Below are 140,795 nucleotides of genomic sequence, written 5' to 3'. Positions count from 1 at the left end.
TCCACCCTGCAGGTGGGAAGCCAGGGGCTCGAACCCGGATCCTTGTGTAGGTCCTGTGCTTATTACTATGTTTGTTTAACCAGGTGTGCCCCCCGGTAATGACAACCCCTCAGATGCTGCAGGCAGTGCCCCAACCCTGGGCTCTGTGACAGCAGGGGCTACTGGTCATTCAGTCATGTTGTCACTCTGCTGAGGGCTGGGGACTGTCACCTCACCCCCCCATCCCCGACACTCAGGCGGATGGACATTGGGTGAGTGAGGGTCTGGCTGGCTGAGGGCGTGGAGAGGGTGGGCTCAGCAAGAGGCCGCCAGGCCCGAGACAGGGTTACAGGACATGTGCCAGCAGTGGGCTTTCACTATCTCTTCCGGTTCCTGGAATATCCACCAGCTCTTGGCAGGTGTCGAGCATTTTTTTTTTTTTAACCAGAGCACTGTTCAGCTCTGGTTTATGGTGGTGCGAGGGGATTGAACCTGGGACTTTGGAGCCTCAGGCATGAGAGTCTGTTTGCATAACCGTTATGCTATTTACCCTCCACCCAGTGTCGAGCCTTAATCTCATCTCCAGAGAAGCCAGCAGGCTTTGAGAGGGTCCAAGATAAAACAGCAAGACCGACCAAGATAAAACAGCAAGACCGACCAAGATAAAACGGCACAAGTGGGGCTGGGCAGTGGTGCACCCGATTGAGCAAACATGTTCCATCTGCAAGGACCTGGGCTCAAGCCCCTGCTCCCCACCTGCAGGGGTGGTGGTGGTGAGTTTCATAATTAATGAAGCATGTTGCAGGTCTCTCTCTCTGGGCTACAAATCCACTGCTCCTCTGTCCACTTTTTCCATTTTTGTTGCTGCTGCTGTTGTTGTTGGACAGGACAGAAGAAATACAGAGAAGAGGGGAAGACAGAGAGGGGGAGAGAAAGACGCCTGTGGACCTGCTCCATTGCTTGTGAAGTGACTCTACACACAGGTGCAGAGCCAGGGGCTCAAACCAGGATCCTTACACCAGTCCTTGCACTTCGCACTATGTGCACTTAAGCTGGAGTGCCACCACCCAGCCCCCATAAATAAATATTTTTAAAATAATAGCACCTGGGGGCCAACGGTAGCGCAGCGGGTTGAGCGCAGGTGGCACAAAGCACAAGGGCCGGCGTAAGGATCCCAGTTCGAGCCCCCAGCTCCCCACCTGCAGGGGAGTCGCTTCACAGATGGCGAAGCAGGTCTGCAAGTGTCTGTCTTTCTCTCCCCCTCCTCTCTCCATTTCTCTCTGTCTTATCCAAGAACGCCGACATCAAAAACAACAGTAATAACTACAACAATAAAACAAGGGCAACAGAAGGGTATAAATAAATAAATATTTAATAAAAAGAAGAGATTGAAGGAACATTGGGATCCTAATGTGTTTTCTTTTTCTTTTTTTTTTTTTTTTAAGATTTTATTTATTTATGAGAAAGAGAAAGAACCAGACATCACTCTGGTACATGTGCTGCCAGGGACTGAACTCAGGACCTCATGCTTGAGAGTCTAGTGCCTTAGCCACTGCGCCACCTCCTGGACCACCCTGATGTGTTTTCTATACACCATTCAAGGTGAAATGAGAGGCTGTGCCAATGTGTTAAAGACTGTACTGTGAACCATTAATTCCCCAATAAATAATAATAAAAAAACTTGTGAAGTAAAAGAAGTTACAAAAGAGAAGAAAAAAAAAGAGAGAGAGATGAGCACACCTAGTGCTTCAGATTACAAAAACAAAAACAAAACCAACCTCTCAGGAACAAAACATCCCACTCCTGGGCTCCCCTGCGGATAAATTGTCAGCAGTATGAGTAGATTGGCCAAATCTAGCCTCCTCTTCATAGCAAAAGGGAGCATTTATGATGATCACTCTGATTCTACACAGGTGTACATGTTTCTCCTGCTCTAAGATAAAGAGTAGATTGACCCACTTTATATCTCACTGCCTTTCAGCCACCAAATTGCAGACGCTACTATGATTCCATCCTGACTTCCCTGGGCAGAGGACCTCACCAATGTGTCCTGGAACCTCCCCTCCCCAGGGCCCTCACCCACTAGGGAAAAAAGAGAGACAGACTGGGGGGATGAATCCACCTGCCAACACCTGTATCCAGTGGAGAAACAATCACAGAAGCCAGAACTCCCACCTTCTGCACCCCATTAAGAATTTTGGTCCGGGAGTCAGGCGGTAGCTCAGCGGGTTAAGCTCACGTGGCGCAAAGTGCAAGGACTGATGTAAAGATCCCAGTTCGAGCCCTTGGCTGCCCACCTGCAGGGGAGTCACTTCACAAGCGGTGAAGCAAGTCTGCAGGTGTCTATATTTTTCTCTCCTCCTCTCTGTCTTCCTCTCCTCTCTCCATTTCTCTCCGTCCTATCCAACAACGAAGACAGACAACAGTAATAACTACAACAATAAAACAAGAGCAACAAAAAGGGAATAAATAAATATTTTTAAAAAAAGAATTTTGGTCCATACTCCCATCAGAGGAGAAATGACAGGGGGAAGATAACCAGAGGGCTCTGAAGTCCAGCTCCAGGACCCAGAGACAGAAGAGGAAAAAGAGAGGGACATTTGGATGTAGTAATAGATGTAGATAGTAATAGTAATAGATTTGGAAAGGAAGAAAAGACGGGGCCATGAAAAGAAAGGGGCAAACAGATACAAACATAGACAGATAGCTATAGAAATAACAGTTCACCCATACTTACAACCTTAGGAGAACTGCTGTAGCTTCCAATGGAGGAACTGGGGATTCAGAACTCTGGTGGTGGGAACGGTAGGGAGTCGTACACCTGTGGTCTTATAATTTTGTAAATCAATATTAAATTACTAATTTTTTTTAAAAAACTTGTAAAAAATTTCTGTGGGCTAGGTAAGGGGAAAAAAAAAAAAAAAGAACCTGAACCAGAGGGAAATATTTGCAGCACAGGATTTGTAAACAAGGGCTTCGGTCTCACACGTTGAGCTTCCACCCATCAGTGAGAAAACACCATAAAAGTGGACATAAAAAGCAAACATCTAAAGTAAAAGCAAATTAAAACAGTAACGACATTTCATCAGCCATCTGCTGATTGGTTATTTATTTAACTCATGTTTTTAAAGTTGAGTTGGGCTTTAATGACACTGTAACTTCATCTGTTGCTGGAGTGGGTAGAAGCATCCAGACGGTACATCATCTCTCCTTAAAAGTAAATGAATTAAAGTGTTTGTTGGGAGCAGTGGAATCTTGCATGTGCAATACCCCCAGAGAAAAACTTGGCAGTAAGGGCTGGGGAGACAGCACAGAATTTTTTTTAAATTTTATTTATTTATTCCCTTTTGTTGCCCTTGTTGTTTTTTTATTGTTGTAGTTATTATTGTTGTTGTCGTTGTTGGATAGGACAGAGAGAAATGGAGAGAGGAGGGGAAGACAGAGAGGAGGAGAGAAAGACAGACACCTGCAGACCTGCTTCACCGCCTGTGAAGCGACTTCCCTGCAGGTGGGGAGCCGGGGTTCGAACCGGGATCCATATGCCAGTCCTTGAGCTTTGCGCCACCTGCGCTTAACCCGCTGCGCTACAGCACGACTCCCGACAGCACAGAATTTAAACACCACAAGTCCCTGGTTCAATCTCCAGTCCATCAGATTCCAGAGCTGAGGAATGACTGGTCAGAATAATGATCATTACGGGAGAGCAGTGCTGCAGGTGTCTCTCCTGTTGATCCAAAACAGTGACCACCGAGCACAGTGGAGTCATGCTGTCACCAGACCCTGGCAATCACCTTGCTGGCAAATAAAAAAATAGTCCCAATGTGAACACCCCCCAACACACACACACACACACACACACACACACACACATGCACACACGCACACACGTACACAGTCTGCTGAGCACATGAGCTGTACTCAGCACTCATCTGACATCACAATACTGGCATGCTTCTGGTCCTGGTCAACAAAGTACCTTAGCCCCATTCCCGAGGAGGAGACACACATGGGCGAGGGCAGAAGAGTCCCGGGGGTTCCCTCCCCTCCATGTCACAGTCCGTCTCGCCCGTCACCCCCTGGTGTCCTCAGTCCAGGTGGAGGTCAGGCCCTTAGTAAGGGGTGTTAGCTGTCTCTTGCTCTCCCCGTCCTGCTGTTCCCACCCATCCAAAACAGTGGCTCTGGCTTGAGGACAATCTCTGGCTTTTTGGCTCTCTCCCACCTGCTAGAAGGTGTCAGAACTTTGGGACTGGGGCACCAGGCTCCCTCCTGCACATGACCAGGGCTGGGGGCCAGTCTCCTTCCTGACAACTCATCTGTACATTTTTTTCTGGATGGTTGTCTACTTTTAAAAAAAATATTTGGTTGTTGTCTGGGAGGTGACGCAGTAGATAAAGCATTGGACTCTCAAGCATGAGGTCCTGAGTTCAATCCCCGGCAGCACATGTATCAGAGTGTGATATCTGGTTATTCATCTCTGTCCTCCTATCTTTCTCATGAATAAATAAATAAAATCTTTCAAAAAGGGGGGGGGGGAGTTTGGGTGTTAAGTGCACATGGTGCAAAGTGAAAGGACCAGCATAAGGATCTGGGTTCGAGCCCCGGCTCCCCACCTGCAGGGGAGTCACTTCACAGGCGGTAAAGCAGGTCTGCAGGTGTCTATCTTCCCTCCCCATTTCTGTCTTCCCCTCCTCTCTCCATTTCTCTCTGTTCTATCCAACAACGACAACATCATCAACAACAACAATAAAACAACAAGGGCAACAAAAGGGAAAAAAGTTTTAAAAAAGAGCTCTGACAACATAATAAGGAGATAAAATAATTAAATGTAGGGCAAAGGATATAAAAGTATTTTGTTTATCTTAACAAGAGAGATAAAGGTATACAGAGAGAAAGGGACCACTAGAACACTGCTCTGCTCTGGCTTATGGTGGTGCTGGGGATTGAACATGGAACCTTAGAGCCTTAGGCATGAAAGTCCTTTGCAGAGTCATTATGCTGTCTCCCCAGCCCCATTTACTTTACTCGCCCAGCCCCACTCTTGAAGCTGGATGAACTCACAGCCAGGAAAGAGTGTTTATTACAAGAGGATGAGAAGTCTGGGGGGGGGGGGGCTCAGCTCGTGTCTGCCTGACTGATCCCCCAGCCACTGTCTGTCAAACTCCTGGCCGCAGCCCCCACAGCCAATGCCCCCTCCAGCCCAGCCTGTGTCCTCCAGCAATGGCTCCTCCTGCCTCTCAGAGGTCACTCCTGAGTCCTGCCCCACAGATGGCTGCATCCCCAGAGTGTCCTGTCTCTGAGGGTCTCGTCCACAAAACATATCTTCAATCCACTGCCCTCCCCCCCCCCCCAGTCACCAGGGCAAAGGCCACTCTCCTGCTCCTCTCTTCCTTCCCACAGTCAGGGATCTTCAACTAACTTTAATATCATCTGCTCAAGAAATTCACTCAGGATGAAATCATGGACCTGAACATAAAAGCCAAAACTGAAAAACAAACCAACAAACAAAAAAGCCCTAAGGGGCCAGATGGTGACTAAGTGCACATAGTACAAAGTGTAAGGATCCGGGTTCCAACCCCCGGCCCCCCCCACCTGTAGGGAGGGATGCTTCATAAGCAGTGAAGCAGGTCTGCAGGTGTCTCTGCCTCTACTATCTCTCCCTCCTCTCTCAATTTCTCTCTGTCCTCTCCAATAAAATGAAAAAAAAAATTTTTTAAAGGCCTCCAGGAGCAGTGGACTCGGATTTGTGGTGCCGCAGCAAGACCCAGTGATAACCCTGGAGGCAACAACAACAACAACAACAAAGAGAGACTATGGTAACATGGGAGAACATCTAGAAGGCCCGTGGGTTTTGGCAGTGACTTTGTAGACACAATGTCAAAGGCTTCATCTGTAGAAGAAATAATTGATCAGCTGAACTTCATTAAAATTAAAAAACTTCTTTTTTTTAAAATAATTTATTTCTTTATTGGGGAATTAATGTTTTACATTCAACAGTAAATACAATAGTTTGTACATGCATAACATTCCCCAGATTCCCATTTAACAATACAACCCCCACTATGTCCATCATCTTTCATGGACCTGTATTCTCCCCACCCACCTACCCCAGAGTCTTTTACTTTGGTGTAATACTCCAATTTCATTTCAGGTTCGACTTGTGTTTTCTTTTCTAATCTTGTTTTTCAACTTCGGGCTGAGAGTGAGATCATCCCATATTCATCCTTCTGTTTCTGACTTATTTCACTCAACATGATTTTTTCAAGGTCCATCCAAGATCAGCTGAAAACGGTGAAGTCACCATTTTTTTTACAGCTGAGTAGTATTCCATTGTGTATATAGACCACAACTTGCTCAGCCACTTACCTGTTGTTGGACACCTGGGTTGCTTCCAGGTTTTGCCTATTACAAATTGTGCTGCCAAGAACATATGTGTACACAGATATTTTTGGATGGATGTGTTGGGTTCCTTAGGATATATCCCCAGGAGAGGAATTGCAGGGTCATAGGGTAGGTCCATTTCTAGCCTTAAAATTAAAAAACTTCTGCACTGCCAAAGACACTGTAAAGAAAATTAGAATAGCAAACACACGTGCCAAAGACACGTTGAAGGACTCTTTCCAAAAATCTACAAAGAGCTCTCACAACTTGACAACCAGAAAATAAAGAAGCCTGGGAGGTGGCACAGTGGATAAAGGTTGGACTGTCTAAGGGCACACATTGTAGTGGGCAAGGACCCAGGTTCAAGCCCCTGGTCCCAAATGGCAGGGGGAAAGCGTCACAAGTGGTGAAGCAGGGCTGCAGGTGTCTGTTTCTCTCCTTCTCTGTCTCCCCCTTCCCCTCTCAATTTCTCTCTGTCTCTATCCAATAATAAATAAAAAAGAGAGAGGGAGAGAGAAACACCTGCAGACATGCTTCACCACCCTTGTAGATCTCCCCCTGTAGATGGGGAGCAGAGGCTCGAACCTGGGTCCTTGCGCATGGTAATATGTATGCTTAGCTGCCTGTGTCACCATCTAGCCCTTCATTTTAATTTTTTTAAGGGAAAAAAATAGAGTAAAAGTGTCTCTAGGCGGGAGTCAGGCGGTAGCGCAGCGGGTTAAGCGCATGTGGCGCAAAGCACAAGGACCGGGGTAAGGATCCCGGTTCGAGCCCCCGGCTCCCCACCTGCAGGGGAGTCGCTTCACAGGCGGTGAAGCAGGTCTGCAGGTGTCTGTCTTTCTCTCCCCCTCTGTCTTCCCCTCCTCTCTCCATTTCTCTCTGTCCTATCCAATAATAACGACAACAATAATAACTACAACAATAAAAACAACAAGGGCAACAAAAAGGGAAAATGAATAAATAAATATTCAAAAACATTTTTTTTAAAAAGTGTCTCTAGGAGTGGTAGAATTGTGTAGATGCCAAGTCCACACACTGTCCCTACCCAATAAGTAAATATTTAAAAAAAAAAACTTTGTGTCCATCTACAGGATGTCCTATGTAGGAACCCTGGGTGTTACATATGGTAGAGCGCACATGTGACAATGCACAGAGACCTGGGTTCAAGCCCCTGATCCTCACGAACAAGAGAATGCGTCACAAATGGCGAAGCAGTGCTACAGGTCTGTCTGTCTTTCCATCTCCTAGTCCCTGTCAATTTCTGTCTCTATCTAATAATAAATAAATAATAAAGATGTCTGATATAAACTCTGCTTTTTAAAAAAATATTTATTCTCTTTTGCTGCCTTTTTTATTGCTGTAGTTATTATTGTTGTTCTTACTGATGTCGTTGTTGGATAGGACAGAGAGAAATGGAGAGGGGAGGGGAAGACAGAGGGGGAGAGAATGACAGACACCTGCAGACCTGCTTCACCACCTGTGAGGCGACTCCCCTGCAGGTGGGGAGCCGGGGGCTCGAACCGGGATCGTTACGCCGATCGTTGTGTTTTGCGCCACCCACTGCGCTACCGCTCAACTCCCTGAGCAGATTTAATAGAAATATATATTTTATTTATTTATATTGGATATAGACAGAGAGAAATTTAAAGGGAAGGGAGGGAAGGAAGGAGACACCTGCAGCCCTGCTTCACCTCTTGTGAAGCTACGCTCTACAGGTGGGGACTGGGGGCTTGGACCCGGGTCCTAGTGTGCTGTGACATGCTGCTCTACCCATGTGGCACCACCTGGCCCCCCACACTGCTCTTTTTAAACACTCAGTGACCACATTGGAGTGGGGGAGCCTGAGGGTGCCGGGAACCCCATGAGGGGAGGAAGAGATCATGGCTGGGCGTGTTTGCTGCTCCCCGTGTGCAGACTGAGTGAGTGAAGAAATGACTGACTGAAGAAATGCAGATGGGTCTGGATGTCACCCACATCCCGGAGACCCTGCAGTGGGCGGAGCAAAGACGGAGTCCAGGGAAGGTCATCTTCTCTCCCCACGTGCCCTGGCCCCGAGGGCCTCAGGGAACCCACACCGTAAAAAGCAAAGGGTGGGCGGGGGCCGGGTGGTGGTGCACCGGCTTAAGCGCACATAGTGTGAAGCGCAAGCACCGGCTCAAGGATCCCGGTTCGAGCCCCCGGCTCCCCATCTGCAGGGGGGGGTCACTTCACAAGCGGTGAAGCAGGTCTGCAGGTTTCTGTCTTTCTCCCTATCTCCCCTTCCCCTCTCAATTTCTATCTGCCTTAGCCAAAAAAACTGAAACAATGGCCACTGGAGCAGTGGATTCGTAGTGCAGGAAAGTACAGGGCACAGGGAGGGAAGGACTCTGTGTTTCACGCATCCACAGTCTCTGAACAGTGGACTGACCCTGGCCTCCACCTCACCGGCCATCTTCCTGGCGCCCCCATTGGCTCAGTTCAGCTCCGTAGCCTGCACCACGCAGCAAGTGCCACCCCTGGCTGGGGGGTGGGCAGGAGGTGTCTCTCCCATGGAAGAGATAGTTGCCCAGGTGGGCTGCACCATTTACAAAGGCAAAAAGGGGCTGCATTCTCCAGGGAGGAGCAAAGAGGGTGGGTCTGGGGGAAGGGTGGGTTTGGGGTCCAGACAGGGAGCACCTGAGAGGGTCAAGGCAGGTGTCTGGGGGCCATTGGTGCTAGGGGCAGGGGCTGTGGGGCTCCCCAACCAGAGCTCAGCCCTGGCACCCCCCGGATCTCCTCTGCCTTTTTTTCCTTCTTCTCTTCCTCCTTCTCTTTTAATGTCTGTGGGTTTTCTCTCTCTCTTTTTTTAAAAAACATTTTATTTATTTATTAATGAGAAAGATCGGAGGAGAGAGAGAGAAAGAACCAGACATCTTTCCGGTACATGTGCTGCCGAGGATTGAACTCAGGACCCCTCGTGTTTGAGAGTCCAATGCTTTATCCATTGCGCCACCTCCTGGACCACTTTTCTCTGTCTCTGTCTTCTCTCTCTCTTTTAAATTTATTCTCTTTAGTTGCCCTGGTTGTTTTATTGTTGTAGTTATTGTTTTCATTGTTGGAGAGGACAGAGAGAAATAGAGAGAAGAGGGGAAGACAGAGAGGGGCAGAAAAAGATAGACACCTGCAGACTTGACTCCCCTGCATGTGGGGAGCCAGGGGTTTGAACCAGGATCCTTCCACCAGTCCTTGCGCTTTGCACCACGTGGTGCGCTTAACCCGCTGGGCTACTGCCCAACTCCTTGTTTCTTCCTTTTTATTTTATTATTTTTACTTATATACTGGATAGAGACAGCCAGAAATTGACAGGAGACAGAGAGGGAGAGAGACAGACAACTGCAGACCTGCTTCACCACTCACAAAGCTTTCCCCCTGCAGGTGGGAATTGGGGGCTCGAACCTAGGTCCTTGTGCACGGTAACACGTGCGCTCAACCAGGTGTGCCACCCCCCCCCAACTTTTGTAACCTCGGTCTTCTCATTGATTGTGGTGTGACCGAGCTTCCCTTCCACCAGTACCTCGAGCCCTTTATCTCCCAGAAGCCTCAGCTCAGCCCTGCAGGTTGGGGCTGCAAGTCCCGGGGCCCAGCTCCTGCAGCTACAGGAAGGGGCCTGCCCGGGTCACACCTGCTAGTACGAGGCAGCCCGCGCTGAGCTGCTGTCCTGTGGGTGTATGCTGTCATCTGTCACCGTGGTGCTGCTGGGACACTGGTTGGGCTAGGTGATGGGTCTCTCCCAGAGGGCCTGGGTTTGTGGGGAACCCCTACAGCCTGGGTCGCTCAGAGGTGAGCGTCTGGCGCCCTCTAGTGGCACAGCTGAGCCTTTCCTCTACAGCAGGGCCACCCTGGGCAGTGCCCACCTCCACTGGGCAGGGCTTTTCCACGGATGCTGGGGATCGAATTCAGGACTGAGAGTGCCTGCAAGTCCTAATTTCTACCAGTATGCCACTTAAAAAAATTTATTTATTGGATAGAGACAGCTAGAAACCGAGAAGGAAGGGGGAGATAGGGAGAGACAGAGACGCCTGCAGCCCTGCTTCACCACTCGTGAAGCTTTCCCCCTGCAGGTGGGGACCAGGGGCTCGAACCCAGGTCCCTGAGCTCTGTAACATGTGTGCTCAACCAGGTGCGCTACCACCTGGCCCCTTGCTGTTAATTTATTTTTTTTCCTCTGTCTTTACTCTGCAAGAGAAGCAAAGTAACCCCCACTCTGGCCAGGGGTGGAACTTGGACTCTAGTGACATTTAAGTCCAGAATTCCGCTCCTGGGCTATTATTCTGGGACTTTGGAGCCTCAGGCATGATAGTCTCTTTGCATAACCATGTCCTTTCATTTATTTTAAACTTCTCTATTTTTAAATTTAACTATTTTTATTTATTGGATAGAAACAACCAGAAATTGAGAAGGAAGAGGGTGATAGGGAGACAGAGAGGCACCTGCAGCACTGCTTCCCCTGCAGGTAGGGACTAGGGGCTCACACCCAGGTCCTTGCATATTGTAACATGTGTGCTCAATCAGGTACACCACCACCACCCCCTTTAAATTAAGGAAAAGGAAGAATAGCATTTCCTCTCTCTATTGTTTTCTGAAATAGCCTGGAGCAGTGGAACCCTGGAGATGATTTTTTAAAAAGGGAGGGGCATACCTAGTTAAGCACACACATTTTAGTGTGCAGGGACCCAGGTTCAAGCCCCTGGCCCCACCTGCAGGAGGTAAGCTTCACAAGTGGTGAAGTAGGGCAGCAGGTGTTTCTGCCTCGTTCCCTTTCTCCCCCGCACCTCTCAATTTCTCTCTATTCAATAATAACAGATTATTAAAAATTTTTTTTTAAAAAGGTAAGGGAAAGGTCCACCAAAGCACTGGAACTATGCAGGTATGATGCCTTCATCCATAAAGGAAAAAGCAGTCTTGGGTTATTCTTAAAAATCACCTTTATGGGGAGTCAGGCGGTAGCGCAGCGGGTTAAGCGCAGGAGACGCAAAGCGCAAGGACCGGAAGAAAGATCCCGGTTCGAGCCCCCGGCTCCCCACCTGCAGAGGAGTCGCTTCACAGGCGGTAAAGCAGGTCTGCAGGTGTCTCTCTCCCCCGTCTTCCCCTCCTCTCTCCATTTATCTCTGTCCTATCTAACAACAATGACATCAATAACAATAAAAAAACAAGGGCAACCAAAGGCCAAAATATAAAAAAAATCACCTTTAAAACTGAGAATAGCTAGCTGATGCCCGAAAGAAAACTTCATCAACAGCATTTCACAGCACAGGGTCTGTGTGGTCCTGTAGCAAATAGCACCGAGCTCTGATCAAGCCGAGCAGCTTCTGGAAGGACTCGCTCACTCCCCCGTGTGCAACGCGCTGTTAGATTCACTGCTCTTCAAAACATCTAGAAAGATGTTTACCACATCCTGTTCTGAATGATCAAGCCGCACACAGCTCCCTCTTGTGGATCCGGCCAGGTTCCTGCACCTCCGGGCCATGCATCTTCAGGGCCCACACCTGGGCGGGCAACCCGGAGTGGAGGAGTGGCCAGCGGAATCAGAAGTAGCAGTCTGAAGACTCAGGGCCAGGTGGGGTGCACGCGTTACTGTGGACAAGGACCTGGGCTCAAGGCCCCTGGACCCAACTGCAGGAGGGAAGATTCATGAGTGGAACAGTGGTGGATGGGTCTCCCTGGCCCCTTTCCCTTCCCTCTCAGTACCTACGAATAAATAGATATTAAATAAAACAAGGGAAGGAGGGGATTATAGAAACGGTACCTGGAAAGTTCCCCAGGTGTGAATTCGGGCCTCTTAATTTCCGGACGGAGGTCCTTCTCCCATGCCCAGCGTGAGGGAAAAGGCAGCAGACCAAACACACACTCGCATTGTGGTCTCAGAAGCTTCCCGAGACAGGAATGCAGACCAGAGGCTGATGCTGATCTTTCGATGAGACCAGAGCACGGCTTCAGCATGTGGGCTGCTGCAGGAAGCGAGGCCTTTGCTCTGTTCACTGAGCCACCAGCTTTGCTTTTAGGTTAGAAAAAGGGAGAGATAGTGAGAACCAGAGCCTCGCTTGTGGATGTGATGGCAGGGATCACTCCTGGGACCTGACAGCAATTTAAGAGGACGGTGTGACCACACCTTCAGAAATTCCTACAGGAAATGGGCTTTGACCAAGAATTCCCTGTTCAGTCAGATCATCAGTGAAGTCGATTTACAGAAGTTTTTAGATATGAGTCCTTCAAAATATATCCTCCGGGGGTCGGACGGTGGCGCAGTGGGTTAAGCGCATGTGGCACAAAGCGCAAGGACCAGCATAGGGATCCCGGTTGGAGCCCCGGCTCCCCACCTGCGGGGGAGTCGCTTCACAAGCGGTGAAGCAGGTGTCTGTCTTTCTCTCCCCCTCTGTCTTCCCCTCCTCTCTCCATTTCTCTGTCCTGTCCAACAACAAACAACATCAACAATGGTAATAATAATGACCACAATGAGGCTACAAGGGCAACAAAAAGGGGGGGAAATGGCCTCCAGGAGCAGTGGATTCATGGTTTAGGAACCGAACGCAGCAATAACCCTGTAGGAAAAAAAAAAAATATATATATATCCTCCATGCAGCATTCCTCCGGAAACTAGTTCCTAGAGATTGAGCCACATCAAAGAGACAGAAATTAAAAGTTCCAGGGAGTCGGGCTGTAGCGCAGCGGGTTAAGCGCAGGTGGTGCAAAGCACAAGGACCGGCATAAGGATCCCGGTTCGAACCCCGGCTCTCCACCTGCAGGGGAGTCGCTTCACAGGTGGTGAAGCAGGTCTGTAGGTGTCTGTCTTTCTCTCCTCCTCTCTGTCTTCCCCTCCTCTCTCCATTTCTCTCTGTCCTATCCAACAACGACAACAACAATAATAACTACAACAATAAAACAACAAGGGCAACAAAAGGGAATAAATAAAATAAATATTTAAAAAACAAAACAAAACAAGTTCCAGCACAGGGAATCGGGCGGTAGCACAGCGTGTTATGCACATGTGGTGCAAAGTGCAAGGACCAGCATAAGGATCCTGGTTCGAGCCCCCGGCTCCCCACCTGCAGGGGAGTCACTTCACAAGCGTTGAAGCAGGTCTGCAGGTGTCTTTCTCTCCCCGTCTTCCCCTCCTCTTTCCATTTCTTTGTCCTATCCAACAAGGACATCAATAACAACAATCACTACAACAATAAAACAAGGGCAACAAAAGGAAATAGAATTTTCCTAACCTCTGGGGTCCCACAAAAACAAAAGGAAGAGTTTAGCCTTCTAACTGCCTTTCTTCCCACTTTGACTCATTCAAGTGAGTTACAAAGCAACCCTGAAAAAAACAAAGCAGCGGTCGACGTCTGTATTCCAGTCAGCCGAGGCAGTTGTATGAGATAAACCCGACCCACTCTGTTCCCTTGAAGGCCTCATCCTCCTCTTCCTCCCAGAAGTCTAGGGACGGCAGAGGAGGGATGATCTAGAAGTCAAGGCCGCTGCAGTGAGAGCAGGACAGCTGTTCCCCGATAAGCTCTGCACAAACAGCAGCCCCGGGGAACCTCAGCTCCAACCTGGCAGCCCCATGAGAATCCAGCTGTCCAGGAGGTGGCACAGTGGGCAGTGTTGGGCTCGCAGGAATGAGGCTCCAAGCTCAACCCCCAGCATGGAAGGTGCCAGAGACAGCTCACCAGGCCGTGTCTGCACTGCCATGCATGCGGCCCAGGTTCAGCCCCTGGAGCCACACGGGAGGCGGCTCTGGTCCACACCCGGAACAAGGAATGGAGCTGCGGACATCTGACGGGTCAGCTGGCGATTCTCACGCCCTGCTAAGTGCTCATCTTCTGTTCTTCTGTCTACATTTGCTTTTTAGGACACCCAGCGTTTTTCTTTTCTTTTTTGACACTCAACATTTTCATGCCAAGACCTAAGTCCATTCAATTTTTTTTTCAAAGATTTTATTTATTTATTAAGGAGAAACATAGGAGGAGAGAGAGCCAGACATCACTCTGGTACATGTGCTGCCGGGCACTGAACTCTGGACCTAGTGCTTGAGAGTCCGGTGCTTTATCCACTGAGCCACCTCCCAGACCACAAGTCCATTTGATTTTATTCAGTAAAATAAGACCACACAAAGAGAAAATGCCATTCTTTTATTTATGTTAAATAAGAACATGACAAAATCCTTTTGTAAAAAGGATCAGAATATTCCTAGGTCTCCAAGCCCAAGTCCATGGATGCAAAAATTAAAAACCCAAAAAACATTCCGTGCTCTCTCTGTCACAGGATCGCAGAGACCACGGAGGCACGTGTCCTGCAGCTGCCACTCAGACACGTCACCAGCTTGGACCAGTGGGCACATCCCGGAAAACATATCCTGCTCTGCAGGCGACCACAGCACCAGGGACTTTATAGCTTTTTGGGGTCGGTCCTGCTGTCTCGTAAGTCACACACCCCACTGCCCTTCAAGGTTGCGGTTTCTTACGATTCCAGAATAGCGTCGACTGACAGTACCATTTCTGAGGGTGAATTTTAGGAATATCAAGATTCCTTGAGACTAATACTATTAGACAATTTTATTTTTCCAGTAGATCACTGGGCTCTGTGGGTCCAAGTCACTGGCTTCTGGGCTCCACTAAAGACCGGGCTTGAGTCTCTGAAGGCTAAGGTTATGCCTAGGATCCCCGCCCACACACACCCGGCCCCCCTTCAGCCCTGGAATCGGGTTGAGTTTAACTGAAATGGTTCATCCAAACTGGTCAGAGTGGAATCATGACTCTCCAACCTGAGTTCAGGTTGCGAGTTCTTTTTTTTTTTCTTTACCCCCTATGACTGGCACCACTAAGAACTTCTCTGTTAGAGAAAGCTAATATTTTTGGCAGATGCCAAAATGACACTTTAATATGGAATTTATGAAAGCATGGGTTAACAGTTTGTAGGCATCACTGTTGAAAGGAGATTCAGATTAAAAAAAAGATCAAAGTATCACTGGGTACTTTTACTACCTTATACTTAAAAAAAAATTTTTTTTTTCTTTTCCTCAGTGCAAGAATGCTGTTTCATGGGGACACTTCAGCATGATCATGGGATTCCAGCCAAAAATACTTGCAATCAATTCAGAAGTGGTCATAAAAGAGAAACAACCAGAGAGGCACACAAATTTTTTTTTTAAAGGATTTTTATACTATATTAAAAAAACCACAAAATAAAAAAAGGAGCAGCGAACATCTGTCTGAGAAGTCCTGCCCAGAGTCTCTGAGCCCAGCAGCTGGGCTAGCGTCTTTCCCTTGCTTTTTACTGTTCACCTTTAGGGGATCATCGGAGGCGACTTTCACTCGAGCTCTTAAAATCAAACTTGTTCCGCCAAATCCAAGACCCTGAATTTATCCAAATTGTAGAAACACGCTTTTACCACACGTCCACCAAAATACCTTCCATTCAGATCAACAACAGCTAGAAGGCAAACAGAAGACAGTCAGCAGGTGTCCAGCGAGATATAGAGACAAAAGGCTTTAGTCATAACCGTCAAGACTCCAACCAGCTTCTCGGTCGCTGCCTACCTTTAATTGCCGACTCAACCCTCTCAAATTCTAAAAATATCCGCACTGCTTCATCGTCGGGGGCACCAGGAATCTGGGAGAGAAAAGGCAGGCCAGTTGTCACCTCAATAGCCGTCATCTGGTCCTCACCACCGCTCACTGAAGGGGCACCCCCACACACACACACGCCTCATGTCAGGGTAATAAGCACACAGTCAGCCCCTTTCCTCCGGCGGGTCCACAGCCAGTGGACAAGGAAGCTGTCAGCAGTCACTCAACAGACTGGCCTTACAGAGAAGAGGCGGCTACAAGAGCAAACTCCAGAGAAGCCCCTTCCCCTGCCTCTCACGCACACGGGGGCCAGGCCCCCTACGCACATGTGGCTGCCTCTGGTGGCAGATGTGCCCGGCCTCGTGGCTCCTGTGTCCCAAATGTTGGGCGCTGCAGCGGGCGCGCAGGGGACTCAATAAACACGCGCACACACACTCGCCACAAGAATGGAACTGACAGGGTGATGAAGTAGCTGAGAGAGTGTGTGCATCAGACTGTCCCTGCCACCAGGGTTATTCCCGAGGCCCAGTGCCCACATAAACCCAGGACTCCTGAAGGCCGTTCCCACCCCTTCTTTCCTTTACGACAGAGACAGAGTAAGTTAAGAGGGAGAGAGAAAAAACAACCACCTGCAGCACTGCTTCTCCTTGTATGAGCCCCCCAAACCCAGAGGTGGGGACCAGGTGCTTGAACCTGGGTCTTTGCACACGGTAACATGTACACTCTACTGGCATGCTGCCACCCGGCCCCACATCCAAGCCTTAATTCCAAGCTCGATTCAATCATAAAAAATTAAATTTTCCTTCCTTCCTTTTTTTTAACTTCTTCACCAAGTAAGATTTTGAAGTTCTTCTGTCTTTATGTTTAAAACTGTAGCAGGGCCCGGCAGACAGACAGACACCCAGCAGGGCTGCTTCTCACGTACCAGGCAGGGGAGGTGGCACACAGTGGTGGGGGTGCTGTGGCATCTCTCTCTCTCTGAGTGGTAGCACTGTGGACTCAGGAGCCACAGAATGAAGTAACACTGTTGTTGCAAGCAAGCAGGAGAAGCAAAAGTGACCAGCACCGGGCACTTCCCATGGGAGGCGGTGTCAGAGACACCTGTCTCTACTGCAGAAAACGCTCTGTGATGTCTCAGTTCTGACCGGGCTTATAAATAGCAAAAGGAAAGCCTCTTACCTCAAATATCACACATTTTCCGACTTTGCCGTATTTTTCACATTCTTCCTTAGTTTCAACTTCTAAGTCTTCATCTACCTCTCCTGCACCAACCATGTTCTAAAAACAGAAGAAAAAATAATAAATTCGGTGGTCCGGGAGGTGGCGCAGTGGTAAAGCTTTGGACTCTCAAGCATGAGGTCCCGAGTTTGATCCCCGGCAGCACATTCTTTCTCTCCTCCTATCTTTCTCATAAATAAATAAAATCTTTAAAAAATAAATGAAAACAGTGTGATGTTACATTGTTGTGTAAAGAGTTACAAGGGTGGGGGCTGGGTGGTGGCGCACCTGGTTGAGCGCATGTTACAGTGCGCGAGGACCCAGGGTCAAGTCCCCGGCCCCCACCTGCAGGGGGAAAGCTTCAGGAGTGGTGAAGCAGGGCTGCAGGTATCTCTCTGTCTCTCCCTCTTCTCTGTCACCCCCTTTCCCTCTTAATTTCTGGCTGTCTCTATCCAATAAATAAATAAATAAATATTAAACATAAAAGTTACAAGAGCACCAAGCATCAAAGTGAGTGAGTGAGTGAGGTCCCCAGTTCAGGTCTCTGGGGACCTCAGGCCAACAAGTCAGATGCTCCTCTGCTCCTCCATCCGAGCCCCTGCCCAGCAGAGTCTGCACCCAGCCTAGGGCCAGCTCCACAGGAGAAGCTGTTCCACTCTCAGAGGAGTGGAAGGCCCTCACAGGAGAACAGCCCTCGAGCCAGACCGCAAGCCGGGGGCTGTAACGTCGCCAGGCACACGCAACTGGGCGGCTGATGGCCACTGGCTCACCTCGGACTTTCTGAGTCCCCTCTATGGTCTGAAATGCTTTATTAGGAAAGACAGCTAGACCGCCAAAGCGGTCAAATAACTAAAAACAACCCTAAGGGGAAAGCAATAAACAAACAAAAAACAAGAACAAGGAGTCGGGCGGTAGTGCAGCGGTTAAGCGCACGTAGCGCAAAGCGCAAGGATCCTGGTTCGAGCCCCCGGCTCCCCACCTGCAGGGGAGTCGCTTCACAGGCGGTGAAGCAGGACTGCAGGTGTGTCTACCTTTCTCTCCCCCTCTGTCTCTCTCCATTTTTCTCTGTCCTATCTAACAAGGATGCCATCAATAACAACAACAACTACAACAACAATAAAAAGACAAGGGCAACAAAAGGGAAAATCAATTAAATTAAAAAAAAAAAAAAAGAACAGAAGGGTCACACTCCCTGGTTTCGAACTGTACTTACTACAAGACCACAGAAAGAAAAACACCCTGACCTCACCTCAAAAGGGTAGAGCTAAGGGCACAAAAACCACCTCCCACAGATATGACAATGAAGCCAGGTGAAGAAAGTTTCCGGGAGTCGGGCTGTAGCGCAGCGGGTTAAGCGCAGGTGGCACAAAGCACAAGGACCGGCATAAGGATCACGGTTCGAGCCCCCGGCTCCCCACCTGCAGGGGAGTCGCTTCACAGGCGGTGAAGCAGGTCTGCAGGTGTCTGTCTTTCTCTCCTCCTCTCTGTCTTCCCCTCCTCTCTCCATTTCTCTCTGTCCTATCCAACAACGACAACAACAATAAAACAACAAGGGCAACAAAAGGGAATAAATAAAATAATTATTTTTTTTTAAAAAAAGAAGAAAGTTTCCTCAGGGTGGGTGGAAAGCATAATAGTTATGCAAAGGGACTCCCTGCCTGAGGCTCTGAAGCCCCAGGCTCAATCCCTAACCACCCCCCCCCGCCCCCCACTCTGTAAGCCACTGATGAGCAGCGCTCTGGTATTAAAAAAGGAAGTTTTCTCAGTAAACAGTGTCATATGCAGAATGAAATGAGACTACAACCGGCCACCACACAAAAGCCTGAAGTCGATACACCAGCAAGCTGGCTATTAGACGGCAGCCTGCGCCTTACACAGGAGAAGCAAGCTCAACTAACACACTCCTCGACATGAACTCAGAGGCAGGTTTGGGGAGGCAACTATTTGCAAGGGAAGCAGAAGCAGAGATGAACAAGTGGGTCTCTGTCAAATTAAAAAATAATTAAAAAAAAAAGTTTTTTTTGCACCTGGTTGAGCGCACGTTACAACGCACAAGGACTCAGGTTCAAGCCCCTGGTCCCCACCTACAGGGCGAGAGCTTCACGAGTGGTGAAGCACAGCTGCAGGTGTCTGTCTCTCTCGCTCTCTATCTCTCCCTTCCCTCTCAAATTCTGGTTGTCTATCCAATAATATAATTAAAAAAAATTTTTTTTTCAAAGCCAAGTCACTATTGAAAGGCAACTGTGTGACAAGATAAACTATTTACCAGACAAAAGTAATAATAAAAGTTATTATCGGGAGTTCGGCGGTGGCGCAGCGGGTTAAGTGCACGTGGCACAAAGCGCAAGGACCGGCATAAGGATCTCGGTTCGAGCCCCCGGCTCCTCACCTGCAGGGGAGTCGCTTCACAAGTGGTGAAGCAGGTCTGCAGGTGTCTGTCTTTCTCTCCCCGTCTTCCCCTCCTCTATTTCTCTCTGTCCTAACAAAGCCGACATCAATAACAACAATAACTACAACAACAATAAAACAACAAGGGCAACAAAAGGGAAAAAAAAAGTTACTATCAAAAAGACAAGAAGTTTGTGCACTCGGGGTGTGTGTGTGTGTGTGCACGCGCAGGCACTTTGGAAAGGAGATTCTCTCCCTTTTTTATTAACTTTATTTATTGGATAGAGACAGCCAGAAATTGAGAGGGAAGGGGTGATAGCGAGGAAGCGAGAGACAGACACCTGTGGTCCTCCTTTACCACCTGCAAAGCTCCCCCCCCCCCCGCAGGTGGGGACGGGGGCCTAGAACCCGGGTTCTTGTGCACGGTAACATGCGCTCAACTAGGTGCACCACTACCCAGCCCCCAGGGAGGTTTTCAAACAGCTGGAAGCGCAACCATCATATGAACCAGCAACCTCCATGCATAAGTTCAAAGAACATGAAAATACAAATTCAGGTGTTCGTTGTAGCATTCTTCACAACGGTCACAATACGGAAACCGCCAACCCCAAGGGGCAAGTGGAGAGCCTGGTGGGCGGACACAGTGGGAGAAAGTGGGGTCCTGCCAAAAGGGGTGAGCACAAGGGGGGCAGGCCAAGTGACCCCTCACTCAGAGGGACAAAGACAAACTCCAGCTGGCTTCAGGGGCTGGGGGCTGTAGCTCAGTGGTTTGGCCGAAGGCTTTGCAGATAGGGGGCCCTAGGTGGCTTTTTGCCTCCAGGGTTATTGCTGGGGCTTGGTGCCGGCACTACAAATCCACCGCTCCTGGAGGCCATTTTTTCTGTTTTATTGGATAGGACAGAGAGAAACTGAGAGAGGAGGGGGAGACAGAGAGGGAGAGGGACACCTGCAGACCTGCTCCTTTGCTTGTGGTGAGCCGGAGGCCTGAACCCAGATCCTTGTGCTTACTTAACCGGGCGCACCACTGCCGGGCCCTGGAGACCCTCGGTTCTTCTTTATTGAACAGCCCCCCCCCCCCATCTCACCACTAAAAAGAATCAAACTAAAGCCCTTAGATTCTGACGACAGAATGCTGGGGGAGGGGAGGGGAGGGGATGGGAAAGGAAGGAGTCTACCGGCTGGTGGTGGATGAAAACTAGACCCAGGGGGTGGTGGTGGCAGGTGTGGTGTGGTGTGGCCTGCACATCTGAGCCAAACAGAAAACAGAATCAAGGCTGCAGACAGTGCCCTCTCCCCGCCTCTTACCCTCAGCAGGACCACTTTAGTAGGGCACTTGAGTATTTCAGTTAACGGATTCGAGTCCGATTTCTTGGATCCATCTGCAGGAAAATACTGAGTGTTAGAGCACCACCAAGGAACAGGGAGGCCAAGCAGAGTCCTCTCAACAGCAACGCCACCACCGCGGCCCGAGGGCCCACCGGCATGCAATGCACGTGTCCGCGCAAGCCCGTGCGCTGCAGCTCGGGAAAGACTAGCAGATGGATTTGCAGCCCGGACGTGCGCGCAGTCTGCTCAGCCGCAGGCACGGCTCCAGCTCACCGACACGGAACACGCACAGACCTACGGACTCGCTCTGCACCTGCTCCAGCCCGTGTGCAGGCCGGCCGCTCTGACCCGCCGCCTCAGCCGCACCTGCAGACACAGGGGCGTTTCCCCACACTCCATTTTCACATCTGCTGCCCAGTGTCAGGAATCTGTATCACTCTGCGGTGTTTTATCGTATCACGTCAGACGGTGACTGACGGGACACTGACAAGGGATCTCACACCCGATCAGTAAACGATACACTCGGAAAAACCCCGCTAGTAACGCTGTCTGGCCTCTGAAGCTCACACTGTAAAAGCAACTATATGCCAATCAGCTGTTTGTGTTACCAGCTGGGCTTCTCGTCAAAGCAGGCGTCTCAGCAGTCAGCTTTGGGGGACTCAAAGTGGATCTTACACATGGGGGGGGGTGTCTTGCACCGCCATAATTTTCTTCCTTTCTTTCTTTTTAATTTCTTTATTGGGGAATTAATGTTTTACATTTAACAGTAAATACAATAGTTTGTACATGCATAACATTCCCCAGTTTTCCATATAACAATACAACCCCCACTAGGTCCTCTGTCATCCTGTATTCTCCCCACCCACTCAACCCCGACACCACCACAATTTTCGACGGCCAACAGTGCTTATTCCCTGAGCCACCTGTCAGCACTGGTTCCCAAGCAAGAATGCGGAGTCACCGGGCAGGAAAGCACCCACACAGCTAGGCCCTATTTTACCAGGAGCTTCTAAGCAGCTTTCAGGATCGATGTACCCTGCCCCCTTCCCATCCTAAGGGTTGGCAGAGCTGTGGGTCATGGCCACTGGCAGGCCCATTTCAGTGACTCCCCCAAAGCGGCGAGAACGCTGGGGCCCGCGAGGGTGGCTGCCCCGGAAGCTGCATGTGGGCAGTGCTGCCCGGAGATGGAGTTGAGCAAACCCAGAATGAACTGGAGCCTCCTGCTCCTGGCGCTCTGACTCACTCCAGTAGCCCTCAGCGTGGCAGGGAAAGGTCTCCACAGACAAATCATCGGCCAACAGCCTGCAGGTGGCGCCCCACCACAAGGCCGTCAGTGTCGGCAAACGAGCAGTGCGCCTGCCTACCTGGGAGGCCCGGCCGTGGGGGCGAGCCTCCTTTCTCCGTGACTTCGCCCACTATGATCTTGCCCCCGCGCTTGCTGGTCTTTTCCACCGACAAGGCCGTGCTCAGCCCCTGCTCGTGCTTCCCCAGCCCCTGGCCTTCCCGGAAGCCGTACTTCTGCATGATCTTATGCGCCACCGTGCCTCTGGGGAGGAGAAAGAGAAACCGGAAGGCATCAGCCACAGTACAAAGTGGGGTTCATGCCATGGCCACCTCCTTCTGGGGCCAGAGTGTCAGTTCCAGTGGGGCTTCCATGAGGGTAGCCACGGCTGGGCCATGAAGCGAACAGGAGGTGTGGAGTTGTCTGGGACGGACTGATCATGGAAATCAAAGACAGAAACTACCAGAAACGGCTCGTCCCTAGAGGACATGGAGTCCAGCGTCTTAAGCTGACCAAGACACGCATCACATGGCCTTCCACAAAATACACCTCCACCAAACCGGGACACCCTGACTCAGCCCTGCTGCAGGATGTGAGTGGCTGGGCACTCCTGCCACCCCTGGAAGGCTGAGAATGGTCCCATCTCAAAGCAGTGGCACCCGCACCGCAGACAGAGCCTCACTGCACACACACCAAGGGAACAGGACTCACCCCATGTTGGCAAGGAAAGAGTTGCCAGGCCCGGGGGGAGAGCGGGGTCTGTCTTGATCCTCGTACACTGGAGGGGGGATGGCAGCTTTGGAAGACTGTGAACGAGGCCTTGAGTCCTCTTCGTAAGGGAAATCTCGGGGCACTGTAGAATAAAAGGAAGCAGGGTTACCAAGACTAGAAAGCACATTCCTGACAAACTGGCAACCTCAACTAATTCCGGTGATGCTTTCGGGTACTAAGGAGAAGACAGACCAAGTCAACTTTTAAAAAATATATTTATTTATTTATTCCCTTTTGTTGCCCTTGTTGTTTTATTGTTGTTCTTATTGTTGTTATTATTGATGTCATTGTTGGGATAGGACAGAGAGAAATGGAGAGAGGAGGGGAAGACAGAGAGGGGGAGAGAAAGACACCTGCAGACCTGCTTCACCACCTGTGAAGCGACTCCCCTGCAGGTGGGGAGCCGGGGGCTTGAACCGAATCCTTCTGCTGGTCCTTGCGCTTTGCACCACCTGCGCTTAACCCGCTGCACCACCGCCCAACTGCCCCGACTCAACTTTTACAGCCTCTGCATGACATGACCCTTTGAAAAACCACCACCAAGGCAGGACGCCACTCTTCTACTCTGGCTGGGTTCTGGCCGTCCCTCGCTCCTCAAACATCTTTGTTTCAACTTACTAAAAATGCTGCTCACCCTTCAAAGTGCTCTGAAGTGACTTTTAATCTAAGCCTTTAAGCTTTGCCGTATGTTCTGAATAAATCCTGTCCAGCACCTCTGATTCCCAGGTGTCTAAGCACCTGGCTGACCCAACCTTTCTCTCTCAGCTGACAAAGGTCCTGGGACTGCGGGCCGTGGTTTTTGACTCCAGTTACACATCAGGACCAGCAAGAGAACGTTATGAAAGCCTGAGGTTTGGGCTCCACACACAATGCAGAGGCTGGGCTGCTGACTTTTTAGAAGTCTGCACACAACACGTACTGAGCAGTCTCACGATTGGTTTATGATCTTTAAGAGGCCAACACAAAATGTCTGCGAGGTATTAAGACGCGTGAGGGAGAGGTAAGGATTTTCATGGAGTGGTTGATGGATGGACCTACCCAGGGGATTGGACACATCGAGTGACAGATACATGACACTAACTCGTCCCCCGACTGAACAGATTGGTGGGAGAAGAAACAGTGGGTGGCCATGTAGACAGACGCAGAACACACGTGCAGAAGACACTGAGCCCATGTGGAGGGTCATGGGAAAAAAAAAAAAGATTCATCAATGAAGGGGAACTAGGCATCCCTGGGGCCTCATGCGTGCAAGTCCAAGTCCAATGCTCTACCACTACAAAGCCTCCAGGGCCGTGTCAAGGGGTATTAAGGGGCCCGGAGACCTGTAAATAGAGCTACCAACCACTTATTTTAGCCAGCCTCCAAATACACAACATTGGAGAAAAGAAAAGTGATTTATTTTGGATAGAGACAGAGAAACTGAAAGGGGAGGGTGAGGCGGGGAGGAAGGAGACACCTGCGTGTCAGCTTCACCACTCATGAAGCTCCCCCTCCCTCTGTAATGGGGACCAGGGGCTTGAGTCTGTGCACTGTGACATGTGTCTCTATCTGGCCCCTAACAAAAATTTCTTTTTTAAAAAAGGACCCCACTGTACAAAAAAAAAAAAAGTCTGAAAAAAGCCTGGTACAAAAATCCAGGCACAAGGGGAGCAACAGCCTGAAGACGGGCATGCACACCCCCACCCAGCGGCTCCAGGGTCACAGCCAAGGTGGGCTTTCCGGCACCCCACAACCGGGTTAAAGCCTCGTGTCAGGACAGAAAAGGGGCGGGTCTACTTACGCTCCTTGTCTTTTTCTACGAGAGATGTGGGAGGCGCGATGGCAGCTCCACCCATACCTGCAAAACAAACATCGCCCACCGTTTAGAGGCCACAGCCCGACTCCTCCCGCGAGAAAGAAGACGGCCTGCCCGCTTCAGCCCAGCTCGGCTTCGACACCTGACGCCAGGATTTGAGATGAAGCCGGCAAAACCCGGCACGCGGCAGGTCGGAGGCACCCCCACACACATCCCAGAAGCGAATGTCTGCTGGGCACCCAGTGCAGTGGTCTTCAGCCAGAGCCCCTGGAGGCGGCCCGTGGCATCAGGCGTGGGCAGCTACGCAGGGCGGGGCTGGCTAGCACTGGGATGAGAGCCCTGCGGTGGGATTCTGGGGCACTGTGGGACAGGCTGCAGACTCTTAATGGCAGCCGTATTTCACAGCAGTCGCTAAGACGGCCGGCCGGGAAGCCCACAGCCCACAGAACAACTCTGACAATAGTCACAGAGAATGCAAGCAACAAGGGACAGCCAGCACTCCAGAGAAATGATTATTGGATTCAGTGCCGGCAGAACAGCGTAACAGCTGGAATGCGAAAAGCCAGGTGGCCGGCAGACACGTGGCCTTACTTCTTTTCCTCCTTTCTCGTTCGTAATCTTCGTCCTCATCAGAATCTGGGTCTGGTCGCCTTGAAAACCCGCTGGCTTCGTGTCTGTCTTTACGCCTCCTAAGGTGAGAACAGAGGAGCCAGTTCAGAGTAGCCAGGCCAAGAAAGTTGTCCTAAACACTAGAAATGTTTTGCATGTACAAACTATTGTATTTACTGTCGACTATAAAACATTAATCCCCCAATAAATAAAAATAAGGGAGGCCTCCCTGAGCTTTTGTTTTCATTATTTTTTTTTTTTGCCTCCAGGGTTATCACTGGGGTTTGGTGCCTGCACTACGCATCCACTGCTCCTGGAGGCCATTTTCCCCATACTTTTGCCCTTGTTGTTGGATAGGACAAATAGAGAGAGATGAGGGAGACAGAGGGGGAGAGAAAGATAAGACACCTGCAGAACTACTTCACTGCCTATGAAGCAACCGCCCTGCAGGTGGGGAGCCAGGGGCTTGAACCGAGATCTTCATGCGGTCCTTGCGCTTCGTGCCATGTGCACTTAACCCGCTGCGCTACGGCCCAGCCCCTCACTTTCAATTTTTATTTTTGCCTCCAGGGTTATTGCTGGGGCTCAGTGCCTGCACCATGAATCCACTGCTCCTAGAGGCCATTTTTTTACCTTTTGTTGTAGCCTCGTTGTGGTTATTATTGTTGATGTCATTCGTTGTTGGATAGGACAAAGAGAAATGAAGAGAGGAAGGGAAGACAGAGAGAGAGAGAGAGAGAAAGACAGACACCTGCTTCACCACCTGTGAAGTGAGTCCCCTGCAGGTGGGGAGCTGGGGGCTCAAACCAGGATCCTTACGCCGGTCCTTGCACTTTGCGCCACCTGCGCTTAACCCGCTGCGCCACTGCCCGACCTCCACTTCACTTTCAATTTTTAAAGCATGTCAACACACAGATTGGTTTCTCCACTTGGATTGACTCAACAACAGAAGTAGTATGCTACTGATACTTCATGAGTGTTCAATAATTCACAACAGTTACAAAAGAAAGGATTCCTTAGAGGCCAGGTGGTGGCGCACCTGGTGGGGCACACGCAGGTGGTGGCGCACCTGGTGGGGCACACGCATTACAGTGTGTAAGGACTCAGGTTCAAGCCCCCAGGCCCCAGCTGCAGAGGGAAGCTTCACAAGTGAAGTAGTGCTGTTGCAGGCCTCTCTCTCCCTCCCTGCCCGTCCCCCTCCCCTTTCCTTCTCGATTTCTTTGTCTCTATCCAAAGTGAATAAAAACTGAAAAAAGAATCAATTCCTTCGTTCTATGTGTTTTGAAAAACAAGACACAGATTCACTTTAAAAGATATCTAGCTAAGAAATAGTAAATAATGTTTCATCATTTTATTTTTTAATGAGGGGGGGAAGGGCACTGCTCAGCTCTAGCTTATGGTGGTGCTGGGGTTTGAACTTAGGGCCTTAAGAGCCCCAGGCTTGAAATTCATTATGCTGTCTCCCCAGCCCCATTTTAGGTATAATACCCATAATTCTTGTAAAGTGACAGTGTGATGGTAAAACATCATCATTCAACCACAGGTTTCTAAGTTACAATTTATCAAAAATGTATTTTGGGCTTCCTGGTCTCTACTTGCTCAGTTCACGCTGGGAAGGACTGAACACCATCTTAAAGCAACTACCTCTCTGAGAATTGCTCAGAGTAATCAGGAAAACTCACTTCAGCCTTACAGAGAGAACCCAGGCTCAGCCATTAACCTGCTAACGAGTATGCCAAATGCCAAAGATCCCCAAACCCAAGAGAAACCATACTTCTCTCTCTCTTCTATTTCTTTCTGCCTTTCCAGCTCTCGCTGCCTCTGTCGCTCCTCCCTTTGGCGCTTCACTACTTTCTCGTAGTCATTAGGGAACATGGGATCATATTCGTCGGCTAAGGGAATCAGCACTTCTCCCGCAGAAAATCCACTGGGGACAGGGTCCTGAGGAGAGGGGAGAAAAGAAAAGAAAAGCCGAGGTTAGTGCCGGCTTCCGGTGTGACGAGTTTTCTCACAGAGGAAGGAGCGAGCACGAGGGCTGCAGGACGGCTTCTGCTTTCCAGACGAAGGGGTACTAGTGACCCAGCACCTGGCAGAGAGGAGCAGGACCACGACCAAGGTCTGCACCTTGAGCACTGCGTTAGTGCCAAGCGACACACTGTATGAAGACTTTAAACAAGGGACAGAACACACGCGCACACACACGCGCGCACACACACGCGCACAGGCAGGCACGCACACACGCACGGGAGCAACCTATTGGAACTTCCCTGTGTCTCAGGTTCCTCTCCAGATCCATCGAGAACACAGGTCATGTTCATTCAGACAATCACCTTCTGCAGTTTTCCTTCTTTGTCTAGAAACGGGAGCTAGCCAGAGGCCAGCAGCAGCCTCACAGTCTCAATAAGAGACTTGAGGAAGACAGCACAGCCTAGCGGCAAATTCAGTTGGGGGGGGTGTCTCCCCTGGATGGAGGTCTCTCTACAGAGGCCAGCAAGGCCGCTCCACTGCACGGCCGGGCTCCCTGAGCCTCCCTGCCCTCTTCTGCTGATTGTCCCCCCTGACATAGATACTAGGCCTTGGACCCTGGCTCCTGAAACCCTGGGAATTCCCCAAGGGGCAAGAGCCCAGAAGCAGCTCTTGTTCTACCCAGGTGACTCCAGGATGAGAAGGGTGACACCTCAGCCCTTCCTTCTCCTCCCCACTTCTCCAGAGGGCATCAGGGTTACACAGCTTTCTGTGCAGATGCCAACGGTAAGGGCATTCAGAGAGCTTCCAGGTTGGTGAACCCATCCAAGTGCTGCCCTGAGGCTGATACAACCCTTGTGCCCCCAGACAGAAGCACCTAGGCCTGAGGGCCTCCCCCACTTCCCATGTGTCTGTCTTCTTCTAGCTGCACTCTTCTAACATGGGGGGGAGGAAGATTCCCAGCAGTGCAGCCATGTTATCCAATTGCATCTGTGGAAGGCTGATTTAAGCAGAACAGCAGCTATGAATTTAACCGCAGGTTGATGAAAACTTCTCTGTCCCTCAGTCTGTAGAGTCTAACTAGGATTCGGAGCTGCCTTCTTTGCATCCTCCTTTTCTTCGTGAATTCGGGGCTCTTAGGCCTGCGAATGTGTCTGAGCATATGTGAAAATCTGGATCGTAAAGATGCAGAGTAGGAAACTTTTTTTTTTTTTTAGGTTTTTCCATATGTTTTAACATATATGGAAACAGTAAGCACTTGCTTTCTTTTTTAAAAAAAATTTATTTATTAGATACAGACAGAAAATGAGCAGGGAGCAGGAGGTAGAGGGAAAGAGACAGAGACACCTGTGGTCCTACTTCACCACTCATAAAGCTTTCCTCCTGCAGGTGGGGACCAGGGGCTTGAACCCAGGTCCTTGTGTATGCTTAACCAGGTGCGCCACCACCTGACCCCGGCCCCGGCTTCTTTATGGCAGCCAAAGTCACAAACAGCCCCAGATCTTCCAGCAGGAAGCACACTGAGCTGCAGGACACCCACACAAGGCGACACCTGGAAGCCATGAGGACGGCTCTAGTTCTTCACTTCCTGACCGAGCAGCAGCCAGAATTGAGTAACGAGAAAAGCAGGAGGCGCTAGTGCAGGGTGGAAAGCGAGCCCCGAGTTCAGGGTTTTTAACTGCTGAACGGGAAGACTGAGGGCATCTGTTTTATTATTATTATTATCATTTTAATAATTATTAAAGAGAGAGAAAGATAAATAGACACACACACACACACACGCACACGCACACGCACACGCACACGCACGCCCCAAGGCACTGCTCAGCTCTGGCTTATTATGATCTGGGGATTGAACCTGGGACTTTGGAGCCTCAGGCTTGAGGCTTTCTGCATAGTAGCCATTGTGTTCTTGAGTTTTTCCAATGGCTTCAAAAGCACGTGGGAGCACTCAGCTCTCTAAGATCTCAGAGACCCTCCAGGCTACTGCATGGAATTCATTTTCATCTCTTTTGCCGTGGGGAGTCATTGTGTGAGAGCCGGAACTGTAGCCATTATGCTGTCTCCCCAGCCCAGGGCATCTGTTTCTCTTCTCGCACATCTCCACAGTTTCTAGATTTTTCTAGAAGGAACTGTGCTATTTAAAATAGATGAAGATAGGGCTGAGGAGGTCAGCCACAGGCCAGGTGTCAAGCCAGGGCAGGCGGGGCGGGTCAGAGACTGACCTTGAGGCCAGCGGCCACGTGTGGCGGTGTGTCCACGATCTGCCGTTCGTCCGCGGAGCCGCCGCCGCGCTTCAGATCGATCACCGGGGCGAGGACGGTGCTCTGCTTGGTCCTCTGGCTCTAAACCCGTCCGGAAAGAAGCACAGACACTGCAACCCTCTGCCTCTCCATAGGATTCCCCCTCCCTAAAGGAGGCTTGGCCACACCAGACGCACCACGTGTGGGTTAGTCCTCTAGGCAGAGCAGTGGGTGGACAGCCACGCTCCCCAGGGCGTTCCACAGGACTGAGCCTCCCAGGCAGCTCAGAGGCCATGTCTGATAGTGACACCCACATCCTTGCCTCTTTCATACCCACAGCACCTGGGTCCTCAGCCAGGCACACTCCTCCCAGCCTGGGGGCTCCTGCAGCCTACAGCAAAGCAGCAGAAAGGCTCCCCAGAAATGCAGCCTTGGGGCCCAGAGTAAAGTCCGCATCTCTGCTGGAGCTTGTCTGCCTCAGGTCCCCTGCGATGACTCCGCTCCCAGGCTCCCAGGGCTAGGAGCTAGGGCTGCACTCGCTCACCTTGGCCTGTGTGAGTGCCGCCTTCTTCACCTGCAGCTGAGACTGCAGCAGCTTGAAGTTCTTGGACCAGCCTTCTGTCTTGGAGTCACTGGTCTCCACGCCCAGGTCATCATACAGGGACATCTTCTCTCCGTTTAATGCTGAAAGGCAGGGAGGCAGGGCTCAGACTCAAGAAGCTCAGATCCCCTCTCCTGACTCCCCCACGTCAGCCGCGCTCTGCCTAGCACGCAGAGCTGTGTCCCGGCCTCATTTCATGGAAGACGAACGTCTAGATTCAGGGTGCTGGTATCTTTTACTTGTCTCAGGAGCAAATGCAGAAGTCTGACAAAGGCACTAACTACCAGCTTGGTTCAGTGCAATCAGCTGCCCTCTCCTAATAAGAGCATTTTAGCAGACACCGGGGAAGAGACAGGTGTGACCCCACAGGCTCTGTCTTTCTGTGACTGTCGAGGGGGTGGCGGCCGGGTTAGATGTCAAGTGCCCCGACCTGGTTCTCCACCGAGTGGAAACGTGTCACGCTGCATGACACCGATTACTGGCTGAGCCAACAGTCCCCGCACAGCACCAGACAGGAACGAGACACACCAGCCAGCACTTCCCGTCGGCCTGGCTAAGTGGGGGCTCTGCCAGGCCCACTGCAAGCCCTGCACCGAATAGACGTGGGGGCTGCCCCGGCAGGAAGACCCGCAGCACTTGGCCCATGCGGTCTCACCAGCACCCACTGCCTCACAAGGCGGAGCAGCTTTTTCCAGATTCCTTCTTCACTGACTTTGCATTCAGACAACTTCCCTGCCCGGCTCTCACTACGACCCTCTCCTTGTCACATCGGGCCCCTCGCATCACATGGCCTCGGGGCCTTAGAAGCTGTGCTCGCGCTGGTTTCAGCTGTGCCTGCCTGGAGGCCGCGCCACTGTGACCAGCCATGGGACGCGCACAGGACAAGACCTGCCAGGACCTCTGAGCCCGGCCTCAGCGGGGCACTGAGATGGCAGACACATCCGCTGACAGCAGACACACCGTGAACCGGGACCCAGCGCACATAAGGCGGCACCAGTGCCAATTCCCATGGCTTCTTTCCCACCAACACCTGCCTGCCAACCTCCCCTAAAAGGAAGCACAGTGGGCACAGCTCTGCCAGAGGGAGCAGGCCCTCCCTTTCAGACCAGCCCAGGGCGGGAGCACCTCTTCTTTCCTCCAGCCCCAGCTCCCGCCTGGCGATTCCCACGCCACACGGCACAGTGTGAACACACCCAGAGCAGAGCCCCTGGGCTCCTGTCCCCGCAGATCACACCTCCTGGAAGGGCAGGGCCGCCTGTCTCCATCCTCAGACCTTGTCCCGGGCGTCTATTTCCGCAGCGTGGTGGTGAGCGGGCAGGAGACTTGTGTGAAACTAACCGACCTCACCCCTCCTGCAGACCCCACGCGTGACGAGGGCAGCTGGGTGTTGGAAAGCTACACGAGTGGTGAGGCAGGACTGCGGGTGTCTGTCTCTCCCCCTCTCCATCACCCCAGGACTGCGGGTGTCTGTCTCTCCCCCTCTCCATCACCCCCTTCCCTCTCGACTTCTGGCTGCTTCTATCCAATAGATAAGATTTAAAAAAAAAAAGAGTTGGGAGGTAGCACAGCGGGTTAAATGCAGATGGCGCAAAGCGCAAGGACCAGCATGAGAATCCCGGTTCGAGCCCCCGGCTCCCCACCTGCAGGGGGGTCGCTTCACAGGCGGTGAAGCAGGTCTGCAGGTGTCTGTCTTTCTCTCCCCCTCTCTGTCTTCCCCTCCTCTCTCCATTTCTCTCTGTCCTATCCAACAACATCATCAGTAACAACAACAATAACTACAACAATAAAACCAAAAGGAAATAGTTGATTAAAATACATACATACATATATATATATATATATATATATATATATATATATATATATATATATATATGAGATGGACGGTAGTGCAACAGGTTAAGCGCACGTGCCACAAAGCACAAGGATCAGCTTAAAGATCCTGGTTCGAGCCCCCGGCTCCCCACCTGCAGGGGAGTCGCTTCACACGCGGTGAAGCAGGTCTGCAGGTGTCTGTCTTTCTCTCCTTCTCTCTGTCTTCCCCTCCTCTCTCCATTTCTATCTGTCCTATCCAACAGCGAATGACATCGATGGCAACAACAATAACGACAGCAACAATGAAGAACAAAGGCAACAAAAGGGAAAATAAATAAAGAGAGCGAGAATCACAGAACAGATACAGGCAGCAAAGGGATGTCATCTTCCCGGTGGGCATCCTGCGGCAACTCGGCGCCCACACATATTCTCCGACCCCGGCGCGGGGCAGGGAGCAAACAGACAGACCCCCGGGAGGGTCGGGGGGGGCCTCAGGGGAGCAACTGAGTGAGGAGGCTGCCTAGGAGACGAGACGGCACAGCAGTTCTGCAAAAAACAAAACAAAACAAAAAAAACCACTTTCCTGTCTGAGGCCGCGGGTTCAATCCCCGGGATCCCCCCGGCCCCATTGAGCCCCAGCCCGTCTCACCCCCGGCGGACGCGACTTCGCCCACAGACAACAAGACGCCGCCGACGCGTGGAGACAAACAGGCCGCCCGCGGCGGACACGGACCCGCTCTCGCCGGCCCCCGGCGCCCCCTCCAGCCCCGCGTCCCGAGATCCCGTCCCGGGAGGTGGGGACACGCGGCCTGGACCCCGGAGGCGGCTCCGGGACGCCCGGAAGTGGAGCATCGGGGGCCGGGGATCGCGGCCGGACCCCGATCGGAGGTGTGCGAGCAGCTGGGGCCCCGCCTCCTCTCCCCGGACAGGGGTGCGGGCGGCCGGCGGACACCGCGGCCCGCGGGGGACGCAGGCTCTGCAGGCCCGGAGCCGCGGGCTGGCGTGCGCCGCCCTCCCCCCCCGGGAATGCACTCGCCCGGCGCGACGCTCGTACTTACCCGGAGACGCCGGTCGCTTCTCCCCATGGGCTGGGCGCACTCGGCGGAGCCCGCGATGGCCCGACCGCCCCGGCGCCAACCCCTACGCCGACTGCGCAGAGCGCGTGCGCGCGGGGTCAGAGGGCGCTGCGTGCGTCGGGAGAGGCGCACACACCCTGCCCCGCCCCCAGCGCCGCGCACAGCGCCCCCTGGCCGTGGAGGACCGCACAGCGCCGCCCCGCCGCCAACCCCACCTTGGGACCGGGAGGGGTCGCCCTGGCGTTTCAGAAGGAGTGGGAGCAGACATGGCGGGAGGTTGCGGAGGTGGGTGTGTCTCATTCCTTCTGACCCATTCTGCTCTGTGTCAAGGCTGACAGTCATCCCAGTGGGGAAACTGAGGCACCACGGATGGCCACAAGCATTGCACCAAAAGCGCAAAAGTCTAGCTCTTAGTGACAGAAAAGGAAGGAAGAATTACGAAAATCTCCCAGTTAGGGCAGAGGTAGATAGCATAATGGTTATGCAAAGAGAATATACGTGTGCACAGATCTTTTTGGATGGGTGTGTTGGGTTCCTTAGGATCTATCCCCAGGAGAGGAACTGCAGGATCATAGGGTATGTCCATTTCTTCTTCTCCTTCTCCTTCTCCTTCTCCTTCTCCTTCTCCTTCTCCTTCTCCTTCTTCTTCTTCTTCTTCCTCTTCCTCCTCCTCCTCCTCCTCCTCCTCTTCCTCTTCTTCCCCTTCCCCTTCCCCCTCCTTCTCCTCCTCCTTCTCCTTCTTCTTCTTTTTAAAAATATTTATTTATTCCCTTTTGTTGTCCTTGTTGTTTTATTGTTGTAGTTATTATTGTTGTTGATGATGATGTTGGCATTGTTGGATAGGACAGAGAGAAATGGAGAGAGGAGGGGAAGACAGAGAAGGGGAGAGAAAGACAGACACCTGCAGACCTGCTTCACCGCCTGTGAAGTGACTCCCCTGCAGGTGGGGAACCGGGGGCTCAAACTGGGATCCTTACGCCGGTCCTTGTGCTTCACACTCCTTCTTTTTTAATGTCCCTTTGCACAACAATGTGTACTCACACCTCTGCCCTTGGATGTATCAGCTTGAACTATTTTGCCCCGATTATGAATATGAAATTAAATTTACACAAAATCCCATTCTCTTTTCCTCCAAGTTTTTTTTTTAACGTGAAACAATTTTTTTTTAACTTTTTTAAAGTTAATAGTGGGTTACAAGACTGTAAGATTCCAGGGCATAGCTCCACACCACACTTACCACCAGAGTTCTGTGTCCCCACTCTCCCACCTCCCAAAGATAACCACCAGGGTTCCCACAAGTCTAAGAAACAGTTTGTTAGATTCTGGGTGTTTTTTGTTTGTTTGTTTGTCTGTTTTGTTTGCAAGTTCATGTGTTCTCTAAATTCCACAAGTGAAGCCATCCAATAGTTGCTTTTATCTCTTTATTTATTTCACTAGGCATCATCACCTCATCCCTTTTGTCCCAAAGGCCACAGTATCATCTTTTCCTAATTTAACACTGTATTTTTATTTTATTTATCTATTTTGGATAGGGATAGAAAGAAACTGAGAGTGTTTCTCCCCTCTCCTCTCCCAGGTCAACTAGGAAGACCAAAGGAGACCACCTGGGACCGCAGCAAGATGGGACTAGAACGACTTCAGAAACCCACCAAACCACCGGTGAGTGCAAACACGTGTGGCTGCTGGACAGAGGAGCCTAAGGAGAGATTGAGTGGCTGCTAACAGCCTAACAGTTTACCATTTGAGACACCACCTCCAGTCTCTTTCACCAACAGAAAGACGGCTGAAGGGAGGAGAGGACTCCCCTAAGACTCACCAAATGCCATAGTGAGTCTCCATTGCTCCTGCCCTCAGAAGCGGGAGCTGCAGAGGAGAGGCCCTGGGTTGACACCAAGGGACACCAAGGGACAGAGATCTAACCAGGAAACTCAGGAGAAGACCTATAACTCAGTGGCCTAGAGGTGGGGCCGTGAGAGTCTCTTTGCATAACCACTGAATTATCTCTGCCCCACCCTGCTTTATCTCTTGGTCAGGAGTCAGTGATTAAGCTAAGAAGCCTGCTTATAGTTTAAAAGCCCTCTGGATCCCATAGCCTACAGGGAAGAAAAAGAACAAAAGAGGCTTTTAAGCCAATGAGCTCCATCTCAGGGATTAAAATAATATTGAAACAACTGTCAATTTCCACAACAGTGAACCCTTTAATTATCTTACTTAGACACAAGTCAATCCAGGCAAGAGTGATTAGTAATTTGAAAAGTACTGAGAGAGATATCTCATAACATACTATATAAAATGGTTAAACCAACAAGAAGAAATATTGGAGAAATGAGCCAGGACAAGAGTCCAGCTAAAAGACCCCCAAAGGGTGAAGCACAAAATAGTGAGATCAACATCCAAACACTAGCTAAGGAAATAATCACAGGAGTGAATAAAGAGTTTGAAAGAATTGTCATCAGAAATGCAGAAACAACCAATGAGACTCTGGAAGAAAACACTAATTATCTCAAGGTTATTAGAGAGCTGCAAACTGAAATAGCTGAACTAAGAACACAACTAGCTGAACAAGCTAAAACAGTATCAGAACAGGTTAACAAAACAGATGAACTCCAGAAAGCAGTAGAGGGTAGAGAGAATAGAATCAATGAGGCTGAAGACAGAATAAGCAAGATCGAGGATGAATTAGAGACAACTAAAAAAGAAGCAAGGGATCTCAAAAAGAGATTAAGAGATACTGAAAACAACAACAGAGACCTATGGGATGACTTCAAAAGAAATAATATACACATTATTGGCTTAACAGAGGAAGAAAGAGAAGGAGAGGAAGAAAGCATTCTTCAGGCCATAATAGCTGAAAACTTCTCTAGTCTAGACAACATCAAAGACATAAGGTTCAAGAAGCGCAGAGGCTCCCAAACAGAATAAACCCAGACTTAAAGACACCAAGATACATCATATTTAGAATGGAAAGGAATGAGGATAAAGAAAGGATCCTGAAGGCTGCCAGAGAAAAACAAAGAGTCACTTACAGAGGAAAACCCATAAGATTAGCAACAGACTTCCCCACACAAACACTACAGGCCAGAAGAGAATGGCAAGATATCTATCGAGTGCTCAATGAGAAAGGCTTTCAACCAAGAATACTGTATCCTGCTAGACTGTCATTCAGACTAAATGGAGGCATCAAATCTTCTCAGACTAGCAACAGTTGAAAGAGTCAACTATCACCAAACCTGCCCTGAAAGAAGTTCTGAAAGGTCTTCTATAAACAGTCAGACCATCATAAATAGGACATATATCAGAACACTCTAAAAATCTACGAGAATGACGTTAAAATATCTTAAGTCCTTGATATCAATAAATGTCAATGGCCTGAATTCACCTATTAGAAGGCACAGAGTAGGAAGATGGATCAGAAAACACAACCCAACAATATGCTGTCTACAGGAAACCCACCTAACTCAACAAGACAAACACAGACTCAAAGTGAAAGGATGGAAAACTATCAGACAAGCCAATGGCCTACAAAAAAAGGGCAGGAACAGCTATTCTCATATCTGACACGATAGACTTTAAAATAAACAATATTCAACAAGATAGGGATGGACACTACTTAATGCTCAGAGGATCAGTCAATCAAGAGGACTTAACAATTACTAACGTCTATGCACCCAATGAGAAGCCATCTAAATACACCAAACGTCTACTGAAAGAGCTACAGCAATATATTAACAGCAACACTGTCATAGTAGGGGACTTCAACACCCCACTCTCTCAACTTGACAGATCATCCAGGCAGATATATGGAGTCCGTTGGAGAGGGTGTGGGGTCAAAGAAACCCTCCTGCACTGCTGGTGGGAATGTAAATTGGTCCAACCTCTGTGGAGAACAGTCTGGAGAACTCTCAGAAGGCTAGAAATGGACCTATCTGGGAGTCCAGTGGTAGCACAGTGGCTTAAGTGCACGTGGCACAAAACACAGGGACTGGCAGAAGGATCCGGGTTCGAGCCCCCAGCTCCCCACCTGCAGGGGAGTTGCTTCACAGGCAGTGAAGCAGGTCTGCAGGTGTCTGTCTTTCTCTCCCCCTCTCTGTCTTCCCCTCCTCTCTCCATTTCTCTCTGTCCTATCCAACAATAACAACATCAATAACTACAACAATAAAACAACAAGGGCAACAAAAGGGAATAAATAAATATCATAAAAAAAAGAAATGATGAATGAAGTGATATGTGGATGAGAAAGCAGTGCATTTATTTCTTTATTTTATTATTTTTTTAAATGTTATTTCTTTTTAAAAATATTTATTTATTCCCTTTTGTCACCCTTGTTGTTTTATTGTAGTTATTATTATTGTTATTGTAGTTATTATTGTTATTTATTATTGTAGTTATTATTGTTGTTATCAACTGCTATTAACCAGTTGACAATAAATGCTATGGGGCTGTTTTAAAAAAGGTGGGGGTAGATAACATATGGTTATGCAAAGAGGCTCTCTTACTTGAGGCCCCAAAGTCCCGGGTTCAGTCTCCTTCACCACCATATACCATAGCGGACGGAGTAGTGCTCTGGTAAAAACAAAACAAACAAAAGATGATGGGGTGCACGGGCAGCGGCACGCCTGGTAGAGCACACATATTATAGTGTGCAAGGACCCAGGTTTGAGCCCCCAGCCCTTACCTGCAGGAGGAAAGCTTCACAAGTAGTGAAGCAGTGCTGCAGGTGTCTCTCTGTCTCTCACCCTCTCTGTCTCTCCCTTTCCTCTCGATTTCTGACTGTCTCTATCCAATAAATAAGTAAAGATAATAAATTAAAAAAAAATAGTGAATGTGCTGCAGGTGTCTCTCCTTCCTTCTCTCGATCTCAGCTTCTCTCTATCTCGAACCCAAACAAAGAAAGCATGTTCAAAAAGAAAGAAAGAAAGAAAGAAAGAAAGAAGATGGTCATGTGGTCCGGTAGGTAGCACAGTGGCTAAGGCACTAGACTCTCAAGCATGAGGTCCTGAGTTCGATCCCTGGCAGCACATGTACCAGAGTGATAACTGGTTCTTTCTCTCCTCCTGTCTTTTCTCATGAATTAATTAATTAATTAAAAAAGAAAAAATAATAATCTAAAAATATAAAATAAAGAAAATGGTCAGCTGAGATCTGGAAATTAGAGAAAGATGGGGAAAAAAGAGAGAGGGAATGGCAGGCAGCACTGGCTGGCAGAAGTGGAGGGGCTCAACCCTGCAAATCCCTGGAGCCCTGGCTCCAGGGTCTCTCAGTAGCCTGTCCCCATGTCACCCCAGCATGTGGGCGGGAGGCCCTTGGTGCCGGATCTTTGATCTCATCGAATCCTGCACTGAGGGGAAGCCATCATGTGGTCCCGAGATGTGATCAGGTCATCAAAGCTGACGTGACTCAGGAAATGAGGTGATCGGTCCCCAGAGAGCTTTGAGGGATCATCACACTCTGGCAGAAGGCGGGGAGCCCAGGGAGGCCCGCACAGTGCTAGGTCCCTGCACCCCACTTTCTGGTGCTCAACAGCTGTCTCCTGCTTGTGTTGGGGTGTGGGGGTGGGGGCTACTGTCCTCACTACTCTCACGGCCCCTGATCTGCTTGTACTATTAAAAGATGCAAAAGGGGGGTTGGGTGGTAGCGCAGCGGGTTAAGCGCAATTGTCACAAAGCATAAGGATCCCGGTTTGAGCCCCCGGCTCCCCACCTGCAGAGGAGTCTCTTCACAAGCAGTGAAGCAGGTCTGCAGGTATCTGTCTTTCTTTCCCCCTCTCTGTCTTACTCTCCTCTCTCCATTTCTCTCTGTCCTATCCAACAACAACGACATCAATAACAACAATAATAAAAAAAAGCAAGGGCAACAAAAGGGAAAATAAAAAATAATAATAAAAAAAGAAGCAAAGGGTGGTTGATCAGGAGGATTGGGGAACTCCCCCCACCCCATGGAAGTCCTGACTCCGTGAGAGCCAGGAGCAGACTTGAACTCACGGGCAGAGAGGACTGGCTCCCAGCCAGAAGGACATACACCCCCTAAAATCTTCACCAGTGCACCCCCAGACCCTCACCTCAGGGTCTGGCAATCAGAGAAATGAGGAGCCAGCCCATCTGGTAGCGTGCACATGTCACCATGTGTGGGGTCCTAGGTTCTAACCTCCAGCACTACGTGGGAGCACCTTACATGGCCTCATGGGAAACTTCGTGAACATCGGAGGGGTAGAGTGCGGCCTCTCCTCTCTGTTTCTCCCTGTTTGAAATTAAAAGGGGAAAATGGGTGACCCAGGGGATGGTCCACGTGGCCGAGGACACACTTTACTTTCACGGGGAAGGCTTCATAAGCGATGGTGCTGTGGTGTTTCTTCTTCTCTCTCTGTCTTTTTCTCCTCTTCCTCTCACTATCTACCAGGGGAAAAAAGAAATTGAGAGTCAACTAGGAGTAGTGGAGTTATGAAGGTGCAAAGCCCCAGTGAAAACCCTGGAGACAAAAAGTATATATATTTTAGGGAATAACCTATCAACGCCCATGTCCAGCAGAGAAGCAATTACAGAAGCCAGACCTTTCACCTTCTGCACCCCATAAAGAATTTTGGTCCGCATTTCAAGATAGGGACAAAGAATAGGGAAGCTCCCAATGGATGGGACACAGAACTCTGGTAGTGGGAACTACATGGAATTGTACCCCAGGAAGATTGCATAATGGTTATGCAAAAGAGACTCTCATGCCTGAGGGTCTAAAGTCCCGGGTTCAATCACCCTGGACCACCATAAGCCAGAGCTGAACAGTGCTCTGGCAAAAATAAATATTGCTGGGCTCGGTGCCTGCACCATGAATTCACTGCTCCTGGAGGCCATTCCCCCCGCCTTTTGTTGCCTTTGTTGTTGTAGCCTCGTTGTGGTTATTATTATTGCCATTGTTGATGTTCGTTGTTGGATAGGACAGAGAGAAATGGAGAGAGGAGGGGAAGACAGAGAAGGGAGAGAAGGATAGACACCTGCAGACCTGCTTCACCGCCTGTGAAGCGACTCCCCTGCAGGTGGGGAGCCGGGGGCTTGAATCGGGATCCTTACACCGGTCCTTTGCGCTTTGCGCCACATGCACTTAACCTACTGCGCCACTGCCCGACCCCCAAATAAAATATTTTTAGGGAGTCGGGCAGTAGCGCAGCGGGTTAAGCGCACGTGGCACAAAGCGCAAGGACCGGCAGAAGGATCCGGATTCGAGCCCCCGGCTCCCCACCTGCAGGGGAGTCGCTTCACAGGCGGTGAAGCAGGTCTGCAGGTGTCTGTCTTTCTCTCCCCCTCTCTGTCTTCCCCTCCTCTCTCCATTTCTCTCTGTCCTATCCAACAATGAAGACAGACAACAATAATAACTACAGCAATAAAACAACAAGGGCAATAATAAAGGGAATAAATAAATATTTTTAAATATATATATATTTTATTTTTTATATTTATTTATTTTCCCTTTTGTTGCCCTTGTTGTTTTATTGTTGTTGTCGTTGTTGGATAGTACGGAGAGAAATGGAGAGAGGAGGGGAAGACAGAGAGGGGGAGAGAAAGACAGACACCTGCAGACCTGCTTCACCACCTGTGAAGCTCCTCTCTGCAGGTGGAGAGCCAGGGGCTCGAACCGGGAACCTTACGGTCCTTGTGCTTGGCGCTACTTGCACTTAACCTGTGCGCTACCGCCCAGCTCCCTAAATATATATTTTTTTTATTAAAATTTTTTTATATTTATTTATTTTCCCTTTTGTTGCCCTTGTTTTTTTCTCATTGTTGTAGTTATTATTGTTGTTGTTATTGATGTCCTTGTTGGATAGGACAGAGAGAAATGAGAGAGGAGGGGAAGACAGAGAAGGGGAGAGAAAGACAGACACCTGCAGACCTGCTTCACCGCCTGTGAAGTGACCCCCCCTGCAGGTGGGGAGCCGGGGCTCGAACCCGGATCTTTGCACCGGTCCTTGCGCTTTGCGCCACAGGCGCCTAACCTGCTGCGCTACCGCCTGACTCCCAAAATATATTTTTAAAAAGAATTGCACCCCTGTTATCTTACAACCTTGTTAATCATTATTAAATCACTAATAACAGTTAAAAAAAAAAAAAAGAAAAAGAAATAGCAGTGAGAAAGAAACAGAAAGTTGGAGTCACAGTCCAGAGCTCTGCTCAGCTCTGATCTCTGGTGGTACTAGGGACTGAACCTGCAGCCCCTGCATGTCCCCTGCAGCCTCAGGCATGCCAGTCATATGATCTCAACTCCCCTGCTCACAGGCTCCGCGTAAGGGCTGAGCTCTGGCAAGCCCCAGCCCCATCCAAGTCTTCACGCCTGACTATCTCCTCACCAACCTGCATGGCTTCTGTGGGAAGTTCTTTTTCTAGTCCCAGAATTCCCAGCAAAAGTGTGATAGAGCCCAGTCTTCTGTTGCCAGACAGACAGACATGAACCAGAGGGCTGTCCCCTGGGAGGGAGCAGGAGAGCCCAGATGAACAGAGGATAGCGTGAGAGATCTCTGTGTTGTCAGGGGAATGCCAATGACTTTGGAGCGGGGTGGGGTGGAGAGTGAGGCCTCTCTTTTTCTGTTTGCCCACTTCCTTCCTTCTTTCCTTCCTTCCACCGATTTCACGATGAGGTGGCAGCTCTGACGCACCTCTTTCGCCCCCATCTTTAGAAGACCAGGTAGTCTGGGAGGATGTCTTTATCACGGCATCTGCCTCGGTGACCTTCTGAGAAGCAGCCCAAGGTGCTTAGCAAAGTTCTTGTTTTTCAGTTCTCTTGTGTCTTTCTTTTTGTCTTACCACTGGGGCTCAGTGCCTACAGACAAATCTCCCACTCCCAGAGGCCTCCCCCACCTCTCTTTCTTTCTTTTTATTTGATAGAGATAGAGAAAAATTGTAAAGGAGGAGGAAACAGAGAGAGACACCTGCAGCCCTGCTTCATCACTCATGAAGCTTACCCCCTGCAGAAGGGGGATGATGGTGGTGGTGTTGGGGAGGGAGGTTGAACCCAGGTCCTAATGTACGCATGGTAACATGTGCCGAACCAGGTATGATGCCACCCAGGCCCTTCTCTTTCTCTCTCTCTTTCTCTTTCTTTCTTTCTTTCTTTCTTTCTTTCTTTCTTTCTTTCTTTCCTTCTTCCTTCCTTCCTTCCTTCCTTCCTTCCTTTCTTTCTTTCTAACTATAAGTATATTTATTTTATTTTATTTTATTTTTTTCCTCCAGGGTTATTGCTGGGGCTAGATGCCTGCACTATGAATCCACTGCTCCTTGAGGCCATTTTTCCCATTTTGTTGCCCTTGTTGTTGTTATTATTGCTGTTGTCATTGCTGTCGCTGTTGAATAGGACAGAGAGAGAAAACGAGAGAGGAGGGGAGACAGAGAAGGGGAGAGAAAGATAGACACCTGCAGACCTGCTTCAGCACCTGTGAAGCGACCCTCACAGGTCTACCGCCAGACCCTCAGATTTTTTTTTGTTTTTAGCTTAATTACTTGTGACCAAGAGATCAAACAGGGCAGAGAACAGATAGCACAATGGTTATGCAAAGAGATTTCTGCGCCGGAGTCCCAAGTCCCCGGCCTGATCCTGGCAGTGCTGCATGCCTGGTTGTACTCTGTTGAGACCTCAAGTGGTTCTTTGCCCTTCTTTGCAGTCTCTCAGGAGAGCTACGCAAAGAGGCTCCCACTCCACAGTCACACCTCCAGATCTCCAGGAGGGTAGATTTTATCCTGAGTCGCCCAGCCAGTTCTGTGCCCTTGATGCCAATACAGGGTCTCCTTGCTGCTGTTCCAGCCTCTGAGGGGCAACAGCAATGGAGACTTGAGAACCCACTGTTGTAAACTGGTGATTTTTTTTCCTTTTTAAAGAGTCTTTCTGATGCTAAAACTCAGACTCAGAAGTGGCGTGTCTCAGTCAGACGGGCAGGAATCTCTTCCCTCAGCCCCTTTCTGTCCAAGAGCCACGTAAGTCTGTACTCACCTGTGGCTTGGTGAGTTCTTGAAGAGATCCTGGAATAAATGACTGAACCCTCAGGTGGTTAGTGTTGCTTTTCCTAGTTGATTGAGGAGAGCAAAATGTAGCTATTGCTACCTCATAGCCACACCTCCAGAGTGGATGGAGAAAGAGGTTGGATAGAAGGGAGGAGAGATGGGGGAGAGACAGAGAAACACCTGCAGCCCTGCTTCACCACCCATGAAGCTTCCCCGCCCCCCCGGCAGGTGGGAGACCAGGGGCTTGAACCTGGGTTCTTGCACACTGTAATGTGTGTGTTTAACCAGATGCGCCACTGCCTGCCCCCACTTCCCTTCCTTTCTACCTGGGACTCTTTCCAGAGTCTCTGTGTCTCTCACTGCAAACAGTGAAAATCAGGAACAGCTTTGTCTCTGTGTACTTGGTTTCCTCTTGCATGGGGTCAGCTGGCTTTGCCAAAGTCTTAAACTCTTAAGAAGAGACAATTAGGGAGTCGGGTGGTAGCGCAGTGGGTTAAGCGCAGGTGACACAAAGAGCAAGGACCGGCATCAGGATCCTGGTTCAAGCCCCCATCTCCCCACCTGCAGGGGGGTCGCTTCACAGGCGGTGAAGCAGGTCTGCAGGTGTCTATCTTTCTCTCCCCCTCTCTGTCTTCCCCTCCTCACTCCATTTCTCTTTGTCCTATCCAACAATGACGATATCAATAACAACAACAACAACAACAATAAAAAAAAACAAGGGCAACAAAAGGGAAAATAAATAAATATTTAAAAAAAGAAGAGATATTTGGGAGCTGGGCAGGGGTAGATAGCATAATGGTTCTGCAAAGAGACTGTCATGCCTGAGGCTCCAAGGTCCCAGGTTCAATCCCCCACACCACCATAAGCCAGAGCTGAGCAGTGCTCTGATGACTTTCACTCTGTATCTCTCTGTCAATAAAAATAAATAAAACATATTAAAAAGAGAGAAAGAAAGAGATATCCAGGAGCAGTGGGATTTGGACCTGAAAATAATCCCAGAAAATACAGTGAATTTGAAACAATTCCTTCAGGCCTGATTTGGAAAGGCCACTGAGAAGCCTTCCTAAGCTTCTCAGTGGGGACTCAGAGCCAGAGACTCGCCATCTTGGGTCCTGAGTCTGGAAGCTGTTGAAGAAGGAAAGGAAAAACATGGTCAAAGCAGGAGCTTCACTAATGACAAAACTGAGACTGGTGCTCATGGTGGGACAGAAACCAGGGCCCAAACCAGACCTACAGGGCACATGGGGAGGAGAGCTGGGGGGGTGGGTAGCACAGAGCAGACTGTCACTGGCCCTCTGTGGAGGAAGTGCCCTTCAGGGGCAGGAGGCTGGGAACAGGCTAGCACAGGAGCCCCAAACAAGGAAGCACAGCTCACAGAGATTCTGGGCTCACCTTGGCTTCCTCAGTCACTGTTAGGACCAGCCTTCTTTTGGGGTGGGGCAGGGGCGGGGGGGGGGCGGAGAGCAGGGAAGGCAGCACCGTCTCCCCAGAAATCTTGATCCAGAACCATCTATATCCATGCAGTTGTGACTTCTAGAAAATTCCCAGGGCATGGGTTGGGTAGGGTTAGGTGCACATAGAACCAAGCAAAAAGAACCCATCCGTACAAGGATCCCGGTTTGAGCCCCTGTTCCCCACCTGTAGGGAGGACGCTTCACAAAAAGTGGCAAAGCAGGTCTGCAGGTGTCTCTCTGTCTCTCTCCAGCTCTATCTTCTCCTCTCTCAATTTCTCTCTGTCTTGTCCAAGAAAATGGAAAAAATGGCCACCAGGAGCAGTGGATTTGTAGTGCAGGCACTGAGCCCCAGAGATAACCCTGGAGGAGAAAAGAAGGTAGGCAGGAAGGAAGGAAAGAAGGAAGGAAGGAAAGAAGGAAGGAAGGAAAGAAGGAAGGAAGGAAGGAAAGAAGGAAGGAAGGAAGGAAGGAAGGAAGGAAGGAAGGAAGGAAGGAAGGGAGCAGGCAGTTGCACACCTGGTTGAGTGCACATGTTACAATGTGTAAGGACCCAGGTTTAAGTCCCCAGTCCCCACCTGCAGGGGAAAAGCTTCACAAATGGTGAAGCAGGGCTGCAGGTGTCTCTCTGTCTCTCCCTTCTCTATATCCCCCCTCCTCTCAATTTCTAGCTGTCTCTATTCAATAAATAAATAAATAAATATAAAAGAAAGGAAGGAAGAAAGGAAGAAAAGAAGAAAATTCCCAAGGCTAGGGAGATAGTACACAACAAAAATTTCATGCCTTAGGGCTGGTGTATTGCACCAAAGTAAAAAAATCTGGGGGTGGGGAGGGGAGTTCAGGTCCCAGAACATGATGGCAGAGGAGGACCTAGAGGGGGTTGAGTTGTTACGTGGAATACTGAGAAATGTCATACATGTACAAACTATTGTATTGTACTGTTGACCGTAAACCATTAATCTCCCAATAAAGAAATTAAAAAAAATTTTTTTTTTCTTCTTGCCTAAGGACCCAGAGGCCTACACTCAATCTTTGCCACCACTATGTTGTCAGAGCTGAGCTCTGGTCTCTTTTTCATGAAAATAAACTATTTTTAAAACCCTGTAGAAAATGCCTAAAGTAGAATTCAAACCCGTCACAGCTCCTACCCTACTGCACCGGCTCTGTTTGGGGGATTTTCAAGAATCAGCTGAATCCCTCTGTCCCCACCTAGTCTCATGCCATCTCTATCTGCAAGCCTTTGAGGGTGACTTGCCTACTCATTAATGACAGAGAGAAGAGGAGAATGGAGCATCTCTCTGCATGTGCGACACCAGGGGCTGAACTCAGAACCTCATGCTTATAAGTGCGATGCTCTAACCACTGCACCACCTCCAGATGGCAGAACAGTGGTTGCCAGGGGTTTTGGTGGGGGCTGTGGGGAGAAGTTTGACTAGCATTTGTTGTAAGACAGACAGGGTAGGGGGGCCCAGTGGACAGCGTTGTTGTTAATACCACAGTAATTCTGCAAAGTTGCTAAATGAGTAGACTGTCAATGTCCTCACCACAATAAAATCATAGTAATCATGTGACAGGATGGAGGTGTCCCCAGAGTCCAGTTGCGGATCATTTTGATATATATCAGCACCTCCCACCAGCACAGGGCACAGCCGGGGTGAAAGTGTAGGGAAATTGTGAGGATGTGGTTGAGCTTGGAAGGGCTTGACCTGAGGGGCAAGTCCATCCTGTCAGTCTCTCTCTCTCCACTAAGAGGTCAAGGGAGGAGGGACACGAGACCCCCCCAAGGTTTGCCTCATCAGACTCCCTGCCTCACAAAACGCCCTGCATTCCTGATACTATGGCCTCCTCCCTTATTATCTACATAATCAGTGTTTTGCCTGAAAGATCCCCACCCATTCCATTTCTCTGATCTATCTTTGTTCTACCCTCAAGACCCTCCCTGCCTGCAGGGTATTATTAAGCTGACCAGTTAAAACCCTCGCAACAGTTGCACCCTTTTGCCTTTCTCCGCCCCTTTCCTAACCATTTCTGTTTCTGACTTGCCACTTCTGGGTCCAACTTTTAAAAAGCCTTGGCTCTCTGATCAATGAAGAATTGAATCACCTTGCCACCACCAGCTCTGTTCCTGGGTCATCTCTCTCATCACTGAGTGAGTAGCAGCCCAGGCTGGCTCCGGTCGAGTTCTCTCCAACCCAGAGAGTATGTCCCCAAGAAGAGGCACGCCCACACTAGCCTGGCATCAAAGCATGTTAACTGCACAGCCCAGTTCAGACACAACTGGGAAATATTCTCCTTATGAGAGGAGATGTGAATTGGGCAGAGGCGCCGCAAAGAGGGGCAGGTCCTGAGGGGAAGTGCTGCCGAATAGTCAATGCAAACCAGAGATGGTCACTGTGGTAGCTAAGAGGTTATGAAACACCTTCACTGTGCTGCTGCTCATGGCAGCCAGTCTGAGGCCCAGGACAGAAAAGAGGATGAGGGAGTCATGGTCTACAGACACAGTGAAGTACTACTCAGCTATATTGCCCTTGGCAACACCATGGGTAGAACTGGAGGGCATCAGGTGAAGCATAAGAAGAACCAAGACCAGTGGTCCAGGAGGTGGTGCAGTGGCTAAGGCACTGGACTCTCAAGCATGAGGTCTTAAGTTCAATCCCTGGCAGCACATGTACCAGAGTGATGGCTGGTTCTTTCTGTCCTATCTTTCTCATTAATAAATAAGTAAATTATTTAAAAAAAAAAAAAGGACCAAGATCAGATGATCTCACTCCTTGATGGGATTTAAGGAACAAAGCAATGGAGCAGGTTGGTTAAACGTGAGGGATCCCTGACTCTTCATCAGCCGAGCCAAGGAGACAGAGGGGAAAGTGGAGGCTTTAAGACGCCTGGGTAACCCTGTGCTGGAGGGAGGTGGCACTTCAGTGGTGGCTGAGGCAAGCCAGCAGATATCTGGAGAAGACGTGAAGCTGTGGCCCCAAGAACTACTGTCTTGTCAAACAAAATCTACCCAGTATAGTTTTTATTTTCTGGAGCATTGCTCAGCTCCGGTTTATGGGGATGCAGGGCATTGAACCAGGGCCCCAGGAACCCCAGGCATGAAAGTCTTTTTGCATAGCCATGATGCTACCGCCCCCACCTACCATTTTTTTAAAAATAAACTTTGAGGGCAGGGGAGCTAGCGTGCAGCCTGTTGGAACATTGGCTTGCACACGGGAAGCCCCAGAGGCTGCAAGTTTGGTCCCTGGCACCGTCTTATGCTGGAGCTGAGCAGTGCTGGGATCTCTCTCTCTCCTTCCCACCTCTCTCATGCCCACTTTCTCATAATAAAAGAAATAAGCAAGTATTTAAGAATTATAAACTTGGTCTGAAGCCTTGCTATTTCTTCCCCTCCCAAAGCTGACTTACAGGTTACAATTGAGGCTGATAAGAAAAAGGTTTTTTTTTTTATTATTATTTTTATGTGAATAGCAACGATGCAAATACAATTATGAGAGAAAAGAGAGAGAAAATAAAAAGGCCTCTGGCCAGGAGCCGGGCGGTGGCACAGCAGGTTAAGCGCACATGGTGTGAAGCGCAAGGACCAGCATAAGGATCCCAGTTTGAACCCCCGGGTCCCCACCTGCAGGGGAGTCACTTCACAGGTGGTGAAGCAGGTCTGCAGGTGTCTGTCTTTCTCTCCCCCTCTCTGTCTTCCCCTCCTCTCTCCATTTCTCTCTGTCCTGTCCAACAACAATGACAATAACGATAAACAACAAGGATAACAAAAGGGAAAAAATATAATAAAGTTTATTTTAAAAAAAATGCTTCTGGCCCCAGAGGTCCTAGGTATGAATCCAAAAGGAAGAAGGAAGAGAAGAGGGGGTGGGGGGAGTAAAAGGAGGAAGAGGAGACAGAGGAGGAGGAGAAGGGAGGAGGAGGAGGGGAAAGTGGGGGAAGAGGGTATTCTGAGCAACCCTGCTCCATCCTAACTTGGCCTTTCCCACCATTCTTTGCAGTACCTTCTGCTTTCAGAGGTTAAGAAAACAAAATGAGCCCAAACATAAATAACAACAAGAACCAGGAACCCTCTGGGCTATGAGACCTGGGGACTATTTCCTAACAGTCGGGGTTTAAAAAAAATTTTTTTTTAAACATAGCACCTGGAAGTTTAGGCTGCCTCAGAGGTTGGGGTGACATTAGCAAGTGGCTCAGTTCTTGGAAGCCAAATATCTGCCTCATGGCCAGATGAGGTTCTGACTGTACCTCGAACTGACCAGATTCGTCACTTCTGAGAAGTTCAAAACTTTTTTTTTTGAAGTTAACCTCATTTCTCCCCCTCCCTGATGGATGGTGAAATATTGTTTCTCGCTTGGCATGTGGAGAGATTGAGATCTGAGGGGGCCAGACTGCTTCCCATGGCAGAGACAGATGATTCTCTCTGCTCTCCACTGGCCTTTAGTTGGCAACTGCGGCCTCTCCTGTCACTGTCCCTGCTCTCCCCAAGTGGGTGACTCACCATCTGTCCCACACAGAGGAGGGGGTCATCATCGGCTGAGCCTCATTTCAGGGAAGCCCTGAGAACGCATTTATTTGTATTAGTGATTTTAATATTGACTCATAAATTATAAGGGTGGTGGGAGATAGCATAATGGTTATGCAAAGAGACTCTCATGCCTGAGGCTTCCAAGTCCCTGGTTCAATTCCCCCACACTACCAATAAACCATAGCTGCTCAGTGCTCTGGTAAAAAAACAAACAAACAAAAAACCCTGCAGCAGTTCTCCCAAGCTCACAGATATGGGCTGATTCTATATCTATATCTATTTGTCTATATGTCTATATGTCTATCTATCAATCAATCAATCTATCTATCTATTTATCTATCCCCACCCCATTTTTTTCTATGATCAGGACTTTACTTCCTTCTAAGTCACCCTCACACCCCTTACTACTTCTGGGTGTGTTTCCTTTCTCCCCTCTTCTCTCTCAGCTAAGAGAAACACTGCCGGGCTTCCTCTGGCGTTTTCCAGATTCTCTTCCCATTTCATTTCATTCATGATGGTATAAAATCAAGATTGATAGTGACAAATGCTTTGGGTCCTGCTAGAGAATGGGGGTAGAGAGTCCTCTGGTTCACTTCCCTTTCATTTACCCTTCTGGAGGTATAGACCAAATTCTTTTGGGGGGTGCAGAAGGTGGGAGTTCTGGCTTCTGTAATTGCTTTTCCACCAGACATGGACAATGACAGCTGGATCCATACCCCCAGCCTGTTTCTGTCTTTCCTAGTGGGGTAGGGCTCTGGAGAGGTGAGGTTCACACATTGGTGAAGTTGTCTGCACAGAGAAATCAGGATGAAATCATGGTGGCATCTGCAACTTGGTAGCTGAAAGGCGGCAAGATATGAACCAGGACAAAATGTTTAGAAAACAAGAATGAAAGGGTAGGAATAGAGCGGATGAGAATAGGGACTTTAGGGTGGAAAGAAGCTAAGAAGTCTGTGTCAGGTATGTTCCTAGGGGCCCAAGGATTTAGTAATCTTTGCTTGAGCTGACAGCTAAGTCTTTGTGTGGATGACGTTTTCATTTCTCTCAGGCAATTATCTTGGGGCTAGGGAGCTACCTCAGCCGGCAGAGCACAGGACTCACATATCTCACTCCTGGCTGGATCCCTGCTGCACTGTGTACAGAGTGGAGCTGTGGTATTCCTCTCTCTTGAAATGAATTTTGAAAAGATTTGTGTGAAAGGAGTTGTGACAGCTTGGTGGTGCTTGTGAGAATACTGGAGACTGAGGCCCGCACACTGCTGTGTCTCTCTCAGAGCCAGAGACTGAACCCAGGCCGTGGGGTTGGGCCTGACTTCAGAGACACTCTGATTGTCCCTAAGACCCTTGGTTCTGATGCAGGGGTGTGGGGGGGCACTGCAGTGTCTCGGGAAGGTGGCAGTGGGAGCAGGGCAGTAGGGAGGCACTCAGAGACCTAGGCAGAAACTAGTTATGTTGGTAAGACCTGAAGATGTGCCTACAGAGCCCCTGAACACCCTCAGCCCACTGGGATCAGCCCAAACCCCAACTTCTGGGTTTGGACAGCCATCAGAAACTGGCCAGTATCAGCTTGACAGACAAACCCTACCATCTACCCAGAGACCGCTCAGCGGCTGAGCACAGGACTTCCCTGGCACTATATATACATACCCAAGCTGAGTGGGATTCTGGTGTCTATTCTTCATTTTTCTCTCTCCCTCTTCTCTTCCTCTCTCTCCCTCCCCTTCCCCGTACTCTCTCTCAAAGGAAGAGAAACGGAGACACCTGCAGCATTGCTTCACCACTTGCAAAGCTTTCCCCTTGCAGGTGGGGGCTGGGGGCTCAAACCCGGGTCCTTGTGCCCTGTAGCACGTGCGCTTAACCTGATGTGCCACCATCCACCGCCTCTCTCTCTCTCTTAAAACAAATGCATCGGTCAATCTTGGCAGAAATCATTCTTCGTCCCTAACAGAAGCAGGGAGCCGTGGTCATCCAGCAGACCCAGGTCTCTCAAAAGGAAAGGGGCCAAAACGAGCTAAGGTTCTGACAGTTCCTGCGGGGCCCCATGGGACGGCTGGCACATGGCCTCCAACGCAGAGCACCGAGTCTCAGACCCCTGCTGACCACCTGTCCCCGTGGCCCAGGGCTCCATAGGCAAGTGAGTCACCAGCCAGCAAGAGCCCTGTGGGAAGTAGAGGAGACTTGATGCCCCCAGAGGGGACCTGGACTGTCCGCCTCACACAAGCTGGTGGAAACGACACAGTGCAGACACTCCGCCCGGTGGCACAATAACAGGATGCACCTGTACAATTCGCAGAATCTGCCACGGCCTCTCTCCACACCGCTCACTGGGGAGAAAGCGGGCAATTTGCATAGTGTGCTGGGGAGCCCATTAGGGGGGCTTGGGGACCTATCCCCACAGCTCTGTCCACCCTGCCACCCCCCCATCAGGCACGGCTGGAGACCTGTGCCCACCCCCACCCTCACCTCGCACCTGCCTCTCTCATGCTGGTTTGTGACCTGGGGGCTGAGGACGTCCCAGATGTGTTGGGGGAGGGGAGGGCTGAGGACGTCCCAGATGTGTTGGGGGAGGGGAGGGCTGAGGACGTCCCAGATGTGTTGGGGGAGGGGAGGGCTGAGGATGTCCCAGATGTGTTGAGGAGGGGAGGGCTAAGGATGTCCCAGATGTGTTCTCAGGTCATTAAAAGCAGATTTTTTCTGTCCCTTGACCCACTTCCATTATTAGGTTGTGGATTCCTTGGGGCCAGGCAGTGGTATACCTGGTTGAGTGCATACCTTGCCATGCTCAAGGACCTGGGTTCAAGCTGCTGGTCCCCAGCTGCAGGGGGAAAGATTTGCTAGTGGTGAAGCAGTGCTGCATGCCTGTCTCTCTCTCTCTCTCTCTCTCTCTCCCTTTCTCTCTCTCTTTCTCTCTCCCTCTCTCTATCTTTCTCCTTCCTCCTTCCCTTTTGATTACTCTCTGTCTCTACCCAATAAATAAATAAAATATTTTTTTAAAATAATTAAAACATTATGGATTCCTTTTTTTAAAAAAAATATCTATCCTTGTACCCCCTTCCCCAGACTGCAGGGAACCCCAAGTTCTGGCCTTCTGTTGGTATTTATGGAATGGAGTGACATCCAATAGCTCAAGGATGGTGAGGTAAAGCAGGTAGAGGTTTCAGGGTCATGAGGAGGAGAGAAAGGACAGAAAGGCCCAGAACACCAGGCCTGGGACAGCCACGTCACTTGGGGCCTTTGCTAGGGTTTCACTCCTCCAGATTGACTTCTTCTTCCCCTTCCCCTTCCCCTTCCCTCCTTCTCCTTCTCCTTCTTCTCCTCCTCCTCCTTCTTCTCCTTCTTCTTCTTCCCCTTCCCCTTCCCCTTCTCCTCCTACTCCAACTCTTTTTCCTTCTCCTTCTCCTTCTCCTTCTCCTACTTCTTCTTCTACTTCTCCTTCTCCTTCTCCTCCTTCTTCTACTTCTCCTCCTTCTTCCTCTTCTTCTTCTTCTCCTTCTTCTTCTCCTCCTCCTCCTCCTACTCCTACTCCTACTCCTGCTCCTACTCCTCCTCCCAGATAGAAAGGGAAAGAGAGGGGCTGGGCATTTCTGCACCATATTAAAGTATACAAGAATCAGGGTTTAATCCCTTGCTCCCTACCTGATAAGGCTGGTCTGCAGGTGTCTATCTTTCTCCCTATTTCTCCAACCCCTCTCAATTTCTCTGTGTCCTATAAAAATAAAAATATAAAGAAAGAAGGAAAGAAAGAAAGAGATGCCACCAGGAGTAGTAGATTCCCAGCAAAAAAGAAGGAAGAGGAAGAGGAGGAGAAGGAGAATGAGAATGAGAAGGGGGGGCAGAGAGGGAGAAGTATCATAACATTAAAGCTTTCCCCCAATGCCATGGAGTCTGGGCTGAAACCTAGGTTGTATATACAGTGAGGCAAATTCGTGTGCCCGAGGTTCCCAGTTTAATCCTAGGCGCCATGTGTACTAGACTGGTGCTCTGGTTCCTCTCTCTCTCTCTCTCTCTCTCATAATAAATAACTTTTTAAAAATTTATTTATTGGGGAATTAATGTTTTACATTCAACGGTAAATACAATAGTTTGTACATGCATAACATTCCTCCAAATAACTCTTTTTTAAAGAAATCTTCTTGTGATTTAATATTGATTTACAAGATTATTAGATAGCAGGGGTATAATTCCACACCTTTCCCATCACCAGCATTCTGTGTCCCCATTCCCTCCATTGGAAACTGCAGTGGTTCTCCCAAGGTCACAGATAAGGGTTGACTATTATTTCTATAACTACCTATCTCTTTATATCTATTTGCCCATTTTTTCTGTGGTCCTGCCTTCTCTTTCTTTCTAAGTCACATTTACTACTTCCAAATGTTCTTTGTATTTTTCCCCCCTTCTCCCTCTGGGTCCTGATGGTTCAGATCCCTTTGGTCATCTTCCCCTAACATTTCTCCCTGTCTGGATGTCTGGACAAAAAAAAAAAATTGTTTTAATTTTATTTATTTATTTGATAGAGATAGTCAGAAGGGGGAGACAGAGAGGGAAAGAGACAGACACCTGCAGCACTGCTTCACCACTTGCAAAGCTTTCCCCCTGCAGGTGGGGACCAGGGGCTCGAACCCCGGGTCCTTGAACATTGCAACATGTGCTCTCAACCAGGTGCGCCACCACCCGGCCCCTGGACAAAAATTCTTTACGGGATGCAGAAGGAAGATCTGGCTTCTGTCACTGCTAAATGACTCTTTTTTTTAAAGAAGGGGCGTTTTCCTTTGTGAGATATTCCGACTCCAGTTCTACCACCTGCCTGGTCTTACCTCTCTGCCCTCTTATCTTTCCCGCTGAGAATCCATCTCTGTCTGGTGCAGTCCTCAGCTGTGATTACCTGTCTCCCTCACTCTGCTTCCGGCCACAGGGTGGCCGCAGACCAGGCTTTGTGCCCTCAGAGCCCACCCTCCCAGCTGACACCCTCCGACAAGGAGAACTCTCAGGACTTCCCTGACTGGAGTAGCCTGTACCTTTTCCTCCCTGAAATGTTATTTTTTTTTCTTTTCTTACCAATTTATTTGGCTTCATATAGTTTATATTACCTCATTCAGGAGAGAGACAGGAAGCCACAATACCCCTCTGGTACATGTGAGCCAGGCAGGAGCCAAGAGCCTTGAGCACACCAGACCTGCACTCCAGCAGATCAGCTGTCTCCCTGAGACAACGTTTTGTCCTGTCTTAGTTGATGACAGCTGTGAGTGAGAGTGTTGGCTGCCTTGTTGTGAGCGTTACCGTCTGATGAGGTAAGTTATTTCTCTGGGTGGTACCAAGTACTTCTACCCACAGAGCCAATCTTCTGAGAGATCAAGGTTTAACTGTCTGGCGGCCAGCTTTTCCCAAAAACACTTGTCTCTGGACCCCAAGCTTGCTGTCTTTAATCCAACTTGCCATCTTATCTTCCTTTGTAAAAAAAAAAAAAAAAGAAAAGAAAGAAAGAAAGAAACAAAGAAAGAAAGAAAGATCCTCATACCTACAAAGATGCAGAGATTACATAGGCTCCTATGCTGAATATGGGCCCCAGATCAAATCAATGGAGTTTACAGTTAACAATATTTATACACTTTTATAACAATATTTATGCAATATTTATATCCCATATTTGGGAGCTACTCTCTTCCCTGATCCAGCTTTCTAGTACTTTTTCCAACCATGACATCATCTCCCCAGACAATAACTTGGGTCCACCTGCATATCAGATGTCAGGCTCAGATAAAAACTAGTAAAGTCATGGACCTCTTGGAATCTACCTAAAAGAGACCTACTAGCTATTTCCAAAACAGAGACCCCCCAAATCTTCATCAGCAATATTCTTGGCATTAGGTTCATGATTAGTCAACAATTTGTTTGGCTTTATATCTTAACTCTTTTTCAGTCACCAGGTTCCAGATGCTACCATGATGCCAGCCGGACTTTCCTGGGCAGAGAACCCACCAATGTGTCCCGGAGCCCCGCTTCCCCAGAGCCCCGCCCCACTAGGGAAAGAGAGAAACAAGCTGAGAGTATGGATCTACCTGCCAACGCCCATGTTCATTGGGGAAGCAATTACAGAAGCCAGACCTTCCACCTTCTGCATCCCATAATGACTCTGGGCCCATTCTCCCAGAAGATTAAAGAATAGGAAAGCTAGGACTGGTGTAAGGATCCCGGTTCGAACCCCCACCTCCCCACCTGCAGGGGAGTCGCCTCACAGGCGGTGAAGCAGGTCTGCAGGTGTCTGTCTTTCTCTCCCTGCCCCCCATCTTCCCCTCCTCTCTCCATTTCTTTCTGTCCTATCCAACAATGAAAGACATCAACAACAACAATAATGACCACAATAAGGCTACAACAACAAGGGCAACAAAAGGGAAAAAAAAATAGGAAAGCTATCAGGGGAGGAGATGGGATACGGAGGTCTGGTGGTGGGAATTGTGTGGAGTTGTACCCTTCTTATCCTATGGTCTTGATAGTGTTTCCCTTTTATGAGTGAAAATTTTAAATTTTTTTTAAAAAATCCATACTAGGAAAGAAATCTTTGAACTGTGCTTGTTGAATACTCGCTCTCTGCACAAGACCCAAGAGGAAACTTTGACGTTCGCTTTAGACTCAAAGAGGGAGTCTGAAAAGCCTTGACTATGTGCATTTAAAGCTTTCCCAAAAATGTATCTATTTATTTTATTTTCTTTATTGGGGGATTAATGCTTTACAGTATGTATTTATTTTATATGAGACAGAGTTTCACATGAGAGGAAGAGAGAGAGAGACTGGGCAGTGGCACATCTGGTTGAGCGCACATGTTACAGTGCACAAAGGCCCTGGTTCAAGCCCCAGCCCCCACCTGCAGGGGGAAAGCTTCATGAGTGATAAAGCAGGGCTGCAGGGATTTTTCCCTTTCTTTTTCTTTTTTCTTTTCTTTTCTTTTTTTTTTTTCTCCAGGGTTATTGTTGGGGCTTAGTGCCTGCACCACAAATCCACTGCTCCTGAAGGCTATTTTTTTTCCCTTTTGTTGCCCTTGTTGCTGTATTGTTATTGTGGTTATTACTATTGTTGTTATTGATGTTGCCATTGTTGGATAGGACAGAGAGAAATGGAGAGAGGACGGGAAGACAGAGAGGGGGAGAGAAAGACAGACACCTACAGACCTACTTCACCGCTTGTGAAGCGACTCCCCTGCAGGTGGGGAGCCAGGGGCCTGAACCAGGATCCTTATGCCGGTCCTTGCACTTTGCACCATGTGCACTTAACCCACTGGGCTACTGCCTACCCCCCAACTCTCTCCCTTTCTACCTCCCTCTTCTCTCTTGATTTCTTTCTGTCTCTATCCAAGAAATAAATATTTAAAAAAATTTTTTTGACTTATGTTTACAATAGAATATAAATAAGATTTACTTATTTTAAAAAAATAAGAGAAAGGAGAGAGAGAGAGAGAGAGAGAGAGAGGAATAGAACAGCATTCCAGTACATGCAGCAGCAGGGATCAAACCAGGAGCCTCTGGCATGCAAGCCCTGCTTCTGCTCAGCAGAGACATTGCTTCTGCTCAGCAGAGACATTGCTCTAGTCAAAGTACATTTTTTATTTTATTTTATTTATTTTTTGCCTCCAGGGTTATTGCTGGGGCTCAGTGCCTGCACTACAAATCCACTGCTCCTGGAGGCCACTTTCCCCATTTTGTTGCCCTTGTTGTTACTGCAGTTGTTGTTGTTGGGCAGGACAGAAAAATCAAGAGAGGATGGAAGACAGAGAGGGGGAGGGAAAGACAGACACCTGCAGACCTGCTTCACCGCTTGTGAAGTACCCTCCCCCCACGCAGATGGGGAACCGGGGGGCTCAAACCAGGAACTTTACACCAGTCCTTGAGCTTTGCACCACGTGTGCTTAACCTGCTACACTACTGCCCGGCTCCCAGTCACAGTACGTTTTTAATGTTCCACTGAGGTCTCCCAGGTGGGTATCACTGTTGGGCAGCCCCCTTCCCCTGGGTTAATTTTTTCACTCATTATTTTAGAGAGAGAGGGAGAGAAGTGAGAGATAAAGAGAGACCACAACACTACTCCATCATCCATGATTCTCCTCCAGTGCCTTCAAGGTGCTTCCACATAGTGTCAGGGCTGGAACCCCTGCTTCTCTCTCTCTCCATATATATCATATGAAATGAACTAAACAAATATGTATTTTTTTTTAACTAGGAGCCAGAAGCTAGCTCGCCTAACAGAGTGCACGATTCAAGGTTGGAGTCGTTTTGGACTCAGGCTGGAGCAGGAGTCTGGTCATTGTGTTGACACCACTGGCCTCTTTGAAGGGTGGTGTGGTTCGACCACTTTCTGTACTGCCACGACCATGCCCATGACCCCTCTTCCACACCTTATCCATGCAGAGCCTCCTCCCCTGCCCCCCCCATTTCCCAGGGAGCCTCCAGTTTTAGGGGTGACATCAGTCTCTGCTTCGCTAGCTGAGCCCACTGGTAGGCTTCCCGGGGCAGGGACTGTCCCACCAACAGCGGAGGACTCTGAGAGGACGCCCAGCAAGTCCAGCCCTCCTCTCCCAGCCCCAGCCCACACCTCCCAGCAATTGAATCTGAAAAAAAAAAAAAAAAAAACTAGGTTGAAAACCACTTCCTACCCTTAAGCCTCAAGTACTAGGCACAGTTTCCTGGCTAAGCAGAACAGCCCAGCGGAGCGCAGCCCCTGACCCCTGTCCAGACTTGGCATTCGGAGCAGGGGCTGACAAGGCCACCGTCTCCTCCCACACGGCAGCCCAGAACCAGGGAAGATGGAGGCCCACAGGGTGCTGTGGGGACTCCTCACACTCATCGTGACAGCCAGCAGCCACACAGGTAAGAGACATCGGGAGGCTTTGGGGGGATGTCTCAGCCAGGAGGTGGCCTCTCCGACTCCTGAGATCCCAGGCACCTTGGAGAAAGAGTTCCCAAATTATCTGTGGCACCTGGGGGGCTCATTTCATGCCTCCACCACCCCTGATATCTCGGTGGAGTTTAGAATGGGGGGTCCATCATGAAGTCTTTGACCCGGTCCATTCTGGGAGGAACAGAGAGTTGTGGGGTTTGAGGGTCACAGGTGGTGGGTGAGTGGAGTCTTCGAGGAAATTTCCTGTCATCTCTGGGCTTGGTTACCTGATAAGGTCAGATCAAGGTGTGCTTCTGCTGTCCCTGAGGAGTGTCCTCAGTCTCGGTGGCTGCCAGCACACCCCTCCCACTTCAGGCCCTCGTGCCTGTGTGGGCACCCCGGGCTCTGAGCTTCATTCATCCTAATGCGTGTGCCCGTCAGAGGCTCCTATTGAAAAGAAGTAAGAAACCACCAGCCGTACCTCAAACCACCCTTCCTATCAAGTGTGAACTGTCTAATGACTTCTTCCTCTGTGCTCACCCCGGGCGGGAGGGAGGCAGGGACGACAGCCCAGCCCAGCGGCTCGGACCCCTAGCCAGTCACCTTAGTCAGTGGCACATGGGGTTGGGGGGACAGCTTGGAGAGGTGGTGCCTGACGCAGGGGCTGTCCCAGGAGTTTCTGCTGGTGAAGGATGGGATGGGTCTGCGGGGCTGTGCATGGAGGTAGGCAAGGGGGTGACAGTGGGATCTGAGTATCAGTGGGGTCCTGGTGACAGTGGGGTCCTGGTGACAGTGGGGTCTATGTGACAGTGGGATTCTGGTGTTCAGTGACAGTGGGGTCTGGGTGTCAGGGAAATTCTGTGGTGACAGTGGTGTCCAGGTGGCAGGGGCCAAGTGACAGTAGCTGGCAGATTCTTTCATACACTCATTTCACAAAAGAACACTCGGACCCCTGACTTCCCTTTTCAGCACTGTGGGAGGTACAGAAATGAGCGGGCAGGCTGGGTCCTGAGAGACTCAGCCCTGGGGGTTAGGGGTGGAGGTAGGGGATGGGGGGGACAGTGGTATGGGCAGATCCAGGACTCCGGGCTGCAGAATTCCACCAGGGCCCCAAAGGCCACAGCCCCCCCCCACACACACACACCATAAGCTTCCAGACAGAGGGAATTTCAAGGGTGAGAACACAGCAGTGTTCTTTTCAGGAGTGGCAAGTGGTCCACTGTGACCCTCTGCTCCCAGTGGGGGTGTGGAGATGGGAATGGAGACCAGTGAGGGAGGCTGGGTAGAAGGAAAGACCCTGGGCCACCAGAAAGTGGAACCACATGCCCACTAGATGAAGAAACTCCCCAAGTGCAGCAAGCAGTCACGCAGATGTGGGGACAGAGTCTGGGTTCAGACAGTGTCCCTGCTTCCTGCCTTTCTGTTCTGGGCTGACGGGCTTCCTGGAGAGACAGAGATAGGAACACAGGGACATGTCACGGGGCTCAGAAATAGCGTATTCAGGAGGCCAGAGGGTGCATAGTGGGTCCAGAGATGGGAGCAGGCTGAGTGTCTGGGAGACACCCCACCCCCAAAATAAGGAGGACCCTTTTCTCCTTGAAGTCCCTTAGAATAAATACTCTGTTTTCTTCCCGGGGTGAGAGGTCTCTAATAGAATCAAGCAAGTCATCAGCAGATGCGATTTGTGGCTGATTCATAAGGACGATTCTCGTTCTGAACTTTCCAAAGCCGCCATCCCCAGTTGTGACTGGCCCGGGGGCGTCCTCCTCCCCCACTTACTGGGCTCGGGGATGTGGTTAGAAGGAGAATTGTCCCAACGCCACCAGCACCCTCCTTTCTCAGAACTGGGGAAATTCAGAGGGTTTATCTGAGCCCCCATCACCCTCCTTTCATTCTAGGAATTCTCTAATCAAATCATCACCCCTTCATCTAAAGATAGAGAGCAGAAACCCACCAAGGTGATGCTTTTGGCCTAATTATCCCTTCTTATATAGATAGCTGCCCACAGCGGAATCTCCCATCCTCACATCTGTCAGTTTGAAAACACAGAAGGCATAGTGCTTCACACGGGTGATTTATCTGGATCCCCAAGTGCTAATGCTGGATCACTTGATCCTTTTCAAGCTGGACCCTGGAGGCATGGTTAGGGAAGCAGAGGCGGGAAGTCACCAAACAGCAATGATTAACACACACACACACACACACACACACACACACACACACACACACACACACACACATGGGAGATCCATTTGAGGTTAGAGGACATTGAGGCAAGAAAAGTTTACTTCAGGGCCAGGAGAGAGCTCACCAGGCAGGATGTATGCCTTGCTCGGTATGAGGTCTTGGGTTCGAGCTCCAGCACCATATGGAACACAATAGCACCAAGAAATTCTGGGGATGGTGGAGCAGAACTGTGGTGTCTCCTCTCTCCCTCTCCCTCTCTCTCCCAATATGAAGGATGGAAAAGTAGACAGCTAACAGCATAACACCAATGCCACATTAAAAAGCAATTTGGGGGAGTCGGGCTGTAGCGCAGCGGGTTAAGCGCAGGTGGCGCAAAGCACAAAGACTGGTGTAAGGATCCTGGTTCGAGCCCCCGGCTCTCCACCTGCAGGGAAGTCGCTTCACAGGCGGTGAAGCAGGTCTGCAGGTGTCTATCTTTCTCTCCCCCTCTCTGTCTTCCCCTCCTCTCTCCATTTCTCTCTGTCCTATCCAACAACGATGACGTTAGCAACAACAATAATAACAACAACAATTAAACAACAAGGACAACAAAAAGGAATAAATAAATAAATAAATAAATAAATAAATAAATAAAAAGCTATTTGGGGCCAGGTGGTGACACACCTAGTTAAGAACACACATTACCATGCACAAGGACCCTGGTTCAAGCCCCCACTTCCTAACTGCAGGGAGGAAGCTGCACAAGCAGTGAGGCAGATCTTTTCAGTTTTTCTATGTCCTATCCATTAAAATAATAATAAAAAAGGGGGTGGCAGAATGGCTGTTGGAAGCAGTGGATTCTTAGTGCTAGCTGGCACTGAGTCCCAGAGATAACCCTCATGGCAATTAAAAAAAAAAAAAAACAATTTGGATGGCAGAGGAGCTATCACTAGAATAATGGTTTTGCAATAGAATTTTGTGCCTGAGGCTCTGATACCCTAGGTCAATCCATAGAGCCACTATCAATCAGAGCTGAGCAGGGCTCTGGGTAAAATAATAGTAATATTAATAGTAAGGCTGGGGAGACAGCATAACCAGTCTGCAAAAGACTCTCCTGTCTGAGTCTCTGAACTCCCAAGTTCAATCCCACCATCAGCCAGAGCTAAGCAGTGCTTTAGTAAAATAAAATAAAATAAAATAAAATAAAATAAAATAAAATAAAAATAAAACTTGGCAAAGGAGATAAGATCAGCTGCGCTGAAAAGAAACATTCAAGCTTCAGGGTGAAGAAGGGTCCAGACTGAAAAGGCGAAGTGAGACGAGGGGTGGAGCCCTCCCCAGTCCCACAGGGTGGGGGCGCTTAGCCCAGCCTCACTCTGTCACAGCAGCCAGAATCCGGGCACATGCCACCTTCTGCCGTCAGTCAAGGTTGCTATTCCCGGCAGGTTTAGGGAAAGTCTTTCCTCCCCGAGACTTCCTGACTTCTCACAGGAGAGAACCAACATGGCGGGGACAGAGGGCTCCTGTCTTCACTGCAAGCCTTTCTTTCCCAGTGTGGAAAGGAAAGCCCGTGTTTACAGAGGATGTGCTTATTTGTGTTTGAGAGGCAGAGAGAGCAGAGCACTGCTCAGCTCTGGCTTATGGTGTGGTACCAGGGATTGAACCGGTGCCTCAGGGGCCTAGGGCATGCGAATCTTGTGCTCAAATGCTGATCCCTCTCTCTCTCTCTTTCCCTCTCTTTGTCTCACTCTGTCTCTCTCTCCTTCTCCTTCCTCTCTCTTTTCATTTTTTTGGATTTCTTTCTCTCTCTCCACTAGTCCTTCATCCCTAAAAGAGGTCCAGTCAAAGCTCCCTGGATGTAGCTGGGGAAGGAGAAGGTGGTGGCAATCTGACTCCCACCAACTTTTTTTTTTTTTTACTTTCTTTAAATTTTTTTTAATTATCTTTATTTATTTATTGGATAGAGACAGTTAGAAATCAGGAGGAAGGGACAGACAGAGAGGGAGAGAGACAGAAAGACACCTGCAACCCTGCTTTACCACTCGCAAAGCTTTCCCCCTGCAGGTGGGGACCAGGGGCTTGAACTAGGATCTTTTATGCCGGTCCTTGCACTTTGCGCCATGTGTGCTTAACCCACTGCGCTACTGTCCAACTTCCAAAGATTTTTTTTAAATTTTATTTATTTTCCCTTTTATTGCCCTTGTTGTTTTATTGTTGTCAGATAGGACAGAGAGAAGTGGAGAGAGTTAGGGAAGACAGAGAGGGGGAGAGAAAGATAGACACCTGCAGACCTGCTTCACCACCTGTGAAGCGACTCCCCTGCAGGTGGGGAGCTGGGGGCTCGAACCACGATCCTTATGCCTGTCCCTGTGCTTCGAGCCACGGACGCTTAACCCGCTGCGCTACAGCCCGACTCCCCAAAGATTTGTTTTTTAATGAGAGAGCAGATCACTGCTCAGATTCAGTGTATGGGGCTGCCAGGGATTGAACTTGAGTTCTCAGAACCTGGGGATTGGACGTAAATTCTCAGAACCTTGGGCAGGGAAGTATGGTGCTCTGCTGCCAGCTCTCTCCCTGACCTCTGACTTGTAAGGTCCCTCTGGGATTTGTATCCATTACTAGAGGATGCATTTCCCACTGGGAAAACGGTTTAGGACACAGCACCCAGCAGACACCCCGCTCCAGGATACTTTAGATGGTGGACTCTCTGGAGATGACATCTTCTCTCTTCCCTCCCTTCCTTCTCTCCTTTTTTCCTTTCTTTCTCTCTTTCTCTCTTTCTTCCTTCCTTCCTTCCTTCCTCCTTTCCTTCCTTCCTTTCTTTCTTTTTTTCATTGAGTGGTGCTGGGGTTTCATGTAAGTACAATCCTAGCACTCTGAAGCCAACATTTTTATTCATCCTTTCTTTCTTTCTTTTTTCATTCAGTGGTTCTGGGGTTTCATGTAAGTACAATCCTACCACCCTGAAGCCAACATTTTCCTTCTTTCTTTCTTTCTTTCTTTCTTTCTTTCTTTCTTTCTTTCTTTCTTCTTTTTTTTTAACCAGAGCACTGTTCAGCTCTGGCTTATGGTGGTGCGGGGGATTGAACCTGGGACTTCAGAGCCTCAGGCATGACAGTCTCTTTGCATAACCACTGTGTTATCTACCCCCGCCCGCCAACATTTTCATTCTTTTTTTTTTATTATTATTATTATTTTTTTATTTAAGAAAGGATTAATTAACAAAACCATAGGGTAGGAGGGGTACAACTCCACACAATTCCCACCGCCCAATCTCCATATCCCACCCCCTCCCCCGATAGCTTTCCCATTCTCTATCCCTCTGGGAGCATGGACCCAGGGTCATTGTGGGTTGCAGAAGGTAGAAGGTCTGGCTTCTGTAATTGCTTCCCCGCTGAACATGGGCGTTGAGTGGTCGGTCCATACTCCCAGTCTGCCTCTCTCTTTCCTTAGTAGGGCGGGTCTCTGGGGAAGCTGAGCTCCAGGACATATTGGTGGGGTCTTCAATCCAGGGAACCACTGTGTTATCTACCCCCGCCCGCCAACATTTTCATTCTTGAAAAAAAAAAAAAATCAAAGGGGCCAGGCAGCAGCACACCTGGCTAATCGCACACATTATAGCGCATGAAGACCCAGGTTCAAGCCCCTGGTCCCCACCTGCAGGGGGAAAGCTTCATGAGTGGTGAAGCAGGGCTACAGGTATCTCTCTGTCTCTTTCCCTCTCTATCTCTCCACCTCCCTTCTCAATTTCTCTCTTTTTAAACTGTTTATTTAATTTATTTATTATTGGGCAGAGACAGAGAGAAATAGGGAGAGAAAGAGACAGACACCTGCATCCCTACTTCACCACTTGTGAAGTCCTTCCCCCTGCAAGTAGGGGCCAGGAGCTTGAATCTGGATCCTTGCGCACAGTAATGTGTGCACTTAACCAGGTGCACCACTGCCTAGCCCTCAATCTCTCTGTCTCTACCCAATAATACATAAAATATTAATATATATATATTTGATAGAGAGGGCAAGAGAGGGAGAAATACAAAAGGGGTGGCATCACAATACTGCTCCACCATCTTGAGGTTTCCCTGATGCTGTGGTGTGCTCCCATGTGGTGCCAGGGTTTGAACCCCAGAGTCTCATTGATGGTAAGACACTGACCCTCCTGGGTAAGCTCCCCCAGCCTCTGGAACCATTACTCCCCCATGAGAACAGGTGCCTTGCTGCTGTTCATGTATTTATAAGTCCCTTGTGCACCTCATGATTCCAGAAGTCTAGGAAGTGGTGGCTGAGACTCCAGGGCTCCTGTGGGGACCCCGTGCTGAATGGCTGGGATGTCATGAGAGAGAAGTAAAGAACCGTATCGGTCCACACAGAACTTCCCACTCAGCCGGAGGATGCTGGATGCTGAGAGGTGGCAGGGCAGCAGGTGGGCACCTGCTGTGGCATCAAATAGCATAACTCTCCTTTCCAACCCTGGATTCCAGAGAGGCTCTGTGTGGGGACACAGTCCCAGGACTCCTGGCTCTTTCTCTGTGTGTGCTTGTGAGTTTGCAAAGGCCGTAGACACAATCAGCCCAGGAGTGACACACGCAGACGGGGTGGTGGGGGTGAGGGCGCATGGGGGCAGAACGTGAAGGGCCCGTGTCTCGGGGGATCAGGATTGTGTGTGCTGAGCAGCCCATGACTTGCCGGCTGCATCTGCTGATTCAACCAGGACTTCTGTGTGCTCCTCTCACCTGAGTCCTCTAAGGTCTACACACGTCACTGTCTGCACATGCCATGATGTTTACATGTATCACTGGAGTCTACACATGTTTCTGTCTACATGAGCCATTATGTCTTTGCTTTTTTATTTTTATTTTTCTTCTTTTGCCTCCAAGGTTATTGCTGGGGCTTGGTGCCACCACTACTAATCCACTGCTCCTGAGCGGCCATTTTTCCATTTTACTGGATAGGACAGAGAGAAGTTGAGAGAGGAGGGGCGATAGAAAGGGAGAAAGAAAAAGAGACACCTGCCGACCTGCTTCACCACCTGTGAATCATCCCCCCTGCAGATGGGGATCTGGGGGCTCAAACCCAGATACTTGTGTGGGTCCTTGTACTTAGTACTATGTGCTCTTTTTAAAAAAATTTTCTTGTATTTATTTTCCCTTTTGTTGCCCTTGTTTTTCATTGTTGTTGTAGTTACTGTTGTTGTTATTGATGTCGTTGCTATTAGGACAGAGAGAAATGGAGAGACGAGGGGAAGACAGAGAGAGGGAGAGAAAGATAGACACCTGCAGACCTGCTTCACCACCTGTGAAGCGACTCCCCTGCAGGTGGGGAGCCAGGGGCTCGAACCAGGATCCTTCCGCTGGTCCTTGCCCTTTGTGCCACGTGCGCTTAACCCGCTGCGCTACCGCCCGACTCCCAGTACTATGTGCTCCTAACCATGTGTGCCACTGCCCAGCCCCCGTGCCATTATGTCTACATGAATCATGTCTATGTGTGTAACTGGAGTCTACATATGTCACTGAAATCGCATATATCTACATGCCATGTCTATGCGTGTCACTGGAATCTACACACATCACTGCTGTCTGTCTGTGTCATCATTCTGCACACGTCATTGGTGTCTACATGTGCCCATTTCATTATGTCTAAATGTGTCCTGGATTTCTGCACAGGTCACTGCAGTCTATACACGTCACTGTGATCAACACAGGTCACTGATGACTATATGTGTTGTGTTTGCAGGTCACTGGTGTCTACATGTCATTATGCCCATACATGTCACTATGTCTACACCTGCCCCGCAGTCCGCACATGTCCTCCACGTCTGAGAGCAGCTTGGGGCGTCTTCCTTGTATTTGATTCTGCTTCAGAGAAAGCCCTACTTGGGGCGCCCACAGAGCAGAGGAAATTCTGAGCACCCCAGAGTGAGTCAAGCCGCCCCCGCCAGCAGGAATTGCCGAGTCTGCCCACGGAGGCACCCACTGTGCACTGTTTGGCACCAAAATAGACATTTCCCTCCAAAGCCTCCTCGCCACACTCCGGGCACCCAGGGGTACAGGGAATTCTCCCCCAGCCCGGGGTTCAGCTGGACCCCATCCAGTCCACTTTGCTGTCCACTGCATGCCCACCCCCCAACGTGTGGCTCTCACTGTGAGCACCCGGCCCTGGGAGACTGGCCTGCCCCAAGCTGCTGTCACCCTTCCATTGGCTTCACTTCCAGTTTGTTCTCTGGGAACAGCTGTTCTCTCCCTCCTGCTCCTGCTTTTCCAAGCATCTGGTCTGAGGGGGCTGAGGGCCTGGGGGAGGGGAGCAAGCCACACATCTGACCCCTCCCTAGCCCCTATCTTCCTCTCAGCACGAGGTGCCTGCTCCCTCCCTCCCTGCCTGCAGTGACACTTCCAGTTACTCATTCATTCATTCATTCATTCATTCATTCATTCATTCTATGAACTCTACCGTATGGAGCTCCTGCTGGGGACAGCACCAGGGCGGGGAGGAGGGGGTCTGTCCTCAAGCCAGCAGGAGAGGCTTAGATCCTGCCCACCCCGACCTGGCGCCACCATGCCCGGCCTTTCTGGGGACAGGAGACTGCTGTGTGACCAGAGTTCCTCTCATGGTGCTCAGATCATAGGTGTTACTGTGATTTCTTTGTCTGGTTCTGTGGCTTGAGCCTGGGGCTTCATAAACGGACTAGGCGCTATGCCACAGAGCTGCGTCGTCACTGGCCTGTTTCAAAGTTTATTTTGGTGGGCCGGGTGCTGCCACTCCTGGTAGAGTTCACATGTTACAATACCCAAGGACCGGGGTTCAAGCCTCCAGTCCCCACTGCAGGGGGAAATCTTCACAAGTGGTGAAGCCCTCCTCCTAGCCTCTCAATTTCTGGCTGTCTCTATTCAATAAATAAAGATAATTTTTTTAAGTTTATTTAGAGGTGCCAGGTAGAGGCGGACCTGGTTAAGCGCACACAGTACTGCACACAAGGACCCCAATTTGAGCCACCCGATTCCCAAATGCAGCAGGGAAGCTTCACGTGTGGCAGAGCAGGTCTACAGGTGTCTCTCTGTCTCTCTATCTCCCCCTCCCCTCTCAGTTTTTCTCGGTCCTATCAAATAAAAAAACTGTTTCAGGGGGTTGGGCAGTAGCGCAGAGGGTTAAGCGCACGTGGCGCAAAGCACAAGGACCGGAGAAAGGATCCCGGTTCGAGCTCCCGGCTTCCCAGGTGCAGGGGAGTCGCTTCACAGGTGGTGAAGCAGGTCTGCAGGTGTCTATCTTTCTCTCCCCCTCTCTGTCGTCCCCTCCTCTCTCCATTTCTCTCTGTCCTATCCAACAACGAATGGCATCAACAACAACAATAATAACTACAACAAGGCTACAACAAAAGGGGGAAAAATGGCCTCCAGGAGCAGTGGACTCATGGTGCAGGCACTGAGCCCCAGCAATAACCCTGGAGGCAAAAAAAAAAAAAAAACCAAAACACTGTTTCAGTGTGGCGGCCTTAAGGGACTAAACCGAGAGCCTCTCTTATGTGTGACAGAGCTGAGCAGCCCCTCCAGTGCTAAGCTTCCTCATGAGTTCTTAGATATAGAAGGAGGGGAGAGGGGGAGAGACAGAGAGGCCACAGCACCGCACCACCATCCATGGTGCAGCTATACCACACTGGGGCTTGAACTTGGGACCTCACGTCCAAGAAGGCAGCGCTCTGCTTCTTACAGCTGTGCTGCTTCCCTGGAGTGTACCGGCCACAGGTTCCAGAATCCCTCATCTTCCACTGGGGGTGGGGGAGGATTTGGGCTATTTCCAAATTACAAACAGTTTCTGCTCCTCTTTTTTTTTTCTGATTTTAGATTTAAATTTTATTTTATTTTTTAAATTTTTAAATATTTATTTATTCCCTTTTTGTTGCCCTTGTTGTTTTATTACTGTAGTTATTATTGTTGTTGTTATTGATGTCATCCTTGTTGGATAGGACAGAAAGAAATAGAGAGAGGAGGGGGAGATAGAGAGAGGGGGAGAGAAAGATATATCGACACCTGCAGACCTGCTTCACCACTTGTGAAGCGACTCCCCTGCAGGTGGGGAGCCGGAACTGGGGGCCTCGAACCAGGATCCTTACTCTGGTCCTTGGGCTTTGGGGCTTTGCGCCACCTGTGCTTAAGCCTGACTCCCAAATTTAAATTTTAAAAGCAGAATTGCCAGTTTAGTTCAATAGCAGCAGGCTGGCTATCCTCAATCCCTCCCTGGAGGGTCAGACTTGCCATGCTCAGAAGGAAGGCCTGTCTGTATGTCCATCTGCCCTTTACCCTGAAGCTCAGCCCAAGAACCCCCACCCCACCCCTCTTCCCAGCTCATCCCAGGCCCCCCAGTGATCTGACATCAGCTGTGCTGTGACTTTCTGGGGAGATTCAGTGACTTGGCAGGAAGCCACATAGCTGTCACTTCTCCCAGTGGTGGTGGCCCGGTGACTGAGCTCAGCACTCCCGCGGTCAATTGCGCTTCCGGCTCTGAGGTGGTGACGTTTGTGCCAGCCGCGCTTAGGATCCTCGTGAGAGAAGAACACTCATTTCAGGTGTAAAGCAAAACAAGCAACTACAAAAAAGAAAAAACAACATTTTTTAAAAAATCAAAGAGCTGCTTTCCCCAGACAGCCTGCTCCCCAGAATACGGAGGATTCAGATTCAGGGCCGGCTTCAGCTTACTCACTGCCTCCCTCCCCTCCCTCCCCTCCCCTCGCTTGCTCTCACCTGCCTCACCCCGGTGGGTTTCACTTTCCCTGATGCTACCAGGTGCCTCTGGAGTCTGCTCCCCCAGGCTGGGGAGCTGACGGCAGAGGGGGTAGGGCGGGAGGAGCTGGGAGTCTGAGCTGGTGGCACTCCCCCTCCTCCCCTGCACCTCCCCCTCCTCCCCTACCTCCTCCTCCACCTCTTCCCTCTCCTCTTCTTTTTCCTTCTTCCCATTCTCTTCTTCCAACACCTTCTCCTCCTCCGCCTCTTCCACCTTCTCTGCCTCCCCCTTCTCCTTCTCCTCCTTCATCTCCTCTTTCCATTTTCCACCTTCTTCAGCTTCTTTTGCTTCTTTGTCTTTTTCTCCTCCACCTCCTCCATTTTCTCCTTCTCCTCCTCCCTTCACTTCTCTTTATCCTCCATCACCATCTCTTCTTCTCCTTCACGACTTTCTCCTCTTCCCCTTCTCTTCCTCCTCTACCGTCTCTTCCTCCACCAGCTTCTTCACTCTTCCAATTCTTCATCTCCTCCTCCTCCTCTCCCTCCTCCTCCTCCTCTTTCTCCTCTTCAGGAGACAGGCTCAGCCTTTGGCAGCCCCAGCAGGCATTGGGGCCCCTGCTCTGCATCTCACCCCCAGAACCCCAGAATCCTCCCACAACGTGGATCCTCAGGGAGAAGGCCACAGAGCCCTTCTGTCTGCTCATCTGCTTTATTAAGTCCTTGTTCTGAGGCGGCAGGACAGCCAGCACCACGCTCCCCTGGACCTCCTGTGGCCTGTGAGCAGGGAAGGGCTCTGTCTGCTCAGTGCCCTGCTCAGCGCCTCCCCGGTGAGGCCCACCACCCCCTCTACTCCCCATTTCCCGGCTGGTCCTGTGGGCTCCTGTCTGGGGCTCAAGCTTGTCATCTCGGGGGAAACCCCCCTCGTGATCCCATGGAAAATGCCCTCACCCCTCCACTCAGATTTCGCAGAAGCCTCTCTTTACCTGGGACCCAGGGTTTCACTGAGGTGGTGTGTTTGTGCCCCCCAAATACCACTCTGTCCCCCAGAATTGGGGTTCAAAGGTCTGGCGGAAACTGGCCCACTTTCAGTGAAAGAGCAAGAGCCGTGTTTTGTTTTGCTTATCTGCCAGCCCTTGAGTTGTCATCAGTGTGACATTCTGCGGTGAGCTTGTGGTTGACTCCTTCATGTTCAGAAGCTTGTTATCTGACAGAGGACGGGTGCCAGCCTCCTGTACTCACCTTGAAGAGCATTTGAGACCCTGAAATGCAGCTGGATTTGATTGATTGATTTTTTTAATGTGTCCTACATTTTCATGTATTGTGAGATAACTTTTTATTTTTAAGGTTTTATTTATTTATTCATTCATGAGAAAGATAAGAGGAGAGAGCGGGAAAAACCAGACATCACCCTGGTACATTTGTCGCCGGGGACTGAACTTGGGGCCTCGCGCTTGAGAGTTCAATGCTTTATCCACTGTGCAACCTCCTGGATCGCCAGCCAGATTTGATTTAGAAACAACTTTTTAAAAAAAATTTCTTTATTGGGGAATTAATATTTTACATTCAACAGTAAATACAATAGTTTGTACATGCACAACATTCCCCAGTTTCCCATATAACAATACAACCCCCACTAGGTCCTCTGTCATCCTTCATGGACCTGTACTCTCCCCACCCACCCACCCCAGATTCTTTTACTTTGGTGCAATACGCCAATTCCATTTCAGGTTCTACTTGTGTTTTCTTTTCTGATCTTGTTTTTCAACTTCTGCCTGAGAGTGAGATCACCCCATATTCATCCTTCTGTTTCTGACTTATTTCACTTAACATGAATTTTTCAAGGTCCATCCAAGATCGGCTGAAAACGGTGAAGTCACCTTTTTTTTTTTTCTTTTCCTGATTTGTTTTTATTGGGGAATTAATGTTTTACATTCAACAGTAAGTACAATAGTTTGTACATGCATAACATTTCCCAGTTTCCCATTTAACAATACAACACCCACTAGGTCCTCTGAATTCTTCATGGACCTGTAATCTCCCCACCCACCCACCCCAGAGACTTTTATTTTGGTGCGATATGCCAATTCCAGTTCAGGTTCTACTTGTGTTTTCTTTTCTGATCTTGTTTTTCAACTTCTGCCTGAGAGTGAGATCACCCCATATTCATCCTTCTGTTTCTGACTTATTTCACTTAACATGAATTTTTCAAGGTCCATCCAAGATCGGCTGAAAACGGTGAAGTCACCATTTTTTACAGCTGAGTAGTATTCCATTGTGTATATAGACCACAACTTGCTCAGCCACTCATCTGTTGTTGGACACCTGGGTTGCTTCCAGGTTTTGGCTATTACAAATTGTGCTGCTAAGAACATATGTGTACACAGATCTTTTTGGATGTATGTGTTGGGTTCCTTAGGATCTATCCCCAGGAGAGGAATTGCAGGATCATAGGGTAGGTCCATTTCTAGCCTTCTGAGAGTTCTCCAGACTGTTCTCTACAGAGGTTGGACCCATTTACATTCCCACCAGCAGTGTAGGAGGGTTCCTTTGATCCTCTCCAGCCTTTGCTGCTGTTACCTTTTCTGATGTATGACATTCTCATAGGAGTGAAGTGGTATCTAATTGTTGTCTTGATTTGTATTTCTCTGACAATCAGAGACTTGGAGCATTTTTTCATGTGTTTCTCGGCCTTTTGGATCTCTTCTATGGTGAATATTCTGTCCATGTCCTCCCCCCATTTTTGGATGGGGTTATTTGTTGTCTTGTTGTTGAGTTTGGCAAGCTCTTTATATGTTTTGGTTATTAAACTCCTGTCTGATATATGGCATGTAAAGATCTCCCATTCTGTGAGGGGTCTCTTGGTTTGGGTAGTGGTTTCTTTTGCTGTGAAGAAGCTTGTTAATTTGATGAGTCCCATAGGTTTATACTTGCCTTAGTCTTCTTAGTAATTAGACTCGTTTCACTGAAGATGTCTTTAAAATTTATGCGGAAAAGAGTTCTGCCAATATTTTCCTCTAAGTATCTGATAGCTTGTGGTCTAACATCCAAGTCCTTGATCCACTTGGAATTTACTTTTGTATTTGGTGAAATACAGTGGTTCAGTTTCATTCTTCTGCATGTTCCAACCCACTATTTCCAGTCTCTTGTTGAAGAGACTCTGCTTTCCCCATCTAATAGTCTGGGCCCTTTTGTCAAAGAATAGATGTCCATAGGTGTGGGGGCTCACTTCTGGGCTCTCAATTCTATTCCACTGGTCAGTGTGTCTGTTCATGTTCCAGTACCAAGCAGTTTTGATGACAATGGCTCTATAATACAGTTTGAGATCTGGGAGTGTGATGCCTCCAGTTCTGTTCTTTTTTCTCAAGATTGTTTTGGCAATTCTAGGTCTTTTCTGGTTCCAGATAAACATTTGTAGCATTTGTTCTATTCTCCTAAAAAATGTGCTTGGGATCTTGATGGGGATAGCATTAAATTTGTAGATGGCTCTGGGTAGTATATTCATTTTGATGATGATAATTCTTCCAACCCATGAACATGGAATATCTTTCCACTTCTTTGTCTTTTTCAATTACCTTGAGTAATGACTCATAATTTTCAGTATACAAGTCTTTCACTTCTTTGGTTAGGTTTATTCCTAGATATTTTATTGTTTTTGTTGCTATAGTAAAAGGAATTGATTTCTGGATTTTAATTTCTTCTAACTTAGTGTTTGCATAGAGGAATGCCACTGACTTTTTAATGTTAATTTTGTAGCCTGACACCTTACTGTATTTCCTGATGATATCCAAAACCTTCTTGCTGGATTCCTTAGGTTTTTCTGTGTATACTATCATGTCATCTGCAAATAGGGAGAGTTTGACTTCTTCTCTTCCAATCTGTATCCCTTTAATTCCTTGCTCCTGCCTGATTGCTATGGCAAGAACTTCCAACACTATGTTGAATAGTAATGGTGATAGTGAGCAGCCCTGTCTAGTACCTGATCTGAGGGGAAATGCTTCCAGTTTTTCACCATTGAGTATGATGTTGGCTGTAGGTTTGCTATATATAGACTCCACTATCTTCAGGAATTTTCCATCTTTTCCCATTTTTAGTAGTGTTTTGATCATAAAGGGATGTTGTATTTTGTCAAAGGCTTTCTCTGCATCTATTGATATGACCATATGGTTTTTGGTCTTGCTTTTGTTGATATGGTGGATCACATTGATTGATTTACATATATTAAACCAAACTTGCATGCCTGGGATAAACCCCACTTGGTCATGATGAGCAATATTTTTAATATACTGCTGTATCAGTATAGAATTTTGTTCAATATTTAGCATCTATGTTCATCAGAGATATTGGTCTGTAGTTTTCTTTTTTGGTTGTGTCCCTGTCTGCTTTTGGTATCAGAGTGATGTTGGCTTCATAGAAGCTGGCAAGGAGTATTCCAGTGTCTTCAATCTTCTGGAAGACTTTTAAAAGTAGAGGTATTAGTTCTTCTTTGAAGGTTTTGTAGAATTCATTTGTAAAACCATCTGGTCCAGGACTTTTATTTTTGGGAAGATTTTTGATAACTGCTTCAATTTCATTAGCTGTGATGGGCCTGTTCATATTATCCACTTCCTCTTGACTTAGTTTTGGAAGTTGGTAGGTATCTAGGAAATTGTCCATTTCTTCCAGGTTCTCTAGCTTGGTGGCATATAGTTGTTCTTAGAAGCCTCGCATGATATGTTGAATTTCTGCAGTGTCTGTTATCAGTGATATCTCCTCTTTCATTTAGTATCCAATTTATTTGGTTCTTCTCCCTTTTTTTTTTTTTTTTTTTGTGAGTCTGGCTAAAGGTTTGTCAATTTTGTTCACTCTTTTGAAGAACCAACATTTACTTTCGTTGATCTTTTGTATGGTTTTCTTATTCTCAATGTTATTTATTTCTGTCCTAACTTTAGTGATTTCTGTCCTTCTGGTTGCTTTAGGGTTCCTTTGTTCTTCTTCTTCTAGGTCTTTAAGATGTGCGATCAGGCTGTTTATTTGTGCTTTTTCTTGTTTCATAATGTGCACTTGTATAGCTATGAACTTCCCTCTCAGTACTGTCTTAGCTGTGTCCCAAATATTTTTATAGCTTGTGTCTTTGTTTTCATTGAACTCTCAAAACATTTTGATTTCTTCCTTGATTTACTCTTTGACCCACAAGTTGTTAAGAAGTGTACTGTTGAGCTTCCACATTTTGGGACTATTACTAATCTTTTGTTGATTGTTAAGTGTTAGTTTAATTCCACTGTGGTCTGAGAAGATGCTTGGGATGATTTCAATGCTCTTGAATTTGCTGATGCTGTCTTTGTGGCCTAACATATGGTCTATCCTTGAGAATGACCCATGTGGATTTGAGTAAAATGAGAAAGAACTTTTTTTTAATATTTATTATTTATTCCCTTTTGTTGCCCTTGTTTTATTGTTGTAGTTATGACTGATGTCATCATTGGATAGGACAGAGAGAAATGGAGAGAGGAGGGGAAGACAGAGAGGGGGAGAGAAAGACAGACACCTGCAGACCTGCTTCACTGCTTGTGAAGTGACTCCCCTGCAGGTGGGGAGCCAGGGACTCGAACCTGGATCTTTATGCCGGTCCTCTCCTCTCCTATTCTCTTGCATATTTCCCTCTTTCCTTCTTTCTTTGTGACATACCTTAAGGGTCTATCCTGTGAGTCACTCACTCTTGGGCTGTGGACACTCTTACTCTGGCCCCAGGCCCAGCTCACAGACTCACCTTGGAGTACCCTCCTCACTGAACTGATGAGCTAAGAGTCACTCCCTCAAAGCCTACAGCCTTCACCCCCCACCCCCCAAAATTGAGTTATTTCCCAAAATAATATGGGTGTCCTTGCACCCCATCACCACCACCACCTCCAGCTTCAGAGTCTGTTTCTCTGATCTTAGTCTCAGCATTTGGGTTTGCTGAGTACAAGAAGAGAGATGTCTGAATGAATGAATGAATGAATGAATGAATGAATGAATGAATGAATGAATGAACAGCATCACCAGAGTCTCCTCAGCACTGACTGCTGACCATGTTTAAACAGTAACCAGGGGCTTGGGCAGCCAACAGCCACAGGGGCCTGAAGTGTCCCAGCTTCCCTTCTCCCTGTGAAGGCCTGGTTGGCAGAGACTGCAAAGCTGACTAGAGTCTATCTTGTTAGTTTTAAAAGTAAATTAGGGATATGGCTGGGGCATAGCTCACCTAGTAGAGTGCACACACTTGACCATGCTCTCAGACCTAGGTTCAAGCCCCTGGCACCACATGGGAACATTACATAGAGGAGAAGCTTCACAGTCAGTGGAGTGTGCTGTGGTGTCTCTCTCTCTCCCTCTTACTGTCCTCCTCCTCCTTCTCTTCTTCCTCCTTCTCCAGAGCCCTGCTCAACTCTGGCTGATGGTGGTGCAGAGGATTGAACCTGGGCCTTTGGAGCCTCAGGCTTGAGAGTCTCTTTGCATAACCATTATGCTGTCTCCTCTGCCTCTCTGTTTCTCCTTATTCTGAGATTGAGAAGAATGACCAGGTGAAATAAGGCTATGTCTTAATCCACCCCAGATCCAGCCAGGGTCTTGTGTTTCCTGAGGGAAATAGGATTTATAGACACTGTTGAATTTTTCTCTTTACTCTCCTGTGAGATTTGAGGACAGATTATTTCTTGACTTTGCTATTTTGCACTGTTGTTGTTTTTTTCATGATACCAATATCGAGGAGAGATTAAAAGTATCCCAGATATAATTTCATTTGATAAGAAAGAAAGAAAGGAAGAAAGAAAGAAAGGAAGAAAGAAAGAAAGAAAGAAAGAAAGAAAGAAAGAAAGAAAGAAAGAAAGAAAGAAAGAAAGAAACCAAAGTCATGGATCCCTCCTCCTCACCCTCATTTCTCTCAGGTGATATTGAAAACATCGTGAATGAGGTGTTTCAGGGGAAAGGATGGTTACAGTCAAACTCCCTGCAGGTTCAGATTTACGGAGCAGGGTCTTCAGACTCTAGGAAAGACGATTTTGTGAAAGCAAAGTCTGTGGGAACAGGACATTCTAGAATCTTCCCACATCCCTGTATGATCTTCTTGGATGACTTTAATTCATGATACCTCTGGAAATATATATATATATATATGGCCTTATTTTGATTAATATATCATCACTCAACTAAAGAGCATTTAAAAAAATTTTATTTATAAAAAGGAAACATTGACAAAACCATAGGATAAGAGGGATACAGCTTCGCACAGTTCCCACCACCAGAACTCCGTATCCCATCCCCTCCCCTGATAGCTTTTTTATTCTTTAACCCTCTGGGAGTATGAACCCAAGGTTATTGTGGTATGCAGAAGGTGGAAGGTCTGGCTTCTGTAATTGCTTCCCCGCTGAACATGGATATTGACAGGTGGATCCATACTCCCAACCTGTCTCTCTCTTTCCCTAGTAGGGTGGGGCTCTGGGGAAGCAGAGCTCCAGGACACATTGGTGGGGTTGTCTGTCCAGGGAAGTCTGGTTGGCATTATGGGAGCATCTGGAACCTGGTGGTTGACAAGAGAGTTAACATACAAAGCCAAACAAATTGTTGACCAATCATGGACCTAAGGGCTGGAATAGTGCAGGTGAAGAGTTGAGGGGGGGTGTTCCTCCATTTTGTAGATAGCTAGTAGGCATATTTTAGTTATATTCCAAAGGACCTGTGGCTATACAAGTGTTTTTAAGAATAGCGAAGGTGCCTCAGAGATCATTCATCTGCCCCCCCCCTTCCCTCCCAATTTATGTGTCTAGAAACTTCCTTGGTTTGTGACTGAGTTATCTGATTCCAAAAGCTTCTAAGGCTAGCTCTTGCTTATTTCTGCTGGTGAATGATTACAGAAGCGTGCTTCTTACTGATTTTTCTTTCTTTTCTTTTCTTCTTCTTCTTTTTTTTTTTTAAACCAAAGCACTGTTTAGCTCTGGCTTATGGTGGTGCAGGGGGATTGAATCTAGGACTTTGGAGCCTCAGGCATGAGAGTCTGTTTGCATAACCATTATGCTATCTACCCTCCCGCACTGATTTTTCTAAGACACAGTTACTTAAAGTGAAACACATGTATCTTAAGAGCCATGATTCAGGAGCTGAGTGGTGGCACACCTAGTTGAACACATACATTACAATGCAAAAGGATCTGGGTTCAAGTCCCAAATGCCCACATGCAAGGGGATAAGCTCCACAAGTGGTAAAGCAGTGCTGTAACTTTTCCTGTCTCTCTCCTCCTCTGCCTTTCCTTTCCCCCTCAATTTCTGTCTCTATTCAAAATAAATAAATAAATAAATATCATGAGACTGGGTGGTGGCACACTTGGTTAAGTGTACATGTTACCATGCACAAGGACTGATATCAATCCTCCAGTCCCCACCTGTCTGGGGGAAAACTTCACAAGTGGTGAAGCAGTGCTGTAGGTCTCTCTCTCTCTCTCTCTCTCTCTATCTCTCTCTCTCTTTTTCCCTCCCCTCCATCTCAATTTCTCTCTCTAATATAAAAATTAAATAAAATTTTTTTAAAAATCTACAATTTGGAAGCAATTACAGAAGCCAGGTTTTTCACCTTCTGCACCCAATAAAGAATTTTGGTCCATACTCCCAGAGGAGAGAAATGCTAAGAGAAGATGACCAGAGAGCCCTAAACTCCAATTCTATCAGAGAAAGAAGAGGGGAAAAAGAAAGGTCATTTGCAAGTAGTAACAGGTATAGGTATGCCTTAGAAAGGATTAGAAGGCAGAACCATAAAAAATGGGCAAATATATACAAATATAGATAGCTATAGAAATAATACTCAGCCCATATCTGTGGCCTTGGGAGAACCACTGAAGTTTCCAGTGGAGGGAATGGGGACGCAGAACTCTGGTGGTGGGAACAGTGTGGAATTACACCTCTGTTATCTTATAATTTTGAAAACCAATATTAAATCACTAATACAAAATCTTATCCATAGAAAAAGAAAATTTAAAACCACAGTTTGATGAATTTAGGCAGATAGGTATGCTCGATATAGCCTGCATGTCTGTCACCTCGTTGTCAAGCACACCGGAAATAACTGCTCTGCTTCCTTTCCATAGATTAGTTTTGTCATTGCCTGAGCTTCACCGACGGGAGGCGGTCTATACTGTTCTTTGGTCACCTTCTTTTGTTCAGCAGAACTTCAAAGATGTATGCGTGTTGTTCCTTCCAGCAGCCCAGGTTGCTCACCTTTGAGGAGTATTTTGCTCCACGTACATCATAAACTCTGTCTCTTCTTCTGAGAACAGAAATTTGAGTTGCTGACTTGCTACTCGTGGATCTACTATGACTATTTTGTGCTGGCTTTGTTGAAGTCATGCTCCTTAGAGAAATGTCTGGGAGTGGAATGACTGGGTCTTAGGGGACGTATAGATCTATTTAAAGTTTTGTGTTAAGGAAATTTGTTAGAAAAATAATTAAGGCTAAGTTTAGGAAGCAGCACAGCACTCTTGTTCTCAAGGAATGAAGAGAGGAACGTGAGGAGATATGTGTTTAACTTCGCTTTTTTTTTAGGACAGAGAAATGGAGAGAGGAGGGGAAGACAGAGAGGGGGAGAGAAAGACAGACACCTGCAGACCTGCTTCACCGCCTGTGAAGCGACTCCCCTGAAGGTGGGGAGCCGGTGGCTCAAACCGGGATCCTTACACCGGTCCTTGCGCTCTGTGCCACGTGCGCTTAACCCGCTACGCTACCGCCCGACTCCCTAACTTCACTTTTTAAAAAATAGAGACTAGGGGGTCAGGTGGTAGGTAGCTCAGTGGGTTAAGTGCATGTGGCGCAAAGCGCAAGGACGGACATAAGGATCCAGTTCGAGCCCCCGGCTACCTACCTGCAGGGGAGTCGCTTCACAGGCGGTGAAGCAGGTCTGCAGGTGTCTGTCTTTCTCTCCCCCTCTCTGTCTTCCCCTTCTCTCTCCATTTCTCTCTGTCCTATCCAACAACAACAATAACTACTAAAACAATAAAACAACAAGGGCAACAAAAGGGGGGAAAAAAGATAGAGACAGAAAGACAGAGAAAGAGGGTGAAAGAGACCACAAGGCCAAAGCTTGAATAATGTGCTGGAAGCAGGACTTGAACCTGGGTCACTCACAATGCAACCAGTGCCCATACAAGTGGACTCTTTCTCCAGTCCAGAAAGCTGTTTATTTTCTTATAGAGGCTTTGTAGTTTTCACATCAGTGTTTACACCTACAATATATAGCCTTAGTATGTGGAATCTATATACTAGACATATCGATATATTAAAAAGAGGGGGGCTGAGAGATAGCTCAGTCAGTAGAGTGCACACTTCACCCTGTTAGTGGACCTGAGTTCAAGCCGCCGGACCCTCTGTGGAAGCTTCGCCAGCGGTGGATCAGTGCTGCTTTATCTCCCCATCTCCCTTTACCTGAAACTGGAAGAGGAAACAAAAAGCCTTGCCAGGAGCAGGGCTGCTCACAGATAAAGATTATCTCAAGTTTCCAAGGAGCTTTAAGAATCAACTTGCCAACACCTACCAAAAAGTAAATTGGCATTTTTTTTTGTTTGTTTTGGCATCGCCACTATGTTGAACATCCAGGTGGCATGAATCGACAAATGGCTTCACAGTGAAATGTCTGACCACATACTCGAGTCCTCATACTTGCTTTTCTCTTTGTAGAGTTTTGCGAGCAGAACCCACCAGAGGTCTCCAATGCCACGTTCCGAGCCCTGCAGTACAAGATGGGCACCCTGGTGCTGTGTGACTGCGAGAGAGGCTTCCGAAGACAGGGAGCTGCCTTTCTGAACTGCACGGGGAATGCCAGCCACACATTCTGGGCCAACAGGTGCCACTGCAGAAGGATGTGTGAGTGCCCGCTTCTGCAGCCGCTGGGGACCAGGAGGAGGCCTGCGGCAGAGAGGAGCACAGCGCCTCCCTCTGGCTGCTTGGCCCCAGATGCAAGTCCTCTGGCCCATGTCCAGTGAAAACGCACAGCCTGAGCACTGAAAGCGAGTGGAGCGGGGGAGGGGGATTCTTAGGCCCAAGGACTACTCCAGGCTCCAGGCTCTAGGCTCCAGGCTCCAGGCTCCAGGCTCTAGGCTCCAGGCTCCAGGCTCCAGGCTCTAGGCTCCGGGGAGATTCTGCCACCAAGGAACTTGCATCTGGGTCGTATGGCAGGACAGAAGCTTGATACTAACAATCACTAAGCAATCAGAAACCATTCTAGTTGTGGGAAGAGAGCTCAGCCAGTGGAGGGCATACCTTACCATGGGAGGCTCTGAGTCCCATCTCAAATACCACGTGGGAGCACTGTGAGTGACACCTGCAGCTCAGGGTCCCTGGGGTGGACACTGGGCAGAATGGCCCCCAGCACTCTTTCAAAACTCATGTGGATCTGATGCCATGATTTTTATATTAAACCTATTTCTTTGAACCTGGAAGGTCTCTGGGGAGCCCTCTCATTCCAAGAGGTCCCTAACCTGCTCAGTGAGGTCAGGGGGGCAGTCTCAATGCTCCGTGGGTTGCCCCCATCCTCTCCTCCACCCTCAGAGATGGAATCCTTAATTCATTTCATTGTGGTAGCCATGCCCAGCTCCTCTGCCAGTCTTCAAAACAGAGACAGGACTGTGTGATCTAGATTTTTTAAAAACAATATTTATTGGGAGTCGGGCTGTAGCGCAGCGGGTTAAGCACAGGTGGCGCAAAGCACAAGGACCGGCATAAGGATCCCGGTACGAACCCCGGCTCCCCACCTGCAGGGGAGTCGCTTCACAGGCGGTGAAGCAGGTCTGCAGGTGTCTCTCTTTCTCTCCTCCTCTCTGTCTTCCCCTCCTCTCTCCATTTCTCTCTGTCCTATCCAACAACAACAACAACAATAATAACTACAACAATAAAACAACAAGGGAAACAAAAGGAAATAAATAAATAAAAATAAATATTAAAAAAACAATATTTATTTATTCCCTTTTTGTTGCCCTTGTTGTATTATTGTTGTAGTTATTGATGCCGTTGTTATTGGATAGGACAGAGAGAAATGGAGAGAGGAGGGGAAGACAGAGAGGGGGAGAGAAAGATAGACACCTGCAGGCAGATCTGCTTCACCGCCTGTGAAGCGACTCCCCTGCAGGTGGGGAGCCGGGGGCTCAAACCGGGATCCTTCTGCCAGTCCTTGTGCTTTGCGCCATCTGCGTTTAACCCGCTGTGCTACCGCCTGGCTCCCCAGGAAGCTCTTTTTGAATGTACTCTTTTATTGAGGGTTTAGACTCAACATTAAATACAGTTGTTGGTACATGTGTAAAATTTCTGTTTCCAGCAAACATTCTCACCCCCAGCCTAGGTCCTCCTCCACCATCATGTCCATGACCTGAAAGCTACCCCCACCTCCCCAAAGTCCTTTACTTTGGTGCCATACAGCAAACTCAGCCCAAATCTACTTTCTCTTCCCTGCTTCCTGTTCTTATTTTTTAACTTCTGTCTCTGAGTGGGATCACCCCATAGTCATTCTCTTCCTGGCTGATCTCACTTCACATGGTTCCTTCAAGCTCCATCCAAGATGAGGTGAAGAAGGTGAATTCCTCGTTTTTTTTTCATAACTGAATAGTATTCCATTGTGGATATAGACCACAGCTTTCTCGGGCACTCACCTGCTGTAGGACACTTGGAGTAAGGGCATGAAGAGTGTTTTCTAGACATACCCTTTATGAACTTATGGCTTCTTCCTTCCGTCTGCCCTCTCCAGTGCTCATTTCGCCACAGTCTGAAGAAGAGAAAGAAAGAAAACCCACCGAATCACTAAGCCAAACACAGCCCAGGGACCACCTTCCAGGTAAGTGGAGAATCTATACTCAGAAGCCAGTTCACCTCGGACAGGAGCAAGACTCTGTCCCAGAGGAGGTCCTGCTGTGCCACATTCTCCACGAAGGGCACACTGTGGACCACAGTCATCACACAGCGGCTGAGGTCTATCTGCTCAGCCTTCCAGCCACTTCCAGCATCAACCTGGGCACCAGGCTTTCCCCCACCCCCTGGCCTGGGTACTGATAAAAAATAATCCGGGTGAAAGCAACTCAACTCAGTCTCTTTAATTCACACTAACTTAACACAGCCCGTCTTGATCAACCCAATTTAATGCAACTCAATTCAAAATGCAGATATCAAGGCAAACTGATAAGAGGAGGTAGAAATAAAAGCAGACAGCAGCCCCTGCTTTCTGAAAAATGCTGTGTTTCCCTCCAGTACAGAACAATGAACTTCAAACAACACTTTTTTGTTGTTGTTGAAATTTTACTATTTATTAATGAGAGGGATAGGAGGAGAGAGAGACAGAAAGATATCACTCTGTCATATGTGCTGCTGGGGATCAAACTCAGGACTTCATGCTTGAGAGTCCAACACTTTGTCCACTGTGCCACCTCCCAGACCACAAGCAACAGTGTTTGTTGAGTAATGTTTCTTTTTCTTTTTTCTCTTTCTTTCTTTCTTTTTTTTGCTTCTAGAGTTATCGCTGGGGCTCAGTACCAGCACTATGATTCCATAGCTCCTAAAGGCCATTTTCTCTGTCTACTTGAATAAGACAGAGAGAAATTGAGAAAAGAGGGGGAGATAGAGAGAAAGATAGACGTCTACAGCTTTGCTTCACCAGTTGTGAAGCATCACCTCTGCAGGTAGGGCACCGGGGCTCAAACCCAGATCCTCGTGTGGGTCCTTGCACTTTGTACTAGGTGCGCTTAACGTGGTGTGCCACTACCCCACCTGACCCTGAGTGATGTTGCTTGCAAACCGGAGTTCTGAATGTGTCGTGCCATTTCCACACTGGTGAATCGGGAAACTGTAGACCAGCTTCTCCATCTCCTTGGTGGTGGATCCACAGGCACGATGGCTACTCTGTGACTTCCACAGCTTTCCAAAAACGGCTCCTGGAGGCTATTGTGGAAGTGGATTTGTAGAAAAAGTAAGAGTCTATTAGGGAAACCTGAGCTCTGGAGGACCAGCGGACCACCGGGACCCTGTAGGTCTCTTGGTTTTAGTGTCTGAACAAGAACTGTATTGTCTATCACCCCAGGTGAACCTCACTGCCCACACAGTCTGAGAGCAGGAAATACACAATTTACTGAAGAAATTGAGAGGTAGAGACATTAAAAGACTTGACTGAACTCCCATAAAAGCACTAGAATAAGATTCCAGGTCTCCTTCACAGACTAGTGAATTTCTCTATTGGTCACTTATTTTAAACTAATTGGAATTTAAGGCTTTTTTTTTTTTTTTTTTATCAGAGCAGTACACATCTCTGGCTTATGGTGGTGTGGAGGATTGAACCTAGGACTTTGGAGCCTCATGCGTGAGAGTCTTTTATAGAACCATTATGCTATCTACCCCTACCCAAACTAGTCAATAGTAATTTCCAGCTTCTATTGATATTTTTAAAATCACTAGTGCAATGGCATTTTTTTTTGACTGATCATTTTTATCCCTTTTCCATTTCAAGTTTGGGTTGGGATGGTGTTTCAAAACACACTTAATGGTTTGTTTTTCTCAACTTCTCCTTCATGACCTTCTTTGATTTTTGGAAGTTTTATCCAGGGGGCCAGGTGGTAGTGGCCCAGTTAAGCACACATAGTACTAAACACAAGTACCCACACAAGGATACAGGTTCGAGCCCTCACTCCCCACCTGCAGGTGAAGCAGGTCTGCAGGTGTCCATCTTTCTCTCTCCCTCTCTGTCTCCCCCCTTCTCTTAATTTCTTTCTGTTCTGTCTACTAAAATGGAGGGGGGATGGCCTCCAGGAGCAGTGAGTTTGTAGTGCTGGCACTGAGCCCCAGTGACAACTGGGGGAAAAAGAAGTAAGGAAGGAAGGGAGGGAGGCAAGAAGGGAGGTAGAGAAGAATGGAGGGAGGAAGGGAGGGAGGGAGGGAGGGAGGAAGGAAGGAAAGAAGGGAGGGAAGAAGGAAGAAAAGGAGGAAGGGAGGGAGGAAAAAAGGAAGGAAGGAAGGGAGGGAGGAAGAGAGAGAGGAAGGGAGGAAGGAAGTGAGGGAGGGAGGGAAGAAGGGAGGGAGGGAGGGAGGGAGGGAGGGAGGGAGGAGGGAGGGAGGGAGGGAGGAAGGTGTTGTTTTCACCGGGCTAGCTTCACGGGCGGGTAACAGACGACCAGGGACTCATGGTTGAGCTGTAGGCAGTATCTCTTTATTCATGCAGGACGCAGCACAATCTGAGACGAGCTAAACTCAAGGTACCCTAAAACTCACAATGCTGTCTTTATATATACTTGCCAAGTAGGGTGGAAACAGGATGTGACATAGAGAGGGTGGAGAGAAAACTGACTGGTGAAAATCAGAGTGTGACAAGGAGGGGGCGGAGCAGGCGAGAATCCTATCACTGAACCACCAATGCCCTGGAGTGCTTTATGTAAAAGTGATTTATGTAAATAGACCAAAGCTTTGGATCAGTAAATCCCTATATAGGCATATGGTTAAGCAGAAGCCAGGGGGAACTGGCATACTATCCAACAGGAAGGAAGGAAGGAAGGAAGGAAGGAAGGAAGGAAGGAAGGAAGGAAGGAAGGTTGGTTTCTCCAGAGGTCATGGTCTGGTGTCCTTTCTCAAGAGAGAGCCAACAGGTGCTGGCTGGGAACGGTTCACAGGTTGCCTTCTGGTGGAAGCTTTAAACACTTGGGAGAAGCACCCCCAGTCCCAGCAGGTTCAGACAGCTCTGGGTTTCACTGGCCGGAGGGGACAGTGCTACTTAGAGGCACTGACTCAGTCACCATGTACAAGGTTGGGGCTGGGTCCCGCTGGGGCAGAGGGGCACAGGGCACTTGTAGATTGGGGTCATCTGGTGTCAAAGGCACAGTGGCTGCCGGCGTTGAGCTGGGGGAGCTCTGAGGTGCAAGGGGAGCAGGCCATCCTCTCTGACGCCCTTCTTGGGCTCGAGTGAACAGAAAGTTCTGGGCATGAGGGGTTCTCAGAGCTCTTGGCAGAGGTTGCTGGGGCAGGCTTCAGGTTTGAGGGGGTTTAGGCACCCCTCCCGAGATGCTGTCCACACTTCCCTGCCCCCATCTGGCTTTGTCCCCACTCCTTCCACATGCCTCCCAGATGGCAACGCATGGAGCCAGAGCTTCCTCCCTCAGGCAGTGGAGATCCAGGGGTGGTTCACATCCTAGTGGTCCACACTGGCTTGAGCCTGCCCCCATCCCACCCTTCCCTGCCTCACCCCTCTGTCAACACCCTCACCATCATCAGAATTCCTCTTTACTTTACTTTACTTGGTTTTTTGTTTGTTTGTTTGTTTGTTTGTTTACCTCGAGGGTTATTGCTGGGGCTCTGTGCCAGCACTACAAATTCCCTGCTCCTGGCAGCCATTTTCCCCCATTTTATTGGATAGGACAGAGAGAAATTGAGAGAGGAGGGAAGACAGAGAGGGAGAGAGACACCTGCAGATCTGCTTCACTGCCTGTGAAGTGACCCCCCTGCAGGTGGGGAACCAGGGACTCGAACCGGGTTCCTTACATCGGTCCTTGCCAGAATCACTCTTTCCTCTGGCTTCCCATGGTGGCATCTGCTCCCCAGCTACAAGCCTCTCTGAGTTCTGTCTCTGCACGTCTTTCTGCCCAACTGACAGGGGACTTTGCTTTTCCACAAAGTACCTGACAAAAAGTATTTGCAGTGAATGAATGAATGAATGAGCAGAAACAAGGTCGTCTGTCCAGGAAGAGGCTGTTGGGAAATTGTGCAGATGTGGTCGAATATTGGCAGGACCCACAAACCACTATATTTCCATGCAAGTATTATTTACAGATCCCCACCACGTTATCCCCTCAGGGTATTGCTAATTCAGTTAAAACCATTGCAACAGTTGCTAAGGACGCTTTCACATTCCTGGCATGACTTTTGCCTCTCTCCACCCCCTTTCCTAGCCAATCCCGTCCTCATTTGCCACTTCCGGAATCCTCCTATAAAAGTCGCTCCTGTTTGCACTCTTTTTTCTCTCTTCCCCTCTCTTTCCCCCATCCTTTCCCTCTCTTTCTCTTCTGTGTCCTGACCCGGAGAAGACCTGGAGAAGGGCTGGTGGGCATAGTGGGAGGCGGCCATTTTGCTAGCTCCACATGGCCTAGACTGCTGTGCTCACACAGCTCTGGGGCGTCTGCATGAATAAAGATTTGCCTTCCACTCCACCATGAGTTCCTGGTCTCTTCTCTCTCCCCTGCGACGCAACCCGACAGAGGCAGCCTGGCTTCACTCACCATGCTCCCTCCTCTCTCCAGGTCACTGCCTGGAGCCTCCCCCGTGGGAACATGAAAAGCCCACGCGAAGTTATAACTTCGTGGTGGGGCAGGAGGTACTCTACCGCTGCACCCAGGGCCCTGGGGCCCCACAGGGAGGGTCATCCTGGAGTGTCTGCATGGTCAGCTGTGGGAAGAAGCACTGGACAAAGCCTCAGGTCAACTGCAGGAAGGACGCTCTGACTCCAGGTATGTGGGCCTTCCTGGCTGTTCTCTGGGCTGGCCAGTGGGGCGTCCTGGCCCCTGTCTATCATGCTCCTTCTAGAAAACCCTCCAGGTCATTGCTCAGCTCAGGATGTCATCCATCTCCCAGGATGCCCTGCACGCCACACATCACAAGAGACGTCGAGGTTGACATTGATTTCAGAGCCAAGGTGGGGCCAGGGCTTAGACCCAGGGCCTTGTGCATGGCAAGGTGTGCACTCAACTGGGTGAACTGTGTCTCAGTCCCGTGAAGCTCTTTATCTAGCTGAACCTGCAATTCCACTTCTTTCTCAAAGCTACCAAGACCTTCCTCTTGTTTGAAAGGAAAAAAGGCTGCCCCACACTCCTAACTGACTGAGACCCAAGTGTCTGAACAAAGTTAGGACACCCCTGCTCCCATGCCCTCAGCTGGCAGTTCCCCAGCTGACTGGATAACAACTGCAAAGAGGGGGGTCGGGCAGTAGCGCAGTGGGTTAAGCGCACATGACGTGAAGCGCAAGGATGGGGTAAGGATGCCGGTTCGAGCCCCCGGCTCCCCACCTGCAGGGGGGATCACTTCACAAGCAGTGAAGCAGGTCTGTAGGTGTCTTTCTCTCCCCTTCTCTGTCTTCCCCTCCTCTCTCCATTTCTCTCTGTCCTATCCAACAACAACAGCAATGATAACAATAACAATAATGACAACAACAACAAGGGCAACAAAATGGGAAAAAATAGCTTCCAGGAGCAGTGGATTCTTATAACCCTGGAGGCAAAAAAAAAAAAAAACTTTAAAAGAAACGAGAGAGAGAGAGAGAGATGCAAAGAGCACAAATAAACACTCACACACAAGTCTCCCATGCTCTCTTCCCTCAGAAACCTCCTCTACAATTACTAGTGCTGGGCCCAAGTGAGGCCCCTCCAGGATTCTTTTTTTTTTTTTTTGTAGTTATTATTGTTGTCATTGTTGTTGGACAGGACAGAGAGAAATGGAGAGAGGAGGGGAAGACAGAGAGGGGGAGAGAAAGACAGACACCTGCAGACCTGCTTCACTCCCCCGCAGGTGGGGAGCCGGGGGCTCGAACAGGGATCCTTACGCTGGTCCTTGCGCTTTGTGCCACATGTGCTTAACCTGCTGTGCTATGGCCTGACTCCCCCCTCTAGGATTCTTATGAAACAATTTTTTATTAACTGTATTTAATGTACAGAGACAACAAGAAATCAAGAGGGAAGGGAGAGAGACAGAGAAATAGCTGCAGCATTGCTTTGCCATTCACAAAGCTTTCCCTCCATTGGTGGGGACCGGAGGGCTTGAACCTGGGCCCTTGAGCATTGTAACATGTGCACTCAAGCAGATGTGCCACCACCCAGCCCCACCTCCGGGACCACCTGCCTCCCAGGAGCCACACTGAGGGTCGGGCATGAACGTGGCTTCCCCCATAAAAGCCCATCTGGTAGTGCAGTGGGTTAAGCGCACATGGCACAAAGCACAAGGACCAGCACAAGGATCCCGGTTCGAGGCCCCGACTCCTCACCTGCAGGGGGGTCATTTCACAGTCGGTGAAGCAGGTCAGCAGGTGTCTGTCTTTCTCTCCCCCGCTATCTTCCCATCCTCTCTTAATTTCTCTCAGTCTTCTCCAACAATGACAGCAATAACAACAACAATAACAACAACAACGATAAACAACAAGGGCAACAAAAGGGGAAAAAATAGTCTCCAGGAGCAGTGGATTCATAGTGCAGGCACAGAGCCCCAGTAAAAATCCTGGAGGCTAAATAAATAAATAAATAAATGCCACCACCAGGCAAGCTATGTCCTAGGCCACATCCTAGCCTCACAGGAGGGAGAGGATCTGTCCCACTCCCCCCCACACCCCCCACACACATCCCTCACAAAATCTGGCCTGGCTCCGTGTCACAGGGGGACGCTGGGCTTTGAGAAAGAAAATTTCAGAGTTCTCAGGAAAGCTGGGGTCAGGGTTCGAATCCCACTCTCCCTATTCCTTTGGACCCTGGCGGCACCCCAGATGGGGCCCAGAATGGAAGGTCACACTTCACCTGGGATGCCCCCACGCCCCTTCATGCTTCTGAGCTCACTGACTCTCCCCTTCAGGTGAAGAACCGCCCGCAGCCAGCCCCAAAGATCCTCCAGAGGGTGACATCACCTGTACCCCCACCACACGCCCCACGGTCCCTACGGACACCACAGGTGAGTAGGCCATGCCTGAGCTGTACCTTGCGTCCTGCCCAGCGGGTCTCTGTCTGCTATGTGGGCCGCCGTCTGGGGCCCACCTGTCACTTCCTGACTTAAGGCACAGAGCAGAGTCACCCCCAGTCCCACCCACATGGTGGTGGTGGAAGACAGAGCCGCATGTGTGTGGTCTGAGTAATGTCCTGTCAAGTCTGTGCCCGAAGCTATTTGATCTGTGGATGTCAGGTTGGGTCCACGTCTTGGCAGCTGTGAACAGCGCTGCGGTGACAGACATCAGGCTTCAGGCTCCTCTGGGAACAAGCGCTTTCACGGTCTTCAGATCAAAGAGCAGAACTGGGTCACGTGGCATTTCTGCTTTCAGGTTTTGTTTATGCAGCACTGCTCCTAGGCTGTTTATGTTTTTAATTTCAGGCAAAGAGAGACAGACAGAGAGGGAAAGGAACAGATGTAGAGAGAAGGACAAAGACCACAGCATCGGGAGTCAGGCTGTAGCGCAGCGGGTTAAGCACACATGGCGCAAAGCTCAAGGACCAGCGAAAAGATCCCGGTTCGAACCCTGGCTCCCCACCTGCAGGGGAGTCACTTCACAAGTGGTGAAGCAGGTCTGCAGGTGTCTGTCTTTCTCTCCCCCTCTCTGTCTTCCCCTCCTCTCTCCATTTCTCTCTGTCCTATCCAACAATGATGACAATAATAATAATAACCACAACAATAAAACAAGGGCAACAAAAGGGAATAAATAAATAAACAATTATTAAAAAAAAAAAAAAAGACCACAGTATCACTCTGCTGCTCAGGGAGTGTCCCTTGGTACCATCCATGGTGCTCCCATGCGGTGATGGGGCTCGAACCTGGGCCCTTGAGCATGGTAAGATGTGTACTCTGTTGGAGAAACTGTCTCCTGGCCCATAGTTGTTTAGTTTTCAATTTTAACCAGAGCACTGCTCAGTTCTGACCTATAGTGGTGCTGGGGTTTGAACCTGCAACTTCAGAGACTCAGACAAAAATGCTTCTCACAGAACCACTATGCCATCTCCCAGGCCCTCTTGGTATTAAATTAAAATGTTGCTGCCTTAGCATTAGTTCATAATACCCATGATATATGTGATATATTGTATACTATATGATCATGGTAACAGGGAAGCCCTAAAATTTTGGTGGGGGGTGTGTGGTGGGATTTCTATATATATAGAATTGGGAAGCAGTAAGCCTAAATTTTATGTACAATTCTATTTTGTAGGTTTTATTTATCTATTTTTTAAAGGTTTTATTTATTTATTAATGAAGAAGGTAGAAGGAGAGAGAGAGAGAGAACCAGACATCTCTCTGGTACATGTGCTGCTAGAAATTGAACCCAAGACCTCAGGCTTGAGAGTCCAATGCTTTATCCACTGCACCACCTCCTGGACCACTGTAGACATTATTTATTTTATTTTCCTATAGTGGTGCTGGAAACTGAGCCAGGGACCTTTGGTGCCTCAGACATGCCAGTCTTTTTGCATAATCCTTCTGCTACCTCCTCAGCCCCATATATGTAGCTTTTTAATTCCTAGATATTTTATTGTTTTTGTTGCAATATTAATAGGAATTGATTTCTGGATTTCTTCTTCTTCTAACTTAGTATTTGCATAAAGGAATGCCACTGACTTTTGTATGTTAATTTTATAGCCTGGCACCTTACTATGTTGCCTGATAATTTCCGAAAGCTTCTTGCTGGATTCTTTAGGTTTTTCTATGTATACTATCATATCATCTGCAAATACGGAGATTCTTCTCTTCCAATCTGTATCCCTTTAATTCCTTGCTCCTGCCTGATTGCTATGGCAAGAACTTCCAACACTGTGTTGAATAGTAATGGTGATAGTGGGCAGCCCTGTCTAGTACCAGATCTGAGTGGAAATGCTTCCAGTTTTTCACCATTGAGTATGATGTTGGCTGTAGGTTTGCTATAAAACAGCTTATGTAGATTTTTTTTTTTGCCTCCAGGGTTATTGCTGGGGCTCAGTGCCTACACCATTAATCCACTGCTCCTGGAGGCCTTTTATATATATATATATATATATATATTTATTTCCCTTTGTTGCCCTTGTTGTTTTATTGTTGTAGTTCTTATTGTTGTTGATGTCATTGTTGGATAGGACAGAGACAAATGGAGAGAGGAAGGGAAGACAGAGAGGGAGAGAGAAAGACAGATATCTGCAGATCTGCTTCACTGCTTGTGAAGTGACTCCCCTGCATGTGGGGAGCCGGGGGCTCGAACCGGGATCCTTCGCAGGTCCTTGTGCTTTGCACCCCGTGCTCTTAACCCGCTGCGCTACTGCCCGACTCCCCCTGGAAGCCATTTTTCCCCTTTTTGTTGCCCTTGTTGTTGTAGCCTTATTGTGGTTATTATTGTTGTTGATGATGTCATTTGTTGTTGGATAGAACAGGGAGAAATGGAAAGAGGGGGGGAAGACAAAGAGGGGGAGAGAAAGACAGACACCTGCAGACCTGCTTCACAGCTTGTGAAGTGACCCTCCCCTGCAGATGGGGAGCCAGGGGCTCGAACTGGGATCCTTACGCTGGCCCTTGTGCTTTGCACCACATGTGCTTAACTCACTGTGCTACTGACTGACTCCTGATTTTTAAATTTTATTTATTTTACCTTTTGTTGCCCTTGTTGTTTTTATTGTTGGAGTTATTATTGTTGTTGTTGTTAGATAGGACAGAGAGAAATGGAAAGAGTAGGGGAAGACAGAGAGGGGGAGAGAAAGACACCTGCAGACCTGCTTCACCACCTGTGAAGGGACTCCACTACAGGTGGGGACCCGGGGGCTCTACTGATTTATTTATTTATTTTTAAATATTTATTTATTCCCTTCTGTTTTCCTTGTTGTCTTATTGTTGTAGTTATTATGGTTGTTGATATTGATGTGGTAATTGTTGTTGGCTAGGACAGAGAGAAATGGAGAGAAGAGGGGAAGACAGAGAGGGGGAGAGAAAGATAGAGACCTGCAGACCTGCATCACCGCCTGTGAAGCGACTCCCCTGCAGGTGGGGAGCCGGGGGCTCGAACCAGGATCCTTACTCGGGTCCTTGTGCTTTGCGCCACCTGCACTTAACCTGCTGTGCTACTGCCCAACTCCCGATTTTTTTTTTTTTAAAGAGAATTTCCACCTTGCTTCTTCATCAGAGGCTGCACCAGCTTCTATTTCCTGCCCACACCGTCACCCACACACGTCAGAACAACCTGGTGGTGGTTGGAGTTGGGCATGGGAGGAGAGGGCTGAAGACATTGGTTTGGCCAGAGCATTAGCTCTGGCTCCTGATGGCGCCCGCTGGGGACAGGCAAGAGGACAAGCCGCCAACACAGCTGCCCCCCTCCCGGCTTCCTCATTGTTGCCACGCGGCTAGGAGGGCACAGCTCTCTGGGAGGCCTGGCCTCTGCGGTCACTGGCGCACACAGACCGTGTCCCCCTCTTGCCTTTGCACAGGGTCTCAAGAGCCCACAGACACGACCACCACGGCGGAGACATTCACCTTCACCACCAAGTTCCAGATCGCAGGTGGGCCGGGGTGAAGGGACTGCCTGGGGGGGGGGGGGGACTGCAGCAGGCACCTACCCGCCCTCTGGTGGGCTGGATGGTCAGTTTAAAACAAGCAGCCTCCTCCTCACATGACCTCTGGGCATCAGGCGCAAAGACTAATCTAGAAGGTGACACAGTTCAAGAGCCTGCAAACCAGTCGTGGTGACCTATGTGTGGAGGGTAGCGGACCAGAGCTGTGTCATGTGTGTAGTCCCGCTAAGGGGCAGAGATTTTTTGCGGTGTCACCCTGAAGGGCAGCATGTGTCAGCTTGAGCTGGGTGATCCACCATCAGTGGGGATCTGATCAGTACTCTGAGCATCCGAGACTCCCATGGTGTGATGGGCCCGTTGTGGTGAAGTAACATGAGAGAAACGGGCTTTGACGCTACATCCAAAGACAGCTGATGGAACAGAGAAATGTGGAGACAGATAGACAAAGACAATTGGTGGATAGATAGATGATAGACAGACAGACAGACAGACAGACAGACAGACAGACAGACAGACAGACAGACAGATAGATATAGGGGCCAGGCAGTGGCGCACCTGGTTAAGTATACACATTGAAGTGTGCAAGGACCCAGGTTCAAGCCCCTGGTTCCCCACCTGCAGGGCTGTAGGTGTCTCTCTGTCTGTCCCTCTTTATCTCCCCATTTCCTTCACAGTTTCTCTCTGTTTCTATCCAATAATAATTAAAATAAAAACATAAAAAGATAGATAAATAGCTGATAAAAATATATAAAATAGATTCTAGAGAGATGGATAGTTGAGAAGCAGATGACAAACAAGATTAAATAGATAAGATAGATTCAGTAGATGTGTAGGTTAGCTGTATACTAGACAGACAAACAGATACAGACCAATGGATGGCTACTGGAGGGATGGACAGGCAGATAGATAAGTGGATGGATGGATGGATGGATGGATGGATGGATGGATGGATGGATGGGCAGATAGATGCCAGGCCAGCAGCATGTGGGAGACAGGAATGCTTTGAGATGCTTATCATTTATGTCCCCACATTCCCTCAGCTGAGTCAGTCTCCTGCAGGGGTAGAGCCCCGAGCTCCTGAGGCCTCTGAGAGGTGTGAAGGGGGGTGGACGCTGCCCACCTCTTGGGGTCCCCGCTGACCCTCTTGTCTGTCCCCAGTGGCCATCTGCCTCCTGCTGCTGGGTATCCTCCTCCTGAGCGGGCTGGCGTGGCAGTGGAGATGGTGAGTGTACCCCCTCCTCCTGATCCCTGGGGGGTGGGGGGACCCCAGGAGCCTGCCCTTCCCAGAGTCACCCTGGAGGAGCATAGGACCTGCTGGAGCCAGGCTGGGTACTGAGTTTCTGCTGCCCAGTTCTCCCACCACCCCCTGCCTCCAGGATCCGTCAGAGACCCGCCTTGCCAGTGCCTTCCTAAGTCCCTCGGGCGCACCTGGCGTGGACCACCAAACAAGTACCAGGCACAGACAGTTGACCCCGTGCCAAGAGGGGCTTTGGAGCCAGCAGGTGTGGGGCAGGGGATAGTGAAGGGGGGGGCACTGAGGACTGTCCTTCTCTCTCTCTTTGTCATGGCTGGGATTTCATCACTTTCCAAATAGAAAGAGAGAGACGGAGAAAGAGAAACAAGGAAGAGAACAGAAGACACCAGAGCTTTCCCCAGGGTGGAGGGCCAGACTCGGTCCCCGACTGTGTGCACGCCAGAGCCAGCACCTCCCAGACCAGCTCGTTGCTGCCCCTGTTCCCTTGGTTGGGTTGGTTCTTGTTCTGAGTGGAGCATCATTCAGCTCTGGTGGTTGATGTTGCCAGGGACCGAGCCTGGGACCTCTGGTGTACATGAAGGCTACCTGCCTGGTGGTGTGCCCTTCTCCCCTCCTCCTCTTCCTCCTCCTCTTCCTCCTCCTCCTCCTCTTCCTCCTCCTCTTCCTCCTTCTCTTCTTCCTCCTCCTTTTCCTCCTCCTCTTCCTCCTCCTCTTCTTCTTCCTCCTCTTCCTTCTCCTCCTCTTCCTCCTCCTTCTCTTCCTCCTCTTCCTCCTCTTCCTCTCTTTCTCCTTCTTTCCTCCTCTTCCTCCTTCTCCTCTTCCTCTTTTCCTCCTTCTCTTCTCCCTCCTTCACCCCCTTGTCCTCATCCTCATCCTCCCCCTCCTCCTCTTTCCACAGGCACTACCCTTAATAGGAAGGGACATTTCTCACAAATCCCCAGGTGATGCTGTCACTGTGGTTTCAAGACCAAATGCTGAGAACCACACACTCAGCTCGTAGCAGAATCCAGTTCAGAATCCAGCTCAATGTTCAGAGCCAGAGTGGGAAGCCCCCTTTGTATCCTTCTCGGTCTCTTGTCTTTCTCTCACCCGCCCCTAGATGATGCTATAGAGACCCACTAGTCAGCCTCGGGCCAACCCTGACATCACCTCCCCTTCATGGGCCAGAGAAAACATAGCTGCCCTTCACCCCCACCCCAACAAAGCCCCTCCATCCCATAATGAGCCCAGCCCGTGACAGCTTGTGGCCCCTTCCCCCCTCTGTCGACCACCCTCCTCACGTGAAGCAGCATCAGCCAGCACCCCAGGCCTGGTGCTTGGTAGGGGTCTTGGTCAGCTGATCCCCAAGGCAATGTTCTAGGCGGTCGGAGCAGGTGGGGTGCAGAGGGAGGACTCAGTACAACTGGGACCCTCTCCTTCCCGCCCCAGACTCAGATCTCTCCAAGATCCTTCTAGGGCCTTATGCATGTGTGATGTCACCACTTCCAGCTGACTTTTTCATTTCTTTTACTTCAGATATACATACGGGTAAATGGGTATTCAGAGAGAGAGAGAGAGAGAGAGAGGGAGAGAGAGAGGGAGAGAGAGGGAGATCACAGCACTAGAGTTTCCTCCATGTGGTATTCTGTATCGAACACAGCTGACAAGTCACACACCCTAACTGGTGAGTTATCTCTCTAACCTCAAGGACCTTTTTTTTTTTAATTGCCACCAAAGGATATCTCTGGGGCTCAATGACAGCATTATGAATTTACCCCTCTCTCTCTTTTTCTTTCTCTTTCACTCTCTCTCTCTGCTTCTTTCTAGATGAGGTAGGTTCTTTCTAGATGAGGTAGGTAGAAATTGAGAGCAGATGTGGAGATAGGGAGGGAAATATAAAAAGAGACACTGGGGAGTCGGGCGGTAGCGCAGCAGGTCAAGCGCACGTGACCCAAAGCGTAAGGACCGGCGGAAGGATCCCTGTTCGAGCCCCTGGCTCCCCACCTGCAGGGGAGTCGCTTCACAGGTGGTGAAACAGGTCTGCAGGTGTCTGTCTTTCTCTCCCCCTCTCTGTCTTCCCCTCCTCTCTCCATTTCTCTCTGTCCTATCCAACAACAATAACGTTGATAACAGCAACAAAAATAACTACAACAATAAAAACAACAAGGGCAACAAAAATGGAATAAATAAATATTTTTTTAAATATTTATTTTATTCATTTTCCCTTTGTTTTAGCCCTTGTTGTTTTATTGTTGTAGTTATTATTGTTGTTGTTATTGATGTCTTCGTTGTAGGATAGGACAAAGAGAAAAATGGAGAGAGGAGGGGGAGATAGAGAGGGAAGAGAAAGATAAGACACCTGCAGACCTGCTTCACCGCCTGTGAAACAACTCCCCTGCAGGTGGGGAGCCGGGGGCTTGAACCGGGATCCTCTCGCCGGTCATTGTGCTTTGCGCCACCTGCGCTTAACCGCTGTGCTACCGCCGGACTCCCAATAAATAAATTTTTTTTTAAAAAAAGAGAGACACCTACAGACCTCCTTCACTACTTGTGAAGTGTCCCCCTGCCAGTGGGCAGCCAGGGCTGGAAGCCCGGTCCTTGCACATGGTAACGTGTGGACTCAATCCAGTGTACTACTATCTGGCTTCCCAAGGACCTTTCATTTTGTGACTTAAAGAACAAAAGCCGTCGGGGGCTGGGTGATGGAACACCAGGTTAAGCATACATAGTACAAAATGCAAGGACTTGAGCAAGGATCCAGGTTCAAGTCCCAGCTGCTCGCACCCCCCTGCAGGGGAGTCGCTTCACAGGCAGTGAAGCAGGTCTGCAGGTGTCTCTCTTTCTCTCTCCCTCACTATCTTCCCCTCCTCTCTCCATTTCTCTCTATCCAATAAAATGGGAAAAATGGCCACCAGGAGCAGTAGATTCATAGTGCCGGCACTGAGGCCCAGTGATAACCCTGGAGGAAAAAAAACAAAAAGCCTTCTCAGTTTGGGAGGTGGCTCTATGAGTAAAGTATTGGACTCTCAAGCATGAGGTCCCAAGTTCAATCCCCAGCAGCACATGTATCAGAGTTTTGTCTGGTTCTGTCTCTCTCACTCTCCTATCTCTCTCATTAATAGGTAAAATCTGCAAAAAAAAGGAAAAAGAGAACAAAAACTGTCAGACACACTGAGAGAAGGTTATTTGGAGACAGAAGTGGTTTGGAGTTTATATACTGTGGACCAAACTAATTCCTGGAAGCCTGAGAGTCCCTCTCCTCCAAACTATACTACAACTGCCCCCCCCAGACTTCCCACCCTGCATCCCATGGTACCTTCTGTGAGCAAACTGAAGCCCTGCATAAGTGTTTTGGTTGGTTGGTTCTCTGAGCCATCCTGGGGTGGGGCTCAGATGAGTGCTCGCTGGCTCAGAATCTCTGGGATTTTGTGAACAGTTTCCAAGCACAGGTGAGACTGAAAATGAAACACACAAGCTTATGATTGAATAGCTGATATTTTTCAGAATGAAGCGAATGGGAATTCCAAATAAAGCCCTTTCTAGTCATTTCACCACTTTTTTTTGTTTCTTTGTTTTTGCCTCCAGGGTTATTGCCAGGGCTCAGTGACTGCACCAGGAATCCACTGCTCCTGGAGGCCATTTTTCCCCTTTTGTTACTCTAGTTGTTTTTTTATCATTGTTGTAGTTATTATTATTGTTGTTGTTGTTATTGATGTTGTTGTTGTTGGATAGAACAGAGAGAAATGGAGAAAGTAGGGGAAGACAGAGAGGGGGAGAGAGATAGACACCTGCAGACCTGCTTCACCGCCTGTGAAGCGACTCCCCTGCAGGTGGGGAGCCAGGGGCTCGAACCGGGATCCTTATACTGGTCCTTGTGCTTTGTGCCATGTGTGCTTAACCCTCTGCGCTACTGCCCGGCCCCCATTTCACCACTTTTTACTTCCACACTTTTGCTTTGTTCTCAGAGCTAAGTCTGCCTGCTGTATTTATAATTAGAAATTCCTTTTTATTTATCTATTATTCTGTTGTTTGTTTATTTATTTATTTTACCAGAGCACTGTTCAGCTCTGTTTTGCGGTGTGGGGAATTGAACATGGGACTTTGGAGCTTCAGGCATGAGAGTCTCTGTGCATAACCGTTATGCTCTCTACCCTGCCCTTATTTCTCTGTTTACTTGTTTTCTATTGCCACCAGGGTTATCACTGGGTCTCAGTGCCTGTACAACAAATCCTCCTGGGAAGTATTTTTCTTTCCCCACCCCTCACCTCTGTTCTCTTTTATGTGTTAGAGACAGAAAGAAATTGAAAGGAGAAGGGGAGACAGAAAAAAAGAAAGAAGGAGAGAGACCCTTGCAGACCTACTTCACTGTTCATGAAGCACCCCCTTGCATGGGGGGCAGCCGGGGCTCGAACCTGGGTCCTTGTGCACGGTAACCTGTGCACTCAGTCAGGTGCGCCACCACCCAGCTCTCAGCCAGGGAGTTTCTAATGGTTTGGTTTGCTGGGTGTCCCGCTAAGGCAGGCTGGGACTTGAGAGCCCACGCTAGGGTCCCCTCAACTTCACACCTGTCTCATCCAGGCTTGGGGCAACAGGAAGCCCAGCAGCCACAGAGCCACCAGCCCAGGTCTGAGACAGGAAAGTGACAGGCTTAAGCGAGAGTTGACACCGGACACTCAGCCCACACTGTTTTGGGGATGGGGGAGCCCACGTCGTTCATAGTGCACAATCACTTCTACAACTGTGGCTTACTTACACCCCAGCAGGAGGAACAGCAGAGGAACCATCTAGAAAAGCAGTGTGGTGAAGTGCTGACGGGGCCGTCAGGAGGCACCTCAAGTCCAGACATCGCCCCAGAGCAGCAGGCGACCCTCCCAGCTGGGTCCTGAAGAACCAGGAGGAACAACTTGGGGATGATAAAACCTCCGTGACCTGGACAGGGGACTCACTCCCCACTGCAGGGAAGGGGGACAGAGGAGATAAGTTTCTTGCCGCCCAGAACAGCCAGGGCAAAGTCACGTATGCCAACGCACACCCTCATCCCCCACTACATCAGGCCCTTGTCTCTGGCCCACGTCCGTCCTGCCCTGACTCCTAGCTAGCCAGTCCCATCTTTGGTCAGTCCACCTCCAGACCCCTGGATGAGTGGCTCTGCATTCTTGGGTCCTGAGCCCCCCAAGTATGGGACCTTCCATTCTGAATCTCTAAAGATGGGGGGACCATCCAGGATGAGATTTGACTTCTGCCTATACAGCCCCCACCATACCTCCTTGGCCTTGGGATGCTGGAGCTCCCCTCTCTGTTTTCTCAGGAGAAGAAGGATGGACTTGGCCCAGGTGTGGTGACACCTGCCACAGAGCTTTGCCCGGATGTCATCAGCAGACCTCTCTGAGAGTATCTTTCTTGGGATGGGGGTGTGTCGGAAGTGGGGCTCAGAAGTTGGCCCGCCCTGGTTTGAGCGCCACAGTGTGACAGTTCAAAGCAGGGGACAGACCGTTCGAGGGAGAGTCACAAAAGCCAGGGTGGATGGGGAGACTAAGTCTACTGTCAGGTGTCCCTCTGAAAGGACAGGAATGTGTCATTAAAAAAAAAAAAAAGGCATTCTGTGTGTTCTGCTTTCTCTGTCATTGACCAAGCAAATGTCACCCAGAGTCCCTGGGTCACCACCCCACTCCAAAACATGTATATGGCCCACACACCAGAGTCCCCGCCCTCCACACCTGTCTCATCCAGTCTTGGAGGCAGCAGGGTGACGCAGTGAATTAACAGAGCAAAAGCCTCACCTCATTTGTCTCAGTGGAGCGAGACTGAGCTGCACGTGCACATCACAGCTCGCTTGGGGAGAGGAAGGCCTGTGAGATCCAACTTCTCCTTCCTGAACTCACTCTCTCACAAGTGTCCGGTGAAGCTTTCTAGAAGTGCCATGTTCTGTTGGCATCACTCAGCTATTTCAGTGTACTTAGTGGACCACTGCTGTTATAAAAAAATATACTACTGGGGAGTCAGACACAGTGGGTTAAGAGCAGGTGGCGCAAAGCGCAAGGACCAGTGTAAGGATCCCTGTTGGAGCCCCTGGCTCCCCACCTGCAGGGGAGTCGCTTCACAGGCGGTGAAGCAGGTCTGCAGGTGTCTGTCTTTCTCTCCCCCTCTCTGTCTTCCCCTCCTCACTCCATTTCTCTCTGTCCTATCCAACAACAACGACATCAACAACAACAACAATAACTACAACAATAAAACAACAAGGGCAACAAAAGGGAATACATAAATAAATATTTAAAATAAGTAAATAAAAATAAATAAATACTACTGAATACTACTAAAAAAATCCTGAATCCTTTTCTGAGCATCTCTTGGTCATTTCTGAAATGCCAACCCAAACTACAACCAGGCACCCCTTCCTGCAGACCCACCTCAGTGATTATCAGCAAAAAAAGAAGGGGGGAATGAACAGTGACAGGTTGTGGGGAAGCTGTTAGGCTGTAAGATGCTTGGGCACTGTGGAGGCCAGAGGGTGGCTTCTCACAGAGCTAAGCACAGTCACTGGACATAGTTTACCACATGGGAACACCAGGCACACAGGAAGCTTCAGGAGCAGTGGAGCAGTGCTGTGGTATCTCTCTCTCTTTTTCTCACCCTCTAATTGGGAAAAAAAAGCAGCAAGCATCCACCTGGAGTGGTGGAATTGTTCAGGTGAAAAATCCTGCAGGCAAAAAGGAAATTAAAACAGAGAAGAGCGAGAGAGAGAGAGAGAGAGAGAGAGAGAGAGAGAAAGGGAGTGTAGAGGGTGGTAGAGAAAGAGAAGGGAATAGAGTGGAGGGAGAGGAGAGAGAGAAAAAAAGGGAGAGAGCAGAGAGAGAGAAAAGATAGCGAAAAAGGGGAGAGAGGTGGGAGAGAGAAGGAGAAGGAAAGGGGGAGAGAGTGGAAAGAGAAGGGAGAGAAAGAAAGAGAGAAGTGGAGAGATGGAGAGTGGAGAGAGACCTCAGACAGACTCCCCCAGGGCCCAGCAATTCCATTCCCAGCTCTGGGCCCCCACACCTCACCCTGAGTCATCAGGGGCCCATGTGGTGACTCGCTACAGGCACATGGAGGACTCTGAGAAGTCTCCAGGGAGACCCAAGGCCACAGGGACTGAGAGGCAGCTCCAGGGCTCACAGTAGCCCAGCACACAGAGAGCACTTCCAGGAGGTGGGGCATGGGCTAGGGCAAACCACCTGCCGGGAGCAGATTCAGGCACGGGGCCACACAGGAGTGAGAAGACCCGGATTGCAAACCGAGAAAGAGGCCCTTCTGGCAGAGCACGGTGTACCTGAGCCCACCCTTCAAGGCCTGAGTACCAGAGGCCTAGGTGGCACAGGTCCGGGTCTAGCCAAACACACCCCACCCTCTGCCCTGTCCCCAGTCAAGAACAAGCATTCGTAGCACCTTGCATGGGCAGCCATGCAAGTCTGTTGTGTGTGTGTGTGTCGGGGGGGGGGGGGGACAGGTGATTTCAGATGCACCCCCTGGGGGACAGCAGGTGTGCCATCCCTTTTCTACCTCCTACTAGCTGCTGTGGGGGTGAGGCTAGGACCACCAAGGAAAGGGAAGTTTTGACAGAAGTGAGTGGGTAGACAGCTCCCGGGTAGAGTGCTCACCTCACTATGTATGAGGCTCTGGGAGAGAGAGAGAGAGAGGGAGAGGGAGAGGGAGAGGGAGAGGGAGAGGGAGAGGGAGAGGGAGAGGGAGAGGGAGAGGGAGAGGGAGAGGGAGAGGGAGAGGGAGAGGGAGAGGGAGAGGGAGAGGAGAAGAGGGGAGGGGAGGGGAGGGAAAGGGAGGGGCAGGGAGGGGAGGGGAAGAGAGAGGAAAGGGAGGGGCGGGGAGGGGAAGGGAAAGGAGGGGAGAGGAGAGGAGAGGAGAGGAGAGGAGAGGAAAGGAGAAGAGGGGAGGGGAGGGGAGAGAAAGGGAGGGGAGGAGAGGAGAGGAGAGGAGAGGAGAGGAGAGGGAAAGGGAGGGGCGGGGAGGGGAGGGGAAAGGAGGGGAGGGGAGGGGAGGGGAGAGGAGAGGAGAGGAAAGGAGAGGGGAGGAGAGGAGTGGAAAGGAGAGGAGAGGAGAGGAGAGGAGAGGAGAGGAGAAGAGGGGAGGGGAGGGAAGGGAAGGGGAGGGGAGAGAAAGGGAGGGGTAGGGAGGAGAGGGGAGGGGAGGAGAGGAGAGGGAAAGGGAGGGGTGGGGAGGGGAGGGGAAAGGAGGGGAGAGGAGAGGAGAGGAGAGGAAAGGAGAGGGGAAGAGAGGAGTGGAAAGGAGAGGAGAGGAGAGGAGAGGAGAGGAGAGGAGAGGAGAGGAGAGGAGAGGAGAGGAGAGAGACCACAGCACTGCTCCGCCCTCCATAGAGCTCCGCTGGTGCATTCATGGCGCTCTCATGCGGTATCAGGAGTCAACCTAAAATCTTACACAGGGTGAGGCGTTCACTCTACCGGGTGAGCTATCTCCCAGTGTTCCACGTTTATGCTTTAAAGTCACCCCTGGAGACTGAGTCTGAAACCCTCACCCCAACCCTCAATGTCCAGTGAAAGGGGACGGGCACTTGCTTCCCAGTCTCACAAGTGACAAAACAGAAGGGCATCTTGCAACAGTAAGGACACCAGGGCTACTCCAAGTCATAGGAGAACCGGCAGGACTGGGGGAGACGGCTGTCCAGGGGAGACCCTCCAGGACGTGGGGAGGGGCCCCAGACATCACCCATCCATAGTACCGGGAGCCCACGGCCCTGTCCGAAGGGGCAGACTCTCACTGCCGAGTGGGTGAGAGCCGGCACACAGGGCCGCAGACTCTCAAGTCGGTGCTCATTTCCTGCTGCAGAGCAGAGTCAGAAACAGCTCAGATCTACAAGGATGCAGAGGTCACATAGGCACCTAAGCTGATTATGGGCCCCAGACCACATCAAATGGATGGGGTTTACAGTCAACAATATTTATACACCTTCCCCATATTAGGGAGCTACTCTCTTCCCTGATCCAGCTTTCTGGTCAATTTTCTAGCCGTGACATCATCTCCCCAGACAATAACTTGGATCCATCTGCATATCAGATTTCAGGCTCAGGGAAAGAAAAAAAAAAAAAACTAGTATAGCCACAGGCCCTTTGGAATATAACTAAAATATGCCTACTAGCTATCTACAGAACAGAGACCCCCTAACTGCATCTGCACTATTCCAGCCTTTAGGTCCATGATTGGTCTACAGTTTGTTTGGCTTTGTATGTTAACTCTCTTTTTCAGCCACCAGGTTCCAGATGCTACCATGATGCCAACCAGACTTCCCTGGACAGACAACCCCACCAATGTGTCCTGGAGCTCCACTTGCCCAGAGCCCCGCCCCACTAGGGGAGTGGAGAGACAGGCTGGGAGTATGGATCCACCTGCCAACGCCCATGCTCAGCGGAGAAGCAATTACAGAAGCCAGACCTTCACCTTCTGCATCCCACAATGACTTTGGGTCCATGCTCCCAGATGGTTAAAGACTAGGAAAACTCGGGAGAAGGGTGGTAGCACAACAATTTAAGTGCACCTGATGCAAAGTACAAGGACCGGTTAGGATCCCGGTTCAAGCCCCCGGCTCCCCACCTGCAGAGGAGTCACTTCACAGGCAGTGAAGCAGGTCTGCAGGTATCTCTCTGTCTCTCTTCCTCTCTATCTCCCCCTTCTCTCTCAATTTCTCTGTCTCTATCCAATAACAAACAAACAAAAAAAGAATAGGAAAGCTATCAGGGGAGGGGATGGAATATGGAGTTCTGGTGGTGAGAACTGTGTGGAGTTGTACCCCTCCTATCCTATGGTTTAGTCAATGTTTCCTTTCTATAAATAAAAATTTTAAAAATAAAATAAAAACCAGCTCTCCCAGCTGGGAGTGGAGTTGCACAAGAACCACCCTCCTCCTCCTGGGGTGACCGACCCTGACTCAGAGGGAGGGAGCAGGGGACAGCTGGAATGTCCCTGAAGGCTTTCCAAAAGCCCTGGCTGGGGGGTGGAGGGGAGTGTTTTCTGCCAGATGGGGATTTCTGGAAGACAGAGTCAGGACTCTGGGAGAGAGACAGGCAGAGGCTATTCTCTCCAGTTCTCTGGGGTGAGGGAAAGCCGGGGGCCTGGGCTGCAGGACAGAGAAGCAGCCCCACAGAGTCACCCTGAGGACCAGCAGCATCCCTGACCTGGGGTGGGCTGCCTAGTTCCGCTGGAACTGTCCCTCAGGCTCCCACACTGTAGCTTGTCCCCAACCTGGGAGTCTGAGCTGGGGGTGTCCTCATGGCTCAGGAGCTCAGAGTGCTACCTCCTGGCAGTAGACAGGCAGTAAATATTCTAGAACTCTTGGGGGGTGGGGGGTGGCACACACATGACTGTGTGTGAAGACCTGGATTCAAGCCCCAGCTCCCCACTTACAGAAGGGGAAGTTTCACAAGCAGCAAAACAGGACTGCTCATGTCTGTCTTTCCCTCTCCCTCTCTAGCTCCTCCCCTGCTCAATTTCCCTCTGTCCTATCAAATAAAAATAGAAATAAAAAATAAAGAAAAGGAAAATAATACTGAATTTATAGTGCTGGTGTCGAGCCCCAGTGATAACCTTGGTGGCAATTTTAGAAAAGGAGAGTTCTAGAATATATATGGGTTATTGCTGAGACTCGGTGCCAGCACTATGAATCTACCACTCCTAGCAGCCATTTTTTCTTTCTTCCTATTATTATTATTATTATTATTATTTTACCAGAGCAGTGCTCGGCTCTGGCTTATGGTGGTGCAGGGGATTGAAGCTGGGACTTTGGAGCCTCAGGCATGAGAATCTCTTTGCATCACCATTATGCTATCTACCTTCTACCTTTCTTTATATTTTTTATTTAATAGGACAGACAGAAGTTGAGAGGGGAAAAGGAGACAGAGAGACAAAGACACCTCCAGACCTGTTTCACAGTTCATGAAACCTCCCCTTCTGTAGGTGGGGAGCAGGGGCTTGAACCCAGGTCTTTGCGCACGGTAACATGTGCACTCAACTGGATGCGCCACCGTCCGGCCCCCTATTCTAGAAGTCTTATCAGGTCAGCACAGCCTCCAGGGAGGAGGTGGTATGGGTAGGGTCCTGAGTGTGGTTCCCAGCACTGCCTGCAATACTCTGCTTCTCTCTCATTAAGAAGTGAATAAGGGAGTCGGGCAGTAGCGCGGAGGGTTGATTGGACATGGCGCAAAGCACAAGGACCAGCATAAGGATCCCGGTTTGAGTCCCTGGCTCCCCACCTGCAGGGGAGTCGCTTCCCAGGCGGTGAAGCAGGTCTGCAGGTGTCTATCTTTCTCTCCTCCTCTCTGTCTTCCCCTCCTCTCTCCATTTCTCTCTGTCCTATCTAACAACAATGACATCAGTAATAACAATAATAATAACTACAACAACAATGAAAAACAACCAGGGCACAAAAGGAAAAATAAATAAATATTTTTTGGGAGTCGGGCATAGCTCAGCGGGTTAAGCGCAGGTGGCGCAAAGCACAAAGATTGCCATAAGGATCCCGGTTCGAGCCCCCGGCTCCCCACCTGCAGGGGAGTTGCTTCACAGGTGGTGAAGCAGGTCTGCAGGTGTCTATCTTTCTCTCCCCCTCTCTGTCTTCCCCTCCTCTCTCCATTTCTCTCTGTCCTATCCAACAACAATGACAGCAATAACAACAACAACGATAAACAACAGGGGCAACAAAAGGGAAAATAAATAAATAAATGTAAAAAAATTAAAATAAATAAATTTTTTTTTAATTTAAGTGAATAAATCCCTTTGGAAAAGGCATGTGAAGCAGCCACACACACACCCCTACCTCTCAGGCTCAGCAAGGTGGTGTGTCTCTCCCTGCACTATGGCCGCAGGATGGAAGAGGATCCTGAGTCACCCTCCCCTCCCGTCTCCCCCATCTACACTCCGAACCCCCACCCCTTATCCCTGAGGAAGGCACTAGCCCTCACTGGCTGCCGGGGATAGGGGGTATGCTAACACCCCAAAGAAAAGTAGGTCATGGGGCCAGGAGGTGGCGCACCTGGTTAAGCGCACATATTACAGTGTGCGAGGACCTGGGTTCAAGCCCCTGGTCCCCACTTGCAGAGGAAAAGCTTCACAAGTGGTGAAGCAGATCTGCAGGTGTCTCTCTGTCTCTCTCCCTCTCTATCTCTCCCTCCCCTCTCAATTCCTCTCTGTCTCTATCCAATTATGAATGAATAAATAAATAAAATATTTTTTAAAAGAAAGAAAAGTAGATCATTACCAAGGGACAGGAAGTGGGTGGGAAGGGGGTGAAGAGCACGCTTTTATGGTTCATGAGCCATTATGCGTCCACCAAGAACACCCTCAAGTATCCCACAAAGCATGGCTAGGCCCAGGCCCAAGCTGAGCGTGTGCTGGAGGAGGTCCCAGGTTCAAGCCCCAGCTTTTCCCCAAGGGTTATTGGGGCTCCGTGCTTCTACTACATGTCCACTGCCCCTGGAGGCCTTTTTCTTCTTCTTTTTCCCACTGTTGTTGTTGTTATTGTTGCTGCTGTTGTTGTCGTTGGATAAGACAGAGACAAACTGAGAGAGGAGGGGAGGCAGAGAAGGGGAGAGAGGGGCTGGGTGGTGGCGCACCTGGTTGAGCACACACATTATAGTGTGCAAGGACCCGGGTTTGAGCCCCCGGTCCCCACTTGCAGGGGGAAAGCTTTGTGAGTGGTGAAGCAGGGCTGCAGGTGTCTGTCTCTCTCCCTGTCTATCACCGCCTTCCCTCTCGATTTCTGGCTGCCTCTATCCAATAAATAAATAAAGATAATAAAAAAAATTTTAAAAGAGAGAAGAGGAGAGAGAGCTACCTGCAGACCTGCGTCACCACTTACAAGCAAACCCCGGCAGATGGGGAGCCAGGGACGCGAATTGGGATCCTTCTGCCGGTTCTTGCTCTTTGCACTATGTGCGATTAACCCAGTGCACCACCACCCGGCCCCCTGTTGCATATTTTAGAGGGATAGAGAGAGAGACACCAGATCACGGCTCAGCTCTGGCTTACAGTGGTGCAGGGGACTGAATGTGGGACCCTGAAGCCTCAGGCATGAAGTCATTTGCATAACCATTATGCTGTCTCCCCAGCCCCAATTTTTTTCAATATATATAAAAGAGCAGGCCGGGTAGTAACACACCGGGTGCATGCACATAGTACAAAGCACAAGGACCAGTGCAAGAACCCTGGTTCGAGTCCCCAGGTCCCCACCTGCAGGGGGGTCGCTTTGCAAGTGGTAAAGCAGGTCTGCAGCTGTCTATCTTTCTCTCCCCCTCTCTATCTGCCCCTCCTCTTTCAATTTCTCTCTGTCCCATCCAAAAAAAAAAAGAGAGAGAGAGAGAGAAATGAAGAAAGAGCAGAAAAACAGAAAGAAGAACAGAAAGGGAAATGCAAAGCAGAATTAGACTGAGTTTGGAATATTGCACCAAAGTATAAGGGGGAGATTTTCTGCTTCACTAGAGGTAGGTGGGGGTAGGGACACAGGCCTTTGGTGGCAGGACTGGTGTTAATACTCACTTCTATTAATTTATAGTCTTATAATTCACTATTTAAAAAAAACATATATAAAAATAAAGAGCAGAGCACTACTCAGCTCTTGCTTATGGAGGTATAGGGGATTGAACCTGAGGCTTCTGGGGCTTCTGGCATGTAAGACTTGTGCTCTCGGCTGAGCTATCTCCCCATTCCTGTAGTTTTAGTTTTGAAATGTGGAAAGAATGCTGATGTTTGCGCACACAGATTGTGTATTTAGTGCTACTGAACTGTACACTTAAAAATGGCTGACACACCGGGAGTCGGGCAGTAGTGCAGGGGGTTAAGTGCACATAGCACCAAGCTCAAGGACCGGCATCAGGGATCCCAGTTCGAGCCCCTGGCTCCCCACCTTCAGGGGAGTCGTTTCACAAGCAGTGAAGCAGGTCTGCAGGTGTCTATCTTTCTCCTCCATTTCTATCTTCCCCTCTTCTCTCAATTTTTCTCTGTCCTATCCAATAAAACTAGAAACAAAACAAACACAAGGACAGGCAGAAGGATCTCAGTTCTAGCCCCTGGCTCCCCACCTGCAGGGGAGTCACTTCACAGGCGGTGAAGCAGGTCTGCAGGTGTCTATCTCTCTCTCCCCCTCTCTGTCTTCCTCTCCTCTCTCCATTTCTCTCTGTCCTGTCCAATAACGATGACAACAGTAATAACTACAACAATAAAAACAACAAGGGCAACAAAAGGGAATGAATAAATAAATAAATAAATTTTTTTAAAAAATGCCAGGAACAGTGGATTCATAGTATAGGCACCGAGCAATAACCCTGGAGGCAAAAAGAAAAAAAATTCCAAAATACCCTGGAGTTTGCAAACAGTGACACTTGCAATAGCTATCGGACTCACTCTGCTCAGACAGACCTAAGTATTCAAAATTCATATTTAGCATTCAAAATGCACTACATATCTTAGTGGGTTTTTTTTTTCCTCCAACAACAAAAAATTGTAAGATTCCACATTAATATAGCTGAGCAAGGTTCAAGAAACAGACTGGTCTTGGGGGCAGGAGACAGCTCACTCAGCCCATGTATGAAGGCCCAGGTTCAAACCCCCCCCCCCCCGCCACTACATGTGAGGACCGTGCAAAGGAGAAGCTTCAGGAACAGTGGAGAGGTGCTGTGGTGTCTCTCCCTCTCTCGGTGTATCTCTCTCCCCCTCTTTGTCTCTCACTTGCTATCTAAAAAAGAAAAAGAAAAAGGAGAGAGAGAGATTCCATCAGCAGTGGAAAATTATACAGGCATAAAGCCTCAGTAAAAACCTTGGCAACAACAACAAAAAGTAAAGAAACGAATTGACCTCCCGGAGACTTTTGCTACAGGAGACTTGTCCTGGGGGAGAAAGGGAGACATGAATGTCGCCAAGACAGGGTTCTATGTGCAGCCTAGCTGCATGGGGCCAGGGAGGAGGCGGGCCTGAACCCGCCTTCCTTGGCACATGACCTAGCCCGGGTAGAATAACCTGCCTGGATTATCTGCGAGGAAGTATGGATGTGCGGGAGATGATTTGAAGGGAAGAGGGACGGATGGGTGACGGCCGGGACCAGTGACCACAGGCCCTGCAGGGAAGGACGGAGAGTCAGCTGCTGCTGGACGCGAGGCTGGGCGGACAGCAGGGTTGTGCTGAGCTTGGGCCTGGAACTCAACGGGATTCCCAAACCAGAAGGAAAGAGGGGCTGCCTTCGGGGCCAGCTGGTGGTGCACCTGGTTGAGCGCACATGTTACAAGTGCCCAAGGACCCAGGTTTGAGCCCCCACTCCCCACCTGCAGGGGGAAAGCTTTGTGAGTGGTGAAGCAGTGCTCTCTGTCTCTCTTCCTATTATCCCCTTTCCTCTTGATTTTTAGTTGTCCTTCTCCAATAAATAAATAAAGGTTTTTTTTTTAATTTAAAAATAAGAGGACGACTTTTCATTTGACATCTTGAAAAGCATCTCTCTCCTCTAACCTACACTTGTGGGAGTGTTAGAGGTTTTGTGTTTGTTTGTGTGCTCAAACAAAACTTCTGCCAGTAGAGGAGGCTTCTTTCACTGCCTACGGCTCACTTCCTCTGCCTCAGGCTCCTCAGGGAACTGCCGCCCTGCTGCACAAACCCCCCCACACACACCCGAACTTCCACACAGAATGATCCTGTTGCCAGTCTTTGGCTCTGACAGCATCAGCCACAGCCAGTCCCAGCCTAACAATGAGTGTGCCTGGGCCCTGTGGCTCACCAAGTCAGCCTGCTGCCCCTCAAGAGTCCCAGCACTGCCATCAACAAAGTCTACGGCTCTGCTCCATGTTCTCCAGCCCACAGAGCAGAGACGCGTCCCCACGAGAACTCCACAGACGGTGTGCATTCACAGCAACGATGCTCACTGCAGACTCGGCATGGAAACAGTCCAGACGGCCCTGGACAGGTGAGGGGATAAGTGACATGCAGTCCTGGCCCATCAGAAATAGGAAACACTAGTGTGAGACAGTGTGACCGTCCCTGAAGGGGCTACTGCAGGGCCCCACTGGCAGGGGGAAGTTAGAACAGGTGAAGCCAGAGACAGAAAGCAAAACGGAGACTGCTGGGATAGGGCAGGGGTCATCCTAACAGGGGCTGGCTTTCTTTCTTTTACATTTTATTTAATTAATTAATTGATTAATGATGATAGAGACAGAGAAGTAAGCAGAGAAATGTGGGAGAGAGACACCTGCAGCACTGTTTCACCGTTTGGAAAATCTCCCCCCTGCAGGTGGGGAGCGGAGGCTTGAACCAGGGTCCTCATGCATGGTAACGTGTGCGCTTCACCAGTGGAATTGGCTTGGGGTGATGGCACACCTTTTAAAGGTGAAGGTCGTGTGAAATGGAAGATCCTAAGAGGGGAAACATGTTTGAGCCTCAAGCTATAGGTCTTCCTCCTTCCAGGGGGCTCCTGTGGCAGCTTACCACCCCTAATCCTGGGTGGGGGTCCACTGTTAACCCCTCCAGGGGAGAGCCAGTATCTGACCCCACAGTCTGGCCCTCCACTCCAGCCCAGCTCTGAGGGATGACCCCTGACCAACTCCAACAGCCTGTAGGGGCTCTCTAACTTGGAGCCCCCCAACTAGCCTGAGTCTCCCTTGAACTGTGGGCACTGAACCTCAGGAATCCTGTCGTCTGTGGCTGGGACACCATCCTCTGCAGGAAAAAGCAGGCACTGAGCATTGTTCTCAGACATAGAGGGCACATGGGGGGGCAGCGTGCACCCCAAGATGATGTCACAACGTGGAAGTCGTGACAGCCGGGAGCTCGAGGAGGGACCTTATCTAGAGACGTCCGCACAGAGCGTCTGAATAGAGCTGGGGGAATTGGAGGGAGATCGTCACAGCCAGGCTGCTTGGCATGGGTGGGGGTGGCAGGAGGGGTGGCCTGGGGCTGCACATGTGAGGTTTTAGGTTTGATCCTTGAACACACACACACACACACACACACACGACAGAGATGCTGTGAAAATGCACAAGAGAGGCTCTCATGTCACTGAGGCAACGCATCTATAAGCCCAAGGACTGCAGGCCAACACAGGCAGTTCCGCAGGCAGTGACGCCCCTCACCCAGAGCCTTCTGGAAGGACGTGTGCCTGAGAAGGTGCTGGCCTCTACTCCTGCCCTCAGAACCCGGAGAGAATAAACTCATGCTCAGAACTTCCTCACACCAGCCCTAGGAGAACAACTCTAGCACAAAAGCACAGACTCTGGGACGAAGGAGCCAGGAGACAGACAACTTACCCAGCAAGGGGCACGCTTCAACACGTTTGAGGACCCGGGCTCCAGCCTCTGGTGTCACACGGGAGCGTCATGCAAGACGGTGGGAGGACCATTCCAGAACGCTGCAGCACTGCAGTGATGGCTTTCCCTCTGTCTCTCTCTTTCTCCGTCTCTAGAATAAAAAGAAGTCAACCAGGAGTGGTGGACGTCCCAGTGCACCCCACCCAAAATAAAATACGTAAAATCAATTTACAGAAAATTAAAACCTTGGGCTGGGGAGACATTACAATGGTTCTGCTAAAGCCTTTTATGGCTGAGGCTCTGAGGTCCCAGGTTCAATCCCTAGCACCACCACAAGCCAGAGCTGAGCAAGGCTCTTGTCTTTCTCTGTATCTTTCTTTCATCAAAAGAATAAATGAGGGGAGTCGGGCAGTAGCGCAGCGGGTTAAGTGCACATGGCGCTAAGTCCAAGGACCGGAGTAAGGATCTCAGTTCAAGTCCCTGGCTCCCCACCTGCAGGGGAGTCGCTTCACAGGCGGTAAAGCAGGTCTGCAGGTGTCTGTCTTTCTCTCCCCCTCTCTGTCTTCCCCTCCTCTCTCCATTTCTCTCTGTCCTATCTAACAACAATGACATCAATAATAATAATAACAACAACAACAACGATGAAAAACAAGTACAACAAAAGGGAAAAATAAATAAATATAAAAATAAATAAAAATAATTTTTTTAAAAAAAGAAGAAATGAATAAAATAATTGGAATTCAAAATCTTATAAAAAGGAACTGTGAGAGGCAGTAATCTGGACAGACCTCTAGGGGCTGACACTGAGCAAAAGGAGGGTTCCTTCAAGGCTATAGGGTGTTATGTTCTCTTTGTGTCCACTCTCTGCAAGGGACAAAGTGTAAGTTTCCAAGGCTGAGAGATGGGGGTTGGGGTGGGGTGTACAGGAGGGGCCCGGCAGGGGACCTGTCCCACATGGGGACAATGGCTGAAGCCACCCCACCGACACCCCACGAGTGTGACAATTCCTCACTGAATGAGACATGTGGCGGCAGGGTGAGGGGCTGGGGGCACATGACAAGCCTCGTGAGTGGCATCAGCCGTAAGGCTCACTCTGCTCTCCTCTGACTTCACTCCCCGTTCTCCTGAGGACCCAGTACAGGGGGCGCACCGAATGTCATACCCTGTGCGTTGGGGCACTGGGGGCTCACTGAGGGGTGTGCTAGGTGTGGAATGCGGGAGGTGCCCTTGGCAACTGGGGAGGCGGGCCGCTGGGGTCGGGACACCCACCAGGGAGAGGGCGCTGGGGGTGGAAGAACGAGGGGTGCCATCAGGGTGGTCTCCCGGTGCTCTGGGAGAGCGCCCGGGGTGCTCTGCTATGGGGGAGCGCTAAAAGAGCTTTGGAGGGGCTCTGGGGTCCGGGATGAGCTCTGAGGTGCTGGGGGGGGGGCGCTCTGGGGGTGGACAGGGCACAGGGCCCGGGGCTTTCTAGGGAGGAGGGTGGGGACGCTGAGTCACAGGTCTTCGCTGCTCGCACCTCTCCCGGGCCCTGGGGGCTAAAGCAAAAGCGAAAGCAGTGCCCGTGGGGTGGCGGGGCCGGCCATCTGCCTCCAGCGACAGCGTGAGGGGACATGGCCCCGTGGGGGCCCCGGGGATGTGGGGCGCTGGTGTCGCTGCTGCTGCTGCTGCTGCTGCTGCTCCCACAGGCAACACTGGGTAGGACAGGGGCAGGGGGGTGGGGCGGGGCCAGGGGGCAGGGGACAGGGGACAGGAGTGGACAGGGGCAGGGGGCAGGAGTGGACAGGGACAGAGGCAGGGGGCAGGAGTGGACAGGGTGCAGGAGTGGACAGGGGGTAGGAGTGGACAGGGGGCAGGGGGCAGGGGACAGGAGTGGACAGGGGGCAGGGGGGCAGGAGTGGACAGGGTGCAGGGGGCAGGAGTGGACAGGGGCAGGGGGCAGGAGTGGACAGGGACAGGGGGCAGGAGTGGACAGGGACAGGGGCAGGGCTGGGGGTCAGGGCAGGACAGGGCAGAGGACAGGGACATGTGGGGCAGACTGCTACCCATCTCCCCCCGTGGGGGACTGGAGGGCTGCCAGCAGAGTTCTGCAGCTATTCCTAGCTGTAGAGGTGGGGATGTCCAACACCTGGGGCCACACAAACCCTGCTCTTGAAGGGGCAGGAAGCTGGGGCTGGGGACACTGAAGGAGGAGATGGGGGAAGGGGTGTGAGAACAAGGAGACTGTTGGGGTGACCACGGTGGGGGCGGGGGGCGTGGAGTCTTATGGGCTCTGATGAAAACTCAGACCTGCTACCAAACACATGCCTGTTCTACTCCATTTCTGGACCCTGCAGGGCTCCTGAGAGTCTCTCTGTCCTTCCCACCCACCTGTTGGTGTGTGTGTCTGTGTAATGCAAGGCTCATAGTGATTCAGTGACGTCCACCTGCTGCCCCCCAAGTCCTGGGGGCCACCATCCTAGCTGTCCTGAAGTCCCACTTCCCCGGAGCAGGGTGCTTGAGTCTTGTTGTCACCCACCCCCCCAGAAGCTGAGCAATGTCCAGCTGACCTGGCCAGTTCCTGCAGGCTGGCAAAGCAGGTGCCCACATGGCCAGGCACAGACCAAGGGGGGAGGCCCATTGTGAAAGTGAAAGGCAGCATGGTCCCAGCCAGAGTCGAACCCTGACCCCGCCTCCAGGTCTGGCATTCCTGAGATAAGTGCAACCCAGCCCCAATCCACAGCTCCCCACAGCTGTCACCTAAAGATAGTGAAGCCTGCCTGCAACAGCATGGCTTCTTATTTTTTTCTTTGCCATCAGGGTTTTCTCGGTGCCTACACCTAGTGGCATCTGTCTCTGTCTTTCTCAGAGGCTGAGAGACAGAGAAGAAGAGAGAGAGAGAGAGAGATCATGTGCAGCACTGCTCCACTGTTCCTGAAGCTTCCCCTGGCAGGAGCTCTCCTGCCTGGGCTGTTTCCCAGCTCTCTAAACTGTAGACCTTTTAAGCAAGCACACTGACAACTTTCTTTTTTTTACTTTTTTATATTTATTTATTTATTTATTTATTTTCCCTTTTGTTGCCCTTGTTTTTTATTGTCGTTGTAGTTATTGTTGTTATTGATGTCGTCGTCGTCGTTGGATAGGACAGAGAGAAAGATAGACACCTGCAGACCTGCTTCACCGCCTGTGAAGCGACTCCCCTGCAGGTGGGGAGCTGGGGGCTTAAACAGGGATCCTTACACTGGTCCTTGAGCTTTGCGACACGTGCGTGCACTTAACCCGCTGCACTACAGCCTGACTCCCAGGTGATGACTTTCAAAGTAAATGTCACAGTCATCAAAAGAGTCAGTTGTCTCCTGTGTTCTACTCCTCTCACCCCCCTCCTTCCCTTCCCCCTGCAAGCCACAACTGGCTTTCCATCCCTGTCTACTCATTGTGTTTTTTTTTATTAGTGATTTACAAATTATAACAGGGGTATAATTCCATAACATTCCCACCACCAGAGTTCTGTGTCCTCACACCCTCCATTAGAACCTGCAGTGGTTCTTCCAAGATTACAGCTATGGGTCGACTTAGATCTATAAATTTATAGATAATATTCTTCACCCATATTTTCTAAGGTCCTGCCTTCAGTTCCTAAGTCACACCTGCACCTATTACTACTTCTGAGTGTCTTTCCTTTTTTCCTCCTCTCTCTCAGAAATCCTGGCATTTTCTAGAATTTTATACTCACTTTTGGGGGTTATATAAGTGTCTGCACTTTTTTGGCTGGCTTCATCCATTCATAGTCATTTGCTAAGAATTTGTCCAGGTTGTAACTTGTATCAAAAGCCCTTCCTCAGAGATCCGGTGGTAGTGCAGTGGGTTAAGCATACATGGTACAAATCGCAAGGATTGGTGTAAGGATCCTGGTTCAGGTCCCCGGCTCCCCACCTGCAGGGGAGTCGCTTCACAGGTGGTGAAGCAGGTCTGCAGGTGTCTGTCTTTCTCTCCCCCTCTCTGTCTTCCCATCCTCTCTCCATTTCTCTGTGTCCTACCCAACAACAAGAGTGATGACAACAATAATAACAACAATGATAAACAACAAAGGCAACAACAATGGAAAAAATGGCTTGCAGGAGCAGTGGATTCATGGTGCAGGCACCAAGCCCCAGCAATAACTCTGGAGATTAAAAAAAAAATTTTTTTTGAAGAAAAAAAAGCCCTTCCTCCCTATTGCTTTACTATCTAGTAGAATGTCTTCCTTCCCTTTTTTTTTTTTTTCTCCAGAGCACTGATCAGCTCTGCCTTTTTATGCTGCGGGGATTGAACCTGGGACCTCAGAGCCTCAAATGTGAGAGTCTCTTTGCATAACCATTACGCTCTTGACCCCTGCCTTTCTTCACTCTTAAGTGCAGTTGTTTTCTCTTTATTTCAGTGGGCAGTGATGATATATGTACACATGTACAAATTATGGCTTCTTTTCTCATTCATTTATTAATGCACATTTGTGTTGTTTTGTCTTTTTTTGCTTTATTTTATTTGTGGGTTTTATTTCTTTTTTTAATATTTATTTATTTTATTCCCTTTTGTTGTCCTTGTTGTTTTATTGTTGTAGTTAATATTGATGTTGTTGTTGGATAGGACAGAGAGAAATGGAGAGAGGAGGGGAAGACAGAGAGGAGGAGAGAAAGACAGACACCTGCAGACCTGCTTCACCGCCTGTGAAGCGACTCCCCTGCAGGTGGGGAGTGGGGGCTCGAACCAGGATCTTTACACCGGTCCTTGCGCTTTGCGCCCCGTGCGCTTAACCCGCTGCTCTACCGCCCGACTCCCGGGTTTTATTTCTTTATGATTTCACCACTTGGGGCCACTTTTTCATTCAGACACAGAGAGTGAGAGAAACCACAGTACTGGGGCTTCCTCTGTTGCCCTGGCATCTCCCATGTGGTGTTTGGAGCCTGGCTTGGCACAGTAAGGCAGGCACCCTACCAGTAAGCTACTGCTTCTCTAGAGGTTTCTGTGGAGGACTGGTGTCCGTTTCTCTCAGGTGGGTAAAATGGCCAGAGAGGGATGACTGGAGCTGGCAGCATGCCTGTTTAATTTTAAAGGAGACTGATCAATACCAAGCCCTTTTCCAGGTCGCTGTACTATGCCACACTCCACCAGCCGTGCCTAGACTTACAGTCTTCCTCAGAGGCAGCTAAAATGATCCTTTTTTTAAAAAAATTATTTCTTTATTGGGGAATTAATGTTTTACATTCAACAGTAAATACAATAGTTTGTACATGTATAACATTCCCCAGTTTCCCATTTAACAATACAACACCCACTAGGTCATTTATCACCCTTCATGGACCTGTATTCTCCCCACCCACCCACCCCAGAGTCTTTTACTTGGGTGCGATATGCCAATTCCATTTCAGGTTCTACTTGTGTTTTCTTTTCTGATCTTGTTTTTCAACTTCTGCCTGAGAGTGAGATCATCCCATATTCATCCTAAATGATCCGTTTTTTCATCTTCATTTTTTCCCCAGCTTTATTGAGATCAAGGTGGCATGAAACATTGCATAAGTGAACTGTCTGTCTGATGGTTTGATGGATGTCTGTGTTGTGAGATGACTATTACAACAGGGAGAATAAACACAGTTCATTCTGTCTGCCTTTCTAGATTTTTTCTTTTTTTTTTCTTTCTTTTCTTTTTCTTTTATTTTTTTCACTAGGAATTCACTGCTCCTGGAGGCCATTTTTCCTTTCTCGTTGCCTTTATTGTTGTTGGTATTGTTGCCATTGATGTTGTTATTATTGGATAGGACAGAGAGAAATGGAGAGAGGAGGGGCAGACAGAGAGGGGGAGAGAAAGACAGATACCTGCAGACCTGCTTCACTGCTTGTGAAGCGACCCCTTGCAGTTGGGGAGCTAGGGGCTCGAACCAGGATCCTTATGCTGGTCCTTGCGCTTTGCGCCATGTACACTTAACCCGCTGTGCTGCAGCTGCTTGCCCTCTTTCCTTTAATTGCCACCAGGGTTTTCCCTGGGGCCCAGTGCCTGCCCTACAAAACCACTGCTCCTGGTGGTCACTTTTTCCATTTTATTGGTTAGAAGGGAGAAAAATTGAGAGAGTGAGATAAAGAAAGAGATAGGCAGAGAGACACCTGCAGAGCTGTTTCACCTTTCAAGAAGCTCCCCCTACCCCCCTGCAGATGGGGCCCGGGGGCTCGAACCCAGTCCCTTGTAAGCCTTTCTCAGTTCTTCATCACAACCTGAATTACTTCTGTAAAAAGAAATGTTAGCTAAAATGACAGGAAAGAGCAGTAGAGATCTAGACTTTGGGAATTTTTAGAATCCACTTCTAACTCTTGGTAACTGTTCTTTCGCGTGGATGTGTTCATGACTCCGTGAACACTGCAGCTTGTTCAAAAAAAAGGTTGTTGAAGTTATCCTGGTGTGGTTGGTGCATGCTGGACACGCACATCATGACACCTGACAGCTTACTTCAGCAACTGCTGGGCTGGGTGGCTTAGAGCACCAAGCTGTCTGAAAGTGTCTGCTTCCTAAACAGCTCAAAGTTGGAATAACTGGATGGAACTGTGCTCCACGGAGCCAGATAGGCAAGGGAGAAATGCCAAATCTTTTATTTTACTCTATTTATTTTTTTAATGATAAAAAAATCTACCGGGGGGGGAGTCAGGTGGTAGCACAGCGGGTTAAGCGCACTTGGCGCAAAGCGCAAGGACCGGTGTAAAGATCCCAGTTCAAGCCCCTGGCTCCCCGCCTGCAGGGGAGTCACTTCACAGGCAGTAAAGCAGGTCTGCAGGTGTCTGTCTTTCTCTCCCCTTCTCTGTCTTCCCCTCCTCTCTCCATTACTCTCTGCCCTATCCAACAATGACGACATCAGTAACAACAACAATTAACAACTACAACAATTTAAAAAAAATAAGGGCAACAAAAGGGAATAAATAAATATATTTTTAAAAGCTTTAAAAAAAATCTACTGGGAATAGTCTTTTTTTTTTTTTAAGTTAAGTCATCATTCAGACTGACTTGCTTATGTCTGAATCTGTCCCGTCAAGTTGGTTTGATCCAAGAGATGCAACCTGTGTGAATGGATGCCTAAGATTCCCCAGGCTGCCACCATCACCAGGGCTGTGTCTCATTACACATGGATATCTGTGGGGGCTTCCTACTTGGGGAAACCCAACTTTGTTCTGTACAGCGGGGGACTGTGGATGGGGCAGGGGGTGATCGTAGGAAGAGGAGGAAATGGTCTCAAGGCAGCCTAGGAGGTGGTACAGTGGTTAGAGCTTTGGACTTAAAAGCAGAAGGTCCTGAGTTTGATCTGTTTCTCTCCCTGCCCTTTCTCATCTTTCATATTGATGAGTAAATAAATCTTTCAAAGAAATAAAAAGGAAAGAAATAGTAGCAAGAGGGACTGGTATCAGGAAGCTAGGTTTTTACCCCCGGGGTTCCCAGAAGTGGTGATGAAATTCTGAGCCAGGCCAGGGGAAGGGAGTGTCAGGGAGGGTGGGGGTGGAGAGCAGACTTCCTCTTGTGTTGTCTCTGCCGTGAATCCAGTCCCTCCAACCCTTCACAGATCACTGTCTCGGACTTGAACATCAGTGAATTCTCCTTTCATGCTGAGGGTGAATTGGGAGGCCAGGCTAAACAGACCAAGAGAGCAAGGCTGGCGAATAGGGGACACAGACCTGGCTCCAGCATGTTATCAGGAAAAATCACAAAGAAGCTAGACTTGGGTGATGGTGGAGGCCTTTGGGATTTTCTGACTAGCCATTCCCAGTGAGCTCCTGGAGGCAGGAGCCACAGCTCCCTCAAGGAGAACCTGAAAAGCCCAGAATGCGTTCAGACTCTCCGCACACCTTCTAGGCTCTGAACAGGAGACTAGGCCAGGCTACAAGCTCACACGCGACAGTGTAGACAGACGCACAGATACAGACGGCTGATTCACAGCTTCTGGGAAGTAAGAAGGGGTGTGGACTGCAGACGCTGCTCTCACGGGCCTTGGTTTCCATGATCCTCAGGGCTTGTGTGTGTTGTGTGTTGTGTGTTGGCAATCCCAGAACCACAAGGAGTCTTGCTTATGCCGATTGCCTTGGGAGAACTGAGGTCAGAGAACAAAAGAAAAGAGACAACTGATGGATCTAGAGGTATGACTGAGGTCAATGGCAACAAAAGGTCTCTGGTGCTGTCAGAGATAGTCGCCCAGTGGGACAAGAGAGAGCCCAGCTTTGGGAAGGGAACTGGATCTACTTTTGTCTGAGGCAAAAGTAGATCCATAGTCACCATAGAGAGAACACTAGTAGACTCTGTTTTCAGAACAATGATGGGGTGGTTCTGAAAAAATCTTCCTGCTACAAAACACCCCAAAATAATGAATGATATGGAGCAAATAGCCGTGAAGTATCCATAGCTGATGAAATAAACAGCTGGAGCCGGGTGGTGGTGCATCTGGCTGAGCACACATGTTACAGTGCTCAAGGACCCGGGTTCAAGCCCCTAGTCCCCACCTACAGGGGGAAAGCTTTGGGAGAGGTGAAGCAGGGCTGCAGGTGTGTCTCTGTCTCTCTCCCTCTCTCCCTCTCTCTCTCTCTCCCCACTGTCTTGATTTCTGGCTGTCTCTACTCAGTAAATAAAGATAATAATTTAAACAAAGAAAGAAATATGCAAACAACTAAGGAAAAACAGTACTGATGGGTTGTGGGGGGCATTACATACATATATGTGTATATATATATATATATATATATATATATATATGCAAAATATATGGCAACACAAAGGCTATATAAGGAGACAAAGTTTATTAAAAAAGCCCTTGACACATGATGTAGTATGACCTTTGAAACTGAGCAGTACTCTGGTAAAAAAAAAAAAAAAAAAAAAAGCTATGTCACTTGAAGTAAAATGTCATAACCCTAGAGGGGGCCAGGCAGTCGCACATCTGGTTGAGCACACACATCGCCAAGCGCAAGGACCCTGGTTCAAGCCCCCAGCCTCCCCCTCAGGGAGGAAGCTTTATGAGCAGTGAAGCAGGGTTGCAGGTGTCTCTCTCTTTTCCCTCCTCTCTCCCCTTCTCCCCCTCTCTCTCCCTCTCTCTCTCTCTCTGTGTTTATGTGTCCCTCCTCCCCCTTCTCTCTCTCCCTGTCTCTCACCCTCTAGCAAAAAAAAAAAAAATCAAGAATGGTGGAACCATGCAAACACCAAGTTCCAGTGGTAACCCTAGTGGGAAAAATAAATATGTGAAAAGATAGTAACTGAGAATTTCCCCTGAAAAAAAATTACAAGAGATTTAATCACAGATCCACAGAACTCAAGACTACCAAGCTGGATAAATGTCACCCCCAACATACTCCAACTATTAGAAAGCAACAATAAAGAAAAAAATAGCAATAAAGATGTGAGAAAAGGATCACACAGTGGAACAAAGAGAAGAATTACAACAGACTTCTTTCTCATCAGATAAGAGGCCAGTCATAAGGAAATAGAACAACATCTATGAAGCACTAACATGCCACCAAACAAAACAAATGTTCCAGGAAAAGTATCTCTCAAAGATGAAAGTAAAATTAAAACTTTATCTAATAAACTAAAAGCAAAAGGGCTTCTCACCAGTGAAAAATCAGACCTCCAGAGTGTGAGAAAATACTTGCCACTTTTATGTGTGATAAGGGACTTAGTCACCAGAGTAATCAAAAAATTCCTAAAACTACACACACACACACACACACACACACTGACTGGAGAGTAAGCTTAAGGACAGGAATAAATATTTCTCCACAGAAGTGATAAAATGGGTGGAGGAGACAGCATAATGGTTATGCAAACAGACTCTCATGCCTGAGGCTCCTAAGTCCCAGTTTCAATCCCCCACACGACCATAAGCCTGAGCTGAGCAATGCTCTGGTGTTTCTCTTTCTCACTCTCTCTCTCTCTTTCTCTCTCTCTCTCTCCATCTCTCTCAAAAATAAAATTAATTTAAAAAAATTTTAAAAAGAAGTGATAAAATGAGCCAATACACACATAAAATGATTCTCAAAGTCATTAATCATTAGAAAAAAATGTTAAAGTGAGGGTCCGGGTGGTGGTGCACCTGGTTGAGTGCACATTACAGTGCTCAAGGACCCAGGTTCAAGCCCCCCGTCGCCACCTGTAAAGAGAATACTTTGCTGGGCTTTTGCAGGGCTGCAGGCATCTCTCTGTCTTTCTCCCTACCACCCCCTTCCCTCTTGATGTCTGGCTGTCTCTCTCCAATAAACAAAATAAAGATAATAAAATAAAATAAAGAAAAGTGTAAAAGTGGAACATTAGAGAGATACAGCGGACACCTGTTAGGATGAACGACAGCGTTGAGGACAGAGAGAACTGGAACCTTGTCAACTGTTGTTAGTGGAACTAAAAAAGTGTGGAAAAGAGTATAAGAAATCCCTGGAATTTTTTTTTAAGTTGTAAGTAGGATTTTAGGGTGGCGGGGGGGGGGGCCAGGGAGTGGTGTGCCTGGTTGGGTGCACACATTACAGTGAGCAAGGACATGGGTTCAAACCCCACAGTCCCCACCTACAGAGGAGAAACTTCACAAGCAGTGAAGCAGGTCTGCAGGTGTCTCTCTCAGCTCTTTCTCTCTGTCTCCCTCTTCCCTTTCAATTTCTCTCTGTCTTGGGGAGTCACTTCACAGGCGGTGAAGCAGATCTGCAGATGTCTGTCTTTCTCTCCCCCTCTCTGTCTTCCCCTCCTCTCTCCATTTCTCTCTGTCCTATCCAACAACAATGACATCAATAATAGCTACAACAACAAAACAATAAGGGTAACAAAAGGAATAAATAAAAATAAACAAATAAATAAATATATTTTAAAAAATTTCTCTCTGTCTCTGTACACAATCAATAAAGAATTAAAAGATTAAAGGAGAAAGAGAACGGAAGAACTCAGACAGCATCTGTACACCTGTGTTCACATCAGCTTTATCCACCACAGTTAAAGCTTGGAGGTAACTCAAGTGTGTCTCCACAGGTGAAAGCGAACACAAAGTGTGCTGACTCACACACTGGGTATCACCCAATGGGATCTGTACCCAAGGTTCCGTGTCAACGCACAAGCCCTGCCCTGCCTAAGACTGCGGTGTTGTCAACGTCTAAGCATAGACTTGGCATCTGCAAGCAAAGGGGCCATTGAAACTCACTCCTACCAGCTCAGGGCAGTCCCCCCAACACACACACACACACACACACACACACACATGCACGCACGCATACACCAGCATGCCACGTTAGCTGAAGTCATTGATCTGTGGCTGAAAAGGAGACTATCACCGATGACACCATGACCCTGGAACAGTCCAGAGGCCCAAGAGCGACTTGGGCTCCCTCTGAAGGCAGGGCCATTTTATCACCAAGTCTCCTGTGATTACGGGACTCTCTCTGGTCCAGCCCAGCCCATTGTCAGAAATTTCCAGAGCTGGGTTCTGTGGTGTTTTCACCTCTCCCCCTCCTCCTGCCTTTGCAGCTGTAATCTCTCAGCTATGTCAACACAGAAACTACCCATTCCACCTCACCATCGGCTGTGCAGGGTTAAGATGTCAGTAGCATGGAGTGAGACAGGTGGTACTGCCAAGCCAAACACAGAGAAGGGAAGAGAGGAAGGAAGAAGGAGACGGGCCAATGGTGTCACGGCTGGTTGAGCACACACATTACCATGTACAAGAACTTGGGTTTGAGGCTCCGCTTCACACTTGCAGGGGGGAAGCTTCACAAGCAGATTTGCAGGTGTCTCTCTCTTTCTCTCTTCCTATCTCCTCCTCCCCTCTCAATTTCTCTTTCTCCTGTGAAATGAAATAGAAAGGAAAGAAAAAAATTGAAAAAATGACCCCCAAGAGCAGTGGATTTGTCATGCAGGGACTGAGCTCCAAGGACAACCCTGGTGGCAATTTAAAAAAAAAAATGGGGTTGGGCAGTAGCGCATCAGGTTAAGTGCACATGGTGCAAAGTGCAAGGACTGGCATAAGGATCCCGGTTCGAGCCCCCGGCTCCCCACCTGCAGGGGAGTCGCTTCACAGGCAGTGAAGCAGGTCTGCAGGTGTCTATCTTTCTCTCCTCCTCTCTGTCTTCCCCTCCTCTCTCCATTTCTCTCTGTCCTATAAAAAAATATTTTTTAATTTATTTATTTTTTAATATTTATTTTATTTATTTATTCCCTTTTGTTGCCCTTGTTGTTTTATTGTTGTAGTTATTATTGTTGTTGTCATTGTTGGATAGGACAGAGAGAAATGGAGAGAGGAGGGGAAGACAGAGAGGAGGAGAGAAAGATAGACACCTGCAGACCTGCTTCACGGCCTGTGAAGTGACTCCCCTGCAGGTGGGGAGCTGGGGTTCGAACCGGGATCCTTATGCCGGTCCTTGTGCTTTGCACCACCTGCACTTAACCCGCTGTGCTACAGCCCGACTCCCTATTTTATTTATTTTAATAGGAGATATACAGAAAAAAAAGAGCAGAGCACTGCTCAGCTCTGGTTGATAGTGAGGCTGGAGATTGAACCTGGGACCTTTGGGGCCTCAGGCATGAAAAAGTTTCTGTATAACCACTACACTAGTCCCCTAGTCCTCTTTATCTTTTTTTTTTTTTTAAGCATTATTGGCCTGGCACAGAAGCCTGTTATTTTCAGAACATCCATTCACCTGGTGGTTTCTAGTGAGTAGATTCAGGCCATGGCCTTGGGGTAGGAATATCTCTTGCTCAGGGGACACCGTGTCCTCCTAGCTGATCATCTCTAGAGAAGCCACAAATGACAGGCCCACAGCCCTTGGCCTGGCCCAGGTGCAGACTGTGTTCCTGTGGCCTGGGGGAGTTGGGAGATGTCCTTCTGTGTGTGTTGTGGAGCATCGAGCCTCCCACCCCAGCCCCGGGGCGGGCAGTGTAGACAGGAAGATGGAGGAGGACAAGCAGGAATGCCAGGAGCCTGTGCTGCCCATGGCCTCTCACCTTCACCTTCCCCAGCTTCCTTTTTTAAAAAATATTTTATTATTTACTTATTCCCTTTTGTTGCCCTTGTTTTATTGTTGTAGCTATTGTTGTTATTGATGTCATTGTTGTTGGATAGGACAGAGAGAAGTGGAGTGAGGAGGGGAAGACAGAGAGGGGGAGAGAAAGACAGACACCTGCAGACCTGCTTCACTGCCTGTGAAGCGACGCCCCTGCAGGTGGGGAGCCGGGGGCTCGAACCGGGATCCTTACGCCGGTCCTTGTGCTTTGTGCCACCTGCGCTTAGTCGAGCTACTGCCCAACTCCCTGTTTTAGTATTTTTATTTATTGGATAGAGACAGAAACAAATTGAGAGTGGAGGGGAGATAGTAAGGGATAGAGAAAGAGCAGCCCTGCTTGTGAAGCTTCCTTCCTGCAGGTGAGGACCAAGGGCTTGAACCCAGGTCCTTGTGAATGGTGGTATGTGCACTCTAGGGGGTCCACCACTGCCTGGACACCTATTTGTTTTATTTTTAAGAAAGAGGGCAGGGGGTCGGGCGGTAGCGCAGCAGGTTAGGCGCACGTGGCGCAAAGCTCAAGAACCAGCATAAAGATCCCGGTTTGAGCCCCCTGCAGGGGAGTCGTTTAACAGGCGGTGAAGCAGGTCTGCAGGTGTCTGTCTTTCTCTCCGCCTCTCTGTCTTCCCCTCCTCTCTCCATTTCTCTCTGTCTTATCCAACAACAAACGATATCAACAACAACAATAATAACCACAACAAGGCTACAACAAGGGCAACAAAAGGGGGAAAAATGGCCTCCAGGAGCAGTGGATTCATGGTGCAGGCACCGAGCCCTAGCAATAACCCTGGAGGCAAAAGAAAAGAAAAGAAAAGAAAAGAAAAGAAAGAAAGAAAGAAAGAAAGAAAGAAAGAAAGAAAGAAAGAAAGAAAGAAAGAGGGGGAAAATATAGACAGAAAGATACAGAGAGACCAGAGCACTGCTCAGCTTTCCCATATGGTGGTGCTGGGGATTGAACCTAGGACTTTGGAGCCTCTGGCACAAGAGTCCTTTTTTGTTTTTTTCCTCCAGAGTTATTTTTCTGGGTCTCAGTGCCTGCACTGCAAGCCCATTACTCCTGGTGGCCATATTATTGCATAGAACAGAGAGAAATTGAGAGAGGAGGGAAAGCGAGAAGGGCAGAAAGACAAACACCTTGGGGAGTTGGGCAGTAGCGCAGCAAGTTAAGCGCACGTGACACAGAGCGCAAGGACTGGCTTAAAGGATCCCGGTTCAAGCCTCCGGCTCCCCACCTGCAGGGGAGTCACTTCACAAGTGGTGAAGCAGGTCTGCAGGTGTCTATCTTTCTCTTCCCTTCTCTGTCTTCCCCTGCTCTCTCCATTTCTCTCTGTCCTATCCAACAACGACAACATCAGTAATAGCTACAACAATAAAACAACAAGGGCAACAAAAAGGGAATCAATAATAAATAAATATTAAAAAAAGAAAGAAAGATACCTGCAGACCTGCGTCCTCCTTGTGAAGCGTGCCCCCTGCAGGTGGGGAGCTGGGGGCTCAAACCCCTATCCTTGCACTTAGTAATATGTGCACTTAACCAGGTGCACCATCACCCAGTCCCCTGAAAGTTTTTTGCATAACCATTATGCTATCTTCCCAGTCCTGGCTGTGAATACTTAAGGACCTGAGGCCAGTCCCAAATACCCTCAGCCAGAAGGAAAAGTACCAGTAGGTAGGCAGCCCAGATATATAATGGAGGCTCCATGGGGCCTGGGGACTCTCGCGTGGCCCCTTGAGGAAGTCAGGCTCCGACCCCCAGCCCGGGCCTCCCAGCTGAGCTGGCCCTGCTCTGTCGCCCTCCCTGCTGCAGATCCCACCTGCCCCACGCCCATGTCGGTGGCCCATGCGGACATCCAGGTCAAGAACTACCACTTGCACGCCCGGGAGCGCTACACCTGCAAATCAGGCTTCAAACGCAAAGCCGGCACATCCAGCCTGACCCAGTGCGTGCTGAACCAGACCACCAACATGGCCCACTGGACGCCCCCCAACCTCCAGTGCATCAGTAAGTGGCCTCCCCTCCTCTGTGTCCACCTGCACGCCCTCCAGCTGAGGCCAGCAGGAAGCAGGGGGCGGGAGGACGACACACAGGGACAGACAGCAGAAAGGAGATCCGTGTTGAGCTCTGCAGCTCAGTGATCTGGGAGACAGAGAAGTGGGTCCAGGTCCAAAGCACGGCTCAGCCGCTCTCCACATGGGAGACCCTAGGTGGGGGTCTCGACATCTTGGAACCTGGTGTTTCTCTGATAAGCAGCCGTTATTGACACTGTGGGAGCTGTGGGTGTCAAGTGTGGTCTGCGGAGATAGTAAGGACATTCGCCTGGTCACCCCAGGGAGCCAGGCCCAGCCTGGTCTCCATCTTGCTCTGTGTCTCTGTCTGTCTGGCTGGCTGGCTGTCTTCTATCTGAAAAGTCAGCCTGGAGCAGTAAAGGGATGACAAATAAAAAAAAAAAAAAAAGGATTATGGTTGAAAGGATCAAAGTGCAGACATGGACATATGCTCACAGCTTGTTTGCCTGCCCTGGAGGCTGTCTGCAGAGTAGCCACTGACATTTCTCACCCACAGCCACCAACCCACAGGGACCCACAGGTCTGAGCTGGCCATGGGGAGAACTTGGCCCAGTTGAGGATTGCCGGAAGCTGTCAGGGACAGCCGGAACCAAGGGCAAAACTAAGGGCTTCCCATGCTTCCCTCGTTTTTCCTTTTCTTATTTTTAAATATTTATTTGCTTACTAGTTTTTAATTCTTTTTAAAAATTTTTTTAAATATTTATTTATTATTTTCCCTTTTGTTGCCCTTGTTTTTTTATTGTTGTGGTAGTTATTATTGTTGTTGTTATTGATGTCGTCATTTCTGGATAGGACAGAGAGAAATGGAAAGAGGAGAAGACAGAGAGGGGGAGAGAAAGATAGACACCTGCAGACCTGAAGCCCTGCTTCACCACTTGTGAAGCTCTCCCCCTGCAGGTGGAGACCAGTTGCTTGAACCTGGGTCCTTGCACACTGTAATGTGTACACTCAGCTGGGTGTGCCACTGCCTGGTCCCTTCACTGTGGTTCTTTAAAGTTCTGATTTCTCAGCTGGGTAGGGCTCAGCAGTAAGGAACAGGTTTTGCAGGCATGAGGTCCCAAGTTCGAATCCTAGTACCACCTGCTTCACAGTGATGGTCTTCTGATTCCCTTGCTAACAAATACATCTTTTAAAAATTAAATGGGTGGGGGACAGGTGGTAGTGCACCAGGTTAATCGCACATAGTGCAAAGCACAAGGATCCCAGTTCGAGCCTCCGGCTGCTCACTTGCATGGGGGTCGCTTCACAAGCAGTGAAGCAGGTCTGCAGGTGTCTTTTTAAAATATTTTTATATTTATTTATTCCCTTTTGTTGTCCTTGTTGTTTTATTGTTGTAGTTATTATTGCTGTCATTGTTGTTGGATAGGACAGAGAGAAATGGAGAGAGGAGGGGAAGACAGAGAGGGGGAGAGAAAGACAGACACCTGCAGACCTGCTTCACCACCTGTGAAGTGACTCCCCTGCAGGTGGGGAGCTGGGGGCTCGAACCAGAATCCTTATGCCGGTTCTTGTGCTTTGCACCACCTGCGCTTAACCTGCTGTGCTATTGCCTGACTCCCACAGGTGTCTGTCTTTCTCTCCCCCTCTGTCTTCCCCTCTTCTCTCCATTTCTCTCTGTCCTATCCAACAACAATAACAACAACAATAACAGCAACAATAACAAAGGAAAGAAGATAGCGTCCAGGAGTAGTAGATTGATAGTGCAGGCACCAAGCTCCAGTGATAACCCTGGGGGCAAAAAAAAAAAAATTAAATGGGTAAATTCCTTGGGTGAGTGACTTCAGGATGGAGAAGTTCTGTGGGCACGGGAAAGGGGGTCTGGTATGGACAGCTGATATGGTGACATTTTAGAGCCTAGAGACTAGAGAACTCAGAAGAGGGTAGATACCATAATGGTTATGCAAACAGACTTTCATGCCTGAGGCTCCAGAGTCCCAGGTTCAATCCCCAGCACCACCATAAGCCAGAGCTGAAGTGCTCTGATTAAAAATAAATAAATAAAATAATAATAATATTATTAAAAGAATTTGTGTCAGAGACTAGAGAACTCAGGGTCATGCAGCCCCTCTGTCAGCACCAGCCAGCCTCCATGGTCACCCTACCTCTTGTGCTTGTTTTTTTTTCCTTCCAGATAAGCGTAACCTGTTAAATAATTGCTATTCTCCACCCAGGTGCTAATGCAGGGAAGCTAGGCTTGTGCCATCGGTGTCATTCGATCAGAAATGCTTGACGGGGACAGGGTGGTGGTACACCTGGCTGACACCCACATTACACTGTACAAAGACCCAGGTTCAAGCCCCTGGTCCCCACCTGCAGTAAGGAAGCTTTCACTAGCTATGAAGCAGAGCTACAGGTGTCTCTCCCCCACCTCCCATTCTCAATCTCTCTACCCTGTCAAATAAGTAAATATTAAAAAGAAAGGAAGGGAAGGAGGGAGGAAGGAAGGACGAGGGAGGGACGGAGAAGGGAGGGAGGGAGGGCTGCCACGTGGCAGGTCTGTGTTTTATGTGAGCTCAGTGCAGCCTGGGTCCCACAGTCTGGCCAGTGAGGGCTGGGGGAGGCTGTGGTTTATCTCCTGGGCTTCTGGCCCATCCTTGGAATCCTGGCGCATCCACTGTGACTGAGGACACTTGGTTTCTGCTCAGACCCAGTTCTGAAGCCACCTGAGTGCCACCTTGGGGTCACAAAGGCCACGTGATTCTTGTCTTCCCCAGGGGACCCTTCCCTGAGTCACCAAAGGCCCCCCTCCACCGTGGTGCCCACAGGGGCTGGGATGCCTTCCCCTTCTGGAAAAGGTAGGAACATGGGGAACTGGGTAAGGACTCCCCTGCAACCAGGAAGGGCCCTGTGCCTGGGGGGGGGGACACTGCTGAGTCCTGAGCAAACATGCACAGCAGCAGCCTGGCTGTCACTGCCAGGAGGGGACCTCACACTGGCTTCACCCCTTCCAGGCCCCCCATCAAAGGTGCCTAGTCACAGGCTTCACAGGGGCATGGAGAGTAAGGGCTTCAACCTACTCTTTATGTGTGGAATCAAACACAGCTACAAACACCAACTCCCTACTGGTTTGTCTTTCTTCTTCGTAAGATTGACTCATGGGGGGAGTCCGGCGGTAGCGCAGCGGGTTAAGTGCACGTGGCACAAAGCACAAGGACCGGCATAAGGATCTCAGTTCGAGCCCCCGGCTTCCCACCTGCAGGGGGGTCGCTTCACAAGAGGTGAAGCAGGTCTGCAGGTGTCTGTCTTTCTCTCCCCCTCTCTGTCTTCCCCTCCTCTGTTCATTTCTCTCTGTCCTATCCAACAATGTTGACAACAATAATAACTACAACAATAAAACAACAAGAGCAACAAAAGAGAATAAATAAATAAATTTAAAAAAAAAGAAAAGGGGGGAGGGATTAAAAAAAATTGACTCATGGGGCCAGGCGGTGGCACATCTGATTGAGTGCACATTACAGTGCACTAGGACCTAGGTTCAAGTCCCTGGTCCCCATCTACAAATGGAAAGTTTCACAGGTGGTGAAGCAGGACTGCAGGTGTTCCTAGCTAGCTAGCTAGCTGTATCTGTAGTTGTCCCTCTCCTCTCAATTTCCTTCTGCTCTATCCAATAATAAATAAAAACATTTAGGCAGAAGTAGACAGCATAATAGGGGGCCAGACTGTGGTTCACCTGGCTAAGTGCACACATTACAGTGTGCAAGGACTCAGGTTCAAGCCCTTAGTTCCCCACCTGAAGGGGGAAAGCTTCACAAGTGGTGAAGTAGGGCTGCAGGTGTCTCTGTTTCTCCCCCTTTCTACCATTCCCTCTCCCCTCTCAATTTCTCTCTGTCTCTATCCAAAAAAAAAAAAAAAAAAGCATAATGGCTATGCATAGAGACTCTCATGACTCATGCCTGAGGCTCCAAAGTCCCAGGTTCAATCTCCTGCACCACCATAAGTCAGAGAAGAAGAAGAAGAAGAAGAAGAAGAAGAAGAAGAAGAAGAAGAAGAAGAAGAAGAAGAAGAAGAAGAAGAAGAAGAAGAGGAAGGAGAAGAAGAAGGGGGCTGGGTGGTAGCGCAGCAGGTTAAGCGCACATGACACCAAGTGCAAGGACCAGCGTAAGGATCCGGGCTCCCCACCTGCAGGGGAGTCGCTTTACAGGCAATGAAGCAGGTCTGCAGGTGTCTATCTTTCTCTCCCCCTCTCTGTCTTCCCCTCCTCTTTCCATTTCTTTCTGTCCTATCCAACAATGACAATAACAATGACAATAATAACAATAACAACAACAAGACAACAAAATGGCCTCCAGGAGTAGTGGATTCATAGTGCAGGCATTGAGTCCCAGCAATAACCCTGGAGGCAAAAAAGAAAAAAGGATAAGAAGGAGGAGGAGGAGGAGGAAGAAAAAGAAGAAGAAAAGAAAAAGACTGACTCAAGATTTATTTGTTCAATTTCTTTTATTATCTTTGTTTTATTTACTGGATAGAGACAGCCAGAAATCAAAAGGGAAGGGGGTGATAGAGAGAGACAGACAGAGAGACACCTGCAGCCCTGCTTCACCACTTGCAAAGCTTTCCCCCTGCAGGTGGGGATGAGGGGCTCGAACCCAGGTCCTTGAGCGTTGTAACATGTGTGCTCAACATGTGTGAACCACCCCTGGACCCTATTTTTTACTTCCCATGAACTAGAGTTTCACATGAGAGAGAAGCCAGAGAGACTGGATGTCCCTTCCTCAACTTTGTCCTGGGGAGCAAGCCGGGAATTGGGGGTTCCAGCTGAAGGGAAGCACCCCCAGACAGCTTGGACACCCTCAGCACCCCCTGTGCTCCAAGGCTGTGGCACTCAGTGCCGTTTGCCCCAGGAAGCCTCGTCTTTCATGGTAAGAGCAGAGACAGGCAGAGACAGGGAGACAGGGACCGGAAAAAGGAGGACTTGGGTCCTGATGGCTGGATTTCAGGCCCCCTTCATTCATTTTTGTGCAAACCCAAAAAGAATAGCTAAAATTATGCCGGTGGGGAACACTGGGCTTGCAGCCTGAAGCTCTGAGTTCCACCTACAGCACTTCAGAGTGATGCTCTGGTTCCTGTTTGCTCTCTCTCAACAGAAAAATCAAAATAATAACAACAACTGAAGCTGGGGAGACAGCATAATGGTTCTGTAAAGAAGCTTTCATGCCTGAGGCCCTGAGATCCCAGGTTCAAACCCCAGCACCACCATCTGCCAGAGTTGAGCAGGGCTCTGGTGTGTCTGTCTCCTTCTCTCTCCCCTCCCCTCTCTCTCTCAGATAAAACCAATAAAAATATTGGGGGAAAAAGAACAAATAATCACTAAAGCCAGAACGTCTGGCCATTGGTGTTCCACTCTTATACACAGGGCTCCAGCCCCTCTGGAGTCTTCTCTTTCTGTGAGGTGCTCAATGATAAGTCACTGCACACCCTTTCTCTTCCTCCACAGTCCTGAGACCATTCCAGGTGCCAGATGTCCCTACTTAAGGATCCCCCTCACCTTTCCCCCCCCAAAAAAAAAGCTGAGGTGAGGGGCAGGGGTCCACATACTTCCAGAGCTGAGCAAAGAGATGGTCCAACCTGTTTATGTTCTCTGTATCCTGCACTTCTCGACAGAGCCAGCTTCCACTTCCAAGACAGGCAACACTGCAGCCACAAGGCCAACTCCTCCCGCAGGCACCGAAGGGTGGTACATACATGGGTCCTCCCCATCCCTGTCCCAGACCACAGCCAAGGCCTCGGAGCACTCTCCCTCCAATCCGACAGGTAGCTAAGGAGGCTGCCAGGAAGGGGTGGGTTCTGCTGTGCCCGGCGCTCAGTTTCCAACCACTCCAAGCCTTCTGCTCTGCCTCTGTGCTCCCTCCTCCCCCGAACCTAGACCCCTTCAGTCCAGCTTCAGAAGGAACTTTGGCTCCCAGAGGCTGCAAGCCTGAGCCTTTGCCAGGAGCCTGGGTGCTCTCTGCTAAGCAGAATCTTCTGGGAAGGCAGCTGTGGTTCTGACGCAGGGGCCAGCGTCCAAACAAACTGCCCTGCTTGTTCTCTGCTACTGCCTGTGCTATTCTCTTTCACCAACTGTGAGTCTCAAGGTCTAAGACAGGGTCTCTCCCGCTTGGCGAGAAGCGAGTATCTTCAGAACTTTTTTTTTTTTTTTTTAGCTCAGTGGCAGTAACTGAGCTGTGGATTCTTCTCTGCAGGTACAGCTTCTTACAGCACCACCAGCAGAAACGTCACTGGTGAGTATTTCCCTGTGGCCCCAAGGAGTCTGTGCTCAGGGGACCTTGGTCCTGGGTGCGAGGGCCCGGCTCCTGAAAAAGTCTCAGGCTAGGTGACAAATGCACGCTGTTTCTCAGTACAGCAGGCATTTTTCATGGGAGACACACATACCTGACGGCTCTCGAGAAAGATGCCCAAGGAAGTTTAAGGGGGAAGGTTATCAGAGAGAGAGAGAGACAGAGAGAGGGAGCAGACAGGAGAACTCAGGGGAGAGAGGAGAAAAGGAAGCTGTGTCAGAGAGAGAAATGTAGGGATCTAAGATTTGTGTCTGACAAGTTTTGCAGTAAGGAAAAAAAAATTATTATCCGGTAGGGGCAAAATCAAATCAAACTTACTTCCTTGTTGTGTGTGTTGAGCTGGGGGCTCCAAATATTCTATTTCACCCTGTGTGCAACTGCACTGTGTCTGGGTCACTTCTTCATTCAGATAGAGACAGAGACACACCACAGCCCCGAGCCTCCGTGAATTCCAGGCTATCTCTTCATCCCCAAATCATTTCTGCTTTGTGCTCACAGTGACTCTTGTGTTTGTGGCTACGCTGGGTCTGCACCAAATGTCAGCCAGAGAAAATTCCAGCAGCTTTGGTCACCTCAGCAGCTAGCTGGCTAGGATGGTCTTATCAACCATCAAAACATGTACATGGAATCGAACATTTCAGAAAGGCTCTCTGGAGAGTATGGTGCCTGGAAACACTGTGGCATTAAACAGCCTGGGAGGTGGCGCAGTGGATAAAGCACTGGACTCTAAAGCATGAGGTCCTGAGTTCGGTCACTGGCACCAAATGTGCCAGAGTGATGCTCTGGTTCATTTTCTCTCTAATAAATAAATAAAATGTGATCTTGTTTTTAATTTTTTCTTATTTCTTTATTGGGGATTAATGTTTTACATTCAACAGTAAATACAATAGTTTGTACATGCATAACATTTCTCAGTTTTCCACATAACAATACAACCTTTTTGGACCTGTATTCTCCCCCCATCCACCCCAGAGTCTTTTACTTTGGTGCAATACACCAATTCCAGTTCAAGTTCTACTCAGTTTTCTCTTCTGATCTTGTTCTTCAACTTCTGCCTGAGAGTGAGATCATCCCATGTTCATCCTTCTGTTTCTGACTTATTTCACTTATCACGATTTCTTCAAGGTCCGTCCAAGATGGGCTGAAATTGGTGAAGTCACCATTTTTGATAGTTGAGTAGTATTCCATTGTGCATATAGACCACAACTTGCTCAGCCACTCATCTGTTGTTGGACACCTGGGTTGCTTCCAGGTTTTGGCTATTACACATTGTGCTGCCAAGAACATAGGTATACACAAATCTTTTTGGATGGGTGTGTCGTTTTTAATTTTTTGTTACTCGGGTTTTTCGTAGAGACAGAGAGAAACTGAGGGGAAAGGGGAGATAGAAAGGGAGAGAGAGACACACCTGGGGGGCCGGGTGGTGGAGCATCTGGTTGAGCACACGTGTTTCAGGGCACAAGGACCCAGGTTCAATCCCCCAGTCCCCACCTGCAAGGGGAAAGCTTCATGAGTGGTGAAGCAGGGCTGCAAGTGTCTCTCTCTCTCTCTCTCTCAGCATCCTTGCATCAAATCTCTTTTTTTCTCAGACTCCTGCAGCCCCCGCTGAGGAAGCCGGCAGCTGATAGGCCAGCTCACTCTCTGAGTGACTCTCATTCCCATTCCTTCCTTTTTCTTTTCCTTTTTTTTCCTTTCTTTCTTTCTTTCTTTCTCTCTTTTTTTTTTTTTTTTGACTCCAGGGTGATTGCTGGGGCTTGGTGCCTGAGCTATGAATCCACTGTTCTGGGTGGTCATTTTTTCCATTTATTTATTTTTTATTGGCTAGGACCTTTCCACGTTAAAAACTATCGCTTCATCTCATCATTAAAAAAAAAAAAACTGTGAGTGCTCCATGAGTGTATGCCTTTTACTTTTTTATTATTATTTTGTTATTGTTGTAGTAGTTGTTGTTGTTGTTATTGATGTCATCATTGTTGGACAGGACAGAGAGAAATGTAGAGAAGGGGGAAGACAGAGAGGGGGAGAGAAAGACACACCTGCAAACCTGCTTCACCGCCTGTGAAGCGACTCCCCTGCAGGTGGGGAGCCGGGGGCTCGAACTGGGATCCTTATGCCGGTCTTTATGCTTCGCACCACATGAGCTTAACCCACTGTGCTACCACCCAATTCCCAGCTTTATTATTTTATTGGCCAGAGACTTCAATTTTTTTATTATTACTTTTTTCTTTCCTTTTTTTTTTTTTGTCTCCAGGGTTATTGTTGGGGCTTGGTAACTATACCACAAATCCATTGCTCCTGGTGACCATTTTCTCCATTTTGTTGTTGTTGTTGCTGAATAGGACAGAGAGAAATGGAGAGAAGAGGGGAAGACAGAGATGGGGAGAGAAAGACAGACACCTGCAGACATACTTCAACACAAGTGTGGTGACCCCTCTGCAGGTGGGGAGTCGGGCACTCGAACTGGGATCCTTGTGCTTCATGCTATGTGTGCTTAACCCACTGCACTACTGCCATCCTACCCCATCCCACCCACCCACCCTTTTTTTTTTTTTGCCTCCAGGGTTACTGCTGGGGCTCAGTGTCAGCACTATGAATCCATTTTTCCTTCTTTTTTCTTTCTAATTTTTATTAGATAGGACAGAGAGAAATTAAGAGAGGATGAAGAAATAGAGGGAGAGAAAGACACCTGCAAACCTGTTTCACCGCTCATGAAGTAGACACCCTGAAGGTGGGGTAGAGGGGCTTGAACCTGGTTCCTTGTACTTGGTAATATGTGTGCTTGACCCAGTGTACCACCTCCTGCTCCTTTTCCTTTTTTTTTTATTTATTTGATAGAAACAGAGAGAAATCAAGAGAGGGGTAGAGAGAGACAGCTGCAGTACTGCTTCACCACTTGCAAAGCTTCCCCCTGCAGATGAAGACCAGGGGCTTGAACCTGGCTCCCTGTGCATTATAATATGTGCACTCAATCAGCTGCACTGTCACCTAGCCCCCAGAGACTTAGATTAGCATCCGAGAAACATTTCTGAACGTTTTACGGTAGATACGCATTTGAATATATTCTTCCTATCTCCTTAGAATAAAGCCCGAGAATGGATTTAGGGAATGAAAGGCCATGGCCTTCCTCTAAAGCTTTTGTTACTGTCCTCAACTGTCCTTGAGACAAGTGGGTCCCCAAGGACGACAGCCTGGATGCTGGCCTATCCTGATGTCCACTAAACAGCACTGTATTCAAGTGCGAACTCCGGGTTCTGGGTCCTCAGCACAAGACGTGTCCCATCTGTAGAGACCAGGACCCCAGAAGCTGAGCACCCAGGGGCTGCACGTGGGGGTCCACATTCACAGCACTGGCGCTCCTGGTGCCACAGTTGTCATCCTGCCCCAGGGCTGGACAGGCAGGTGGCTCAAGGAGGTTCCACCACATGGAAGGGAATCAGCGAGACCTGTCTGACAATCAGCTCTGCCCACCCTGCACTGGGCCCAGTCCTCTCAATCCCACAGAGACCCCACTGGCTCTCTCCAGGGGACACACCCCAAAAGCCCTCCTCGCTAGAGTCCTACCTTCGCCCTAGTTCTTCCCTCTTGCCCCTCTCCTCTGCAACAACACCCCTGCCATCTCCTCCCACCCTCCCTCTGGCATGAAGAAGTGTGATGACTAGGTTGGGGACATAGCCTGTGGGAGCACAGGACTTGCATGTCTGCAGCCCCAGAGGTCATAGGCTCCATCTTGGGCACCACGTCAGGCCAGAGACGAGCACTGTCTCGGTTCTCTCAAAATATGTAAATAGACTTTTTCAAAAAGGCAAAACAAAGTAAGAGCTGCTAAGGGGCCAGGCAGTGGTGCACCTGGTTGAGCGTACACATTACCATGCACAAGGATCTAGGTTCAAGTCCCCGGTCCCCACTTGCAGGGTGAAAGCTTCCTGAGTGGTGAAGCAGGGGGTGCAGGGATCTCTCTGTCTCTCTCTTCCCCTTCTCTTCTCAATTTCTCTCTGTCCTATCCAAAATAAAAAAAAAAAAAATGACCACAGGAGCAGTGGACCCGTAGTGCAGGCACCGAGCTCCAACCATAACCCTGGAGGAAAAGAAAAGAAAGGAAAGGAAAGGAAAAGAAAAGAAAGGAAAGGAAAAGAAAGGAAAAGAAAAGAAAAGAAAAGAAAGACTTTCTTGCCTGAGGCTCTCAAGTCCCAGGTTCAATCCCCCACACTGCCATAAACCAGAGCTGAGCAGTGCTCTGGTAAAAAAAAAAAAAAAGAAGAAGAAGAAGAAGAAAGAAAGAAAGAAAGAAAGAAAGAAAGAAAGAAAGAAAGAAAGAAAGAAAGAAAGAAAGAAAAAGGGAGAAAGAGAGAAAGAAAAGAGAAAAGAAAAAAGAAAAGAAAAGAAAGCACCTCCTTGGTGCTGCCCCCACTCCCATGAGTCTCACTCCCCCCTTCTGGCTTAGCCCCATCACACTCCCACATGTCACTGTGCTGAGGACAGGGAGAATAGGACACACACCCCCCGCCCCACTGTACCAGGACTGGCCTGCTGTCTCCCAGCCTGCTCTGCTCTCTTCCAGTGGCCATCACCATCCCTGTCATGCTGGCTGTGGCCCTGCTGGTCTTCCTGCTGTGTTACATGAAGCGCAGGTGAGAGGTGGATTCCACAGCTGGGAGGGGATGCTACTGCCTGGCACAGGCTGATGGGGCTGGGAGCCTAGCCCCCTACGCTCCTGCCTGTCCAGGGACCTTATGTCTAAGTGTGTGCTTGCTTCACAGGTATCAGTACCATAAGCCAACTCGGCAGCTTAGTAAATATCACATTTGGGTGGCGCTTAATGGCTTAAAGAACAGTCTTGAACACAAAAACACCACCTCTCTTTTCCCTTTGTTTGGTGTCTGTGAGACACACCAGGACCTCACTGTCATCCTGTCTCTTTCCCTCCCTCCCCAGAGTCCTTGGCTTTGGTGTGATATGCCACAGCCAGACCAAGTTTCACCTTATGTCCTCCCTGACCTTTATTCTTTTATTTTTTTATTTATAAAATGGAAATGTTGGTGAAGCCATAGGATAAGAGAAGTACAACTCCACCAGAACTCCATATCCCATCCCCTCCCCTGATAGCTTTCCTGTTATTTATCTCTCTGGGAATATGGACCCAGGGTCATTGTGGGATGCAGAAGGTGGAAGGTCTGGCTTCTGTAACTGCTTCCCTGCTGAACATAGGTGTTGACAGGTGGATCCATACTCCCAGCCTGCCTCTCTCTTTCCCTAGTGGGGCAGGGCTCTGGGGAAGCAGGGCTCCAGGACATATTGGTGGGGTCGTCTGTCCAAGGAAGTCAGGTTGGTATCATGTTAGAATCTGGAACCTGTTGGCTGAAAAAGAGTTAAGATATAAAGCAGAACAAATTGTTGACTAATCATGAACCTAAAAGCAAGCAATATAACAGATGAGATTTGGGGGTCTCCATTTTTGGAAAAAGCTATTAGGTCTATTTTAGGTTTATTTCAAGGGGCCCATGACTTTACTAGTTTTTGCCTGAGCAAAACTAAAAGGTATTGTCCTAACCTTTATTCTTAACTTCCATTTACCTATGACTGAGATCCTTCCCTGGCAGAATAGGCCTCTGCTCACCAATGCTCCTAGCAGCATGGTGTGCAGTAACCCAAACTTAGAAGCAACCCTGATGCCCAGTGACAGATGAGTGGGTGAGAAGGCTGTGGTACATGTACACAATGGAGCACTATGCAGCTGTTAAAAATGAGGCAGCTGTCTCCTTTGCAATAGAGTGGTCTGAACTTGAAGGCATCATGTTAAATGAGACAAGCCAGAAAGAGGACTTTTTTTTTTTTTAAAACTCACACTGTCACATCCTTCTATGCTACCTATGCTAGCTATGCCTGAGCCAGGCCCCGGGTCTGTCCTTCCCTTGCCTCCCAACCCCCGGACCACCCCAGCCTGTGGCTACTACCACTTTGATCCAAGACTAGCAAGTTGGGGAGGTAGTGTGGAGAGAGGGCGGGTGACACCAACGTAGGCCAGCCGTTCCCTCCGAAATGGAAGCAAGCTTTCCCCGCCTCCGCATTCACAGAAGCTCTCTGTGAATCCTCTCTTTGCAGGCAGAGACCCCCAGTTCGCAGCACTGAGATGGAAAGCACGGAGGCTGTGCCCATGGCGGGTGACAGCGGCAGGGAGGGGGAGACAAGCGAACCAGAAGACTTCCCAGGAGCCCCAGGGCCAGTGGAGGCGCTGGAAGGCCTGCAGGTCCTGGAGCAGCCTGCAGGGGGCGCCCCAGGATGGCCGTCCAGGTGACAGGCCCGCCACCTCTCTCAGATGCAAGCCCAGCCCCACATGCACAAAGACCAGTCCACAAGCCGCAGCTTTCCGCCAAGGGTCTGGTGAGATGGTGCTTGTCGCTTGGGACAACCAGCTCCTAGGCTCCATCTGCCGCCTTCCTTTAGCCGGCTGGCAGCCCACAGAACAGGGCAAGAAGTGTGAGGACTTCAGCTTCAGGGTGCGGCGAGGAGGACTGACCCTGTGCGTAGGAACCGGGACCGAGGTCTCCGTGCCTCTCGCAGCTACCTGTTACCTACAGTTTGTATTCAGAAATGGTACCTTGTATAAGCCCAATAAAGTCTCTATTTTCCATAGCAAGAGAGAAGAGCATTGGATGAGAACTGTTCCGCAGAGAGAGACTGCCAAGCATGGAGTCCCGTGTGGCGGAGAGGGGGAGAGACCGAGGGTGCCTGCACACGCTCTTCCCTGCACTGAGCTTTGTTCCTTCTTGGCTGTGTATGACACTATATATCTATTTATTTAGTATTGGATAGAGACAGAGAGAGATCGGGAGGGGAGGGGAAGCTAGAGAGGAGAGACAGAGAGACACCGGCAGCCCTGCGTCACCACTTGTGAAGCTTCCCCCGACCCCTGCAGGTGGGGACCAGGGGCTTGAACCCAGGTCCTTGTACATTATAATGTGAGCACTTAGCCAACTGTGCCACAGCCTGGCCCCTGCACGACACGTCTTTTATCCAGCCGTGGGTCTAGGGCCAGGAAGAGAGCTCAGTGGGTAGAGCAGGTGTCTCGGCCCGTGGTAACGTGCGTGCTGCCTCCTGGACCATCTCGCCAGCGGCTCACTTTCCCCTTTCTAAACCCTCTCTGGACATTAAGAAGTAAAACGGGGATCAGAAAAGACACATGGCAGGCTCCATGTGTCTAGTGGCCCAACGCATTTTCTTCAAGGGTCTCTTGCCATGGACTGAGACACCTGTACCCTGCTCTCGGGAACCCAACAAGAGAATACAGACATGAGTTTCTCTGCCACTGCCCCAACCTGCCACCTGAGCTCTCTTGGACAGGATCTCTAGGGGTGTGTGTGTGTGTGTGTGTGTGTCCGTCCTCCTTCTCGCCCCACTGTGAGGGAACAGAGAAGGCAAGTCCCCACCAAAGCCACGTCTTGTGGCACCTTGACCTTGGGACACCCAGCCCCCAGAGCCAAGGACATTACAGCTCTGTTGTGGACAAGAACTTCAGTCTCGGCTTGTATCGCAGGCAGATTAGACAGCCCACACGGCCCACATGATGGAGGACACTGCCCAGGTACACAGGCAGGCAGAGACGTGGGGTGTAGCTTTTCAGCAGACTCTCTTGCGGTCCTGGTTTAGTCCCACTGCTGCCCCGGCTTGGTAAGAGCCTGCTGGGGTCGGTGCCCCCAAGCTCTGGGCAGTGCCTGGGTCTCCAGTTGTTCAACCCTCAGCGAAGCCGAGCCGATAGCTGAGCACAGGGAGCTCCCCTTCTCGTGGTCTCTTGTCATTAGGTGCTGAGGACGGCCTTTCTGAGACCGCCACACTCAGGGGCAGCCCGAGATCATCTGAACCCACCACCACTGCCGTCGGGAAACTAACTCGTCTGCCGGGAGTCCTGGGCCTGCTCCTCAGGGCCCATCTCACCCTTGATAAGTCTGTAGTGGGCTCACAGAGACCCTCCAGCCAAGCTACCGGGACGAATGCTCACAGCCTGAACATCCTCGAGGCTTCGTGTCCCTCACGTGGCCGTGGTGTCTTGCCGAGGCCAAGGCCCGCCTCCCCAGCCCTGCCTCAGCCTCTCTCTGCCTTCTCTGATGTGCTGTCAGGGAGCAGACCTGGAGCAAGTGCGGTGCCCTTCCCACTCAATTTCACTGTTTTTTTTTTTGAAGGAAAGACAGAGAAGAGAAACAGCAGAGCATAGTTCCGCCACCCACTGAACTCTTAGTGCTGTCTGTGGCACTCCCACATGGTGCAGGGCTCAAACCCAGGGCCTCACGTTCTAAACAGAGTCCCCTGCACCCCAACCACCATGATGCCCCCAAGGCAACGGGGCCATCCACTGGCTCTCATCTCTGAGATGACAGCTCTTAGCCCCTTAAGGTCTGCCCTCTGAGAAAACACCCTCCAGTCTACAACTGGAACGTTCTTCCAAAGAAGAAATCAGGGTGTCTAAAGCATTGTCAGGGGTCCTTCATGATTTCTCAGGACGCGAGCCCAATGCCCAGCTCACCGGTGCCGTTTCCTCCCCTCCCTCGCCCGCTGGGCAGAGTCCCTTTCCTGCACGGCAGCTCCAGCACTTCTCTGTGGGGCATGAGGATGGCTCCAAGCCAAGCGACTGGGCTCTGCCCACTCACTCCGGAGTTCCAGGTCTGCCGGAGCACTGCCGGGACCAGGCCAGGGGAGCAGCTGAGAGGAGATGGCGGGGGAGCTCGTGTGCCTGGCCCAGTCCTGCAGCCCCGACTGTACTCACTGGCCCACACGCCCCACTGCTCAGGGCTGCCAGGCCACGCCCTCGCCCTCACCTGCCACCTGCATCTCTGAAGTGCTGCAGGCGAAGACCCGACAATTCCAGATGCAGGAGTGTGGCCCTCCCTGGTGGTTCTCTGCAGCAAAGCATCACAACGCTTCCCCTCCCATCAGGGAAGCCGGCACCTGGTGGCCCCCCGAGCCCCGCAGCCCATCCACTTGGCAGTTCCACCCCAGGACGCACGAGGCGTCTGGCCACGGTCACTGCGCTCGTC

At 49.3% G+C, this 140,795-nt stretch overlaps 3 protein-coding genes and 1 long non-coding RNA gene across 12 annotated transcripts; 2 read left to right on the top strand and 2 right to left on the bottom strand.

Annotated features, from left to right (window-relative positions):
* Positions 1-14,477: 14,477 nt before the first annotated feature.
* On the bottom strand, positions 14,478-33,137 carry RBM17 (RNA binding motif protein 17). Its single transcript, XM_016189763.2, has 12 exons — positions 33,001-33,137; positions 30,071-30,210; positions 29,509-29,628; positions 27,093-27,259; positions 25,301-25,398; positions 24,695-24,751; positions 22,855-22,996; positions 22,226-22,407; positions 20,841-20,914; positions 17,109-17,207; positions 15,900-15,972; positions 14,478-15,792 (listed from the first exon to the last, which is right to left on the bottom strand). The coding sequence occupies exons 2-12, from the start codon at positions 30,191-30,193 to the stop codon at positions 15,689-15,691; spliced, it is 1,239 nt and encodes a 412-aa protein (XP_016045249.1). The 5' UTR covers positions 30,194-30,210; positions 33,001-33,137; the 3' UTR covers positions 14,478-15,688.
* Positions 33,138-57,179: 24,042 nt separating this feature from the next.
* Positions 57,180-98,828, top strand: IL2RA (interleukin 2 receptor subunit alpha). 3 transcript variants are annotated; one of them, XM_060192422.1, is made up of 8 exons: positions 57,180-57,819; positions 79,374-79,559; positions 81,433-81,519; positions 85,952-86,158; positions 88,263-88,358; positions 91,832-91,903; positions 93,074-93,137; positions 97,913-98,828. In XM_060192422.1, exons 1-8 carry the CDS (start codon positions 57,756-57,758, stop codon positions 97,935-97,937), a joined length of 801 nt encoding a protein of 266 aa, XP_060048405.1. In that variant the 5' UTR covers positions 57,180-57,755; the 3' UTR covers positions 97,938-98,828. The 3 variants fall into 3 exon arrangements, with proteins under 3 accessions (XP_060048405.1, XP_060048406.1, XP_060048404.1); XM_060192421.1 differs by having other exon boundaries at positions 57,183-57,819; positions 97,910-98,826; XM_060192423.1 differs by lacking the exon at positions 93,074-93,137 and having other exon boundaries at positions 57,181-57,819; positions 97,910-98,826.
* LOC132538958 (uncharacterized) lies at positions 80,846-111,818 on the bottom strand. Its single transcript, XR_009550287.1, has 3 exons — positions 111,695-111,818; positions 110,426-110,576; positions 80,846-81,450 (listed from the first exon to the last, which is right to left on the bottom strand). It is a non-coding gene; the product is annotated as an uncharacterized LOC132538958 (long non-coding RNA).
* Positions 111,284-139,807, top strand: IL15RA (interleukin 15 receptor subunit alpha). Of its 7 annotated transcripts, none has more exons than XM_016189760.2 (7): positions 111,941-112,120; positions 125,235-125,429; positions 128,209-128,289; positions 131,096-131,245; positions 131,674-131,712; positions 136,328-136,397; positions 137,869-138,196. In XM_016189760.2, the coding sequence occupies exons 1-7, from the start codon at positions 112,036-112,038 to the stop codon at positions 138,059-138,061; spliced, it is 813 nt and encodes a 270-aa protein (XP_016045246.1). In that variant the 5' UTR covers positions 111,941-112,035; the 3' UTR covers positions 138,062-138,196. The 7 variants fall into 7 exon arrangements, with proteins under 7 accessions (XP_060048401.1, XP_060048402.1, XP_060048397.1 ...); XM_060192417.1 differs by lacking the exon at positions 136,328-136,397 and adding an exon at positions 125,025-125,096 and having other exon boundaries at positions 112,000-112,120; positions 137,869-139,805; XM_060192418.1 differs by lacking the exons at positions 111,941-112,120; positions 136,328-136,397 and adding an exon at positions 111,284-111,305 and having other exon boundaries at positions 137,869-139,805.
* Positions 139,808-140,795: the final 988 nt, after the last annotated feature.

Source organism: Erinaceus europaeus, chromosome 6 (genome assembly GCF_950295315.1).
Source record: "Erinaceus europaeus chromosome 6, mEriEur2.1, whole genome shotgun sequence".
In the NCBI taxonomy this organism is placed as follows: domain Eukaryota; kingdom Metazoa; phylum Chordata; class Mammalia; order Eulipotyphla; family Erinaceidae; genus Erinaceus; species Erinaceus europaeus.
Note: the sequence above shows the minus strand (reverse complement) of the source record. Positions and strands in the feature narration are given on the sequence as shown.

What these genes read in the sequence shown, in the direction of transcription:
- RBM17 (XM_016189763.2), bottom strand. Translation starts at nt 30,193, where the DNA reads ATGTCCCTGTATGATGACCTGGGCGTGGAGACCAGTGACTCCAAGACA. An exon ending in GAAATAGAAGAGAGAGAGAA is followed by an intron (nt 25,399 to 27,092) that starts GTATGGTTTCTC and finishes TTCTCACCTTAG; the next exon opens with GAGGCGTAAAGACAGACACG. An exon ending in CCCACGGCCGGGCCTCCCAG is followed by an intron (nt 20,915 to 22,225) that starts GTAGGCAGGCGC and finishes ATTTTCCTGCAG; the next exon opens with ATGGATCCAAGAAATCGGAC.
- IL2RA (XM_060192421.1), top strand. Translation starts at nt 57,756, where the DNA reads ATGGAGGCCCACAGGGTGCTGTGGGGACTCCTCACACTCATCGTGACA. An exon ending in GACAGCCAGCAGCCACACAG is followed by an intron (nt 57,820 to 79,373) that starts GTAAGAGACATC and finishes TTCTCTTTGTAG; the next exon opens with AGTTTTGCGAGCAGAACCCA. An exon ending in GTGCCACTGCAGAAGGATGT is followed by an intron (nt 79,560 to 81,432) that starts GTGAGTGCCCGC and finishes TGCCCTCTCCAG; the next exon opens with TGCTCATTTCGCCACAGTCT.
- IL15RA (XM_060192414.1), top strand. Translation starts at nt 112,036, where the DNA reads ATGGCCCCGTGGGGGCCCCGGGGATGTGGGGCGCTGGTGTCGCTGCTG. An exon ending in CTCTCCCTCCAATCCGACAG is followed by an intron (nt 131,246 to 131,673) that starts GTAGCTAAGGAG and finishes TCTTCTCTGCAG; the next exon opens with GTACAGCTTCTTACAGCACC. An exon ending in CACCAGCAGAAACGTCACTG is followed by an intron (nt 131,713 to 137,868) that starts GTGAGTATTTCC and finishes CTCTCTTTGCAG; the next exon opens with GCAGAGACCCCCAGTTCGCA.